The sequence below is a fragment of the Pimephales promelas genome, chromosome 24 (genome assembly GCF_988280905.1).
Source record: "Pimephales promelas chromosome 24, fPimPro1.hap1.1, whole genome shotgun sequence".
Classification (NCBI taxonomy): domain Eukaryota; kingdom Metazoa; phylum Chordata; class Actinopteri; order Cypriniformes; family Leuciscidae; genus Pimephales; species Pimephales promelas.
The window spans coordinates 26,727,811-26,849,226 of record NC_142792.1 but is presented as its reverse complement, the minus strand read 5'-3'; the positions used below and the strand labels follow the sequence as shown (position 1 = coordinate 26,849,226).

At 39.7% G+C, this 121,416-nt stretch overlaps 4 protein-coding genes and 1 long non-coding RNA gene across 12 annotated transcripts; 4 read left to right on the top strand and 1 right to left on the bottom strand.

Annotated features, from left to right (window-relative positions):
• The first annotated feature begins 7,133 nt into the window (after nucleotides 1–7,133).
• On the top strand, nucleotides 7,134–21,650 carry LOC120480175 (uncharacterized). Of its 2 annotated transcripts, XM_089126965.1 has the most exons (5): nucleotides 7,134–7,405; nucleotides 7,569–7,590; nucleotides 7,730–7,819; nucleotides 8,244–8,543; nucleotides 19,994–21,650. In XM_089126965.1, exons 4-5 carry the CDS (start codon nucleotides 8,315–8,317, stop codon nucleotides 20,455–20,457), a joined length of 693 nt encoding a protein of 230 aa, XP_088983091.1. In that variant the 5' UTR covers nucleotides 7,134–7,405; nucleotides 7,569–7,590; nucleotides 7,730–7,819; nucleotides 8,244–8,314; the 3' UTR covers nucleotides 20,458–21,650. The 2 variants fall into 2 exon arrangements, with proteins under 2 accessions (XP_088983091.1, XP_088983090.1); XM_089126964.1 differs by lacking the exon at nucleotides 7,569–7,590.
• Nucleotides 21,651–31,864: 10,214 nt separating this feature from the next.
• Nucleotides 31,865–59,715, top strand: LOC120480197 (E3 ubiquitin/ISG15 ligase TRIM25). 6 transcript variants are annotated; one of them, XM_089126863.1, is made up of 8 exons: nucleotides 31,865–31,917; nucleotides 32,106–32,246; nucleotides 38,225–38,500; nucleotides 39,006–40,815; nucleotides 41,059–41,232; nucleotides 43,258–43,431; nucleotides 47,040–47,086; nucleotides 47,558–49,060. In XM_089126863.1, the coding sequence occupies exons 3-8, from the start codon at nucleotides 38,242–38,244 to the stop codon at nucleotides 48,127–48,129; spliced, it is 3,036 nt and encodes a 1,011-aa protein (XP_088982989.1). In that variant the 5' UTR covers nucleotides 31,865–31,917; nucleotides 32,106–32,246; nucleotides 38,225–38,241; the 3' UTR covers nucleotides 48,130–49,060. The 6 variants fall into 6 exon arrangements, with proteins under 6 accessions (XP_088982989.1, XP_088982990.1, XP_088982988.1 ...); XM_089126864.1 differs by adding an exon at nucleotides 33,639–33,699 and having other exon boundaries at nucleotides 31,904–32,246; XM_089126862.1 differs by having other exon boundaries at nucleotides 31,904–32,246.
• A 3,461-nt stretch (nucleotides 59,716–63,176) lies between these two features.
• Nucleotides 63,177–69,841, top strand: LOC120480191 (uncharacterized). 2 transcript variants are annotated; one of them, XM_089126969.1, is made up of 3 exons: nucleotides 63,177–63,227; nucleotides 64,603–64,747; nucleotides 69,102–69,841. In XM_089126969.1, the coding sequence occupies exons 2-3, from the start codon at nucleotides 64,663–64,665 to the stop codon at nucleotides 69,557–69,559; spliced, it is 543 nt and encodes a 180-aa protein (XP_088983095.1). In that variant the 5' UTR covers nucleotides 63,177–63,227; nucleotides 64,603–64,662; the 3' UTR covers nucleotides 69,560–69,841. The 2 variants fall into 2 exon arrangements, with proteins under 2 accessions (XP_088983095.1, XP_088983096.1); XM_089126970.1 differs by lacking the exon at nucleotides 63,177–63,227 and having other exon boundaries at nucleotides 63,579–64,747.
• A 1,033-nt stretch (nucleotides 69,842–70,874) lies between these two features.
• On the top strand, nucleotides 70,875–84,735 carry LOC120480182 (uncharacterized). The gene is made up of 3 exons (XM_089126911.1): nucleotides 70,875–70,941; nucleotides 71,410–71,564; nucleotides 77,139–84,735. The coding sequence occupies exons 2-3, from the start codon at nucleotides 71,480–71,482 to the stop codon at nucleotides 78,563–78,565; spliced, it is 1,512 nt and encodes a 503-aa protein (XP_088983037.1). The 5' UTR covers nucleotides 70,875–70,941; nucleotides 71,410–71,479; the 3' UTR covers nucleotides 78,566–84,735.
• A 9,548-nt stretch (nucleotides 84,736–94,283) lies between these two features.
• LOC120492204 (uncharacterized) lies at nucleotides 94,284–95,825 on the bottom strand. Its single transcript, XR_016149929.1, has 4 exons — nucleotides 95,649–95,825; nucleotides 95,005–95,073; nucleotides 94,799–94,872; nucleotides 94,284–94,717 (listed from the first exon to the last, which is right to left on the bottom strand). It is a non-coding gene; the product is annotated as an uncharacterized LOC120492204 (long non-coding RNA).
• Between the last annotated feature and the right edge of the window lie 25,591 nt (nucleotides 95,826–121,416).

Genomic DNA, 121,416 nt, shown 5'->3' with positions numbered 1-121,416 from the left:
AGTTTATCACAAATCTAACATTTACCTCGTGTTGCTGCGCTGTGAGGAATAATACTGTCGTAATAATCCTGGAGAAGTTACCTGTTTCATTTCGAGGAGCACACGGATGCAGCTGACGTGGTCTATGCAATTAATTATAATCAATTGGTGGTTGATTGTCAAGGTTCACACATGAACGCAGATGCAGGTAACACATCATCCCTTTTCGGGAGAAAAAATGTACAGTTGATCTGGTCCAAACCTGCATGAATAATTATTAATTATCAATTGTATAGAAATTCCCCAAAATCGGTTCAGACTCTCTATGACAAATCACGCAATTAGCTATTGTAGGCAGTAACAATGAGCTTATTCAAATAATTATTACAAGTTGTGAAAATGTATCAATAGTGCATGTTGGTTAAATTTGTCTCTTCAAAGGTGTTGAAGCATCTGAAATCTTCATAATAGGCTGGATCCAAACTGGAGCTGACACACTCTCTAGTTACCTCCGGATCGGCAGCCCAAGATTAAACAGAGAAACAAATAATTAGCATAGTTGCTTTTCATTACATTAATCGAGGATAATTATGTCTGAGCCCCAAACATTATCAGGAAATAGGGCTGTGCAATAAATCGTTTTTTTATTGTTTTATTTTGGATTCCAACGATTATGAAAACAAGATGATCGACTCAAAACAATAATTCTGTCCCACACACCTTAATTTCATTCACTGTGGTGCACTTTCATTCCTCCCTAAAAGCCCAAACCAAATCAGCCAAATAAGTGAGTGTTGTAAAATGCAGTCTATTGTTGCTAAACTGCGGGACGTGCTTGATATTAAACAGTGTTATTAAAAGCGTATTAAACCAAGAAAGAGATACTGTTCCCTTGGCAGCCTCCTGTGCGTGTATTCCGAGATAACCATGTACAGCAGAGTTATATTTTATTAATTTTTTGTTGGTAATACCACTACATCTTCCTGAAAAACCTAACACACTATTTATTTAGGGGGGCATGTTCATACGTGGCTTTATTTTGAGAAGTGCTTCCTCGAAAGCTGTTTTCAGTTATGTGGCGATTTGTACAGCCTCAAGCAGCGCACAAAACAGGCATTTTTCTCATTGCAAATGTGCAATGATGTACACTGTCCTCTGATGTAGTACTTTGTTTGAATGATAGAAGTATCCACCTTGTAAACAGTGCCCACTGTGTGGAATGTTTTATCACTACCAAGAGTGGAAAGACCAACTCCACAACTTTAACGACCACATCATCCTTGACTACTTATGCCTAACCTTAAAGGGTTAGTTCACCCAAAAATGAAAATTCTGTCAGTATTTACTCACCCTCATGTTGTTCCAAACCTCTATGTGTTTATTTGTTCTGCTGTACACAAAGAAAAATATTTGGAGGAATGTTTTAATCAAACAGATCTCATTCCCCATTGACTACCATAGTATGTATTTTTTCCTAAGTCAATGGGGAATGAGATCTGTTTGATTAAAACATTCTTCCAAATATCTTCCTTTGTGTTCAGCAGAACAAATAAACACATAGAGGTTTGGAACAACATGAAGGTGAGTAAATACTGGCAGAATTTTCATTTTTGGGTGAACTATCCCTTTAAGAAACCTTCTACAGGTAACCTTCAATGTATGAATGTTCAGTAAGTACAGCACCTTTCAATGTCTCCAAGTTTCTACATAGATGTTTTTTTTTCCTCAGGCCCATACTGCTGTGAGCAGAGCAGTCCAGTTTTTGCAAAATATGACAGGTGACAAGTGACAAGTTTCCAATAATGCTCGATCATCACTAAATTAATCACTTAATTATCTCATTAACTTTAACACTCTTGAGGGTTAATTTAACACTCATATCTCCATTTGAAAGCAGGTGAAGGTGATTTACTACTAATCAAGGAACCGGCTTTACTGAGTACCCAGATAGCAAACTGACATTGAATCAACGTGGAAATATGACATCGAAACAACATTGATCTAACATTGTTTTGCTCATCGAATTAACGTTGAACCAACGTCAGACGCGTCATTCTTTCAAAACTAACGGAAAATCAACTTGAAATCAACGCGTTGTTTCAACGTTATGAAAGCAAACCAATTTTCGATTTCATTTAGCTTTGAAGAATGCCGCGTCTGACGTTGGTTCAACGTTAATTCGATGAGCAAAATCAACGTTGTTTCAATGTCATGAGAGACGTTGTTTCCACGTTGATTCAATGTCAGTTTGCTGTCTAGGTAAATGCGCGTAACAATATCGTGCGATATATCGCCCAGCCCTAAAACCTTTCAAACTCACAAACCAAACCTGAATTAGTTACAGATAAATAAAAATAAAAAAGTTTTGTGTTTGCGAAGAGCATTTTGCACTAGAGGACTACTTTGAAAAAAATGGAATCAGAGCCCAGAAAGACGGGAACGTTACTACGTCTGAAAGATACGGCTGTCGCATCTATTTTCAAAGCACAGGCAGAACATGTACATGTAAGTTTTCTTTTATTACTCTCTTCCTTATGTTTATCTGTGTCTTTATTCTGTTGTAAGATCGATGCTGAGAAGCTGCATCTAGACTACGAACGTCATGTTTAATTCCACCTGTTTAGCATGAACAACCTGTTATCGTTACCTATATCAATTTGGTCTATTCAACGTGGGGCGTTTTATCCAGTTCACCTTATCACACCGGAAAAAATATCGAGTAACGTTACAGCAGGCTGGATCAGCGCCATGAAATCCTCGGTAGCTGTGACACAACTGCGGGCACGCTCATCTTGATCGGACGTGCTGAGCCTGGTCTTCGATGGCAGTAACTGGTCCCACTCGCCACAGCACAGACACTCTATTTCAGTTGGCATAGGTTGGCATATTCCCCCACATTCACACCACCAGTTCGTGTTGGCTCTCAGACTCGTGTCCTCAGGCTGTTGAGCGATCTCAACCTCCTCCTCCTGTCGGTCTATTCTAAAGCACGCAGCTCCTCTTCTGTAAACTCTGGTTCAAATAGGTAACGTTATGGCTCTGGACTGTCTGAGAAGTCTCCCTCTTCGTCTCTCACAAAATAAGCCATGTTCATTGCTTGTCATGTACTGTAAGAAAAATAGTCAGGCGGCTACTATTCAAGCTGGTATGTTTACGGAAGTCGTGGAATTTCATGTGTTGCGTGACGTCTCTGCGCCCATGTAGCAGCGCTTCGCCTTTAGCAGTGCTTCGCCTTTAGCAGTGCTTCCCCCTAATATAGTCAATATCTGCCTAGGAAATCACCTAGTGTTAATCTTCATCGCTATTTGTACTCGTTGTGAATACGCAGGCCACAAGAAGTAATTACGTGGGTTTGTTCATTTCTTTAAATCACTTTTACTCAAGACATGCTAGCTGGCAACAAAGGATTCCATTCATTGTGCTAAGCTAAGCTAGCGCCGACCCTGTCAAACTAAAACAATGCATGCACTGAGACAAAAATGCTGAAATTACTCCAAAAGTGATTCCCGCCACCGCATTAGCAGCGTTGCCGGTTGCCGTGTTTCAGGGTTTTTTGGTGTGTAAGTGAATGAAGTGAATGTCATGATATTACTTATCATGTGAAGATTTTGCAGCGGCGCTGAAAAACATTGTAGGGGAAACACTGGCAGAGATAGTGTCAACTAGACTCTCCCCTGTGAAGGCCTCATCAACATTGGCACTGATCCTCAACAAACCCGGAGAGAGCCAGACGGAAGTATGGGTCTTTTATATCGATCATGACAAATTTTATCTTATTTGATCCGAGGTGTTTAGGTGATTTCCGGTGTTCTTCTGAATATGTTTAAAAAGTTTCTGTCTGGCAGGGTTTGGTTGAAAATGATTCTTGATGTACGGACACGAATTTTGCTTGGCCATGCTTGGAAACCGATGTGTCCTGAAGCATACTGGACAGCGGGATACAGACACTGGCTTCCTGAGGGCTCAGAGTAGCACAGCTAGAAACCAGTGTCTGTATCCGCTGTAGGACCTGAAGCTCTCTTAGCTTGAAGGATGGTCCTCAGATCGACCTTCTTTTCATAAGACTTCGGGCGATAGCATCGCCTGTGCCTCTAATCTCCTTAAAGGGCACCTATTATGGCATTTAAAATGTTCCTAATATTGTTCTGGGAGTCCCCAACAACAGTTTTACATGAATGCAATGACAAAAAAAAACACTTTTGTTGTCTTATAATATGCATTTATTTTTACCTGATTTGCTCACCGACTCCCAAATGATTCGTACAACGACTCATTTTTCCAAACCACTGCTTTGCGTGACGCTAATCGGCGGTGATTGGTCAGATGACCCAGTCAGTTATTGTTTGTTAACCCAACGCATAAACATATTGATAAAGCACTGCAGTACTACAAGACGCTCTATTCTTTATGACAACTCCAATAACAGAGACAAACATTTCACATGACATTGGAGACCTAGAAGCTGCGCTGAGTGTAACTTACACACACACGCACACGCATACTTATTGTGCCTTCCCTCCTCGCGCCCGACGCTATAAACCCCATAAAAGCAACAATTATTAATAATACTTACAGGTTGTGATTCGGAGGAGGAAGCTGATCCATATACACTGGGTACTGCGACATCCTTCAGGAACAACTGGCTTGCGAATCCACATTTGAATTCATTTATGTTTTTGAATGATTCATCATTAAAATGATGAGAACACAATCGGGCTATACTGTTGTGGTATCGTTGCAAATATGAACTCTAACCACCGATTCTTCACATGCTCGTCCCTGGTAAATGAAAACAAAGTGGCTGAACTATCTTTGCATTGTAGAACACAGCGTCTTCTCGACATGATGCTATTCATCTGAAGTATTTGTGTTCTAGACACTTCCGTCTGCGCACGCAGTAACTGGGCGCGGCCAATATGCCTATGTTTCGTATCTACGTCACTACAAACCAGCTAATGACTCGTTTCAAAAACAATTCATTTCATAGACTCAAGAGTCGACTCTCACATTTGAAAGACAATAACTTTATATACGGTGCACTTTCAGATATAAATCTTTGGAGGATGTTTTCATTCCCTTAGAGCTATAGTCCACACCACATGAACAGTCATTTCCCAAAATCCATGATAGGGGTTCTGATGGTCTTCGGGGTCTGTTAGACCCCAAATGAATTTTGCTTGAATTAAAAAAAATGTTCTCTTTTTCCAAATGGTATGAAACTTGCTACGGCTCTCAACACTGTCAAGATCTACAAAAAAAAAATTAAAATGGAATTCTATCTGTTTTTATGTAGGCTTGACAAAAAATAGTCACACTCGTGGTCTTCGGGGTCCATTGGACCCCAAAAAATACCATTTAATATTGTAACAGAACAATAGTTTTTTTTTGTATACAAATATTATTTTACTGTTTATTAATGTTTTTACTCAACATTTGTGCAGTTTTTGGAGGATTTATGATATCTTTTAAATATCTATAAATTAATAAATAAATATTTATTTATCATTGGACTCAAAACAGACACAATTCATCATCAAAATCAGAAATAACGCAGAACACAGACAGAAATGACAGAAATTAAGTGGCACACTTCCAACAATGCAAAAAACATCCACAATCCAAAATTATCATGCTCACACACATGCACACACACACAAACACACACGTATAGAGGAATGCAATATACAGGAATACATACAGACTATAAAAACTATTCGCTTATCATTTGTAAAATAAAATACTCTAAAATGCAGAACCACCGCAAAAATAAATTGGTAACACTAAGACACATTGAAAATGTGCACACACACACACAGGAATACATTTGTAAGTGGAGCTCTATAGCCATCTAGTGGATAAAGTGACTTATTACAAATTTTAACCTGTTTTTTCCAAAAATTAGGCAAAAAATCTTACATTCAACCTTGTAAAATTATCCATGGTATCCCCAGGAATGAAAGTTAGAAATCTGGGTCTTTTATAAAGTTTATTTAACATAAAATGCTGTTTTTTTGTAAAAGTCCTATTTAAATAAATATTTATTTATTTATTTATAGAAATAAATAAAAAAATCATAAATCCTCCAAAAACTACACAAATGTTGAGTAAAAGCATTAATAAACAGAGTAAAATTATATTTGTTAAAAAAAAAATACTATTCTGTTACAAAATTAAATATTTTTGTCTGGGGTCCAATAGACCCCGAAGACTGGAATTGTTACTTTTTTTGAAGACCATCAGAGGAGGGGGGAGCGCCAGAAGCGACGCTCTCCTTCTGTACCTGCCAGTATGAGGAGCTTGCTGACGGCTGAGGCTACCCACTGGAGTCAGCCTTCTTATGGCGCTTTTCCATTACCAGTACCGACTCAGTTTTCCATTGCAGACAGTACCGCCACAAATAGTACCCGGTCGTCATAGCGATTCGTTTCGTTCCTCGTTGCCCCATCAAGCTCTCGCTGGATCCTCTCTTCGCCAACCAAAAGAAAGTCTACACCTCCTCATTTGACCATGGCGTATTCTTCCGAGTTGCCAACTGTTTAAAAATGGTGGGGTTATTCTGGATAATCCATCGGTTTAGTCAGCTGTGCTGTGCATTATGGGATGTTTGTTGACAGTTTACACTTTAACACCTAAGCCTCATGTCAGCTCGCAGAGTTGTGAGGAGAATCATACAAATTTGGTACAGTATTTATTCATCTTTGTTAATGTTAGTTATTAACAACACAGCTGTTCATTGTTTGTTCATGTTAGTCCACACAGTGCATTAACTGATGTTAAAAAATACAACATTTGAAAAGAATGTTGAAGTTAATATTAGCTAAGATTAATTACTGGTGTAGAAGTATTGTTCATTCTTAGTTCATGTAAACTAAAGTAGTTAACTAATGTAACTAATAAAACGTTGTAAAGCATTAACAAAAAAATAATGTAGGCCTAAATGTTGTTTATGTGTGTTAAACAGATTTCCACCACACTCATCCACTATAAGAAAAATAAATCACACACAATTATTTTTTTATTTAATTTAGCACAATTGCATTAATTTTGCAAAATTGATATATATATATATATATATATATATATATATATATATATATATATTAGAGCTTCATCAAAAACAATATTGGTTTATCACTCTTTCCGCACACACAAAATGCATCATTCAATAATTGGTTTGTTATTGAAAAAAGTTTTTCACTCCTTGTAAATTTTATCTGCACACAAACATTTATAAAGTGCCATTTACAGAATCTCACAAATTCAACGTAGTTTAGCGTTTTTTACGTGGTAGTTAATATTAGTGATTAAGAAATCTGTATTTTACCAACGCAGCTTTTGTTTTCAGGACTTTAATTTTGGAGAGGATATGTGACGTCATAAGGTTGCGCCGCGCTCCCGCATTCTGTTGTGATTCGGCAGAAGAAAGGTTTGTTTTAAGCATTTTAGATTCAAGTGTTTAAATTAATGCAAACCCAATCAAATTTAAATATCTTTTACATGTAATTTAAAATAAGTTAATTAATATTGAATGTAACATTATAATGAGTTATCTAACATTATTGAACGTTTTTTTTTGTGTGTGCAAAAAGTTAAGCAATGAGTAACTTAAAGGTGCGTCTCTTTTCGCTCGCTATATTTTATGAATTAGTTTAGCATAAACGTGAATCCCGCTACTTGCACGTATTAATATAAGAAACGGAGCTTTTGAAACCCAAGAGTCAACTAAATCAATCAATCAATCCCTACACAGAATGATTCACTGTATCGACTCGATCGAATCACCTCAAACACGGACGACTCCTGCAGGTCAAACGGTTTAAACAACGAGAACAACAAACAAGTAAGACAACTTTTACTAACTAGCTACAAACGTTGTAATACAGTAAATGTAATCTACAAATAAATTTAGTAAAAATCATGTTGTCTAAATAGAAACTGTGTTATTTTTGTTATTTTATCAAATTGTGCTAGTTTTTGTACTTTTTTTGGTCTAATTAGGTAATTTAAGTCCATTAACTCACTCTCTCTCTGACTGACTCTCTTACCAGTGAACTGAACTACTGAACTAGATCTGATTGAGACGCTTTCGGAGATTTAGTTTAGAGTGTTTTTTGTCTAATCTGATCATTTAAGTCAATTAACTCTCTCTCTGACTGACTCTCTTACCATTAAACTGAACTACTGAACTAGATCTGATTGAGACGCTCTCAGAGATTTTAGTTTAGAGTGTTTTTCTTTCTGTTAATTATTCTCATCTTAAATAGGATGAAGTGTTCATAAACTGAGGAAAAACTCCTGGTGAAGCGACTGAGAGCCACGTGACGCTATTATAAAGATGGCATTTATTAAAGAGGAGAGCAAAGACATAAAGATGGCGTTTATTAAAGAGGAGAGTGAAGACATAAAGATGGCGTTTATTAAAGAGGAGAGTGAAGACATAAAGATGGCGTTTATTAAAGAGGAGAGTGAAGACATAAAGATGGCGTTTATTAAAGAGGAGAGTGAAGACTTCAAGATTGAAGAAACATTCAGTCTGAAACAAGAAGACCCTGAGGAATACACAGGTTGGTTTCATTCTCAAAGCTGAACTCAGTCATTTAGTACTTATTAAAATGTCCAGCTCTACAGAAATGCATTATATATTTGTAAGTGTGTCTTAATTAAAGTGGTTTTATTTGACACAAAGCGGGTCGCCTCGTGGACAGACATGTTGAGATCACATGACCGGGCAATTTTATTTTTCCTAATTAGTTTGAGATAAAATTATATTACTCATTAAAAATACATATTTAAAAAACTAATTTATTTACAATTGTCATGTTTGTGATTGTAGGACAACTCATAAGTTAGCGGTGCATGGGCTCCCTCGATCTAAAAGCTATGCATTTTCCCCATATAGGCTACTTTTGGAAAATCGCAAAAAGTAAGATCTGTGTTCAACAAAGAGTTACCAGTCATGAAAATTACTCACCTTTCGGCGTATAAAATCTAGAATTTATACATTTTAAAGCTTGTATAAAGTTTAAAAATGCACACGCAGGTTATAACTGGTGTGTTTTATGTCATAGATCAAAACGTGAAAATATTTAGAGGCTTTGTTCACCATAAACATCATTTCAGGCGATTTAGCAAAAACCCATTCAAAAATCCCATAGACTTTAGAGCGAGGGAATCACTCTGGAATGCTGAATTTCGTCCCTTCAGCCCCCTTTTATTTCATCTGAAATAACACAGATTATGAGGACCCGTGCAGCATTTAGAGTAGTGTGCGGCAGCAATGCACAACACGCTGTAAATGATTAATGATAAAATCAATGTTAAGAAAATGACTTTCCCTCTGATAGTCTTCAGGATCTTTTTAACCCGCTAATGACTTTTGCTGAATTGAAAACAAAAAACAAAAAAACTTACCGTTGTCCAAATGGCATGAAACTTTGTACGGCTCTCATCCTAGAATGGGAAAGAAAGGTGATTTAAGCCATTTTGAGCGTGGCATGGTTGTTGGTGATAGACGGGCCGGTCTGAGTATTTCACAATCTGCTCCGTTACTGGGATTTTCACACACAACCATTTCTAGGGTTTACAAAGAATGGTGTGAAAAGGGAAAAACATCCAGTATGCAGCAGTCCTGTGGGCGAAAATGCCTTGTTGATGCTAGAGGTCAGAGGAGAATGGGCCGACTGATTCAAGCTGATTGAAGAGCAACTTTGTACTCTGATGTATCTCGATTTCTGTTGAGACATTCAGATGGTAGAGTCAGAATTTGGCGTAAACAGAGTGAGAACATGGATCCATGCCTTGTTCCCACTGTGCAGGCTGGTGGTGGTGGTGTAATGGTGTGTTGGATGTTTTCTTGGCACACTTTAGGCCCCTTAGTGCCAATTGGGCATTGTTTAAATGCCACGGCCTACCTGAGCATTGTTTCTGACCATGTCCATCCTTTTATGGCCACCATGTCCCCATCCTCTGATGGCTACTTCCAGCAGGATAATGCACCATGTCACAAAGCTCGAATCATTTCAAATTGGTTTCTTGAACAGTCCTTCCAGAAAAACGTGGAGTTTTTTTGTGATTGTTGCGGGCAAAAATCCTTGATTACGCGGCCCGTTTTATTTTAAAATGCGATGGAATATGCGGGATATTTATGCAATTTTATGCGATTAAATTGCGGGAACTTGCAAAAATTGCGGGAATTTGCAAAAATTGCGGGATCTTGCAAAAACTGCAGTTTGATGAAAAAGAGAAAAAAAGTGATTCCCCCAACACCCTGTTCTCACTAGGCTACTACAAAGAGTCATTTCTTATTACTTCCTTTGATAAGCAAGCATACTACATCATAGAAAGTGCTGGGAATATTTAATTTCTCATCTTGTTTTATATCAGCCTATAACGAGTGTAAATAAGGTGTGGCCCTTTTAAGAGCTGCGCGCTCCCTGTTGAATTGTCTGCAGTGTTATATGTGCGCCTCGAACACCCCATGTGTGCGGGTAATTTCTATTTGATGCTACTTCTTTTATCTCATGTTGTTTATTAAGTAACGATGTGACGGTAGAACGTGTGACAGACAGTTATATGTAGGGATGGGTACCGAAACCCGGTATTAAACGGGCCCCGGTACTGAATTTTAAAAGACCGCTGTATCGATAAGCTCGGACGTTAATCGGTTCCGCTGTCGGTACTGGAGAAATTATTTATCATTCCTATAAAGACGTTATCTTGAACATGTTTATATCGCCAGCCTTTTCTATATATAAACTGTATTATAATTAAACCATTTGTCTGTGATGCAAATTTGAAATTCGCAGTTCAGAAGAGAGAGAGAGAGAGAGCGATCTCTCACGCAAAGCCACAGCACGCGCAACACGACAGTTGCTTAATGAGTGACAATGAGGACAGAACTAAACATTCAACGTGGTTACACTTTAGATCTGGGGTATTATTCTAATATATTTTGTATTTCGGCTTCCAAAGATTATAAAAAGAAGATATTTGAGATAAAACCGTTAAAAATCAAGACGCATGATCTGTCCAGCTTAACGTCCTTTAGCCTACTTCACAGCACTGCGGAGCGCTGTCAGTTCTTCCTAAAACCCAAACGTACCGTCAGAATCAGCACGATCGACGATTGTTGCAAAATGCTGTCTTCTACTGTTGCAAGATCAAAAAATGGCTATTAAAAACACAAAAGCCTGCGCAAGAGCCTGTTCACAAGGCGGTGCGCGCTCCGAAACGGACTGCAACGAGACAAGAAAAGTAGCCTATACTTTGGGCTTTGTGTGTCCTTAACTATCAAATATACATAAAAATGTCAAAATGACCAGCTCTGAGATTCACACAGTTCATTAACTTAAACACAATTATGTCTTAAATGGACGTAAATAATAGGGAGAAAATGATGGTGCTTCAGTTGATGGTGCACCTATTAGATTTGCTCTCGGTCTTAAAGGGGCAGCAGTCTAATAGCCTAAACGTGCTGACGATTCAGCCATTAATGCAAATCAAACAACAAAAGGCAGAGAAAATCACTCACAGCTTTTGAATGAGTAACTTTAGATTTAATAAGCATTAATCTGTCTATGATAAACTATACAGTGCTATTTTATATTTGATTACTAAATTAGGTTTCTTTTCAGACAGAAACAATTACCTGAAAAGATATAGTACACCTTCCTGAAATTAAAGCACTTTGTATATAATTTGTATCTTTGATTAATTGTATTCTTGTGTTTGTACTTGTTTTTTTTCTTATGTGTCCTTTTTGTATATAAAACAAAAAAAGCCTGCACATTGCTGCATAACAAAAATATATTTTTCTTCGTTTTGCTTTTTCTATTTTACATTTCAAAATATAGAGTTTAATTATGTTCTTTATTCTTAAAAAAAAAAAAAAAACACCAAAAAGAACCGATAAGAATACCGTTAAAGTACCGGATCGATAAGCAGTATCGGTAAGAGTAGTAATACCGATAAAACCTTAACGATACCCATCCCTAGTTATATGAGTTCGATTTGTGAGATGTCAATCGCCTCCTTGAGTCTGTCTGGCCTCTGCAATAACTTCAGCTGTGAGCTATCCCGTCGCGTAATTGCGCCACTTCATAACGTTCCCATGTAAACAGGGGGAAATGGCTGCTCTTGCGTGAAGAAAACACAACATTTTTCGACTTTCTGCTAAGATATATGTGACTTTTTTGCAACGAAAATGCGAGGATTATGAAATCATGCAAACCCTGCATATTTTGCACGGAAATCGGCAATTTATGCGACGAAAGTGCGGCGTATTTGAAAAAATGCGGCCGCCGCATAAATATGCGGACTTTGGCTGATTTTGCATTGAATTCAGCAATCGCATAATCGCGTTTTTCTGGAGGGACTGCTTGTACATGACAATGAGTTGACTGTACTAAAATGGCCCCCACAGTCACAGATCTCAACCCAATAGAGCATCTTTCAGATGTGGTGGAACGGGAGCTTCGTGCCCTGGATGTGCATCCCACAAATCGCCATCAACTGCAAGATGCTATCCTATTAATATGAGCCAACATTTCTACAGAATGCTTTCAACACCTTGTTGAATCAATGCCACATAGAATTAAGGCAGTTCTGAAGGTGAAAAGGGGTCAAACACAGTATTAGTATAGAGTTCCTAATAATCCTATGATATAAAAATGATAAAATTCTGCTTTTGTATAAAAACGCCGATCCAAGTGCGCTGAACTGTGCAGAATCTCATATGGTCCGTTGTTTCCAAAAGAAACACAAACACGAACCGTTTTCTTCTCTTCAATATGTACACGTAGCCTACTGTTCGCGCTCACCTTATCACCTTATTTACATCTCACCAGCGCACATGGATCGGCGTTCGTAGATCGACTGGTAGAGACTATTTTTCCAAGATGGCTTCTTCCTGTATTCGCGAAGTTGACTGAGTGTATAAAATATCTTCCTTGTCATTACTCTATGCCCTATATAGACTAGCGTTATAGGTTAAACTGTTTTTAGAGATAAAACTATTTACATTAGGCAATCATGAAAACAAATCTCAGATAACGGTTGACTTGGTAACAATGTGTAATTAGATCAAAGGTTCATTTTGCGCTGGAGTTCTCCTTTAATCTTTCCATTGAAACCCAGTTATACTATTAAATGGTCGTGCAGCACTATCATTTTCCATTACACGGCTTTTTTTGGAAGCTAAGCTAGCAGGCTCTTGTTCTGTGGAGAAAGCTGAGTAGTAACTTTAGGGGTTAACGTCCTCTTTTTCCCGGACATGTCCGGCCATCGATGTCCGAGATTCAGCTCTTGCTTTCTGTAGTCGCCATGCATTGTTTACATGTAAGTTACAGCGGCCCTCACTCGTCCTGCTCGCCACAGTAAACATAACTTGCGTTGTTCTCCACACGGCCCTCAGTCGTCCTGCTCGCCACAGTAAACATGATGAATGGCGATTGTAGAACGCAAAAGCCGAACCCCAGACATTTTGGGCGATCTCGAAAACATATTTTCGGGCAGACTCATCACGGAGAATCACTAGTAGCCAAGACTTTTTGTTCACCTACTGCGCGGTTACTGGTAGGAGGGCCTCCTAGGGCAGCGAAGCAAGTGCATTCTGGGAGTTGTTGTCTTTCATCAACATAAGCCAAAAATACATTTTCTGTTTTTTCCTCAGTCTAGAAAGCTCCAAATTCAAAAATAATTTCACATTTCTTCTGCATAAATTATCTATCTTTCCAGAAGTGGAGTGACCCTTTAAATGTCCTCCGAAAATGCCCTTCGGCTTTATTTTCGGGTTCCAAACTTTACACTCAAACTTGAGGTCACCCAAACTTTAACATTATCAACCTAAATTAAACAATAAAAATACATTTGTAATTCTACAGTGTACATAAGATTACACGTATAAATTAAATTTGCATGCGCAAGAAAAGATTTGTAAAGGTGTAAATCGCCTTTTAAGAGCAAGATAAAAAATATTTTACTGTTATTTGTAAGTGTTATTCATGTATTGTAAAAATAGCAGCTTCATGCTAACGCAAAATAAATAGGACCTGTATTCTTCTGACTTACATTTTTCCACGCTTATACTTTTGGCATGGTTTTTTCGCACAAGTACGGGCAAAAGTATGCAGGCCTGTGAACAGCAATTTGCAAGCGAATACAACCAGAGTTAGGAACTGCAAAACGGATGAATTGTGTAAAATCAAACTTTGTGTAAAAAAATACACTTGTAAATGCCTAAATGACTTGTTATGTGCATGGGGCAAAAAAAGTCCCTGAAATTACCCGATTTTTTTACAGTTGCATTGCGTTGTTTTGCATTTCCAAGCACGAAGAGGAGGGCGGGTCCACCAAATCAAATGATTGATTTGTTTATTGATCCAACAATCAGCTATCTCATATTCATATGAGTGCTGTTCTTCCTGTGGTCAAAAATCACTATTACATATAATTTTTTTTTTTTTTTTACAAATTAAACATGCATTCATACAACAAACTGACCATAAACCATACAACAAACATCCATAAACAAAAAACATTGAGTAGAGATGAACTATAAAATATTCCTTAATTTAAGTTGGTTAAATTTAAATCAACATCATGAACTAAGAGCCCACTTATACTTAGGTTCACAGTCTTTCACTTACATAACAAATTCTTTAACAAAGCAGAAAAAAATAAATAAATAAAAAATAAGAAATCATATACAAACTTGAGTAAATACATACAATTTCAGTTTAATTTTAAAGACCCTCTTACTAGCTTCATTCACCAAAAAACTAGGTAATGAATTCCATGCTACCATGGCCCTATAGTGTAATGTTCTCTGACCAGCTCCTGTTTTATAACCAGGCAAGATAAATTTTCCTGCTGATGACTGACGTGTAACATAATCATGTCCATCCTGGAAAAACTTAAAATTATTAAATAAAATACCAGGAGTCCTTGTTGTTATAACATTTCTTGCAAAACCAAGAAGAGAATAATGTAACCTACTTTTCACTGGTAACCAGTTTAACATATTCAACATATCACAAACTCTGGTCCTATATGAACAATTAAGCACTATACGGGCAGCTTTGTTTTGTGCCACCTGTAATCGATTAAGATTATATTCTGATGTATTGGACCATATAACTGAGCAATAATCTAACTGAGAGAGAACCAAACTTTCCATTAATTGTTTAATCAAATGTCTTGGTAAATATATTTTACAATACCTAATTGCAGCCATCGCTCTCCCCATTTTTTTTTAACATTTCATCAATCTGATTTGCCCAGGATATACGGCTATCAATCAATACACCAAGTAACTTAACTTCTGTAACCTGTTCTATTTCTATATCATCTAGTTTTAATTGTAATAATGGCTCTACTCTGCCTACCCTCTTAGAACATAATACACTACATTTTGTTTTTTCTATATTAAGTACCAATTTATTTACATTAACCCATCTCCTAATACGCACTAACTCTTCATTTAGAGTCTCTTCAAGCTCTCTTGATGTAGACGCTGATGAATATATGGTGGAATCATCTGCATACATAGCAATGGATGCATTGGTTAAAACTAAAGGTAAATCATTAGTAAATATTGAAAATAAAAGCGGCCCCAAACAACTCCCCTGTGGCACTCCACAACTCATAACTCTCATTTTTGAGAAACCTCCATTGAAATATACACAATATTTTCTATTGGTAAGATAACTATCAATCCATGCAACAGAATCCCTGTCAAAACCATAACAGTGCAATTTTTTAGTTAACAATTTATGATCCAGAATATCAAAAGCAGCACTGAAATCTAGTAAAACAGAGCCCACTATCTTTCCTGCATCAATTTCTTTCAGCCATTCATCAGTCATTTGTGTTAACGCTGTAGCTGTAGAATATCCCTTCCTATAGGCATGTTGATGAGCTGTGTTCAAGTCATTTATACTAAAATAGTTTTGAATTTGAGCATATACTATTCTTTCCATAATTTTACTTAGGGTGGGTAATATACTTATCGGTCTACTATTCTTCCCTGAAAAATTCTTATTGTGATTTTTAGGCAATGGGATTATCTTTGCAATTTTCCACTGAGCTGGGCATACTGATTTCTTCAAACTTAAATTAATAATATGTGAGATAGGTAGGGCCAAGACATCTGCCACAGGTTTAAGCAATCTTACATCCAAATTATCAATACCTGCTGGTTTATCCTTGCTTGATCTTATTAATCTTTCTACTGTAGACATAGTGACGTTTTCAAAATGAAAACTACATGATTTATTCACCATCAGCTTTTCAGTAATAAGCTCAGATGAATGCTCTACATAGTTATCAATTGTCATCATATTATTTTGTAATTTCTGAATTTTATCACTAAAACAACCACTCAGATAATTAGCAATTTCACTTGGTTTAGTAATGAATTTTCCCTCAGCCTCTAAAAAAGAAGGTGTCGATCTACCACTTTTGCCCATAAGCTGATTAAGAACCTTCCAAATTGTCTTACTGTCAATATTATTACTACTAATTCTATTATAATAATACTTTTTCTTTTTGACTTTATTCAACATTGTAACAAAGTTTCTTAATTTACGATATTTACCCCATTCTCTTTCACTACCTGATTTTACAGCATCTGCCTTAGCTCTATCTCTCTCAATCATATGTGTTTTTAATTCCTGATCCAACCACGGAGACACAAAATTCCGCACATTAAACTTCTTAATTGGTGCAAATTTATTTACAATGGGGAGTAATACATTATCAAACTCACCCAAAGCAAGATCCGGATCTTCTTTTCGTAAAACTTCAGACCAGTCCACCCCTCTTACTTCATTACAATAATTGTTTTCATTAAAGTTTTTAAAAACTCTCTTGAAAACAATTTTCTGACCCGTTTTTGGTATTTTTGTTTTCCTTCCAATAACAATAAGGTTGTGATCACTACAACCCACTGGAATGGAAGCTACACTGGAACACAGCTCAGAAATATTTGTAAATATCAGATCAATACAAGTTGCAGATATAACTCCATCCCCTCTTCTACATATTCTAGTAGGCTTCTTAACTACTTGTGATAAATTACATGTATTCGCTAGAGAAAGTAGTCTCGCCTTAAGTGGACAGTCTCTCACACTCCAATCTATGTTAAAGTCTCCTAAAAAAAACAATTCATAATTTGTATCACATACTTTGTCCAGCATTTTACATATATTATCCAAGTACAATATGGTAGCACTTGGGGGTCTATAGCAACATCCCATCAATATTGATTTTATATAAGGAAGTTTTATTTCCAGCCACAAAACTTCCACCTCTTTACATCCTAGATCACTTCTAATTTTAACTGGTATATGCTCTTGACAATAAACGGCTACCCCACCTCCCTTGATTGCACCTCTATCCAGTCTAAACAAATTATAACCTTCTATTTTCAATACATCACTATTTATTTCTGAACTCAGGTGTGTTTCTGATATTGCAAGCATATGTAATTTATATTCAGTCAATATCTCAGCAACATCAACAACTTTATTACGTAAACTACAAATATTCAAATGACCCAACCTCAATCCCTTTTGTGGTAATATTGGACCATACATCCTACTTCAGTGGGCTATCAGTTAACCAACATAACATTGCATTAAAAATAAAGCCGTCTTCTACACAAAGTCCCATCAACACATAACACAAACACTCCCCCCTACCCATTTCCCTCCCACTCACCATACATCCATTCAACCACACCACAATCACACCCACACCCACACACACATACACACACACAACCAACATAATATCCCAGTAAAATGTAATATACTTAACGCCATCTCCAACTAATCAAAAATTCAATGTTTCTGTGTGACTTTCATGAAACTATTATAACCCATAGTCCTCTTACGGTTTAGTTCATTTCAGATGTTTGTCCACAGCTTCCCAGTAAGCTTCCGCCTTCTGATGATCCGTGAATTTCCGCGTCTCATTTCCATGGGTAATGATTAAAGTGGCTGGATGAATAATTCCATGTTTTACACCAGCAGCTCTGAGTTTTTCCCTTATTTCGCCGAATTTTGCCCTCCGCTTGGCCATATCTGTCGTTAGATCAGGGAAGAACTGAAGCCTTGTCTCCCCATATCTAAATATACGTTCCTTTTTAGCCAGCACCAATATCTCTTCCTTTGCCATGTAACGTTGCATCCTCATAATCATTGTTTTGTTCGCAGGGCCAACGCGGTGGGCAATTTCAACCACAGGCTCAGTCCCAATCTTCCCTTTAAACAACTCCTTCACCAGATTGTTCATGTAGGCCAGGGGTCACCAAACTTTTTTCTCTGGGGGCCACATTATTGTTCCTGACTGTGATGGGGGGCCGGGCTATATAAAATAGAATTGTGTGACCAAGACCAAACTGACCACCAGCAGGCCTCATAGTAGAGATTACTAGCCTGGCACAGCCATATTTGTTTATCATTAATAGTTGTTTGCAAAAGTAGTAATCGAGTCTTCACACTTTGTTTTAATTTGAAATACCACAGATTTTCCATTTATTTATTTTCGAATACAAATAACATCAAACCTGTCAAGGTAAGAAACATCTGCCTAGTTGAGGTGAGTGGCACTGGTAAGGATGAATGAAAAATTATAAATTATAGGTAGGCCTGTTACTATTTATAATAATTGTGTACAGCACTTAATAAAGGTCAAATAAATAGGCCTATAAAATAAATAAATAAACATTGAAATTATAACAACAACATGAGTAATAGAACTAGTCAGCTCTTATGCCTATCCAGGTGAGCATGCTCAATAAACAACAAAATACCAAATGCAGACATGTTATTATTTTCCAAAAAGCAATTTAAAAAAATAGGCCATGACGACTTTTGGGGATTGCCGGTTCAAGTAGTGGGGGGCAGAGGGGTTGGGGGGCCAGTCAAAGGGGTGTGGCGGGCCTGATTCGGCCCGCGGGCCTTAGTTTGGTGACCCATGATGTAGGCTGTCGGATTCCCTTTTTCCACACCGACCGGCAAACCATGTACTCTTAAATTGAATTTCCGACTATACGCCTCCAGTCGTTCCACTTTATCACGAAATTCAATGTTCTCTTTGTACAATTGTTTTACATCCATATCGCATTTCTCCATATTCTCCTCCAGTACAGAAACACGCTCATTCATGGAACCCAGACCTTTCTCCACGTCATCCAGTTTCCGACCACATTCCTCCATTTGTACTTTAAGAGAATTCAATTGTGGTTGAAGTGTGGTCAGCACTACAGCAATTTCCTCCTTCATAATCGAGCGGAACAACTCCGACAGTTCTTGTTTATCAACTCCAGTCATAACTCTTATCGGGGTTACTTGTTCCTGTGCGTTCAACTTTATCTTTGACTTTGACCTTGTATTCCGTTTGTTCTGTTCGCTCCTGGCAGAGTTTTCCACATTCATTTCTTCCAGACAACCTTTATGATCCTCACTCTATCATCTTTACCGATCATTTCTTTCCATTCATTTGTATTTAGTCACTTTCAAACTTTTTCTCGGAGCGTGGCGTTCATGACGTGTCTCACTCTTCACGCATGCTCAGAGAAATGAGCTTCTCGCTTACTCTAGATTTACTCTTATCTGAAAGATTCAATAAACACGCCGTCACCAGAACACATCTTTATCTTCATTTGGCAAAGAAACGTTCTCGTTCTGAGTTTTTATTATTATTTATTTATTATCAGGATTCTTTGAACAGAACTTGTAGAACAGCATTTATTTGAAACGGATACAGTTTTTATACTGATATAAATGTCTTAACTGTCTAATTTGACCAATTAAATGCATGATTTTCAATTTAAAAATAATAATCCGCATTAACAAACAATTAGACAACATTTTATTTGATAGGGGTGGTGAGGGATCTGGATTAATGAGTGGGGGAAGTATGGAACCACCTTGTGAACCATTGGTATAAATGTTGCTATATGTGAACCAATAAACGGCAGTTGACTTGTATTTGTCTCTGTTCACCTTAGGCCTGATGCCGCTGAAAATGGAAAGTCAAGTATTGAATGAAAAGGAAGAGAAAGATCATGAAGACCTAACTGAAGAAAAATATTTTTGTTGCTCACAGACTGAAAAGACTTTGAAAAGAATTCACACTGGAGAGAAGCCTTTCACCTGTCAACAGTGTGGAAAGAGTTTCTCTGAAAACGAAAGTCTTGAAGTCCACATAAGATTTCACACTGGAGAGAAGCCATTTACCTGCCAACAATGTGGAATGAATTTCACTCAAATAGGAAACCTTAATTACCACATGAGAATTCACAATAGAGAGAAGCCTTTTACCTGCAAATTGTGTGGAAAGGGTTTTACTTTTAAAGGACACCTTAAAATACACATGAGAATTCACACTGGAGAGAAGCCTTTCACCTGCCAACGGTGTGGAAAGAGTTTCAGACTTAAAGTAAGCCTTAATTGTCACATGAGGATTCACTAAAGAAAGGACTGTTGTATTTGTCACCAGTGTCATCATATGTCATCTTACCTCAGTTTTCACACTGGAGAGATCCCTTACACGTGTCTTCAGTGTGGAAATAAAGTAGCCGATAAATCAAAGAGAGTTGAAAGGTCCATTGCCAACTCATTCTGAAAAAGAAGTTGTAATGTTCCTCAGACTGAAAAGATTGAGAATAAAATGAAATATCTTAACTGTAAAGTATGGGCGGAGGGGTGAATCATATGAATAACTAAATGCATTCTTGCTAAAGTCCCAACGCTTTCAGAATGAATGTAAATTTCTGACATCAGCACCAGCATGTCTGGATGAGACTGTTTCTGACAACATTTAAAACCCTGTGATCCTCCTCCCCTCCCCCAGAGCCATGCCAGGCAGGCCCAAAATTAAATCAAGTGGTTTAGTATATATTTTCTAAAGAGACTCAATTGCTTTTATGTGATGTAAAGATTGAATTTTGAGAAAGAACCTCATTGGTTCTTGCCAAAGGTGAAACATGCTGCGTAACACGAGAATGAACCTCATTGGCTCTTGCTGAAGCTCAAATGTGCCGTTTAACACAAGAATGAACATCATTGGTTCTTGCTGAAGCTCAAATGTGATGTGTACAAGGGGCGAACTGGCCATCTGTGTGATCTGGAGAATCAATTTCTGTGAGAGATACGAGACCGGTTGGTGCGTCTCTTATGTTTCATTATCACTCACGCCACCGGCCTCGCACCATCCTCTTACGTCCCTCACCCTTAATCGTCCTGCTTGCCACAGCCAACTAACTAGAAATTCAGCGTGAAATGAATTTCAAAGTTTGGTGGCAGTTAACGTTAGCCTTGTAGTCGGAAGAATGATTTCTCTGATGTGTGCGCAGTTCTGGATTAGTGGGTGTGGCTTGTGGAGCTGTTCTATATGGTGCATTGTGGGTGTTGTAGTCTTTCATATAAATGCACCCTTCAGTTATTTTCTCAGTCAAGAGGGCACCAAATTCAAAAATTCTTATACATTTCGACTACATATATGATCCACTTTCAATAAAAATTAATGTTGAAATGGGTGAAATGCTCTTTTAAAGGTCCCGTTTTATGCCCCTTTTCACAAGATGTAAAATAAGTCTCGGATGTCTCTAGAATGTGTATGTGAAGTTTCAGCTCAAAATACCCAACAGATATTTTTTTACAGCATGTTTAAATTGTCATTTTTTGGGGCTCAGAAAAACGCGCTGTTTAGTGTGTGCCCTTCAATGATATACAGTATATCACCAGTATTGGTCAAGTTACTTGGAAATAGTAATTAGTTACTGGTTACTTCTCCAAGAAAGTAATCCAATTACTTTACTGATTACTTATTTTCAAAAGTAATTAGTTACTTTACTAGTTACTTTACTAAGTTACATTTCAAAAACATGATGCACGACTCAATACGCTAAAGCAGCCTTTCTCAAACTTTTTTCAGTCAGGGCACCTTTCAAAATTGCATAAAATCTCAAGGCACCCCAGTGTAAAATATAATTTAAAAACACTGCATAACCCAAATGTAAATGCAAATGTCTTGTTTAGTTAGACAGAACAGTAATGAACATAGCATAATATGAACTGTAAATAACAATAATAATAAAAACTTTTTTATTTTTTATATATATATATACACAATGCAATAAGAAAAAGATGCATGTTAAAAAATGCACCAGAGATAAGCAGGAATGTTTTTCCATATAGTGCTTGTTTTTTTTTTTATCCGTGCCATGCACATGCGCACACACACACACACACACACACCCACACACACCCACACACACATACAGCCACACACACAAACAATAATCCACAACGAGAGAGGGAGAACGATCTACATGCGTGCATGCAGCGCGTATACGCGCTTACACAAGCCGGGGGTGACCACAATCGAGACGTGAGCCTGGTGCGACGCACACAGCCGCCCTATCCTGGCAGGGTTGGATGAGAGGTGGTCAGGTGTCTTTTAAGTTTGCGGAATCATCCCTTGGTTTGATAGTTTCATCCCATATATTAGACACAACGGGAGAGGGCATGTTGCATCCCCAGTACTGAGGAAGTAGGCTGAGGCTCCATTTCACAGAAAAACTGTCCGGTTCTTGGGGGGATTTTCTTTAAAAAAAAAAAAAAAAAAAAAAAAGATCCATGATGCTGTAACTAAAGTGACCTAAATTTACGTTTATTTTTACGTTTCTGACAGTCTGAGGTGTTGTTGCTATAACGCGTTGCTATGGATTGCGTGACTTCCGTCAAGTTTCGTGTCTTGCGAGATGGATTTTTATGCTTAATTTTATATATTTATCTAAAATGAATTTACAATTTTATTAATACGTTCATATGTTTAAAAAGAAGAATGTAAATATGTAAATTTAAATATATTTATATATGAAATGTCAGTTGTTTATTTATTTATTTATTTTTTTTAGCCTACGTAATTTTTTGACGGCACCCCAGACACAGTCAGGGGGCACCCCAGTGTGCCGCGGCACCCACTTTGAGAAAGGCTGCGCTAAAGCATAGACCTTTCAGCCTAATTCTATCCTTTTTGCATATTCCATTGTAGAGAATCGAGGCGAATCAAACACAACTTAATCAAATTAATCTCTCATGGGATTAATTCACATGGATTCAACACTCCAAAAGTTCTGGAGCCCACATTCCAGAGTCACGGAACAGCGCCAAGGGTCTGCTTTGGGGGGACAATAAACCCCCCCTCCGAAGACTTTTTATGGTCCTGCAGATAGCAACAGAATGCCACAGGAAGAAACGTGTCAATATGTTAATGTTTTACTAAGACAAATCGGCTCCAAAATGGTGGAACGAGAGGCTCACAACAAAGACCCCTTTGATCTCCTGACAGAGATGTTCCACAGAACACCTTTCCCCGTCCCCCCCACGAGTTGAACGCTCAGTAACCTTGCGGTTGAGATCAGAGATCTCCCACATAAAATCAAACTTACTTCAGAACCATTTTCAATGGACTTCTGCTTAAGCATTTAATGCCATGTTTGCTAATGTCCATACCATATATGTGTTTGATAATGCTTAGATCACATATTAATCATTTAATTCATGTTACTTATTAACTCTTGTAATTGTTATACAACCATTAGAAGTGTGAATGCCTCGTTTACTCTTAAACGAATCGTATTCTCGTAATTCAAAAGATGGCTTGATTGAAATCTGCGTAAAAGGTTTTGTTTTATGGTTATTATAATCATAAGGTTTAAACTATGGTCTTTTGTCTCTCTGCTAAGTGCTGGAGACCAGCTCACAGACCATGCATAAATTATGATAAGCAAGAAGTAGATCCACCTCTTAAACTCATGCCATTACCTCATTGGCCAGAAGTTTCTAGGAGGTTGGACTAGAGTTTAAGTTAAAGATCCAAACAAAGGAACAAGTCCTCATTGTTCAGTTTTGTGTTCTGTTCCTGTTTGATTTTTCTGTTCGTGTTTCCAGTTGTAACTGTTAAGTTCGTGCCTCTCTCTAAAACCAGCAAGAGAGTGTTCTGTTCGTGCTTATCTCTGAAACAAAGAACGTGTTCGCATGCTTCTACATCGACTAGACCAAATTCGACCAGCAGACGAATAACCCATCAAGATCAGGGTTACAATTCAGCTCATTCAAGCCATCCAACTCGCCTTACTTTCATTTCTTTCCTTTATTGTCTTTTTCAAGTCTCGTTTCAAAGTTAAGTTTGGTGCAAAGCTTCGTTTCAAACGGCTCTCCGCAACGCGCTTCGAAGCATAAGGACTCTCATTTGCCTGCCAACCACACGTGATCGGCAGCTTCAAACATCCCTCCAGGCACTTCAAAGACGACCCACCACGAGGACCCGGGGAACCGCCCTTCCATGCAGCGCAACAAAGGAATCCCCTAAGCCACGCAAAGACACAAGCAAGTACTCCAGACTCTTAGCTGAACTGGTGCTTTAATGTAAATTGAATAACCTCTCTAAGAAACGAAGGTTTAAATTAATGCTTGGTGGTCCTTTCAGGTCATGTCTTACGTGCATATAGAAAGTTGAAACTTTCTCTCACTCTTTCCAACTCACTCTTTCCCTTTCGCGACTGTATGAATGTGTGTGTGTGTGCGTGATTATGTTTAGACCTTAGTTGTGTTTAGAATAGCTAATAAAGGCTTCCATATATTTGAAAAGATAATTGCCTTGTGTTGTGTTTGCACATTTAATGTCTTGTACTGTTCGATCTAAAGTTACCTTGCTAAGACATAGTGTTTCACTATAGATTTGGTATTTATATCCTTGCAAATTACGGCCCGTTCAAATGAACTCCAAACGAGTCATTTGCTCGGTTCAGTGATTCGGTTCCATAGATTCATTGCAAATCAATGAATCATTTCCCTTTGAGCTAAATTGGCCTTCGGCCCCCTTAAATACATTTTATGTATATTATTATATGTTGCATTTGCTACACCATCATCTAAAATGTAATCAAATTAAACATTCTCTTTTTTTAAACTTGTTTTATTTGTTTCAATATTTTAACTTTATGCACATTGCATCAAGCAGAAATTTAATTAAATGCAACAGTCTCAGACTAGAAGAAAATTGTTGAACATTTAAACCTATTTTCTGCACATTCCACCATTTTAATGAAATAAAGACAGCCCTTCTTCTGTTAATATACATTTCTACATATTCCAGCATATAGAATAAATATATTTTGTAAAATCCTTCATTTGAATAGATGTAAAAATACAGCAATAAAATCATGAAAGTCGCTCCTGACTATATTACAAAGTATTAACACTTACGTCTTTTAACAGTAAAGTGCAAAGAGGGGTAAAAATTAGTTGATCAAAAGAGAAAATGCTGTTGCATGCCGTATTTTGGCCTCAATTTTTTTTTTCGGAGTTAAACAGTGGTTATGTACCATCAGCATGTAGCCGCAGCGATCATGTCAGACGGGGGTTCAGGGTTTTTTTCAGTAAGTTTCGCATTCCTGTACCGGCTTGCTGCTTTAGTTAACCGTGTGAGACTGTCTCGTGACATGCTTGCTCAGATTTGAGGTAGAATTTTGACATTCTCCAACGGGGGTCCAGTTTCTAGATCAGGATGCTCTCTGCATAGTACGCAAGTCTCTCTTGCTCTCCTCGTCGTGCGCGCGATACGAAGTTTGGACTTTGGAACACAGTCTCGCATGCGCGCTCGCTCTAGATTCCGGGAGATTTTAACTAATTTGCGCTATAACTATTCAATCACAAATGTGGCTCAACGGTTAGATTTATAGATAAACTCATCTATCAGGCATTTGACCGACGGGATTGACACTTCAGCACGAAAAATCAGGGGTGTGTCGTGTGAGCGTGTGTGAGAGTTGGCAGCTCGGCTGCTCTCTCCCGCGCTCTAGTCGTCTCTGATGATGTCGTGGCGCTCATACATCATTGTTATTCACACACGACTCATGTCACGAGACAGTCTGACTAAACAAAATCACGGTTAATTAACGCAGTAACGCAGGCTGTTTACGGGGAAGTAACGGTAATCTAATTACTGTTTTTTTCAATTGTAATCCCTTACTTTACTCGTTACTAGAAAAAAGTAATTGGATTACAGTAACGCGTTCCTTCTACGTTGAATTACAGTAACGCGTTGTTGTTTTTTCATGTAGTAGAGAAATTACCTGCAAGGCTCTAACATTTATGGTCTGTCAGATAAAAAAGGGTCTTCTTTTAATATTTTAGAGTCCACTTAGAGTCAAAACATAACATTGTGCTTTTGTAAAATAAAGAAAACAAACTGTCTCTGTGAACTTGTTTCTGTAGAGCTTCACAAAAACTAAACAAAACTCAGCGAATACTCGTCACACAGACATGAACAATAAATCTATAGATATATTAGTAAGTAATCTTGGCCAGAGTGCTTGTGGGGAGAAGAGTTTATTGAAGGTTTGTAGTGTAGTAGTCCTTTAGCAGCGGTGTTAGCATGTCGCCCTTCAACAATCTTAACCAAAAGTTCTGTCTGTGTGACAGAATTTTATACAAGAAGACAAACCCTATGGGCTACAAACAAAAACCTGTTAGGAGCTCCCACAGGAGATAGATCTAAACACAATCTTTCAGGAGGCTAAAGACCGCAGTCTCAAGAGCGCCTCTTGAGATCTGGGGCCCGTTCTTCGTACATTGCTTAAAACATCCAAGATAATATCATCGCGCATTGTTTTATTTTATTTTTTGTACATTTTTACTCATTTAGCTGATGCTTTTATCCAAGCAACTTCGACTTACAATTGCTAAATATGTCAGAGGTCGCACGCCTCTGGAGCAACTAGGGGTTAAGTGTCTTGCTCAGGACACATTGGTGTCTCACAGTGGATTCGAACCTGGGTCTCTCACACCAAAGGCATGTGTCTTATCCACTCCGCCATCACCACCCCGATACAAACATTGTGCTCATCATGATACGTCTAATTAGGTTCTTCGAACACAGCAGATGGTTATGATTAGTATAGCTGGATTGAGTTATCTGGGATAATTGCGTGTGCATGTGCTGTTTTAAAAGGGGATATGTATCGATAGTAGAAACATTAGGTGTGTTCGACTTCATGCAGCACTGCGTAGACCGATCGGCAGCTGACTTGAAACCGTGCATGCCGGTTAGAAATTTTGTCCGACTTGATGCAGCGCCGACATCACATGACTGTGACGCATGCCATAAAAAATACTGCGAGAGCGATTCGAGAGTAGCCGGAGGACTCAGCCAGCGCAGCTACATAAAGCAGTAAAGTATTTAATGAAAATGTGTCTGTATTTGGCAGATATTACATTTATTTCACTTCTAATGGTAATGTCAAGTTAAGTCACATTTATTTATATAGCATTTTTCACAATACAGATTGCATCAAAGTAGCTTCACAGTGATAACATGAAAGTAGTACAACACAGATCAATAATATTGTTGAATATTAAATATCCCCAACTAAGCAAGCCAAAAGCAAGGCGACAGTGGCAAGGAACCAAAACTCCATCAGATTGGGAGAGCCTTGGGAGAACCCAGGCTCAGTCGGGGACCAGTTCTCCTCTGGCTAACATTCATATTGTTTCAAAGAAGCTTTGCAGTAAGTGTATAAGTACATGGAAAAAATTACATTTAGTTAATTATGTAATATTAAGGGAATAACATGTCGCTGGCATTGAGTCGTCTCTTCACAGGCGTTGAGTCGTCTCTTCACAGGCGTTGGTCTTCACATCACAGGCGTTGGGGCATCCGAAATCCCCGTGAGAGGCTGGATACTAGACATGTGCCGGTATTCGGGAATGCGATAAATCGCGGTAATGAATATGCACGATATTGTTATCGCGGGCTCTTCAAAATACCGTGGAAAATAATAGATTCGAATTTAGACTTTTAGAGCGCGCATTAGCTGCTTATTTTCCTTCAACCGCTCAAACACTGCGTGCTGCGCAGAACACGCGCGCACTCTGATGTAAACAATCCCCACATGTAAAAGCACTCTGTGTGCATGCGGCAGTGCGCACTAGTCTAATGTAAACAATCCTCACATGGAGTAGAAGCATGGCGGAACGCTCCCGACGATTTATCCCCGCAGGGCTGCCAACTCTCAGACATTCCGCTTGAGGCTCAAGCTGAGACTTTCAGACAGGACGCGGAATACGCGCTCGACGCGCAGGGATGTTTTGTTGCTGCGTCGACCTGCATCGACCACGCTGGTGTTAAAGTTCAAAATAGTTAAACTTTTTATTTGTAAAATAGCAAATCGCGTTGTATCTGAAGGGCAACGTTGAACCAAGCGGTCAGCGTCGCGCATTCCGCGTCCTGTCTGAAAGGCGCTTAACGCATTTGACACTTTTCACACGCACTCCCACAGAGAAAAATCACAGAGCAAAGAGGACACTGACACCGACAGACTAGACAGGGCAGGTTACTTTTGATATGAAAGTTGTTATTGATAAATTGAAGTTGATAAATCAGCTCTTCTGATCACAGATCGTTGCTCCTCAGTTCAAGTAAACCGATCATCATGTTACTTTCGTTTTTATTTAAAGATACAGTACATCTTACCGAAAGGTATATTTACTTGTACATAATAACGATCAATCAGTGTTTTCAAACACGGAAAGAGGTCAGTAACACTGCAGGAGAACAGTTGTGTCAAAACGTTACATTTACCTCAGGAAAGCCATTTAATGACCAGCACATTCATTGACTAGACAAAAAATAGCAAGGAGTATTTTGCTAAATATTATATTTAATTTCTCTCTGTATGTTTACAGCATTATGTGTGTGTTTTTTTTTTGAGAAACATTAACAGACTGAGGCCTACCTAATATTTATCCAAATGAGTCAATATTGTATTAAGACTGAAATCAAATCCAAGAATTTAATTGAATAATACAAACAGTAACCTACCAGTCATTGTAACATGTTGTCACTAAACTTTAAACAATTTGGTTTAGTTTACCATATGTTTTGAAAATCACAATTACACATTGATACAAGTTGAGGTTTTTTTAGAGACCCACAATGCATCTGTTTTTCTTGAGCATTAAAATATAATTTCATTAAAATATCGTGATAATACCGTATACCGTGATAAAAGCTCAGTCAATTAACCGCAGCATGAAAATGTGATACCGACACATGCCTAATGGATACATAACTGGAGCTTACGAACGCCATTTTTTGAGATAACAGCAGAAATGCAGATGGGAAATAATTAGCATAGCTGATTGTTAATAATGATTTCCATTACACGGGAGTAGGTGTTAGAAAACCACAAAATGTTATAATAACAGACCGCATTCTACATTAGAATTCAACCAAGCCATATAAGAAACAAATAATTACCGTTACCGAGCTAACAGAGCTACGTAAACAGAGCGAACAGGAGAGCACCCGTCTGCAGACGTCAATAATGGAATATACTCCCGATCAAACTCCGCTTCCCGAAAGTTATAAACTGCCTCCGGAACCTATTATTCCGAATACCTATTACGCATTACAGACCGGTACTGAAAAGGAACAAGCCACAAGTCTACAGAGTCAACCAGTGGTCGGAGACGCAATTACACAATTACAAGGCTCACTGGCCTGCACGGACTGGGACATTTTTGATGGCAACCTTGATACGAGAGTCACTGTCATCACAGACTACATCAAATTCTGTATCACAACAACCATACCAGTTAAGACTTTCAAAAAATATCCAAACTCCAAACCCTGGATTATTCAACGTATTAATTATAGTTTCAAGGAAAAACGGAAAGCCTTTCAACAACAAGACTGGGCCTCATTAAAAACTATCAACCGTCAAATAAAAAATGACATCATTAATGCAAAACGCAAATATAAAGAGAGACTTGAGCAGGAATTCAGCAATATGAACACTAAACAGGCCTTCCAAACTGTAAAAACACGGATATGATCCTAGACCCAAACTAACACTGATAACAGACCCATCATCTTTTGCAGAAGAACTGAACATTTTCTTCTCACGGTTTGACACCAAAGACTGCTCAGAGGAATGCAAGGCCCTACTGTCAAACATCTCAGCCCCCGAGAATGCACTCTCTGCTCTTTTTACGGTCGAAGATGTGAGGCGGCAACTGAGACAGTGCAAAACAGGCAAGGCTCCGGGCCCGGACGGCATCCAACTGCGGGTGCTGAGAGAATGTGCCATGGAGCTTTCTCCCATTCTTCATTCAATTTTCAAGGAATCCTATAGGACTGCCTCCATTCCTACCCTCTGGAAAACATCCATCATCACACCAGTGCCCAAGAAACCCCGCCCATCTGAATTAAATCACTATCGGCCAGTTGCTCTTACCTCAATAATAATGAAGTGTTTTGAAAAATTAATTCTCAACTCTATTCTTCCAATGGTCGGACCGCTATTCGATCCCTTACAGTTTGCCTACAAGGCCAACAGGGGGACAGAAGAGGCAGTGGCATGCCTTCTTCACTCCCTGTTACAGCACCTTGAATCACCGGGGAATTTTGTCAGACTTCTTTTTATTGATTACAGTTCTGCCTTCAATACTATTCAACGTCACCAGATGATAAGGAAACTCCAACATCTCAACGTCCCTTCAATTCTCATCCACTGGGTATTTCAGCTTCCTCACTGACAGGCCACAAAAGGTCAGAGTGGATTCTGCGACGTCCTCCATCATCATCACCAACACCGGAGTCCCACAAGGTTGTGTCCTTAGTCCATTTCTGTTTACTCTATATACCAATGACTGCACCAGTCCCTCATCTGTTACCACATACATCAAGTACTCTGACGACACTGTTGTTCTTGGTCTCCTCAATAACAAACCCTCTGTTTCAAGCTTTCAAGACTCCATTTCTCACCTCACAAAGAGGTGTTCAGATAATTATCTTCAACTAAATGTTGCAAAAACAAATGAGATGCTGATTAATACACCCAACAGCAACAGCACAGCCCAGAACGTCACCCTCAACTACACATGCATAAATAATGTAGCGGTTGAAAGAGTGGAGTGTTTCAGATACCTGGGACTCACTCTGGACAGTGAACTGAAGTTTGATCATCATACCATGGACACTTTCAAACGCTGTCAACAAAGACTCTCCGTCATCCGGAAACTCAAATCCCTTTCGGTTGCTCCCCACCTTTTGATGCTGCTTTATAAGAGCATAATTCAACCTGTTCTTCTCTATTGTTCAATCTGCTATTTTGACATACTTACTGTGACCAATAAGAACAAATTGACACGTATCACAAAGAACGCATCCAAAATAATTGGGCTTCCCACCCCTAACCTCTCGGACCTCAACAGGAAAGCCATGTTACGGAAAGCACAAAAAATTGTACACGACATCAGCCATCCTCTCAACGAATTCTTCACTCTGCTACCATCAGGACGCAGATACAGATCCCTAGCCTGGAAACGAGCTCGATACAGCAGGAGTTTTATTCCTTCTGCCATAACCCTGCTAAATAATAACACTTGCTAAACACTTGTTATGTTGTGTATGTTTTATTTATTTATTTTTTTGATGTATTATGTATTTCTGATGTACGTACAGATGGTGGAAACAAATTTCCTGGAAAGGACAATAAAAGGAATAAATTATTAATTAAGTCAATACATTCATCCCACACCACGGTCACGGATGTACATTGATGTACACGGATGTACATGATACTATTTAACTATACTGTTTTATTGCACTGTTTGTATATTTATAAAGTATATGTATATTTGTAATTTATGTTTCTTCTACTTATGTGTATTTTATTCTTTTCTTTTAAAGGATTTCATGGTGAAGAATTTCATTGTACAGGGAACATTTGACAATAAAGGCTTTAAACTTTGAACTTTATTGTGTCCCAGTAAAAGGCTTTGAATATGTGACGCAATGTTGGTAATGCCTCTCTGAGCTCAAAGGAACCTCTGCAGACAGTGCTGTCTGTCTATTTCTGTATGTCGTTTAGTCTCTTAACTGTGTATATCTCAGTGTGATTTGTCTATCTCTGTTTGTCTGTCTTTTTCAGTGTTGTTTGTCTCTTTTTACCTGTAATTTCGCAACCATTCTGCTAAATGGTATGTCTCTGCATAGTTTCATTTCCGCGTTGTTTTTCTCTTGAAAAACTGGTTCTGGTTTAACAGGTTTAAGTTCAGAAGAAAAAACCTTCCCCCAGGTCCTTTATCAAAACGCAAAATTGCGTTTTTTCCAAAAGTTTCGGAACTTCTGCTCAAGACGCCTGTTCAGTGGAGGAACAAGAAACATCTACATCGCAATTATTCATGGTTAGTAAATATTACTTTATAAAATACTAAGAGATATTGATTTAAAAATGTGTCATGTAACCTTTCCTTTCTCATTGATTTGAGATTTATTACACAGCTTTGAAACTGTCCATATCTGTTTTTTGGTTGTTGAAAAAACTCAAAGCAATCATTTGATCTTTTTAAGTAATTATAACTTATTTACACAACAATTTTCTAATGCAGCTTGGATGACTGTATCTTTGTTCTATATTTATGCACATTCATTTTACAATTTTTATTTCAATTAATTTATTTAGATTGTCAATGTGTATTTTCATAATTTGGTCTGTCTACAGTAACATACTTTGAGTCAGACCTTGACCTGCTTTTGTGCGTCAGTGTTGGTTAATATGTAAATAATAAGATGCTGGAATGCAAAGTGTATATGAGAGCGGAAGGGTGATAAGGCGTGTACAAACGTGTACATGCTATGCACTCAAATCCCCACTTACCAATCTACTACACTATTCTGTATATGTTGTTCATGTTCAGAAACTTTTTTTTCTGAGTGCTCGTTGCTGTTTTTTTAATATCCAAAGCATATGAGGTTACTGTACTGTTCATTTCTTTGCTAGTTTCATCCCCGTCTTTTTTGGCCCCAAAGACCCAACTGCTTTACATGCTGTGCAGCCTAAAGTAGATTTTTTTTTTTATTACAATTCAGGGGTAGTTGGTCTGTCTTACACTGAATTGAGCTTCTAATCCAAACAGTTATGCATCCTACTTCTGACCTAACACTAAACCCTTCTCTGCTGCAAGCACATTCCTCTCCCAAATCCAACCTTGCTGATGAACCTGTCTAGCTGCTACTGTGGGGTGTTTCCCAAAAGTAAATGGTGCACATTCTGTTGTTACCAACAGAAATCAATGGAACTTGCAACCAAAGTTGGCTAATGATGCTTTGAGAAATGCACTCCTGACCAGTTAACTGTGCCTGTAGTCTTCTGCACCTGCTCAGTACCATAACCACCCTCTTGTGTAGTCGTCGCCATCCTGATTCATTTAGAAGTGTTGTGTTACAAATTTATTAAAGGGCACCTATTATGGAAAATCCATTTTACATGGTGTTTGTACATAAATGTGTGTTGGCAGTGTGTGAGCAAAACCACCCTAGAATGATAAAAATCCACCCAGTGTTTTTTTTTCAATCTCAATAAATTATATGCACTGTCTCAGAACGAGCTGTTCTAAGATTCAGCTCTTTGTGACGTAGAATTGAGCAAGGGGTTTGATTGACAGTGTGGTTGTGGCCTAGACCCCACCCTCTGTGATCTGTACACCATCCTCCATTGTTTCAACGACAGCCGGTAATGTCTCTTGGAAACATAATTGTTCTGTTGTGGGTTAATCCTGTGTTGTTGTGGCTTAAAGGTTAATCCTCAACTGTGGATCGTCGTCTACTCTTTGCGATCCACCGTCACATCCAGTAACAGTAAGTGTATTTTGTGATTTTTGAGCAAATAGTCTTTTCAGTCGATGGAAAGCCAATTCAACAACAAATGCGTCTAAAGTTGTTGTTGTTGTAGGATGTCTGTTTAGGCTATATAATTTAAACCTTGTTCGTATGGTGTGTAACCACACGTTTATAAATATATATATATATATATATATTAGGGATGAGCGAGTACAGCATTATCTGTATCTGTATCTGTATAACCATATGAATTATCTGTATCTGTACTCGGACTGGGCGGGGCCTAAACCCGGAAGTGGGTCGGGTAGTCTTGAAATGGGCGGGGCTTTAACCGGTATGTTATTTTAAGCATGCAATTGATATGGGTTGATCAGAAATTGTTATATTTATTGCTGATAAGAAAACTATTTACATGACAGCATCAGCATTGAGCTTCAGATCAATGGTTTTGATCACGATAACAACGAACTACAGAATAAGTTTTGCAACAATGAATACAACACATGTGGTTGCAAATATGAAGTAAAATGTAACGAACAAGAGTTTTCATCTCAACTAGGGCTGGGCCTGGGTGATATGGACCAATAGTCATATCCCAATTTAGGCTGAATTTCAATATACAAAATATATCCCGATATTTTTTCTGCAAAGTGAGAGCAAATGTTCAGTCAAAGCCAAATATGACATGTCACAAGTAGTTTTATTGAAACATGAACATTTGCAAAATCAAATGAATAAATAATTAACAGATAATTAAAAATCTTCACCTTAGGGCTGCATGATTATGACAAAAATCTTAATTGCAGATTATTCCCTTGGAATTGTAATTGTGATTTATTAATTGGTTTATTTATTTTGTCAATACAACGTTGGTATGAGCCATTACATTCATTTAAAAAATATAAAAAATAACACAAAGAAAAATAGGGGCATTAATATAGACATGACAGTTACCTTGGTGAATAGACAATACTGTTAATGAAACATTGAAACTGCTCCTGGTGAATAGAATTAAAATCATACCTGCTTTGTTTTTATTTCGTGTTATTTACAACGCAACGCTCGTTGTTTCTTTTGCACTTTATATACAGTGAGGCGATCCAGCGCGCGCCGCCGCATTTGCGCGTGCAATTGAGTGTGCGCTACGACTAACGTTACAGTATAACGGCTGACAGGACAAAGTCCGTTTTGCTGAGGTGAAAGACTTTATTTCATGTTATAACATAACATGCTTTAATCAAGCACGCAAAGTGGAAAAGGAGTGACTGGGGCGCGGGGAGCAGTGCAGAGAGCTCTGGGTCAGCACTAAGCAGCTTGCTTGGAGCAAGGCGTGCAGCGCAAACTCTAATTACATATCACATTTAAAATATATATTCTTTATTGATATATCGCTCAGCCCTAATTTCAACATTACTTTTTTTTCTTTTTTTTATCCGAGCACAGATATTGACTCGTATTACTCGTATAATATTTGTACTCGACAAAAGTGCTTTATCCGTACCGGATACTCGTTTCAGCCGAGTATCCGGCTCAACTCTAATATATATATATATATATATATTTAAAGATATTGTATTAAAAACTGCATATATGTTGTTGTTCTGTAAGTTAGCCATCTTCTCACATTTGCCACAGAAGCACCTGTATGACGCTTTTAATGAAGTTTAACGAAGTTAAACATGACGCAACAGGTCCCTTGCTTAAATGTAATTTCACTTGTACATAGCTAACTTTATCACAGAATGTGTATGTAGTTTCAAAAAATTGCGCCAGCGTTTGTGTTTGTTTGTGTGTCTGTGTGTGTTGCACAGACATACTTGCAAAAATACGCGATTACAACTCTATAAGTACATAAATGTATCAAATAACCATACCGAGACGTACTGGTCCGTTCTCATTTGTGTTTATTCTGCCAGAGTCTCTTCGTACTATTTATATATTCCGATTCAAACGTGCGCTGAATGACATTCAAAACAGCGGTTTCCTACACTCTCTCAGTACCGACTGCCATAGGTATCAAGTTACGCCCTCATCCAAAGGTAGGGCGGGGATATGCAGCTCATTTGCATTTAAAGTCGTATACCCCCGAAACAGCTCATTTTTAAGCAGGCCCCAAAATGACATTTTCAAATGGTTATAATAAATTAACTGTGGGGTATTTTGAGCTGAAACTTCACAAATACATTCTGGGGACACCCGAGACCAATATTACATCTTGTAAAAAGGTGCATAATAGGTGCCCTTTAAATGTTTAATTAGGTTCCAATACAATAGTATTTAAACTGTACACAGTGTTTTCAATTTTGAGGCATAGATGATGAGATTTAAAGAAGATAAAGTCAAGCAATCCCGCTTGCTGACATGAACCTTTTGTCACTTCTCAAAGTAAGGCGGGGTCTTTGTCTCTATGATAATGTTATGGTTTGAGTGATCTAATCAGGCTGATTGAATCACCATCTATACATGACACTGTTATGCTGATGAGATCAGGGCTGGGGAATTTCCGCTAAGGAGCTGAATCCTGTACTTCATTTACATGCTTTGTTTCAGAGTGTTTCCACCTCTATGTAATCCCTCCCCCTTGAAATGTATTTAAACAACAATATATTCTGCCATAGTTTGACTTGACTTGATGAAGAATCCTGCTGAATATACAAACAAGTCTCCTGGTCTTCGCTTCTGAGTTTCCTACACTTTAGAAGAAAAAGTTCACAACAGAAGGATCATCATCTGACTCTTCTTTTTAAAAAATGATGGCAAATCTAACTCTCTTTGGTTTTACTCTGCTCAATTCAAAAGTATCTGCCAATGGGGTAAGAAAAATAATCTTGTTTCTGTTTGAATTAAGATTATTTGGTAAATTACAAGTTAGCCGAGCACAGGATTCTAATAGTGGGTGACTCGATAATCAGAAACATTATTAGCTGGGATACAACTCCGTGCTGCCTTCCACAAGCAACAACTTCTGATGTAAATAGGAAACTTCAGGACATTTTGATGAAAAATAAGACGGATGATGATGAGCTAGTTCGCAGTGCATGCGTGAAATATTCACAAGAGTCGCCAAATAATTTTATTGATATTTTATTCACACACTTGAAGACTGGACATATGATGCGAGCATGGGTGCCACCACAAAAGCTGCAGATGTGCATACCAGCAGCGCACTCTTTGACATTTGCCTGCATTGAAATGATTACAGGGAATGAGACATTACAAATAATGAGAAAGAACAAAATTGCTTACCACAGCTATGCAGATGTGCCAAAATTTCTTCAGTTAAACAAAGACAAAACTGAAGTCATTGCGTTTGGAAACAAAGATGAAGTTCTCAAGGTGAATGCATACCTTGACGGTAGGGGTCTAACAACTAAAAATCAAGTCAGGAAACTTGGTGTGTCCCTAGAGTCAGACCTTAATTTCAATAGTCATGTCAAAGCAATAACTAAATCAGGATACTATCATCTGAAAAATATTGCAAGAATTAGAATTAGAAGAACAAGTCTTTGTTTCCAATCAAGACTTGTACATGCTTTCATCACCAGCAGGGTGGATTACTGTAATGGCCTCCTCACTGGCCTTCCTAAAAAGACCATAAGACAGTTGCAGCTCATACAGAACCAGCTTCCAGGATTCTGAGCAGGACCAGAAAATATGACCATATCACACCAGTCCTCAGGTCTTTACACTGGTTGCCAGTTACATTTAGGATTGATAAAGTATCAAATGATTTCAAGTATTATTACTGGTATATAAATCATTCAATGGGTTAGGACCTCAATATATTGCAGATATGCTCACTGAATATAAACCTAACAGATCACTCGATAATTAGGATGGCATCAGCTAGAAATACCAAGGGTTCACTCTAAGCATGGAGACTCTGCTTTTAGCTATTATGCCAGCCGCAGCTGGTTCTGGAACCAGCTTCCAGAAGAGATCAGATGTGCTCCTACAGTAGTCACATTCAAATCCAGACTCAAAACACTTCTGTTTAGCTGTGCATTTACTGAACACGGTGCACTGTACGTCCGACTGTTTTTACTGTACTTTATTTTTATTTTTTATTCTAAACTGTTTTAATTATTATTTGTTTTGATTATTTAAATTTCTTCTATGTAAAGCACTTTGAATTACCATTGTGTATGAAATGTGCTACACAAATAATCTTGCATTGCCTTACCTAAATTAATTTAACTTATGCAGTACTATCTGGGCTGTTATCTAAAGCATTACTGATTTTTGTTTCTTACCCCATTGATAGATAATTTTGACTGTTTTAAGCAAATACCTAATTTCAGTCAAAACTTGAGAGGTCCAGTATCCTGTTCTGCCTGGATCTGGCACAAATTAAGCCCTGTATGTGACTCTTGTGTGAGTCAATGAGGGATAAGTGACTGTTTAACAGATGAATTTGGATGAGGTGCCTCTGAGAGTCTGGATTTGATCCCAACTTTAATTCATAGCCCATAAAACATTTTAATGCTTAAGTCCACATATTAAGAGTGAAACTAATTCAGATCTTTTCCTTCTTGTCTTGCAGCTGTGAATCAGTAAAGGATGATGGCGTCTGTTAAAGAGCTGCTGTTAAACTCACTGAAGGAACTGGAAAACAGTAATCTGAAGGTGTTTCAATGGCACTTAAAGAATTATGAGCATATATTCAATTCTGAATTGGAGAATGCAGATAGATGTTACACTGTGGATAAGATGGTAGCATGTTTTGGACCAGAAAAGGCTTGGAAGATCACGGTGGAGATCCTGAGGAAAATGAACCAGAATGATTTGGCTGAGCGGTTGGAGAACAAATGCAAGCAAGGTAATATTTCATTCTCTGTGACTGATTGTAAACTTTCCTCTTTGCTTGTGTGCTTTGTTTCACAGTAAATGATATTGTCTTTCTCTCTCTCTCCCTCTCTCTCTCTCTCTCTCACACACACACACACACACACACACATTTCCCAAATACCCTAATACAGTCTCATTTCTTGTTTGGTGTGCTAGCTGTCAATGGTTTGATCAAAAAGCGTTTAATTATTTTGGTCAGCATTGACATAAGTCCCTATAGTGATAGTAAAATAAAAGGTCAGGAATGAAACATTAAAAGAATGTTATTTTATTAATTTCTACATTGAAACTAATTGCATTCGAGTCAGCATTAGTCAAGGCATTTCCATCACCATATATGTTGTCAATTTCAGCATCATCAGTGTAAGATGTGCAAGTAAACACGATTGTAGTAAGGGTGATTAATTTAAAAATAATTGATTTTATGAAAAATACGATCACTTATTCTTTGCTGTCTTTTCTCTTCTTTCTTAAAGGCTCAACTGCAGACAACAGTCAAGCTACTCTTCATGATTACACAGAGACCAGCCGCAGACTGAAGAACATATTAAAACAGGCTTACAGTCGGATATTGGTTGGTAATTCAGAGACGGGTCATCGGGAATACCTGAACAATATTTACACTGATTTATATGTGGTGGAGAATGAGACTGGAGGAAGAGTGAATGAGCACGAGGTGAGTCAGATCGACTTGAATCTCAAACAATTTGATGCCAAAGACACACAGATCCAGTGCAACAACATTTTCAAAGTCCATAAGGGTCAACAAAACAGAAAGGTGCTGACAATGGGGATCGCAGGGGTAGGAAAAACTGTCTCCGTCAATAAATTCATCCTTGACTGGGCTGAAGGAAAAGAAAATAAGGATATGGCTTTCATTTTTCCTCTGCCGTTCCGTGAGCTAAATTTGATCACTAATGACTGCAGTCTCATGGGACTGCTAAACAAATATGTCTTTAATGGTACTGAAGAACTGCCCTCTCTTCCTGAAGGTGATGGCAAAGTTATGTTCATCTTTGATGGCCTGGATGAATGTCGCTTCCCTTTGAGCTTTAAAGAGGGTGACAGAATAACAGATGTTCAGAAAAAAACAACAGTGAGTAAGATAGTTACAAGCCTGATAAAGACACACCTGTTTCCCTCTGCTCTCATCTGGATCACATCCAGACCAGCAGCAGCCAGTTTGATACCCCGTGACTACATTGATCAAGTGACAGAGGTGCGAGGATTTAATGATGAGCAGAAAGAGCAATACTTCTTTAAAAACAGCAGTCCTGAGGTCGCTGGAAACCTCATCAGTCACATCAAGAAATCCAGGAGTCTGTACATCATGTGCCATATACCCGTCTTCTGCTGGATCTCTCTTATTGTTCTTCAGCCTCTACTGGCTCGAAAGAGCAATGACAAAACACTAACAACTCTCACAGAGATGTACACAAATTTCTTAATTTCTCAGAAGCAACAGATGGAAAAAAAATTCTGTGGTGCCTCTGAACCTAAAGCAAATGCAGTGTCTTTTGATCAGATTATTCTGAAGCTTGGGAAACTGGCCTTTCAACAGCTTGAGAAAGGAAACCTGATTTTCTACAAAGAAGATCTTGAGAAGTGTGGACTCGATGTCAGTGATGGTTCAGTGCAATCTGGGTTATGCACTCAGATCTTCCAGAAGGAAACTGTTTCAGCAAGAAGTGTTTTCAGCTTTGTACATCTTAGCGTCCAGGAATTCCTTGCTGCTCTCTATGTGTTTTTGATGGGCAAAGATGAGAAAGCTGACCTTTTTCCTCAATCCTTGAAAGAAAAACTGGAATGGAAACTGTCCAAAAAGCCACTGTTTCAGCTTCATAAGGTTGCAGTCAATAAGGCTTTACAAAGCGAGAATGGACACCTGGACCTTTTCCTCAGGTTTCTTCTGGGTCTGTCACTGGAGTCCAATCAGAGTGACCTGAAGGAACTACTGCCAGGACTGGAGCTCAAAACAGAGACTGTTGAAGACACTATTGACTATATCAAAAAGAAAATAGCGAAGGAGGAATCAGTAGAGAGGACCATCAATCTCTTCCACTGTCTGAGCGAACTGAACGATGACTTTGTAGAGGAAATCCAGAAGAATCTGAGCTCAGGAAATCTTTCAGCACAGAATCTCTCCTCTGCTCAGTGGTCTGGTCTGGTGTTTGTGCTCCTGATGTCAGAAGAGACTCAAGAGAAGTTTGAACTGCAGAAATACAGAAGATCTGATGAAGCAGTGATGAGACTGCTGCCAGTGATCAAAAACACCAGAAGAGCACTGTAAGAGTCTCCTTTACATTCATTTATAAACACTGGTAGTCGTTTTATTTGTCCCTTGATTTTACTTGTTGGCAAAGAGTGTTCAGAAACAGATATGGAAATGTATGTGATAAATACTGTTTTTATGTTTATGTTTTTTAAAGAAAATTGTTTTAGCTTTGCTTACATCACTAGTTGAAGGTTTTTTTCAAGCTACAGATTATAAACATATTACTGTTGCTGTTTGTTTTGTTCTCTTCACAGGCTACAGTGCTGTAATCTCACAGCTCAGTCTTGTGAAAGTTTGTCTTCAGTTTTACAATCTTCAAACTCTGTTCTGAGAGAGCTGGACCTGAGTAACAATGACCTGCAGGATTCAGGAGTGAAGCTGCTTTCTGATGGTCTGAAGAGTCCAAACTGTAAACTGGAGATACTGAGGTAAATGGTTTTCCATAAAATAATTTTGGCTTCAAAATGTTTGCGAATGCAAATGTTGTATTTTCAAATACATTTATTTATACACATAATTGTTATAAGAATTGTTTATACATTTTTGGTCAACAAATCTAAAGCATTCTGATTATTAAGGCAATATCTGTTTATTTCAGTTCTGTTTTCCTCCGCCCCCTGCCTGTTTGTTTCTGGTGTTTGATTGATTGTTGTACCCAAGATTCTGTTTTGTTGTAGTTTGGGGTTTCTGTTTCATCCATTGCTGAAATCAATCGTAACAGAAGAACTGACCTCCAATTAGATCTAGCAGCAGTAGAGACCGGACCATAAGTGAAACTCTGCAGGGCCTTTTGCTTCCAGTATAAACTGGTCATCCAAGAAAAGATCAGTAGAGGAGATTATGTATTCCATTGATCAAGATGGTTGCAGTTTAGAGGTGCATGTCGAGGATTTGATCCAATATTGCCTTTTTTTTAATCCGATATTTTGTCCCATATTTAGTTACCTGGGAGGACCAAGATCTCATGGATTTGTTACCTTACGCTTACCCCAAGAAAGATTTGGCGGCAGACTACCTGTACACGGCCACGGAGTGTTTAGCTAAAATATAGAATTCCGACTTCAGACGTTTCTTTGGTGGTAATAAAGCATTGTTGTTTGGTTCTTCTGTAATCCAATAATAATACATAAAGTTGGGCAAGGAAAGCCCCCTACTTAGTTGACTTTTTTATAGCAGAATTTTGGAAACTCTAGGAGTTTTCCTGCCCATATAAAAGAGGAGATTACCTTTTGTATATTTTTGAAGAAAAGTTTGGTTAGAAACAGAGGAATAGCTTGAAAGAGGTAAAGAAATTTTGGCAGAATGTTAATTTTAGCTGCATTTATCCTACCTATCGGATATAATGGAAGCGTTATTCCCTAAAGTACCGGAAGTGTTTTAAGCATTATTGAAAGGGGCTCATTGGCTATGGCAAAAAGTAATGGAGATGGGGGCATCCCTGGTGTGTACCTTGTGATAAAGCAAAATACTCAGATTTAACATTATTAGTATAAATTGAAGCTTGAGGGTCAGCATCTGTTATGTTACGTTTATCTATTATAACAAACGTATCCATGAAATCAATCCATCCCCAAAACTCCTCTAATGTCCTAAACTGATAAGCCCTTTTTTTTCCTGTTAAATGCCTTTTCGGCTTCTAATGAGATGATCACCTCGGAGGAGCTATTGTTTTGTCTGGAGTATAAAATATTAAAAAGAGAATGGACATTAGAAAATGAATACCGTCCTTTCATAAATCCGGTTGGTTTCTCTGAGATAATACTAGGAAGTATTCCCTCAAAACGAGAAGCTAAAAGTTTGACTAAAATCTTATCATCTGCATTTAGGAGGCTAATAGGTATGCATGAGGCGACGTATTTTACACAAACCAAATTCTCATTTATCATAATATGATATCTACGTTAACAACACAAGCCTCGAATTTAAGCTTTATCTGGTATGCCAATTTATTTCCAACACAAGCTCCGATACCTCATTTCAAAGGTTACATCACTAGCTGTGTGGCAATGATATACTGCTACTGTGGCACTGATTTGTGTTTGTTACCCTTCTCAATAAGTTTCTTTATCTGAGGTGGGATTAAGGATTTCTACATCACATTGACTTTTTCTAAGGCTAGTTTCCGTGTCCAGGGATCAGGTCGCCGAGGCCCCTGCCTTCGACAGCCGCCCGATCCTCCGATCCTTTTTCTTGAGGATCCACTTCAAGGACTTTATTGACCTAAGACTGTTATGAAACTCAAGATGTGAGTTTCATAACAGTTAATATTTATGGGAATCCTAAACATGGCTAAGCCCAGCGTTGATCTTACACATAACTTTATTATGTCCAGTTGGTGTTTAGTTACAATGTAGAAATTCTTTGTTCATGTTCTTAAATGAACTTCAAAAGCAAGCTGCACAAGTTACTGTATGAAAGCCAATCTAATGGACTGTTGTTGTGTGTCTTTGCAGGTTGTCTGGCTGTATGGTTACAGAGAAAGGCTGTGGTTATGTGTCCTCAGCTCTGAGTTTTAATCCTTCACACCTGAAAGAGCTGGATCTGAGCTACAATCACCCAGGAGATTCAGGAATCATGCTGCTCTCTGAAAAACTGGAGGATCCAAACTGCACACTGGACAAATTCAAGTATGTTGAGCACAAAGAGATGTGTGTCAAGTCAAGTCATCCTCATTTATATAGTGCTTTTAACAATCTAGATTGTTTCAAAGCAGCTTTACGGAGATAAACATATAATTTAAGGTCACTGAGATTGGTTTGGTTTTATAGCGGTTCTTGAATAATGTTATTTTTCAAAAAGCAAGAAAACTCCAAGGCACTCTCAAGTGGAAAAGTTAAAAAGCCTTTCATTATTATGGCTCTATTATTATGGGAGTCCCAGAAGAAAGCATGTAGCCGAAACGCATTGGAGTTTTTTAGATGGTTAATTTGACCAAGCCATAATAATAAAGGCTTTTTAACTTTTCCACTTGAGAGTGCCTTGGAGTTCTCTTGCTTTTACTTGGAGTTCTCTTGCTTTTTCATCATATACAGTGTCCCATCCAAAGAGCACCTCTATTTTAACCAAACTTTGAAATCCAGGAAGCGCTCCTTTACCCCTACTGTTTGCTTTGAATGCTATTTTCCTGCTAAACTTAGTTTTGATTGATTCACTTCCGTCAAAATGATCATTTGTTATTAAATTAGGGGCCGCTAAGGCGACACCGTTGTATCTAAACTGATTTAAAACGTGAACCTGTGACAAAGTCGAACATCATTAGTGCCGACATGAATAATGATCTTAGAGAATATACGATTAGCATTAGCCAGCACTTTTAAATGGGCTTTGATTTATGGTGGCTGGTGTCTCTGTTTTCGTGTTCCGTGTGATCGAATCACCAATTACCAGGGCACAATCAACAGATTTATCAATGGGTGTTTTACTGAGCGGGGCAAAACGATTTTTTATGGGAATCGAAGCGGAAGAGAGGTTTTTTGATCCGCGACTACAGCGATCCCTCACTGTGACCCATCTGCACTGCTGCACATGCAGTAGCGGTTCTAGGCACGGGTGAACCGGGCAGTCGCCCGGGGCGGCATCTCTTCATGTCACATGGGGGGCGGCACGAGCAGTTAAAAAAAATCCTCTGTGCCGCGAAGGTTTTCTATTTTTTATCATTTCGATTCAATTATTGACAATGGCGCCCCTGCTTGCTGAGAAGGTGCCGTGCACAGAAGCGATGTCAAGGGGGTCTCTTGATTAGTTCACGTATCGCGTCTTTTGCGCGCTCGAGGTCGTTATTTTAAATAGGCGATTAGGCGCACGGGAAGCGCGCTCATTATGCGCTCGCGGGAGGCGCGCTTATAAACTTTTCAGTATGGGAGTGCACGTGCACCCAAACACTTGGGTGTTTTTTTCTCTTCTCCGTAAATAAATATTTTAGCAGAGCTTCTGTGGTGGAAATACATTAGCTACTATAACTTCTTTGTCATTGTGGAGAGCGCAGTGTAATGAGTGCATGGTTGTATAGCAACGACAGCCATGGGAAAATCGGACCGAATTTTACTATTAATAATAAAAGATAAGCTACTGTGCATTATAAATGTCAGGAATGTATCTTTATTGACTCATTCTTTTTATAGAGATGATTGAATGCTGAAATATGAGGTTTATATTTTTATAAAATCTTTTTTTGTGTAAACCTTTTTTTAAGTTTAGTAGGTAAGATAAAAGACACTCCTTTAAAACAAATCTTTAATGTTATTAACTTGGTGAATTGATTTCATTGTGTATTAGACTTTTTGAACAAGATTCTGTGTATGTGATCATGTTGGTCACTATATTCATGAAATGAAAATAATTTACATAATGATCAACTTTATGTGTTTTTACAGTAGCCTAGCCTATAATATGCAAAGTACAATTTTCTAAATAATCTCTGATTCTGTCCTTTTCTCTGACATTTTAAGAGTGACATAGGGCTACAAAAGCTATTTTAAGTCTATTTGGATAGTTGTTAGTTGTCGAAGGGGGTCTCGCCCTGGGTGTAATTCAAAGTAGAACCGCCACTGTGCACATGCAATAATTCAGCCAGAACTGAATCATGTAAAGAGTTCACTATGCTTGGCGGATCCAAAATAGTATATAAAACTCTGGCACACTTAAGGCGGGCATACACTGTGCGATGTCTGTGTGATTTCAGCAAGGTACCTACTCACACTGAACGAGTAAATCGCATGCGATGCAAAGCCAAAGTTCAGGATTTATGTGCTCACACTGTACGGTCCGATCGTCGAGCTGCGACTTCACTACTCACACTATACGTGTAATATCTGCGATAACCTCCTGGATTGCGCCTATTTACGTGTATGTATCCAGGGATATTGTCAAAACAAGCATCTGCTAGTAGATGATTTAGCATTTTTAATTTATACATTTAATTATTATTGGTATTATTGTATTATCATTATTAGGGGAGGCCTATAGGCTAATTTTATTATTAAATTGATCCGCTATTATAATTAATTTGCCACGCAATATTTTCACAGCACATAACCAACGTGCTGTGAGGATAATAAAATATTACATAATCTTACTCCTCATTAAAAATGGTCTAAAACATTTAGGTCGATTACAATGAATTATAAAATAACTATTAACAGTCTATAATATGTCCGAACATTGACATAATTAATCATCAATGAAAATTAAAAACAGGTTTATTTCAAAAACATTGTTTGACAAATGAATAAAAGAGGTGTTACATCGCAGGTGGCTTGGAAGACGGTGGGTAATATTATCCATTTTGCAACACGAACTGGAGGTAAGCAACAGTAATTTGTAGCTAGTTTGAACCACAGAACTTAAAGATCTCCCTCTTTTCGTTTTTATTTTATTTTTGCTGCAGATGAAATGGTTAAACTTCTGTTTTCGCGCAGGTGCAGTGAGGGAAAAAACACTGAGTTTAGGGCAATCGGTTCGTAGCTTTGCTTCAACTGTGCGATATAGTCACGAGGAGCGACCAAAATTTCTGACATGCCAGAAATTCATCCGACCATCCGATTGTCGATCGTGAGAGGCTAATCGCCTCTCGTTTCTCCCTGTACACTGCACGAACATTGCACGACAAACGACGCACGACAAAGCTGAAAATCGGTCCGACAGGAAAAAGAGTCGCACGAGTCAGAATTCGGCTCAAAATCGGACGAAAATCGCAGTGTATGCCCGCCTTTACTATCCTCAATTAAAGTTTGGATGCCTGTCTCTAGTTCTGAAATCATCTCCATCAGCCTGACTGTATTGCCGACAGAGAAGGCTATGCTAAACATGTGACATGAAGTGCATGTGACAATAACAGGACATTACTCACTGTGTTTGTTGACTGATTCTTACTCCCCTGGGCTTTTTATGAACTCAAAGGCATGGGCGCACAAGAGAAAAATTAATAACTGAGAAAAATTAATAACTGAATGGGTGGTGTGTTAACTGGCTAGCGAGTTACTAGTGTGTTGTGCTAACAATAACGAAAGCTAGCGATGTCAGGTTAATCTGACATATTAGATAAGCTGTATTAAGTTGTATAAACAACTACAAATTATAGTAAATGATGGCTTAGATGAAGTTTACAGCCTCAAAGCAAATAAACTCACAGCAGGCAGCGAGGCAGTAAGAAGGAGCAATCGATCCGGGTCAAAGTCTGTGTGTGTACTGATTGTATCTGATGTGCAGAATGTAAGACTGTGTTTTTGTTTTATAGTGTGGATTATGGAGGAGAATTCAGGATTATAGAAGGACTACGCAAATGTATGTATACACACACAAGTTTAGTGATTGTTGTTGTGTTATAAATGTCTCTCTTCTTGTGTTCAGATACCTGGGATCTCACGTCGGATCCAAACACTCTCTCACACACACACACACACACACACACACACACACAAATGTTTGTTTCACTGTATTAGTGAGGAGATTCCATAGATTCCATTGGTTTTTATATTAGGTTAATGATATTTTATATTGCCCAACCCAACCCAACCCCTACCCCTAAACCTGCCTAACGCAGAAACATGTGCAAAACACTAGATTTAAATTGTACATATGTTGGCCAATTTATGTCTTTTTAACTAGTGAGGATCAGTAGTAGATCTGTGTACATACATTTTCAATATACAAGTGAGGACATTTAGCCCTTACGAGTATAGCCAAAACTGTATACACACATACACACAACACTGATTATTGTTGTGTTATAAATGTCTCTCTTCTTGTGTTTAGATGCCTGTGATCTCACTCTGCATTCAAACACAGCAAACACTCATCTCATTCTGTCTGAAAAGAACAGAAAGGTGACATCTGTGGAAGAGTCCCAGTCATATCCTGATAATCTAGAGAGATTTGATGGGTGTCGTCAGGTTCTGTGTAAAGAGAGTCTGTCTGGACGCTGTTACTGGGAGGCTGAATGGACTTCGAAGCATGGAAATGCTGACATATCAGTGGCATATAAAGGAATCAGCAGGAAAGGAGGGAGTGAAAACTGTTGGTTTGGATTTAATGAAAACTCCTGGAGTCTGAACTGCTCTGATGACGGATTAACTATCTGCCACAATAGTAAGGAAACTAGCAAAGATGTCCCTTCAGGCTCCTCAAAAAGAGTTGGAGTGTATGTGGACGTGTCAGGCGGCATTCTGTCTTTCTACAGCGTTTCTGGTAAACACAGACTCACACACTTACACACATTTACCTTGACATTCACTGAACCCCTCTATGCTGGATTTGGGGTTTCAGGCTCCTCAGTTTCTCTGTGTCAGATTGAAAAGCCTAGAGGCAACGAGACATCACCTAACTGATAAAAACAGTCTTCCTTTATAAACTGTTGTTCTGTCGTTTACCCAGCATGTTTTACATCTGCATGAGCTCTGACCAGGTTTTTGTCTATTTACTCTCAGTGACTAAAATTATGTGAAGCAGGTTTGGTGATTTGTTCTTTAGTTAACGGTCCAAAATTGTGTATAATATTGTGTGTGTGTATGTTTATCATTATCAAGTTGTCTAGTCTCATATGAGTAGTGCAGCTTGATGGCAAGTTTCAGCTATTAATGAAAGAAATTGAGCTTTACTGCTCATTGAATGAACTGAATCAATTCAATCAATTGTTTTTTTTTTATTTACTGTTTTAAAGTTCCCAAATCTTGGGTCACTTTTTTTTGTGGGGCCACCACCATTTTAATCACATTAATTTTACCATATAATGTAAGATTTGTTCCAATTTATTTTATAACCTGACAACCTTGAATATAACTCAACACATGTAAGCAACACCGGTAGACATTGCATGGGATTAGTTAATAATGCTAAAATGTTGTCGGCATACAGAAACGGCTTGTGTTCCATACCCCCTGTGTGAACACCTCTGATATCTGTATTAACACGAATCGCTAGAGCTAGTGGCTCCAGAAATACTGTGAAGAGCTGTGGGGACAAAGAACACCATTGACGGGTCCCGTGTGAGAGATTAAAAAAGTCTGACACCAATCCATTTGTCAACACTGCTGCCCTCAAGTTGTAATATATAGTTTTTACCCAGTTACAAAATTCAGGCACGATCCCGAACATTGAAAGGGTTGCCATAAGAAAGCCCCATTCTACCCCATTCAAAGGCCATCAAGCGAGAAGACCGCCACCGGGTCTGGACTAGATTAACTTTTTTGTGTAAGATGAATAATTCTTCTCATGTTATCGCCAGAACTCCTATTCTTAATAAAACCAACTTGATCACCATTGATAACATCTGGCAGTATCTTATTCAAGTGGGATGCTAAAACCTTTGTCAAAATCTTAGAATCATCTCCTAAAAGGCTTACTGGTCAGTAATTCGCTTGTCTAATTTGTGTTCCGAAGATGAATGAAAGTCTCATGGGGTTGGAACAACATGAGGGAGAGTAATTACTGACAGAATTTTCATTTTTTGTAAATTGATGTCCCTCGTGGAGAGCCAAGCATTCTGCCTAGGTTGGTAGAATAGTTTTCATTCTGGCTGTGTCATGGTCACTCGATTTTTTACTTCATACATGAAAGGCCACCCCTCGGAAGTAAACTCTCGCAAACACCCACATCTCCGTTTGTGAATTGGACTGTTGCAGAAACTTTCCTGCGAGTTCTAAAAGTGCAAGTCAAGTCAATCACCTTTATTTGTATAGCGCTTTTTTACTTTACACAGCAGCTTTACAGTGATAACAGAAAAAAAGAAGTTTGTTTCAGCTGTACAGCAGATCTAGAAGAAAAAAGTGTCATAGTCCAGCTTAAGTAAGTTCAGTGATGGTTCATTTTTGTTGTAAAAAAAAGTTATTAATTTAGTTTATCTATACAACCACTCTGAAGAAAACAGTGATGTCATCGTCCAGCTCAGTTCAGTTCTAATATAATGGTGTCAATGCAGGCAGATCAGAAATATTGTTAAATATTAAGTAGGCCTACGTGAGAATACAGAGATGCACTTGTATAGCCTATAGTTATTACAAGTGAAATTAGTCAGAAGTGCCATTATTAACAGTCTTTGTGGATTGTGTGTGTGCAACTGATTGCAAGTATATTCAAATCATTATTGATTGCTATATTGCTAAGACACATTAAAGAGCACTACTGCAACATTCCATCTGAATGTTTACATTAATAAATTTGGTTTTCACATTATGCTGTCACATAAGTATATTTTCTTAATGCCATATGATGCTGGGATTATATTATATATTGACATATATTACATCTATTTCCTTCACATGCCATTTAATATGCTGATTATAATCTAATACTTGAATCCTGCTTTATAGATCTGTAATATATTTGTTTATATTTCGTATAATGTTTGTGTTTACAGGACCACCCACATACACAAATGATGCACAACAAATCACATTGAAGTACAATGTCACCATTTGAGTTTGTTTGTCACGTGTTCAGTGTTTGACTATCAGTCTATTAATTAATTTAGTTCTCTCCCTGTTTGTCATTATGGTTTCTAATTGATTGTTAGTTCTGTGTAGTTCTACAGGGGGCCTCCAGGGTGGCACTAATAGTTCAGGGGGGCAGGGCGGAGCCGGTACATCCGACTGTTCAGGGGGGAAGGGCGGAGCCGGCCGTTCATCAGAGCCAGCAACTAGGGAGACCAGGGTGGCGCAGGCAGTCCAGGGGGGAACCAGGGCGGCGCTAGATCTGGAGGACTTATTCTGAAGTTGGTTAGACTTGGAGTTGAGAGCATTCATACCTGTGGGAGATTCTAGCATGACATTTGAACATCTTGATTTGGTGCTAATGTGCTTTGGCTCGCTTTACACGATTGGTGAGGTAGATGAAGAAACCAACTACCACATGTCACATCATCATCAGCCCATTACAGCCCTCATGCTACCCACCACCCTCACTCCAGAGCTTGTCCAGATCCAAGCAGGTTGAGGCAGAGGGCTGTGAGAGAATGGTGCGTGATTACTAATGAGAGTCACCTGTGCGCTGCACCGGCCTCGTATCTCATGGAGGTGTTATGGAAGCCAAAAAGGAGGAGCAATGACAAGTGATGGACGAAAGAGGGATAGGCCTGGACTATTTACGTATGTGATTGTGGTGAAATGCAGTAATTGATTTAGGTTTGCGGCTGTCTTTCCAACCAGTGAACCGCTATTGATGACGTATAATATAATATGTGAGTGTGTGCGTCAATACACTGTTGTGTATACACTGTTGAAACCCTTTTTCTTCTTAAGTGTAGGAACTCAGAAGCGAAGACCAGGAGACTCGGTTTGTATCTTTTTAAGCAGGATTCTTTTATTGCTGTTGCATCACAGTAGTCTGCTTAGTCCAAAAATCTTAGCTAAGTCTAACTAAAGCAGTATACATGGTGTTTTATATACATTTCAAGGGCGAGGGATGATATAGAGGTAGAGATCCTCTGAAACAAAGCAAATGTAAATGCATGATACCTGAGAACAGGATGGTGCAGGAAATCTCGCACTGAGACAAGAACTCCAAGACAAACGTTCTTAGTAATTAAAATAGCAGCTGTTCAAACTTGCTCAGCAGTTTTCACCCGGTGAGACAAGAGAACAGGAAAGGCCTGGCCTTCTCGTACTGAGACAGGACAGTCAGGAAGATCCCGCTGGGAACCCCTACCGTTTGCAGAGATTTCCTGGTCTCATCATTTATAAACTTTCTCCATATAAAATACTATTTTATTGGAAATCTAAATTAAACAATTTAATAAAATGTGTAATCCTACAACACTTAGCTTGACGGAAAAGCCCGATTGACAGACTACAAGCAGATGATTTCTGCTTGCCTCTGCAACTTTCATCCAGAGTTCTGGATGTTGAACTTGATTGACTTAAACACTGAAGCCTGAGCTTCACGTCACGCCTCCTGAGCCTTCTCTGTTGGTCCCCTCCAGTCCAGAGCCTTCTCCGATGGTCCCACCCAGCTCCGAGCCTGTCCCAGAGTGGGGACAGGTGCATCACCACCACCCCCCCCCCCCCCCCCCAAAAAAAAAAAAAAATTCCTTACAGAGAGTGACAGGCTCAGGAATGCACTCTGGGACAGGCTTGGAGTTGGGCGGGACCAGCGGAGAAGGCTCAGGACTGTAGGGGACCAACAGAGAAGGCTCGGGAGGCGTGACGTGAAGCTCTGGCTCGGCAGGCGGAAGACAGGGTACTTCAGCGTTGAAGTCAATCAAGTTGAATTCCTCTGGACTCTGGATGAGGACCGGAACAGAGGACTCCTGAGGGCCTATCTTGGCAGGACAAGACAGCGGACACAGTAGGGAGATGTCAATGCCACATAATTTGTCTGAAATCCTATGAATAAAGGAAACTGTCTTCTGTGTAGATATTTTCAGTTCAAAAGTTAAAGTTCATCTGAGGACACTATTACAAACAATGACGACTGTTTAAAAACTTAGCTTTTCTCATAGAGTTTACACCACTTACATCACTGCATAGATGTGACAATTAGGATGCAGTTTTACTGCAGTCATTGTGTTTCCTTTTTATCTGTAACTTAAATTCTTTGAGTGTCAGTCTAAGACTGACATCTAGTGGAGGTTTTATGATCTGTGTCTACAGACTTGCAGACATTTGCACACGGCACTCAAACACAGAAGCAGGAAACAGGAATCACATGACTTCAAGGAAACTGAAACTGAACTGTAGTTGAGCTGCTGTGTAATTTTGTCCCTGTGTTCATGCAGTAAAATGGCAGAAGCCAGATTTTTTCAAGATGAATTCCTATGTCCATTGTGTCTGGATCTCCTGAAGGATCCAGTGACCATTCCCTGTGGACACAGTTTCTGTAAGATCTGTATTACAGACTGCTGGGATCAGGAGGATGAGAAGAGAGTCTACAGCTGCCCTCAGTGCAGACAGACCTTCAGTTCAAGACCTGCTTTAGCTAAAAACACCATTCTGGCTGAAGTGGTGGAGAAACTGAAGAAGCGTAAACGTACTGCTGACCGTTACGCTGGAGCTGGAGATGTGCAGTGTGACGTCTGTGATGGAAGAAAACACAAAGCCGTCAAGTCCTGTCTGGGGTGTCTGGAGTCTTACTGTCAGAATCACCTTGAACAACATGAGAGTTTCTTTAAAAGAAAGAGACACAATCTGACTGATGCCACTGGACGACTGCAGGAGATGATCTGCCTAACACATGATAAACTCCTCGAGGTTTTCTGCCGCACTGATCAGAAGTGTATATGTGTGCTGTGTGTGATGGATGAACATAAAAACCACGACACTGTATCAGCTGCAGTTCAGAGGACAGAGAAACAGGTATGAACTTTAAACTAGTTATTGATGAATTAATGTTGACACTATTTATATTGGCACCCATATTGTCAGGTAACATCATTCACACTGCAGACCTCAGCAGAAGTGCACAGATGCTGGAGGTGGAGTTTTACTGCTGAGTGTATTTGTGTTCCACACTGAAAAATGCACCGTAAACATGTTAATGAACACAACCCTTTTCATTAAAAAACGATAATATCACATGATGATATTGTGTCAGCAGTATAATGTGACATCTCTGTTGATTTGTGGTGCAGAAGCAGCTGAAGGAGACGCAGAGGTCGTTCCAGCAGAGGATCCAGCAGGGAGAGAAAGATCTTCAGCAGCTGAGAGAGGCTGTGGCGTCTCATAAGGTGAGTCTGGAGAACAAGAGAAGTTTGAGACGTCTCAGTCAGGACTCACTGAAGCTCACTGTGTGATTGTGATGTGTGTGTGACAGCGCTCTGCACAGACAGCAGTGGAGGACAGTGAGAGGATCTTCACTGAGTTCATCCGCTCCATTGAGAGAAGCCGCTCTGAGGCGACACAGCGGATCAGAGATCAGGAAAAGACTGCAGTGAGTCGAGCTGAAGGACGACTGGAGCGACTGGAGCAGGAGATCAATGATCTGAGGAGGAGACACGCTGAGCTGGAGCAGCTTTCACACACACAGGATCACATCCAGTTCCTGCAGGTAACAGAGATCTACGTAGAAGAACAGGAGCATAGTGGAGACACAGAGAAACATTTCAGGAAAGCAGAATGAGCCGATGACTGAAGTGTTGATCTGTGTGTTCGGTTATTATACAATCATCAGTCACACTCTCTTCTGATCATCTTCTTTTGAAAAGGACGCACTTACAAATGCAGTTCAATTCTGGAAATCTCTTAGAAAAACATATTCTTAGCTCTTTCTTCTGGAAGTTTTATTGGTAAAAAAATATTTCAGCAATGAACTTTTAATAACTTCTGCAGTTTCAGGCCACATTTACACATTTACACATAGCCGGGTATTTAGAGAAACAAATATTTCCCCCCTTCCATTTTCAATAATAACATTGATCACACAACATCGTTTTCAAAAAAAGTTGTCATTTACATCAACCCAGATAAATACACTGTTGAGCATCATCATAAATATGCCGAACTGGGCACTCACGTGACGGGTAGGAGGACGGTCACGCTCACGGAAGGGTAGGAGGCCTTCACAAGGGAGAGACTAGTTGACACTTCAGGACTGCGTTGTCATCGTGTCCAGGGGCAGGTCCTTCACAAGATCTGGATACGGCAGACCACATTAAACCTTGGGATGAACAGAGAGACTAATATTATCTTCTTATGATGTCACGAGTACATCAGGTGTTATGGGAAGTGCTCCCAGTTCCGACTGACCTAGTTAATGCAGCCTAACATTATCTGATAGAAGATGATAATGTATTATGCGTATGATACTTTAGGTTAAAGAGATGTGTTTTTAGTCTAGATTTAAACTGACAAAGTTGTTTTGTAATAGGTTAAAGCAGAAAAAGGTTGTTCTACTAAGTAATAAAGATGCTTGCCATGAAAGGGTTGAATAATTTTGATACTGCAGAAGTCATTAAAACCTGCATTTTCAGTTGAATGTGGGGAAACCACTTGTTGTGTTGAGCTATTTATATTACCGCAATACACTCATAAAAACACAGATGATAAAAAAAATAAAAGAGTCACAAAACAAACTACTATCATTAGTAGTACATAAATAATTCACTTCAATCAGATCCATTATGCAGTCTTATGGCGGCCGGAACAAATTTCGGTAATGCTTCCTTTTACAGTACAGTACTTACAGTATACTTACAGTGTACTTACCTAAAAGTACTGGCTAATATAAGGTAAGTAAATGGAACAGGGGTAGGTTTAGGGGTAGGTTCAGGGTTACTAGTTATTACCCAGTAATTGTAGTTACTAAAATAGGTATAGTATTTACATGGGTAACTGGACTGTAAAAGGAAGCGTTACCCAAATTTCCTCCTAAACCTCTCAGTCCTGCAGCTCATGGAGAGGAATCGGTCACTGTGGCTGTTTTGCTGGGCAACCACAGGGTCATGCAGTGGGTGACTCCTGTTGCTAAGGATGAATTTCCTCATGCTCCTCATTCTTTCCTCCACCAAATGTCCTACATAGTCCACCCTCCTCCCCAACACTGACACACACTTCCTAATCAGTTTTGTCAAGTCAGTTCCCCTCCCTGGCTGACATACAGCTGCCCCAGCACACCAGAGCATAGAACAAAGCACTGGCCACAACCGACTGATAAAAAAGGTACTGCATCTCACATTACAGACTTGAAAGGATTTTAGCTTCCTGAGAAGAAAAGAGTCTGCTCTGACCTTTCCTGTATACTGCATTTACATGTACGGACCAGTCCAGTTTATGGTCCAGGTGGACTCCCAGATATTTGTACGTCTGGACCACCTCAATGCCCTCCCCCTCAATTCCCAACGGTAGATGGTTTGTAGACTTACGTCTCCCAAAGTCCACTAGCATCTCCTTGGTTTTGGATGTATTGAGGATGAGACCATTGCACCTGCTCCAGGTCACAAACGCTGAGATGGCGTATTCCACCTCGTCTCCTACCGTCACTCAAGCTGCCACCACAGTGTCATCAGAATATTTAAAAAATAGCCGAATCCCAAATAGACGCCGGTCTCTTTTACACGCCTGGTGTGGCTGCGGGTTTGGGTATAAAAGCTGGTCTCAAATAGACACCGTGTCTGTGTTTTAGTTTTGGGTTGTTAATATTCTAAAACCATCAGATCATCCAGAGCCAAAGCCTATTTTTATCGGTGAGTGACAGTGTGCATAATGAGCAGAGAGAGAGAGAGAGAGAGAGAGAGAGAGATTGAGCGAGAGCAGCAATCTCACGTCTTCAAACAACATGAGCGCAGTCTTGCTCTGTCTCCCATGCGCATATTAATCAAATCAGTTGTCACAATATTAAAAGGTTGGAAGACCACAGTTTCACGTGTAGCATTTGGAGATTTTTAGAGATTAGAGACTCAATGAACAACATCTCAACACTAAATGGGCTTTATGCCCAGCTGCACTACTTCCTGAACTTCAGCCAGCTCCTTGTTTCCTGTCTGCCATTATTGGCCAAATTGATTAATTCAGGTGTGCCTTACCTCATTAATCATGGCAACAATAATCACACACCTGAATTAATCAAGTTTGCCCAATAATGGCAGACAGGAAACAAGGAGCTGGCTGAAGTTCAGGAAGTAGTGCAGCTGGGCATAAAGCCCATTGGGTGGAGCAGGGTAGGAGGTAATAGCAGAGGTGGAACAGCCGCTGGGTGGAGCAGGGCAGGAGGCAGCAGCAGATGTGGAACAGCCGCTGGGTGGAGCAGGGCAGGAGGCAGCAGCAGATGTGGAACAGCCGCTGGGTGGAGCAGGGCAGGAGGCAGCAGCAGATGTGGAACAGCCGCTGGGTGGAGCAGGGCAGGAGGCAGCAGCAGACGTGGAACAGCCGCTGGGTGGAGCAGGGCAGGAGGCAGCAGCAGACGTGGAACAGCCGCTGGGTGTAGCTGGGCAGGAGGCAGCAGCAGATGTGGAACAGCCGCTTGGTGGAGCAGGGCAGGAGGCAGCAGCAGATGTGGAACAGCTGTTGGGTGGAGCAGGGCAGGAGGCAGCAGCAGAGGTATCACAGTCACTGGGTGGAACAGCAGAGGTGGGACAGCCACTGGGTGGAGCAGGGCACAAGGCTTCAGCAGAGGTATAACTGCCACTGGGTGGATGTGGTAGAGGGGCACAGACAGGAGCAAACCTACTTAAAAGTGGTTAAACTCGTTAGCCAAAGAGTCATCTCCTTGAGTCACCCTTCCATTCTCCTTACAGCCAGTAATCACTCTCATTCCCTTCCACACTTCTCTTGTGCTGTTGTGCTGCAGTTTTTTCTCCAAATTGATCTTGTAGTCTTTTTTAGCTTGTCTTATGGCCTTCTTCAAGTCATGTTGGGCTCCGGGATCCACCTCCTCTAGGATCTGGGGGTTGCAGGAAGTCTCATTATACAAGGTCTATAGGATGACCTGAGATGGATCAAGTTGTGACCTGACTTAGCGAGCGGGGGCAGAGCGCATACACTATAAGCATTTTCCACATTAATGTAGCAGTGATCCAGAATGCTGCTGTAGCTTGTGTGATAGACGGCAAACTGTGTAAAGTCGCCCACAAATTAGCTAATGTCAATGTGATTGTAATCTCTCGAAATTGCAATCAGCGCATCTGAGTGTTGTGACTGTATTCTTGCAACTGTGCTCTGAATGATGTCACACGCTACTGAGGGGTCTTCCCGCGGCACCTAGTAAGGTCTTGAACTCACCGCAAGAACCTCCACATCCCAGCAACAGGTTTTTTTCCTGAACAGTAATGTGACCGGAGCGACACCATCTGTCGTTCACGAGCAGCACCAGTCCGCCTCCTTTCGTCTTTCCACACTTCTCTGGCTGTCTGTCCGCTCACACTTTGGTGAAACCAGTTATGTTAACAGTTGATTCAGGGACAGTATCGGTGAGCCAAGTCTCCGTAATACAGTACAGACTGCATTCCCGATAGACCCGATCATTTTTTATCAGGGCCTCCAACTCCTCACACTTATTAGGCAGCGAGTTAACGTTGCCCATGATGATCGATGGCAAAAAAAGGCTTATACCGCCACCTCCTAGCCTTCACAGGAGCTCCTGCCCAGCATCCACAGAAGGGTTTTGTCAACCCGAGTGCATAATCCAATTAGATTTTCCATGTGGTTGCAGGTGAAGGAGTTTGTCGCATGAATATGTTATTAAACACATTTTGTACCACACTCAAGCCCCATACAAAGACGCATTTACTCAGCACAACACCAAGCTCTCCGGACTTGCTGCCCGTGCAGTTGGCGCATGCTTGCAATGGGGGTTGAATAATTTTGATTGCAAGTATATATACTGTACATAGTTACAAGTGCTCAGTATCCAAATCTAAACTCATTTATTAAATTGATTGTCCAGTTTTCTTTCTGTTGAGACTTCCGCACAAATCTGACAGTAGTGCAGGTTATTGATGAAGTGTGGAGGTGATGAGCTTTGATTTTTGTTTTCTGTAGAGTTTCCAGTCTCTCTCGGCTCCTCCTGAATCTACAGACGTAAATGACAATCCCTGCAGTCCTCTCTCCACTTTTGATGGTGTGAGAGAATCTGTCCGTCAGCTGAGAGACAAACTGGAGGATTTCTGCAAAGAGGAGCTGAAGAAGATCTCTGACAGAGGTAAAGTCCTGGAGATTCTGCTCTCAGAAATGATCCTCCATCATCTCAAATCATGTAGAAGATCATATTAGAAATGTCTAATTCATATCTGTTGATTTCCACAGTCACGTTCAGCAACATTGTTCCCAGAACCAGGAACGACTTCCTACAATGTAAGTCACTAAGAAAACAAGCAGAAAAACTCATTGAGTGTGTTCATGTTCTTCCTGTAGAAGGTGAAAGAAAACATGACAGAAAGGTTTTAGAGTTGATCATGTAAATGATGACTTGCACAGGATATCTGATAAACTGTACTGAGACACTGCTGATATATTGAACATGAAGAGTTCTGATATATTAAAAGATCAGACAGATCCATAATTCCTGATTCTGATGTGTTTTTATCTCCATCAGATTCCCATCAGTTCACTCTGGATCTGAACACAGTGAATAAATTCCTCAGTCTGTCGGATTGGAACAGAGAGATTAGATTCTCTAACACACTCCAGCCGTATCCGGATCATCCAGACAGATTTGATGTGTGGCAGGTGTTGTGTAGAGAGAGTGTGTGTGGACGCTGTTACTGGGAGATTGAGTGGAGTGGTGAACATGTGTATATATCAGTGTCATATAAGAGCATCAGCAGGAAGGGTGAAAGTAATGAGTGTTTGTTTGGATGTAATGATCAGTCCTGGAGTTTGATCTGCTCTCCCTCCAAGTACTCATTCAGACACAAAATAAAGACTGAAATCACCGTAGAGCCCATCAGCAGGAGAATAGGAGTGTATGTGGATCCCAGTGCAGGAACTCTGTCCTTCTACAGCGTCTCTGACACAACGAGCCTCATACACACAGTCCAGACCACATTCACTCAACCACTCTATCCTGGCTTTGGCGTTTATTATGGATCAGTGAAACTGTTAATGAATCTGAATAGACTGTAGAGCTAAATATTGTATTACACTCACCTAAAGGACTATTAGAAACACCATATTAATACTGTGTTTGACCCCCTTTTGCCTTCAGAACTGCCTTAATTCTACGTGGCATTGATTCAGCAAGGTGCTGAAAGCATTCTTCAGAAATGTTGGCCCATATTGATAGGATCGCATCTTGCAGTTGATGGAGATTTGTGGGATGCACATCCAGGGCACGAAGCTCCCGTTCCACCACATCCCAAAGATGCTCTATTGGGTTGAGATCTGTGACTGTGGGGGCCATTTTAGTACAGTCAACTCATTGTCATGTTCAAGAAACCAATTTGAAATGATTCAAGCTTTGTGCCATGGTTCATTATCCTGCTGGAAGTAGCCAGGGCCCAGTTTTTCGAAAGTAATCCACTAGGATTTTGGATAATGGATTGGATCAAATCTTGAAAATGGGTTTTTCAAAAGAAAAAATGGATTACATAATCGGATTAGATCACATAATCAAATCTTGGTTTTGATCCAGATCACACCTTTAGTTTGGATTTTTCAGAAATTTTTTGTAGGATTTGGATCACTCTGATCTAAAAAAAAATCTGGATTAAACTGATTCCATCAGAAGGGTGGATTCAACATGGATTTCATGCCCAAAATGTAATGAAAACTTAAAAAATTTATCAAATAATACTATATTTGGATCATGCAACATCTTACAAGATATCCTATTTATTCATAAGGTTTTTATTTTATTTGTTCTTCTGTCAGGCTACAGTGATTAGGTAGGCTTTAGCATAGGCCTACAGCAAAGTAGAAAGAGTTTGGCCTCATAAAATAATCCCTCAAACAGCTGTCAAAATTGACCAAAAACAATACATTTTATTCTGTCACTAATTTATATATATATATATATATATATATATATATTAGGGCTGTGCAAAAATTAATTGCGATTAATCGCATCCAAAATAAAAGTCTGTGTTTACATAATATATTTGTGTGTGCTGTATATAATTATTTTGTATATATAAATACCTATGCATGCATGTATATATTTAAGAATTATTTGCGCTTAAATTCTGTATATATATATATATAAATACATAATCTATATTATATAAATATAAATATTTTATATATGAATAACACATTTTCTTAAATATATACATGCATGTGTGTGTATTTATATATACAAAATAATTATATACAGCACACACAAATATATTATTTAAACACAGACTTTTATTTTGGATGCGATTAATCGCAATTAATTTTTGCACAGCCCTAATATATATATATATATATATATATATATATATATATATATATATATACGTCTGTGTATATAGGACCTTCAGCTGTTGTCTATGCAGCTTCACGGGTCCTACCATGCCAGTGACGTCATCGAAATTGCCAGCGCTAACAATTGCAATTTTGCGTTGCTTACAAAAAAGCTATATTAATATTTTTTATTAAAATGTTTAGTATAATTTACTTTTACTTGTCATAAACAACACGTTTTCAACGTCGATTTTTTTCATTTCAGTTCATCTTTAATGGAAAATAAAAAGATGCCTTCTAAGTAGGGCTGGGCAACGATTACTCGCGATTAATCACATCCAAAATAAAAGTTTGTGTTTACATAATATATGTGTATGTAGTGTGTATAATTATTTTGCATATATAAATACACACACATGCATGTATTTAAGAATTATTTGCATGAACATACTGTATATATATTTATACATAATTTATATAAAATATAAATATTTTATATATTAATTATACATTTCTCTTAAATATATACATGCACATATGTGATTTTTTATATACAAAATAATTATACACAGTACACACACATATATTATGTAAACACAAACTTTTATTTTGGACGCGATTAATCGCGATTAATTGTTGCCTAGCCCTACTTCTAAGTTTTAACAAATAAATTGGACTAGGGATGGGTAACTTCAGTCCTGGAGGGCCACTGTTCTACAGATGCCTTGTCCAAATAACCACACTTGTGTTCTTGGTCTTGGTAGTAAAAACAAGGCTATGTTTACACGGAAACGATCTAAAGAGAAAACGCAAAAGTGGCGTTGCGTCATCACTTTTTATTCTGTGTTTAGACGAGCGTTTTGGGTGTGAAATCCGTGCAGATGGTGACGCAAAAGTCTGTGAAATTCAATGTAGTATGCACTCCAGGCGGCTAGAGTGCATACTACAACAACACCAAGCCTGCGCGCCTGTGTACAACCTTCACTGTCAAGCAGACTTTTGCGTTTTTACCGTTTACACAGGAAGTTGACTGGAGCGTCAAAGATTTCCACTCTGGAGGGTGGTTTCACTTTTTTGCTTTTTTAAGCCCCCAAAACGCTGTCGCCATGTAAACGAAAGGCACATCCGATAAAATATTTTTACGTTTTCACCCGCGAGCGTTCTCGTGTAAACAGGGCCCAAAGTGTTGCATGTTTTATTGGTGCAAAGAATAAGTATGGTATGTGTAGACCTACTTTACAAAACATCTGCAACTGTTTTTATCACTTAATTAGAAGCACCACAATTTAAAATGTGTGTCTTCTGTTAGTTACTGAATGACTACTGAACAGACATGTAGAAGTTTATTTTAAAATGCAAAGTATTGAAAATACAATAAATAAAAGCACTGTAAACACTAAAATTTTTGCAAGACTATAAGTGTGTCCCATCGAGTGATGAAAAGTTCTACACACATTTGCAGTCTTTACACGTACACAAACACTTGGACCAAATAGAGGAAATACGTCATGCAAGTAGACAAGTGGTCTAGAGCAAAGACTACAAGTGTGGGTATTTGGACAAGGCAAGAGTTTAGCTTCAACCCTAATTAAACACACCTGAACAAGCTAATCGAGGTCTTCAAGATTACTAGAGGTGCGTTCCATTCGACAGGGTCCCTACGCAGTGTTCACTGCTCCCTACTCCCTGAACACGGTATATCAGTTGAAGTGGACTTCACTGACTTTCTGTGAAGTGATGTATCGATGTTCCCTTATTCCCTATGCCGTTTGCAGTGCCCTTCGAACTGAAAATGTTCATTCCCTTCGAATTGGAATCTCACTTAAGATGGCGAAATACCCTGTGAAGTCCACTTCGCAGTCCACTTACGGTTGAATGGAACGCACCTTAGAAGTTACAGGCAGGTGAGTTTTTCAGGGTTGGAGCTAAGTCTCCCGGACTGTGACCCTCCAGGACCGAAGCTGCCATCCCTGAATAAGACAATACCGATAAGATCAAAGGCAGACCATATAATAATGTCTAATACTTATAGAAGAAGGATTTTTTACTTTTCAGTATGTATCTGTTATTTCATAGCAGGATTTATGTTAGGTAGAACTATTTTTGTAAATCAATTTTCAATAAAGGAAATCTGAGAGTTTAATAAAAGATGATTTTAATAAAGATAATGACATGTTAACCAGATTTACATGATTTTAAACTATTTTACTTTAAGTTTTCCATTCAGACCATCATTGTAATCCTTTAGAGGCCCTTTTATTTAATGCACTTTAAGTTGAAATTTGACCTTTTGTTCTGGAGGAAAACTGAGATGGAATAGGATAGACATATTGTGATGAGATGCTCTCAGAGATTTAGATTAGAGTGTTTTTAGTCTAATCAGATCATTTAAGTCCATTAACTCTCTCTCTCTGACTGACATATATATTAAACCACACATTTATTTTTATATACACATTTTCAATGAGTGTGGAATATTTAAACATTCTTTCCAATCTTTTTATCTCTTGATCTCTTTATCCTTAATTGAGAAAATGACAAAATGACAGATGCCTCTATTTTTATCTCATATTAATTTGGGATTTTTTTAAGCGTGTGAACAGGACTTTTATTCTGGTATGTTAGTAATACGTCATAAGGCTGCGCCGGCTCCTCGTCTGTGATTCTTCTGAAGAGAGGTTTGTGTGTATAATCCTTAAAAGTGTTTGAACCAATACAAGCTGTTCGTATAATTAAGTAGAGAACTTAAAATAGAACTTATTATTTTCGAATGAAACATGTAATAGCATTAATGAGTATTGTTTTGTAAGAGTGAAGCGGATGAATAACAGAAAAGCTGCGTCTCAGTTTGCAGTTTCAGTTTATTGGATAAATGAATTCAGTCTCTATAGCCAGGTTTCCATCCAAGGATTTTTTTGCGAAAAACATTTTGTGCTTCAAAATCTTTATGTAGGCTACATTGGTGACGGAAATGCCATTTATCGATTACATTTCTCTAGTGTCGGCACTTCTTTTTCCATTTAACTTTGGCACATTACATTCTATATCGATACTTCAAATGTCAGCAGTAGTTTGGGAACACTGAAGTTATCTTAAACTTCATTTATCGTTATTTTTTAAACGTTTTTTTCCCTTGATTAGGCCACAAATGAATATGAAAATTAATGAAATTAAAATGTGAAGTTGTTTTAGTGACAACATGGATATTTGAGTTATCTCAAGTTTAAGCTGGGAATGTTATTCAAACTAAATCAATTGCACAATATTTTTACAGTGAATAGGCAGTTGTTTCTCAAATTTTTAAAATAATAGGTCTATTACTAAGCATTAAGAGGCTCGACATTAAGCCTTGTCATGTGTAAATCGGTCATTCACTTATACGAGTAAAAAAAAAATTGCTTGTATGGATTTTTTTTTTGGGTGGTGTAAATTTAATTCATTCGGAAGCAATATTTAATTTACTTTTATGTGTTTTTTCCCCTGAGGGCTTTTTACAAAAAGGGCTCCAGCACTTATATTTTAGTGGTAAGCGTGGTACATGTTGCTGGTACTCTGAGGCCAACCGAAACATCGAATCAGGCTGTTAATTAATTGTACATCACATGTTCCAAGCTTTTATAAGCTGTATGAACTGAACGGATCATTGATCTGCGCAATATGACTGACTGAAGCCCAATCGTTTAATTTTGTAAGAGTGGTGCATGAATAAGGCACGTTCACCAGTGCGTGCCAAAAGTGTAATTAAAATTTGCACGAGTCGTTCCTATGTGGCACTTACGATAAAATGGTGCAACATTTAAAATGTTTAATTTATTACATGTAATAAACAAAATTCAATAATATAAAGAATAGCTAAACAAATATTCTTAATTTGTAATTTTTGTAGTGCTAGTTTTGAGTGTTTTTAGTGTAATTAGGTGAATTAAGTCCATTAACTCTCTCCCTGACTCTCTTACCAGTGAATAGAACTGCATCTAGATCTGATTGAGACGCTCTCAGAGATTTAGTTTGCATTTATTTTTTTTACTTTTATTTTTTTCTCATCTAAAACAGGACAGAACACACAGAAAAACTCCTGATGAAGCAAGAGAGATCCATGTGACTATTTTAAAGATGGCATTTATTAAAGAGGAGAGTGAAGAAGTGAAGATTGAAGAAACATTTAAAGTCAAACATGAAGTCACTGAGGAACACACAGGTTGGTTTCATTCTCACAGCTGAACTCAGTCATTTGATCTTTATTGAAAAGTTGAGCTCTACAGAAATGAATGATATTTTTGAAGAACCACTAAGATAAAATTTAAATTCTATTCTATAACATGTTGAATGAAATCTTATCTGTCACAGAAATCTTATACAGCGTGTCTATTCGCACAGGGATAGTATTACCTGAGGTAATTTTTCAGGACTTTTTTACAGAAGGTAAAAGTCGCTGTAGTCTTTACTGACATTGTCCGTAATGTTTACTGAGATGCACCTTTAGACAGGACTAAAATCACTAAGAAGATCTGCTAATTATTACTTTACCCCACCTCTCCATGTTAAACTAGTCCCGTCCAAATAGGGCTATTAAAAAAAAAAGGTAAGTAATTGGTAAGATTTTTTTTCTCAGCATCAAGAAATATAGAGCTGCATATCATCAGCATAGCAATGAAAACTGATGCCATGCTTCCTAATGATATCTCCTAATTGTAGCATTTACAGAGTGAATAGCAGCGGTCCTAGTACTGAGCCTTGTGGTACACCATACTGAACTTTTGATCGATAAGACATCTCTTCATTTACTGCTACAAACTGATAACAATCGTAAGTATGAATTCACCTTTGGCTAAGCCACGCCCTAGAATGTAGATTGACCAATCACAGCGCAGCCAAGAACGAGCTCCCACAGAGGTCCGACACTTTTTCACAGCGCTCCGTTGACTTTCAACACAGGCGCGTCATATTTTTGTTCTCGGCAGGCTATTACCGTCGTAATTTTATCAAAAATATGGTTAAACGTTGTGCCTCGGGCATTTGTAACACAGATACGCGTTTCCCAGAGAGGTTGGAGGGGGTGTCCGTTTTTTCCCTTCCCAAAACCAAAGTAAAATCCTGACAAGTGTCGTCTTTGGATTAACGCTAAATCTGTGTGGACGTCCTCAGTCAACTAAACCCCGCAAAGATCAACAAGCACATCTTTTTTTACTTCTAACCTTACTGTGAGTGTGAAGTTATATTAGTTAGACCATTTTATAATGTTTTAGGTTATGATTTCAGTTCTCATACCGGTTGTTGATACGCTAGCACACGCTGCTAATAAATACAACGTCATACTCGTGTAACGTTAGTCCATTTGCTTTGTAATAACGATTATAGAAGTGAATAGAGACCTACCCAGCTTTGCATGGACAGTGTTGCTCCCTGATATTGTTAATCCCAGCCTTCGTCTCGATTAGTAGGATATGCGGTGGTTCATTTTTTGACTGTGACCAGTAACGTTATGCTTTTTCCTCTATTTTGGATGCCTTGTTTTTTGCGTTTCACCTGTATGTCTTGAAAATAGCCTTCGAACGCATATGCAGCCCCTTTTGCCTACTTCTATCGGGCACTTTATTTGCTGCTTTATAAAAGTTTGATAACATTTCAGCAGGAAGAGCTGTCACTGCAAAAGCCATGCAGAGCGCAGATGAAGTTTGACGGATGTAGCAACAGTAACTAAGGGGGGCGGGGCTTAGCCAAAGGTGAATTGTACCATGCAAATTTAATTCCACTAATGCCAACATCATCATCATCATCATCATCATCATACTCATAAAAATAAAATCTATTCAAATGAATGTTGTGGGTATTCTCAAATGCAGCACTAAGATCGAGTAACACTGATAGAGAGATACAGCCACGATCGGATGATAAGAGAAAATCATTTGTGACTCTAATGAGAGCTGTCTCAGTACTGTGACACTGTCTAAATCCTGACTGGTACTCCTCGCAGATAACATTAATTTTTTTTTTTTTTTTTGCAAAAAGATATGAAGTTGTGAGGAGATTGCCTTTTCTAGCATAATTGACAGAAAGGGTAGATTTAGGATTCGTCCAGTAATTGACATTCTTTAGGATCAAGTTGCATTTTTTAATAAGAGGTTTAATATTAGACAACTTGGATAAAGGGGTCATATAATGGTACATGCACTTTTACAAGTTGATTGTACTGCAATGTGTGTTGTCAGTGCCTGTACACAACCATCATTTAATGATAAAAGTCCATCCAGTGTTTTTGCTTTAATCTCCTTGTATGTATTCCTCTGTCTCAAATCGAGCCGTTTCACCATGTGGCGTCACACAGCGCGTGACACCCCTCCCACGGTTGTTGATTGACAGCAGTGTTTCAACACAGACCCGCCCTGAGCAAGCTGTCATCATAGTCCGTCGTTGATACGCTGGAGCAGAATGGCGTCTAAGCGATTGTGTTGTTCTGTTCTTGGGTGAAATAACGAACATAGAAATAATTTGGATGTTCCTAAATTTGAACCGCTGAAAAGTTTTGCTTACGATGAGAATATTCCCCACGATCAACGTCAATACTTTCATGTTTGCGCAAATAATTTCTCTTAGAGTTCTTTATAAACAAGGGTCAGTATAAAGCTGGTTTTGCTAAGAAGCTGCTCCTGAAAAAAATAATCAAATGCACATTGACGGATCTTCTTCCGACTGTTCTCCAAATTGTAATCAAATGTACATTTTTGCAGCATGTTTAAATGGTAAACTAAGAAAGGAAAAGGCATTCTTTTTTAAGACGAGTTTGCACGCCACTGTGAATACACTCAAATTACCGCAGGATGGCAAGTCTTCTACTGTTCGTAGACAGTATGGCTATTACCTGTGAAAGAAGAGTGTTGAAGAAAGGTATAGCTATTAATAAAGATACGTCACATCCTTACACCGGGCATACGAGGTGTTGCCATCAGGGAGAAGGTTTAGGTTACCTTATTTCCAGATAAATCGAGCCAGTAAATCATTCTTTCCAACTAGCATCACTTTGATGAACAAGAAGTTACCTGTAGGATTGCACTTTACATAGCACTATTTAGCACTTTAATTAGGTTTCTCTGAGTCTTCTGTCCTGATGCTGTCATGTAAAATTGTCTTTGTATAAGTGTATCAGACGTACTGTAGGTGCAGACTGTAACTTAATCTAGGTCGATTTCATAAACTGTGAACAATGGTATATTATGTAATGTATAAATTAAATATATATTTCCAAAAAAAAGGGCTAATGTCTTTCTTGCTATCGTGGCGAACTGAATGAGATGAAATCAAATGTATCATCCTGTGGAATCATTCATTCACAGACGGCATACAAAGATGTTCAACTAATAAAGATCGCTGGCCAACAATATGATGCATTTGCAGATTTGGTTTCACTTGACTATAGACCTTTTTGTAGCCCTGCCCTTTTTCAGCGTTGCGCTCGTTGTCTTTTGACTTCCGGTGCAGACTGATCTCATGAAGTAGTGAATGCCAAAGGTCCAACCATGTAAATAAAGGTGACGATACTATGGTCGATACTGTAGAATCAGTTTGAGGCAGAATCAGACCGAGAAAGCAGTGATAAAGAGAGTCAAGCAGAACCTCACCACACACGGATCTTACTAAACGTTTCTGAATGATAATTTGCTACAACTTTATACACGTTTGTTTTACACAATAGCATCTGACTGCCAACAATAGCATAGCAACTGACTGGCTACTAACGTTATACTCAAACAGCGTGGCATTAGTTTACGTTCTTGATCAAATTGAAAATAACGTCATAAAGCCTATATACATGAAAAATACGTTTAAAACATTAGTACTTAGTGTAGGGGCGGCAGTGGCTCAGTGGTTCATGTAGGTTGTCTACAAACTGATAGGTTGGTGGTTCAATCCCCGGTTCCACCTGACCAAGTGTTGAGGTGTCCATGAGCAAGACACCTAACCCCAGCTGCTCCCGGCGAGCTGGATGGCGCCTTGTATGGCTGACACCGCCGTCAGTGTGTGAATGGGTGAATGTGAGGCAATATGTAAAGCGCTTTGGTGGCCATTAGGTCTATGAAAGTGCTATATCAGTGTTTCCCAACCCTGTTCCTGGCGGCACACCAACACTGCGTGTTTTCTTTGTCTCCCTTATCAAACACACCTGACTCAACCCATCAGCTCATAATCAGGTGGGTTAATGAGCTGATGGGTTGAATCGGGTGTGTTTGATTAGGGAGACAAAGAAAACACGCAGTGTTGGTGTGCCGCCAGGAACAGGGTTGGGAAACACTGTGCTATATAAATGCAGTCCATTTACTTATACAAAATTCAGGTTCATAATGATTGTACGCGTTTGTCGTAGACACAAAATACGTCTGGAATTAAACATGCAAATACATTTAAAATGATAAAGTCTTAGCCTACTTACAGGTTGTGTCCCAACACTGCTGCCTTTTGTTTTAAAGTTGAAACTTCTTCATGTTTTATGGCTCGTTTCCACTGAGTGGTACGGGCTTAAACTGGGCTCAATTTGTATTTCTCTTTTTTTGTCTTAGACCTGATGGCACTAAAAGAGGAGCGTCAAGAACTGAATGAAATGGAGGAGAAAGACCAGTGTGACAAACAGAATGGTCTTATTATTGAAGAAAAGTCATTTAGTTGCTCACAGACTGAATATACTTCACAAAAAGAAGCAAATAGAAGTTATTTGACCTGCCAACAGCAGCCTTTCACATGCCCTCAATGTGGGAGAGGTTTTACATATAAAACAACCTTTAATGCCCACATGCGAATTCATACCGGAGAACAGCCTTACACCTGTCCTACATGTGGAAGGAGTTTTAGACAAAAAACAACTTTTAATACCCACATGAGAGTTCACACTGGAGAGAAGCCGTTCACCTGCCAACAGTGTGGAAAGAGTTTCACTGAATTCACACTGGAGAGAAGCCTTTCACAGGTGATTAATGTGGAAATAGATCCTTGTAGAGTAAACCTTGATTCACATTTTTGATCAGTGTAAAAAAAAATTAGACCCCATTTTTGTTAATTTTGTGGGAAGTGTTTAACTTGGCACTAGAACATTTAGGCTACACTCATGCCGCAACTGAAGTTATAGGGATTGTAGTTGATCTATGATTCGTACTGGCCAGCTGCTCCCCAGATTGGAACGCATTGTGATTCGTGCATTACTTGCAAAGTTTAATGCATGTACTTATGATTTGTCACCTGTAATGAACCCAAAAAGTTGTCTCTTTTGGAGTTATGCATTCTAAAAATAAACTTGTTCTGTCGATCAGGATCTTTTGCTGGTTAAACGGTGCGATCGTAGTCAGCGCACACTTTAAATTTGCACATACTGGCATCGCATCTGGAGCTGACTACCAAAATACTGAAGTAACAGCAAGGAAGTTTGCATTCAAAGTCAAAGATATTGAGCAAATGTTTATAACCGGACCTGGAAATGATACAATGTAAATGATAGATTATACATAGAATTATATAAACTTTAAAATGCAATAGTCATTATTTCATTCAGTAAGAGAATGCATAAATTGTCAATCCGGATTTGAAAATGGCCACTGTTGGTGACCTCTAGAAGGTGGTTCCAGCTAGCAGTCTCAAAAGTAATTAATTATTGCAGCTTAACCCCCTCACACAAGTATTGTCACACAATCTTTCTTTTTTTTTTTTTAGATAGAATAGAAGAGAAAGTGTTCAGCTGTTTCTTGAAAGTGGCCACTGACTCCGCAGCTCTGGTTGAGTTAGGCAGATCATTCCACCAGCAGGGAACAGACATGGTAAAGTTCACTCTTAATAAGTGTAGATGGAAGTAACAACTTGATAAGAAACTTCTATAGTCACATTTCTAAACAAATTGTACACTGTTTTATTTTAATAAATATATTCCAGGGACATGTTAAACATATTTCTGTTTAATTTATATTAAATGATTAATAGTCAGACAGTAACTGTATCCTTTACATGCCCCTTTAATATAATGCATGTTAAATCAATTAAAGTTGCAATTCAATTTTATTTATTAAATAAAATGGGTATTATAAAAATGATTCAGTCTTAATTAATAAGTGAAACCACATATTTCATTTTGATCTACAATTTTTCTTATGAGTTTGGTATATTTAAACATTCTTACCAGTCTTTTATATTTGAAGACTTAAATAATATGAAGATACCCTTGATTGAGAAAATCACAAATGCTCTGTAACTGGTATTATAATTGTGATCACTTCACACTTGCTTACATTTAAATGAATTCATAATTATATCTTATCATGTGAATGTGTTTTCTGTACGCTTATTTCTAGGACTTTTATTTTGGCACGTTAGTATTACGTCATAAGGCTGCGCCATCTGTGATTCTGCTGGAGAGAGGTTTGTGTTTTTTAATCATTTAAAGTGTTTAAAACAATACAAGCTGTGAGTACAATTATATAGAGAACTGTGAGTTAAGTTAAATATTAAGGAATGCAACACTGTTGATTAAATAATAGCATTAATGAACTTCGTTTTTTAATGAGTAAAGCGCATGAGTAACAGAAAATCTGCGTCTCATTTCGCTCCCTGTCTGTCAGTTTAACGCAACTAAATGGTCACATGACCGAATTAGCCGTAATGTGTTCGTGGTGTTTCTCCCGTTAAAGCTCATTTTCTCTGTTGGTCAAAGGCGCGTTAATAAGCTGTTATTCATGTCATTAAATTATATCACTGTTTAGAACAGGTCATTTAAGTCCATTAACTCTCTCTCTGACTGACTCTCTTACCAGTGAACTGAACTACTGAACTAGATCTGATTGAGAGATTTAGTTTGCATTTATTTTTATTTTTTCTAATCTTAAACAGAACAGAGTGTACAAACATACAGAAAAACTCCTGATGAAGCGACAGAGATCCATGTGACACTATTATAAAGATGGCATTTATTAAAGAGGAGAGTGAAGACTTCAAGATTGGAGAAACATTCAGAGTCAAACATGAAGACACTGTGGAACACACAGGTTGGTTTCATTCTCAAAGCTGAACTCAGTCATTTGATCCTTATTGAAAAGCCCAGCTCTACAGTAGGGGTGTCACGATTTCGATATTAAATCGAAATCGATCGAAATTAATTCAATGGTATCGAAATCGAAATAAAAAATGGTATCGTCGATACTGCCACGCCCCATGTCGTGTCCGTGATGGAAAGTTCGGATCGTTTTACTGACTCTATTGTTCAATCTCGTTCATCAAAATTAACTAAACTTTTTTGCTAGTCATTTCAGGGGCTTTAAATGTTATACTATTAACATGCAAATTCCCCGAACATTAAGAAGATGTACATATTGAATGCAGTGAAAAATAATTTACAGAGAACATAATTACTTAACCTCCCGAGTCTTTTGTTCATTTGTCGCGTGACAGAGGCAATGAACAGATCGTTTATGATGAATGACTCATTCATGATGAACGACTCATCACAGTGCGGAAAACAAAACACCTGTTGAAAGGCTGCGAGTCCTCTAACTGACACATATGGCAACTATAGAAGACCCATCAACGGAACTTGAACACCCGGCTTCGCCGGTGTGAAGGTATCTTGGATTTGCAGTGCGGTATGTTGACAGCGTTCGCGTTGTCGACAAAACAGCCACAGTTTGCAAGCTCTGCTATGCCTATGTGCGTACCATATTCGTCCTCTGGCAACACGATTAAGGGCCGGTTCACATATCGCGTCTTTTGCGCGCTCAAGTTCGTTATTTCAAATGTAGGCGCACGGTATGCGCGCTCATAATGGAAGCGGTGCGGCGCGCTCTTTTTTTCCATGCGCGTCCGCGCCGCGTCGAGATAAAACATCTCAACTTTTCAGAATACCGCAAGCGCACCATACGCACACAATAGGTCATGTGACAAGAACCAACTGAAGCGCAACCGCCCTGGCGCTTTGCAAAATGAAGAATGCGGCGCACCCAGCGTTTTCTACGCGTTTTTAGGCGCTATATGTGAAACTGATAATAGCAGCTCTAAACAAAACAACATATCCCTCTTTAGGAAGAACATAAAATAATGAAAAATACAGTCATCATTCTCAGGGGATAAAAAGTAGTTATTTGTGTGGTATATGTTTTTTTTTATAACAGAATATAACTGTTCGGAAATAGTTTAAGATGCTTAATTATTCAGAGAAGACTAGTGTGGAGTCTATGGACATTGCTGTTTTATTGCTTTTGTTTGTTTTGTTGTGATTGTGAACATAAAGCTCATCTTCTGAGAAGACTGCAGTTACAAAAGCAAAGTAACCTGCCATTTAGTTTCTCTTAAGTTTCCAATTGACTTAATAAAGTTATTGTTACATTTATGATGTTACTTGTTTTTGTTGTATTTTAAATTTGGCAATGGTGTAGTGTACATTGTGAACAAATTTATATTGCATAATGCATAAATGTGTAGTCTAAAAATTGCATAGCAATCTGCGCTTTACATTTTTTTTTAAAATCGAGAATCGAATCGAATCGTGACCTTAGAATCGATAACTTAATCGAATCGAGGATTTGGAGAATCGTGACACCCCTACTCTACAGAGATGAATGATATTTTTGAAGAATCACTAAGTTTGGTTTTCTTCTGCGTAAAAGTTGTACCTCTTCCTGCTTTTGGGTACTTTTTTTTGTACCACCTCCGGCGAGGTTCTGAGCGAGCGAAGGCGGTACTAAAATGTCACGTGAAAACAATGCCGACTGCTGATTGGTTTAGAGAATCGTCACCATTCACTGACCATTCACTGAGCGTCATCATTACACGCGCCAAATGAAGTATCCAGAATAACCCCGCCATTTTTAAATAGTTTGGCCAGAGATAGTGTTGTGGCAAAAAAACTGTCAAACATCATCACTGCGTAGCACAGCAATTACACTGTGACGTGAGTGAGACGCCTTCAGGGAGACATGAGACAGCTCTTGTAGTCTTTTCAAGGTTCCTCTTCCCCCACTGTACCTTTCACCCACCTAGATAAGGCCCTTACTGCTGTTTAGTCTCTACTTAAGGACACAAACTGGAACTGAAATAAACTGACCAAAACTGGCCGTCCCTAAGGTCAGAGGTCCTGTCCCATATGTTCCTGAAACCTCACCCACAACCACGTAGACATTTATATTTTACTCATGGAATACGTTCAATGGAAACACATGTCTCAGACTACCTAGAAATCCTCACTAATGATTAAAATTTCCATAATAATAGTTACTAAATTAACTACTATTATTATGGCAACTCGGAAGAATACGCCGTGGTTGAACGAGGAGGTGCAGATTTTCCTTTGTTTGGTGGCCGAAGAGAGGATCCTGCGAGAGATTTATAGGTCAACGAGGAATGAAAGGCGTCGCTATGATGACCGGGTACTATTTGTGGCGGTACTGTCTGCAGTGGAAAACGGAACGAAAAGTGAGTTGAACCGAGTCGAGTCGGTACTGGTAATAAAAAAGCGCCATAAGAGCACAATTACATTCTATTCCAGAACATGTTCAATGAAATCTTATGTATCACATAAATCTTTTACAGCGGGTCGATTCGCACAGGATTAGTATTACCTAAGGTAATTTTTCAGGACTTTTTTACAGAAGGGAAAAAACTAAAATCCCTGAGAAGCTCTGCTTATTATTACTTTACGCCACCTCTCCATGTTAAACTAGTCCCGTCCGAATAAGGTTATAGACGCATTAACATTTAAAAGCTTGATTTTCATGACAGGGTATAGAAATCATGCAAACATTTAGGTGCAATTTGCAATGGTAACTGAACAATCTTCATATATGAATAAAAGCCTTGATCAAATATGTAATCATATACAGTGATTCCTAGGCTTTCATTGGATGGACCACATTTTTTTATTTTATTAAAAATATCTATATGACAGTAGGTGGTTCTTCCCTGTGGTATTGAAAATCGATACATTTCAAGGTATCGTATCAAAAAAGTAGTCTGCATTTCACGTGTAAAATTACGCGTCAGAACGATTGTCTGAAGCCCATATAGAATCACGATTTGCGCCACCTTGACGATCAGGTCATCATATTATATTAGCACGCACATCATTTGCTTCTCAGATTTCTCTGCCGAAAAAGGAAGCTTGTCAGCAGTGCGAGGAGTATGGCAGCGAACGCAGCGTCTCATGGGTTGCACCAGTAACCAGAGACATTCTCTTTCATAGGTTTACTCTACGCTGCATATTCAGTGGGAACGAAATACCAAACTCGCCAAGCTAAGAGCTGCATAGTACAAGACTTCCACAATGACCAGATAACTTTCTTGACTGGTTCAAGCAGACAAAACATGGGAACCTGTAACTTAGCCATGTCGATATTAGATTACCCTGGTTGTAATCTCTATTAATCTCCAGCATTATTACATTGTTTGATACAATATTGTTTTATTCGATATTAGGTAAATGTGAATTTTTTTATATTGGTTTATTTATTATTAACCATATGTAACTTGTATTTATATTGTTTAAAGATACAAGTTAAAATTGTGTCCAGTTTGGCCCTTTAAATAAAGGGGTATTATTTTTTGACAAAGTGTGTGCGGTTTCATTTTCTTAAGTACCGTTTCAAGAACCGTTTAAGCACCGGAACTTAAAAAATACAGAGTAGGCACTGGTATCGGATAAAACCCAAACGATACCCAACCCTAATCAGCTTTGCAATCCGTTAATTGGTAAGTTTTATCGTATCATCAGCATAGCAATGAAAACTGATGCCATGCTTCCTAATGATATCTCCTAATTGTAGCATATACAGAGTGAATAGCAGCGGTCCTAGTACTGAGCCTTGTGGTACACCATACTGAACTTGTGATCGATTAGACATCTCTTCATTTACTGCTACAAACTGATAACAATCATATAAATGATTTGAACCATGCTAATTTAATTCCACTAATGCCAACATCATCATCATCATACTCATAATAATAAAATCTATTCAAATGAATGTTGTGGAAATTCTCAAATGCAGCACTAAGATCGAGTAACACTGATCGAGCGATACAGCCATGATCGGATGATAAGAGAAAATCATTTGTGACTCTAATGAGAGCTGTCTCAGTACTGTGATCCTGTCTAAATCCTGACTGGTACTCCTCACAGAGACCATTAATGTTTTGTTTTTGTTTTTTGTAAAAAGACAAAGTTGTGAGGATTGCCTTTTCTAGCATAATTGACAGAAAGGGTAGATTCAGGATCGGCCAGTAATTGAGATTCTTTAGGATCAAGTTGCATTTTTTAATAAGAGGTTTAAAAGCGGGCATAGTAGCCATCCCCATCCAAGTTTCCTCACCGCAGCCACAATGTTAGCTCCGTTATCACTAGTGACACAAGCCAACCTCTTCTCATCCAGAGACCATTCTTTAAGAGCAGATTGCCGAGCCTCGGACAGGTTATCACTTGTGTGACTTTTTGGCATGTCTCCAAACACGTTGATTTCAGCTCCCAGTTGATGTTCAGGTAATGAATGGTCACGCTCATATAGGGCATCATATTAACGCTTGATCTGTTGTGAGAGAAAAATGGTCCGCGTCTTTTATCTCGCGAGTCATTCTATCTTTCATTTCCACATACTTCTCTGGTACTGCCTTTTTTGAAAAGTATTTTCTGTCAGGGGGGACATATTGCTTGGCTGGCTTCTCGACTAAGTTAAATGGTAAGTTTTCCTCCACCAGAAGCCTGGTCACGCTATCTGTCAGGGTTCGCCACCGATGGCTGTCGCGTTGGTACTTAGTCCCTTTAGCAAATGAGTCTGCGATCCCCACCTGTCGTCCCTGGCCTGAGGTTGTAGGCTGATCTTCAGACGAAGCACTTGTGGTGCTGCCAAGGGCAGCAAATGTTGCTGGATGATGGATACGGAGATGCGTCCTCAGGTTGGAAGTATTTGAGCGTGATACCGGTGTCATTTTGTGGCAAATTCTACAAATGGGCTCATTCAAATTGTTTGGAAGTCCCTTTTCGTCTGGTTCAAAGCCAAAATGTGCCCATATTGGCGAAGTGACATTTGGGTTTTTGCCACCAAGTTAGCCCTCTCTGGCATGTTTCGATGGAATAGTTGCCTATCACCTGCTATTGTCGGCTGCGCAGCTCAACCACGTGAGAGAATCGTGTTAAATAAGCACATGCAATTAAAAACTGAGGTCCTGCTTTGGGGCTATCACATATGCACCTGTATTTTAATGCTTTAGCAAAATAGAATTCAAATTATAGGCTACAAGCGACATTACACAGGTACTCTTACATACAGGCCTAATAGTCAATACGAATGGAATGCTATTATGTGTCATGAAACATTCCACTCCCCAACTCGCGAAAGGTCTGATTCTGGGCAAGTTTGTTTTTGTTTTTTGATAACTGAACTGAAGTTTGAACATTTTTAGTTGAGAGTTAACAATATTGTGAAGAGGTTTTGAGATTGCGTTTGACTCCTATCTTTGTAGCTTAGTGCTTTTAGTTTCTAACATATATATTGTTGCTTTGATACTGTTGATTTTCATGTATGTTGCTTTGTACCATTAAACTGGGCTCAATTTGTATTCCTCTTTTTTTGTCTTAGACCTGATGGCACTAAAAGAGGAGAGTCAAGAACTGAATGAAATGGGAGAGAAAGACCAGTGTGACAAACAGAATGATCTTATTAATGAAGAAAAGTCATTTAGTTGCTCACAGACTGAATATACTGCTCTAAAAGAAGCAAATGGAAGTCACTTGACCTGCCAACAATGTGGAAAAAGTTTCAACAGAAAAGGACATCTTAAAGTCCACATGAGAATTCACACTGGAGAGAAGCCTCACACCTGCAAAAAGTGTGGATTAAGTTTCACTCAAGAAGTAAGCCTCAACAGGCACGTTAGAATTCACACTGAAGAGAAACCTTTTACCTGCCAACAGTGTGGAAATAGTTTCAGTAGAGAGGGAAGCCTCAAAAGCCACATGAGAATTCACACTGGAGAGAAGCCTTACATATGCCATCAGTGTGAAAAACGTTTCACTCAAAAAGGACACCTTGAAAGCCACATGAGAAATCATACAGGAGAGAAGCCTTTTACCTGCAAACAGTGTGGAAACAGTTTTATTCAAAAAGGAAGCCTCGAAAGCCACTTGAGAATTCACACTGGAGAGAAGCCGTTCACCTGCAAACTGTGTGGAAATAGTTTCAGTAGGGAGGGAAGCCTCAAAAGCCACATGAGAATTCACACTGGAGAGAAGCCTTACATATGCCCTCAGTGTGGGAAACGTTTCACTCAAAAAGGACATCTTGAAAGCCACATGAGAAGTCACACCGGAGAGAAGCCTTTTACCTGCAAACTGTGTGGAAACAGTTTTATTCAAAAAGGAAGCCTCGAAAGTCACATGAGAATTCACACCGGAGAGAAGCCGTTCACCTGCAAACTGTGTGAAAATAGTTTCAATCGAAAAGCAAGCCTTAAAAGCCACATGCGAATTCACACCGGAGAGCAGCCTTTCACATGCCCTCAATGTGGAAAGAGTTTTACACATAAACCAACTTTTAATAACCACATGAGAATTCACACCGGAGAGAAGCCTTTCTGCTGCCAACTGTGTGGAAAGGGTTTCGTTCGAAAAGCAAGCCTTAAAAACCATGTGAGGACTCACACTGGAGAGCAGCCTTTCACATGCCCTCAATGTGGGAGAGGATTTACTTATAAAACAACCTTTAATGCCCACATGCGAATTCATACCGGAGAACAGCCTTATACCTGCCCTACATGTGGAAGGAGTTTTCGACAAAAACCAACCTTTAATGCCCACATGCGAATTCATACTGGAGAGCAGCCTTACACCTGTCCTACATGTGGAAAGAGTTTTAGACAAAAAACAACTTTTAATACCCACATGAGAGTTCACACTGGAGAGAAGCCGTTCACTTGCCAACAGTGTGGAAAGAGTTTCACTGCAAAAGGAAACCTTAAAAAACACATGAGAATTCACACTGGAGAGAAGCCTTTCACAGGAGATTAGTGTGGAAAGAGTTTTGCATGTAAAGTAAATCGTGATTCACGCTTTTCAGTGTAATAAAAAAATTAGACCCCATTTTGTTAATTTTGTGGGAAGTGTTTAACTTGGCACTAGAACATTTAGGCTACACTCATGCCGCAACTGAAGTTATAGGGATTGTAGTTGATCTATGATTCGTACTGGCCAGCTGCTCCCCAGATTGGAACGCATTGTGATTTATGCAGACTGATCTCATGAAGTAGCGTGTGTATGACACGCCAATTCGTATTTCCATTTTTGGCGTGCTATCAAGACGCATAATCGATTTTCAGCGTATTTATGAACGCCGTTGACTTAACGTTATTACTGTATACAAAAATATATGACTTACCTCAACCCCGTCCCTAAACCTAACCGTCACTGGAGTTAATGGCATTTATGACTGTTCCCTTACCATCGTAGGAAAAAAAAAATGACTTACCTCAACCCCGTCCCTAAACCTACCCGTCACTGGGGTTAATGGCATTTATGACTGTTCCCTTATCATCCTAGGAAAGAAAAACATAGCTCCCCAGATGTAGATCTACACTTTGCTTTGTTTTGGTCGGACATTTGACGGCGTGTACGGACACGCGGAATCACGCGGACTTTAATGGCGTAGACAAACACGCATACACGCGGATGCACGCGGATAGCTCAAAATGCGCCGAGATAACACGCCACTTGACTCGAAATTGGCGTGTATGTTTACGCAAAAGTCATGATGTCATGTTGGATTTATGCATTACTTGCAAAGTTTAATGCGTGTACTTTGAAGTCCTGTCAGTTTTAAGCATCAAGCCCAAGAAGACTGGAATTCACACGCTGTTTTCCATCGCATTCTCATCCCAAGGCGTCATATCTGACGCTTTTGCCAAAGCGTAGACCTCCAACGCACATGGCACCCTTTAGCGTCAATATAACATGCACAGAGTATGGGTAGGTTTAGTTCTGGGGTAGGGTTAGGGTTAGACCACTAGGAGGCGCCTTCTGGCCCATATATATCTGCGTCTCATAATGACGCTAAAGGGTGCCATGTGTGTTGGATGTCCACACACAGCACCTGAATGCCAAATTCAGTTCTCTTTCTCTTCTTTTTGAGCTTGGACACGTGCACACAAAATTAAGTCAAAATGCCCGTCTCTGCGAGTGTCCTTGTAAACAGTTGGTCATGTGTTGTAAACAACTGAAAAAGAAAATGGAGGCATATCATTATATTGGATCAGTGCATTTGTCTTAAAGTGACAGCAGCCTAATATTCACAGCTGTTTGGCACCAATGTTAGTCAAACATTTGTAGTCAAACATTTAACAAAGATACATTTTAATTTAATTTATACAGTAAAGTTATTTTATATTTTTTTTGTTTTTCCAATATCGTGCAGCACTACAAGACGGGCAACAAAATACTAGGCTCTTTGTCAATTGGATAAAGATGAATTGTCACCTGTAATAAAACCAAGTATTTTCACCATATGGAGGTCTGCTTTTGAATTTTGCCTTTAGGGCCCATTTTGTTCAGCCTAAATATAGCCCTGATCATCATAGCTAATTGAGTTTTTTAATATGGGATGTAAAGACTCCGTTCGGGTCTGATCAAGGGGAAATTTGCATATCATAATTAATAATTGATAATTAATAATTATTCATACAGATTTGGATCAGACCAGTCGTACATGTTAATAAATCCCTCTATGAGGGGAGGCTTATTAATTTTACCCATATGCATACTTGTGCATCCCCGCAATTAACCACAAATTAATTGTTATTAATTGCAAGGACCACGTTTTACAAGACAGGCAAAATCAATTAGCTCAATTAAGTTATAGAGCTTGTGAAAACAAATTCTGTGGCCACAAGAATTTAGCTTTCTTGCTCTGTAAACAAATACCCTTTTAGGTATGTTTAGTTCTGTAAAGCGTGTAGCTTGATCGACATTTCATTGACTCCTATTATGAGCAGACAGTAAATCAGTCAGAAATGAACATAATTGCATTTAATATATATGGCATTTACTACATTACAATGATACATGTATTTACAAACATTAAAACACAAACTAAGACGACGCAGGGCGTTTAGACAATGGATACGCATAAGTGAGTTGGAGGGAGAGAGAGAGTGAGAGAGAGGAGCTGTGTCCAGAGGCGTAGCAAGCTTTTGAAAAGTGTGGGGGATGGATGTGTCATTTAAATTTGGGCATGTTACGTAGACCCCTGTCCCTCTAGGGGGGTTCGGGGGCATGCTCCCCCGCAAGAAAATTTGGTACATTTTAAGGTTAAATGCATCAATTTGGAGCTCAAAATTAAGAGCTTGAACTGGATTCGACCCAGGCCTGTGCACATTGAACAACGAAAAAGCATTGACTTGTTGCTTACCTAAAGAGGGCTCAAACATCTTTATAGTTATGATATAGAGTCTGTCATTATATTCTATATTACGCTATCAAAATTACAATACTTTTGTCCTAATTTCTTCACTTGTAAGAAATAAACCCTTGAGCTTTTATTTAGGAGAAAACACAGAACACCATGCTGATCGTGTGAGCAAAGAGCGCGTTTTTTTTCTTTTTTTTTTTTTTTTTTCAAATCACGCAGCATTACAAACAGAATGCCTAACGCAAGTCTTGTACTGTTTATCCAAAAATACGAAATATAATAATGAAAACACTGGACATGTCAATAAAACATAAACATAACATCTTCCCAAACACATATCAAGCTTATTTAAAAACCTCGAAAGCATAAACACTCATTCAAAGTACCTGGAAAAGAGAGATGTAAACAACCATAAGTTCCCGCCTCCTCAGCACGAGCTGACCGATACATCTAACACATCAAGAGAGGCGGGACTTAAGGCAGAACAGCCAATCATCAGCCGGACACACTCAAAGCCGGTGTCATGTTTGAGAGGAGACAGCCGCAGCGAGCGCACACACACACACTGAGCGCCAGAGAGAAACGGAGGAGCGACTGTAGGAAGGCGTTTGTGTAAAACTGCGGAAAAACGGCAGAAAAAGTGCGGGTGTTGAACACTCTCACCGAGAAAAGTGTGGGTGTTAAAACACCCACATCCCCCACGGTTGCGACGCCCCTGGCTGTGTCCCAATGTGAAGGCTGCGTACTTCGAAGGCTGTAGACTTCGAAGGATGCAGCCTATTTGGCCTTCGAAGGACGCTTCATGTAGCCTTCGTGGGATTTCCTAATTGCGCAACCAGGTGTTCCCTATTACTGCTCCTGGCGCCAAGCAATGGAGCGAGAGTACTGCCACCCTGATCATTCATTTAATGAAACTGAGTAAACAGCTATGGAGACAGGCTATTGTCATTTTGTTGTTTAATATTTTACTGAAAATTTTATGTTTTATATTTTCCTGTCTTTAAATGAGGGGCAATATATATAAAATCACATAATTTCAATTCACATAGGCTAACCACTAAAAAAAATTTTCAAGTCATGTGTTTTTGGCTCAAGAGTTGGCCAGAGCTGGTTTAATGCTAGAGGCTGCGTCCTGAATAGTCAGATTACACTGTAAACTGTTCAAATATTGGATGTTAACCTACGTAAATATTGTAATGAAATAGCCTAAAAAATAATAATGATAAAACATAGGCACATATATAGCCTATATTCAAATGTTAATCGTACCTTGATGCGATTTTGTAGGGTTTTCTTTTTATTGTCTAAATGGTCCATGGTGAATATATTTATACAGGCTGTCAATCCTATTTGAATATTTTAAACCAAATATAAAAAGTCCAGTGCAAACGTCGTTACTCCCGCTCGTCGTCGTCAGCTGTCAGTCACAGTTGCTAGGCGACAAGAACAATCCTCCGCAGGCTAGACCGGTCCGAGCGCTTCAGGTGCGCACTTTGATATGGGACGAAGTTGAAGTTAGCAACAATTTGTTAATATTGTGACAATGGACCAACAATTTGTTACTTTAATTTTTAAAATAACCAGTGGGAGTCTGGGAGAATGTAAGGAACTTAATACTGCGATAGTATTCATGTACAAATGTGAAGTAGCCTACTTTTTTCCCTCACAGGACAACAACACTACACATTTTACATTAAACGACACAAAACAAAAATATATTATAGTTTAAATGCATCAACCTTGCAAACACTCAGAGACCCTTACAAAAATAAACAAATATCCAGAGCCATGAATTCTCTTTTGTGTACACATTTAAAGTTGCATAAAATAATGAAATAATGAATAATAAAGAAATACAATGTACAAGAAATACAATACAAGGCTATAAAAGACGTTTTCGCATTTCCACTTGACAAAACCATGCAATGCTGACGAATGAGTTAAGATGAATAAGAAGAAGAAAAAAACGAGAAAAACAAAACAAAAAAACTTTTGGCTGTTAACACTGGTTTCTCTGGCTATTTGAGTAAATAAAAACATAATACTTTTACATTTAAATGTGAATGTGCCGTCCACCACTGAACTCTCGGCCACCCTTTTTTTTAAATAAAAATGCTGTCGTCACCCGCGCAATGATTTATGGGGTAGGATCGGGTAGGATAGTCCGCGAAGTGTCCATTTATGTATCCTTCCTTTCACGGGGAAACGAAGGGTGCATTTGGCGTCGCTTTTGAATTAGGTAAGCCTTCGTCGCGCTGCAATGACGCAACCGGCCTTCGAATACGGCCTTCAGAGGATGCATAACTGAATTGGGACAGCCTTCATCCCACCGCGATGACGCAATCGGCCTTTAAATGTGGCCTTCGCGGATGCAGCCTTTGAATTGGGACGTCCTTCGTCGCGCGGCTGTGACGCAATCGGCCTTCAAATACGGCCTTCGGAGGATGCAGCCTTCACATTGGGACACAGCTAGTGAGTTATGTTCACCAAAACAGTCAGTTAACCTTTCTGAACACCACGGAAACACTTTCTTAATGCTTTTTAGAAGCTCTAAAAGAAGGTATACTTGCAGAGCATATTTGGTCTGTGTGAGTCGCGGACTCGTTGCTCGGCCTGTTCGGGCCGCGTGTTGACTGGAGGTGCTGTCCTGCGTGCACGCGTCACGTGGAGCGCGGCTGCAGCGTTTTTGCACAGCCCGTCCCGGCGCGTGCATGGTCGGTTGCTTGCGCGTGGCTCCTTTGTTCCGTGGGGAGTCACGTGGCGTTCGTTGGCATTCAGCACGAATGTTTGAAAGGCTTAAAGTCTTTGAGGTGACGTTACCCGAGGAAACAGTTCGGCAAAGTCCACTTCCTTTCCTGGGAGACGAACTTGGTAGTCCATTTGAGGAAAAGACGAAACTTTTAGACGAACAAAAGGAAAGATCCATGGTTGGATCAGAGTCCCGTGAGGTTTACATGCTGAAGGAGCGCTGGAAAGTTCAGAAGAGAGTGGGCGGAGCCGCGCTCCCACATTTATCACCTTGGAGAAGTCCATCCCCTTCCTGTTGGCTGGAGCCAATCGGAGAGTGGATGTTGCACGCGGGAAGCCTTCTTTTATGGTCCTTTGTTCTCTAAAGGGATGCACGTGGGCATGTGTGGGAGGTGTAAGGAAAGCTTCAATGAAGAAACTGTGAGCACATTCAACGCACTACCAGTTGCGTTGCCTAGCCAAAAGTCCTTACAGGGACGTCACAAGCCTTACATGAGGGAAAGATGACAAGGTTAAAAGCCCACTCACCACGACAAGGTGCAGGCCAGGAGTGGGAACATATAACACAGGACAAACACAAGAAGCTACAAAACTACGGGGACAAGACATCGACGAGACAGTCGAGAACATACGACCGATACAACACTGGGAAAGCAATATGAAAACTGAGGGACAACCTTATATATAAACATTTCACCCAGCCCTAATGAAATTTGGATTTAAAGCAATTTTTATAACATAACATAAAATACTATATAAATGTATTACCATAACACTTCATGTTTAGTGATGAATGTATCCAGTAGTTGGTTGTCATAGTTTTTAACAATACAAGTGAGGACATTTGGTTCTCGGGGTTTCCGTGGATCCTTAAAAAGTTTAAATTAGATTTTTAAAATTTAAGGCCATAAAAGGGTCTTATTTTTACTTATTTTTATGGCAATGGCGTTGGCAATTTGACTAGACATATCTATGTTATGTTATGTTTATTTAAATATTTAAATATTAAATTAAAAAAAACAATCTCATAGCTTCATTTATGCAATTGTAAATGCAGTGTAACTTCATATTGCAGGGCATGCATTCACATGGATCCGGTGTTTCACTACTTATCTCCCTCTCAATGATGATGGAGTTCTTCAGTCTTGACTCGATCTCCACAATTCACTCACTTTCCATCCTTTTTAATGTTTTCGACTCATGTTCACACAATCACCGTTGCACCCTCAATCCAGCCGAATCCTCACAGCCTTTACCAGATATCTCCGCGAATCTATGTCAATGCCAAAGAAACGATTACTCCCGGGGGAGCACCACACTCGACTGTCTCTTCCCTATTCTCTTATACACTCCATTTGTCTATATTGCCCTATCGCAGAGCCCCGCGCACACTCTCCACACCTGATGCTGATCTGTCATCAGCAGCCGCTGTCATGGCGACAGATACAGAACCGGAACCGGCTCTGTGTTTCGGTCATGCCGTTCCGGGAGGAACACAATTTCAGCGGGACTTAGTTCCGCTTCAGTTTGTCACCTCGTGACATAATCATTTCTGTAACACATTTTCCTTCACATTTTCACACGTATAAAACGGCAAAATGCGTGTTTAAATGATATGTTACAACTAGTGAAGGTAATAGCAAATGTAAATTATATTATTGAATTTGAATGATCATTTTGCTCCAAACGTTGCATTTGTTAAGGAAAATGTTGAAATACACTGCCATTTTACAATTCAAATTGGAATATTGAATATTAAAACGTCTATACTTTTGGCTTTGTCCACCCCAGAAGTTAACCCATTCAGACCCTGTGTCCATTACAATGGAAATCACATGTCAGCCCCCCTTTTTTTAACTTCTGGAGTATTTCACAATGGACAAAAATGGAGCAAAAAATGCAAAAATGGAGGCTCTAAACCCTTCCAGAGCTGAGATATTGAGATCCCACGTACTGTAGCATTTATGCCATTATAAATATCTCAATATTTCAGCTCTGGAAGGGTCTAGAGCCTCCATTTTTGGCCCTCTATCAGAATCCAGAGTTTCAAAAAGATTGGAGAAACTTATTTTTTTGCACGAAAAAAAAAAAACAAAAACGACAGGGGTAACACTGTCGTTTCTTTTTCGGGTCGAATTTTTGAGTTTCGATATCTCAGCTCTGGAAGGGTCTAGAGCCTCCATTTTTGCACTCAGGTTTAAGTCTCATGGCCCTCTATCAGAATCCAGAGTTTTGAGAAGATTGGAGAAACTTAATTTTTCGCCCGAAAAAAAAAAACGAAAGGGGTACCACTGTGTTTTTTTTTTTTCGGGCTGAATTTTGAGTTTCGATATCTCAGCTCTGGAAGGGTCTAGAGCCTCCATTTTTGCACTCAGGTGTAAGTCTCAGTGCCCTCTATCAGAATCCAGAGTTTTGAGAAGATTGGAGAAACTTAATTTTTCGCCCAAAAAAAAAAAAACGAAAGGGGTACCACTGTCGTTTTTTTTTTCGGTCCGAATTTTGGAGTTTCGATATCTCAGCTCTGGAAGGGTCTAGAGCCTCCGTTTTTGCACTCAGGTTTAAGTCTCAGTGCCCTCTATCAGAATCCAGAGTTTTGAGAAGATTGGAGAAACTTAATTTATTCGCCCCAAAAAAAAACACGAAAGGGGTACCACTGTGTTTTTTTTTTTCGGGCTGAATTTTTGCACTCGGGTCTAAGTCTCATAGCCCTCTATCAGAATCCAGAGTTTTGAGAAGATTGGAGAAACTTAATTTTTCGCCCAAAAAAAAAAACGAAAGGGGTACCACTGTCGTTTTTTTTTCGGGCCGAATTTTTGAGTTTCGATATCTCAGCTCTGGAAGGGTCTAGAGCCTCCATTTCTGCACTCAGGTCTAAGTCTCATAGCCCTCTATCAGGATCCAGAGTTTTGAGAAGATTGGAGAAACTTGATTTTTCGCCCGAAAAAAAAAAACGTAAGGGGTAACACTGTCGTTTCTTTTTTTTTCGGGTCAAATTTTTGAGTTTCGATATCTCAGCTCTGGAAGGGTCTAGAGCCTCCATTTTTGCACTCAGGTTTAAGTCTCATGGCCCTCTATCAGAATCCAGAGTTTTGAGAAGATTGGGGATACTTAATTTTTCGCCCCCCAAAAAAAAAACAACGAAAGGGGTACCACTGTCGTTTTTTTTTTTCGGGCCGAATTTTGGAGTTTCGATATCTCAGCTCTGGAAGGGTCTAGAGCCTCCATTTTTGCACTCAGGTTTAAGTCTCATGGCCCTCTACCAGAATCCAGAGTTTTGAGAAGATTGGAGAAACTTAATTTATTCGCCCGAAAAAAAAACACGAAAGGGGTACCACTGTGTTTTTTTTTTTCGGGCTGAATTTTTGCACTCGGGTCTAAGTCTCATAGCCCTCTATCAGAATCCAGAGTTTTGAGAAGATTGGAGAAACTTAATTTTTCGCCCAAAAAAAAAAACGAAAGGGGTACCACTGTCGTTTTTTTTTCGGGCCGAATTTTTGAGTTTCGATATCTCAGCTCTGGAAGGGTCTAGAGCCTCCATTTCTGCACTCAGGTCTAAGTCTCATAGCCCTCTATCAGGATCCAGAGTTTTGAGAAGATTGGAGAAACTTGATTTTTCGCCCGAAAAAAAAACGAAAGGGGTACCACTGTCGTTTTTTATCGAATTTTTGAGTTTCGATATCTCAGCTCTGGAGGGGTCTAGAGCCTCCATTTTTGCACTCAGGTTTAAGTCTCATGGCCCTCTATCAGAATCCAGAGTTTTGAGAAGATTGGAGAAACTTAATTTTTCGCCCGAAAAAAAAAACGAAAGGGGTACCACTGTCGTTTTTTATCGAATTTTTGAGTTTCGATATCTCAGCTCTGGAGGGGTCTAGAGCCTCCATTTTTGCACTCAGGTTTAAGTCTCATGGCCCTCTATCAGAATCCAGAGTTTTGAGAAGATTGGAGAAACTTAATTTTTCGCCCGAAAAAAAAAACGAAAGGGGTACCACTGTCGTTTTTTATCGAATTTTTGAGTTTCGATATCTCAGCTCTGGAAGAGTCTAGAGCCTCCATTTCTGAACTCAGGTTTAAGTCTCATGGCCCTCTACCAGAATCCAGAGTTTTGAGAAGATTGGAGAAACTTAATTTCTCGCCCGAAAAAAAAAAAAAAACGAAAGGGGTAACACTGTCGTTTTTTTTTCGGGTCGAAATTTTGAATTTCGATATCTCAGTTCTGGAAGGGTCTAGAGCCTCCATTTTTGCACTCAGGTCTAAGTCTCATAGCCCTCTATCAGAATCCAGAGTTTTGAGAAGATTGGAGAAACTTAATTTTTCGCCCGAAAAAAACAAAAACGAAAGGGGTAACACTGTCGTTTTTTTTTTTTTCGGGTCAAATTTTTGAGTTTCGATATCTCAGCTCTGGAACGGTCTAGAGCCTCCATTTTTGCACTCAGGTTTAAGTCTCATGGCCCTCTATCAGAATCCAGAGTTTTGAGAAGATTGGAGAAACTTAATTGAGTTTTGATATCTCAGCTCTGGAAGGGTCTAGAGCCTCAATTTCTGCACTCAGGTCTAAGTCTCATAGCCCTCTATCAGAATCCAGAGTTTTAAGAAGATTGGAGAAACTTAATTTTTCGCCAGAAAAAAAAAACGAAAGGGGTACCACTGTGTTTTTTTTTTCGGGCTGAATTTTTGAGTTTCGATATCTCAGCTCTGGAACGGTCTAGAGCCTCCATTTTTGCACTCAGGTTTAAGTCTCATAGCCCTCTATCAGAATCCAGAGTTTTAAGAAGATTGGAGAAACTTAATTTTTCACCAGAAAAAAAAAACGAAAGGGGTACCACTGTGTTTTTTTTTTCGGGCTGAATTTTTGAGTTTCGATATCTCAGCTCTGGAGGGGTCTAAAGCCTCCATTTTTGCACTCAGGTCTAAGTCTCATAGCCCTCTATCAAAATCCAGACTTTTGAGAAGATTGGAGAAACTTAATTTTTCGCCCAAAAAAAAAAAAACGAAAGGGGTACCACTGTCGGTTTTTTTTTCGGGCCGAATTTTGGAGTTTCGATATCTCAGCTCTGGAAGGGTCTAGAGCCTCCATTTTTGCACTCAGGTTTAAGTCTCATGAACCTCTACCAGAATCCAGAGTTTTGAGAAGATTGGAGAAACTTAATTTATTCGCCCGAAAAAAAAACACGAAAGGGGTACCACTGTGTTTTTTTTTTCGGGCTGAATTTTTGCACTCGGGTCTAAGTCTCATAGCCCTCTATCAGAATCCAGAGTTTTGAGAAGATTGGAGAAACTTAATTTTTCGCCCAAAAAAAAAAAACGAAAGGGGTACCACTGTCGTTTTTTTTTCGGGCTGAATTTTTGAGTTTCGATATCTCAGCTCTGGAAGGGTCTAGAGCCTCCATTTCTGCACTCAGGTCTAAGTCTCATAGCCCTCTATCAGGATCCAGAGTTTTGAGAAGATTGGAGAAACTTGATTTTTCGCCCGAAAAAAAAAACGAAAGGGGTACCACTGTCGTTTTTTATCGAATTTTTGAGTTTCGATATCTCAGCTCTGGAGGGGTCTAGAGCCTCCATTTTTGCACTCAGGTTTAAGTCTCATGGCCCTCTATCAGAATCCAGAGTTTTGAGAAGATTGGAGAAACTTAATTTTTCGCCCGAAAAAAAAACGAAAGGGGTACCACTGTCGTTTTTTATCGAATTTTTGAGTTTCGATATCTCAGCTCTGGAAGAGTCTAGAGCAGGGGTGTCAAACTCAAATACACAGTGGGCCGAGATCAAAAAATTGCTATAAGTCAAGGGCCAGACAGGTTAAACGTTTAATGAAAACTTATTGAAACAACATATTATTATTATGAACCTGAAAACAACAAGGTCTATATATTATTGCCTATAAAAAAAACATTAATTAGGAAATAAAAGAAATAAAATTAATAAATAAAATCAGTTTCACTAATTTATTATGGTTATTATTTACTTCAAAGGAAAAACAAATGTCCTATAGCAAGAGAAAGAAATGCAAAGATGAAAGTCCACCTTTTCAAAGTTCACCTTCCTTCAAATTTGTCTGATTATTTCTGCTGAAAAATGGTCGAGTTTTGGTCTGTACTAATCTGTCACATCGGGAAAAATACCTTTTGAATTATAGACTACCAAACGTTAAAGAGAAGAGTGCAAAAAAACTGATGAAAGAAGGCGTTTGTGGTTGACAGAGGCACAGCATCAGCAATACGGCACTGACATTGACACTGATGGAGGGGTTTGCATTTGCAATAGTGATGTTTTCTTATTTAATTTTTACAACATGGATATGTGTAGCCACCGCCGCGCTGGACTATATTGCGTATTGAGCTGCAGAACGGTAGGAGGCTGTTATGCGCTCTTGTCAGCACCGGTTTCAATACATGTTTCATAAATAATATTTTTCTGCTCGTCCGGCACTTCGCAACAACACAGCATTGTTTCGACAGCGACTTGCAGCATGTCTCCTCTAACACTGATGTTTACATTTTATGTGGCATGAAAGTCGCATGCCATCCGAAATCCGATCGTTCAGACTGAGGCATATGTCCTGGTATTTGAATAGGATTTCAAACCACATATGGATGTAGCTTGAAACGGATTTCATGTGCTTTTTGGACTGACAATCTGAGTGTAGCTTATGTCGGAATAAGAAATAGAAGGAAGAATTGCAGTACGGGCTAGAAAAGCTAGCTCATTCGGACCATTACCACATATTAACTTTAGTTTGTCAAAATATTACGCTCTCTCCTGCTTGGTAAGTCCTTCTCTATATTATTTCGCACCTTGTGGCACCAACCAAGGTTTTTTTCTGTGTTTTTTAGTGTAACAATGTGTTCCGTAGTACATACATAGTGCAGTAAATGCTGTTGTTTACATCCGAGTGCCTCCATAATGGCCACTCATCCGGGTTACCGCCCAGAATGTGACGCTTTCGCGGTCATGTTTCCATGGTGACGCGTCATTGCTTGTCACGTGACACAGCGCTCCCACGTAATTTGAACCGATATACCGGCGGGCCAGCTCTAAAAATAAATACATTTTGTCATGCGGGCCAAAGATAATTCATTTGCGGGCCGGTTGTGGCCCGCGGGCCTTGAGTTTGACACATGTGGTCTAGAGCCTCCATTTCTGAACTCAGGTTTAAGTCTCATGGCCCTCTACCAGAATCCAGAGTTTTGAGAAGATTGGAGAAACTTAATTTCTCGCCCGAAAAAAAAAAAAAAAACGAAAGGGGTAACACTGTCGTTTTTTTTTTCGGGTCGAAAATTTGAATTTCGATATCTCAGTTCTGGAAGGGTCTAGAGCCTCCATTTTTGCACTCAGGTCTAAGTCTCATAGCCCTCTATCAGAATCCAGAGTTTTGAGAAGATTGGAGAAACTTAATTTCTCGCCCGAAAAAAAAAAAACGAAAGGGGTAACACTGTCGTTTTTTTTTCGGGTCAAATTTTTGAATTTCGATATCTCAGTTCTGGAAGGGTCTAGAGCCTCCATTTTTGCACTCAGGTCTAAGTCTCATAGCCCTCTATCAGAATCCAGAGTTTTGAGAAGATTGGAGAAACTTAATTTTTCGCCCGAAAAAAACAAAAACGAAAGGGGGTACCACTGTCGTTTTTTTTTTTTTTTCGGGTCAAATTTTTGAGTTTCGATATCTCAGCTCTGGAAGGGTCTAGAGCCTCCATTTTTGCACTCAGGTTTAAGTCTCATGGCCCTCTACCAGAATCCAGAGTTTTGAGAAGATTGGAGAAACTTAATTTTTCGCCCGAAAAAAAAAAACGAAAGGGTTACCACTGTCGTTTTTTTTTTTTTTCGGGTCAAATTTTTGAGTTTCGATATCTCAGCTCTGGAACGGTCTAGAGCCTCCATTTTTGCACTCAGGTTTAAGTCTCATGGCCCTCTATCAGAATCCAGAGTTTTGAGAAGATTGGAGAAACTTAATTGAGTTTCGATATCTCAGCTCTGGAACGGTCTAGAGCCTCCATTTTTGCACTCAGGTTTAAGTCTCATAGCCCTCTATCAGAATCCAGAGTTTTAAGAAGATTGGAGAAACTTAATTTTTCGCCAGAAAAAAAAAAACGAAAGGGGTACCACTGTGTTTTTTTTTTCGGGCTGAATTTTTGAGTTTCGATATCTCAGCTCTGGAGGGGTCTAAAGCCTCCATTTTTGCACTCAGGTCTAAGTCTCATAGCCCTCTATCAAAATCCAGACTTTTGAGAAGATTGGAGAAACTTAATTTTTCGCCCAAAAAAAAAAACGAAAGGGGTACCACTGTTGTTTTTTTTTCGGGCCGAATTTTTGAGTTTCGATATCTCAGCTCTGGAAGGGTCTAAAGCCTCCATTTCTGCACTCAGGTCCAAGTCTCATAGCCCTCTATCAGAATCCAGAGTTTTGAGAAGATTGGAGAAACTTAATTTTTCGCTAGAAAAAAAAAAACGAAAGGGGTACCACTTTGTTTTTTTTTTCGGGCTGAATTTTTGAGTTTCGATATCTCAGCTCTGGAGGGGTCTAAAGCCTCCATTTTTGCACTCAGGTCTAAGTCTCATAGCCCTCTATCAGAATCCAGAGTTTTGAGAAGATTGGAGAAACTTAATTTTTCGCCCAAAAAAAAAAAACGAAAGGGGTACCACTGTCGTTTTTTTTTTCGGGCCGAATTTTTGAGTTTCGATATCTCAGCTCTGGAAGGGTCTAAAGCCTCCATTTCTGCACTCAGGTCTAAGTCTCATAGCCCTCTATCAGAATCCAGAGTTTTGAGAAGGTTGGAGAAACTTAATTTTTCGCCAGAAAAAACAAAACAAAAGGGGTACCACTTTGTTTTTTTTTTCGGGCTGAATTTTTGAGTTTCGATATCTCAGCTCTGGAGGGGTCTAAAGCCTCCATTTTTGCACTCAGGTCTAAGTCTCATAGCCCTCTATCAGAATCCAGAGTTTTGAGAAGATTGGAGAAACTTAATTTTTCGCCCAAAAAAAAAAAAACGAAAGGGGTACCACTGTCGTTTTTTTTTTCGGGCCGAATTTTTGAGTTTCGATATCTCAGCTCTGGAAGGGTCTAAAGCCTCCATTTCTGCACTCATGTCTAAGTCTCATGGCCCTCTATCAGGATCCAGAGTTTTGAGAAGATTGGAGAAACTTAATTTTTCGCCCGAAAAAAAACAAACGAAAGGGGTACCACTGTCGTTTTTTTTTTCGGGCCGAATTTTTGAGTTTCGATATCTCAGCTCTGGAAGGGTCTAAAGCCTCCATTTCTGCACTCATGTCTAAGTCTCATGGCCCTCTATCAGGATCCAGAGTTTTGAGAAAATTGGAGAAACTTAATTTTTCGCCCGAAAAAAAAAAACGCAAGGGGTACCACTGTCGTTTTTTTTTTCGGTCGAATTTTTGAATTTCGATATCTCAGCTCTGGAAGGGTCTAGAGCCTCCGTTTTTGCACTCAGGTCTAAGGCTGCGTCCAAAACCGCATACTCAATGAGTAGGTACTTAATTTTAATAAGTACTTACTCAACGAGCGCTAAAAGAGTAGGTACTTTATAGCCAAATCTCGTTGAGTATGAATGAGAACCGGACATCTGCCATGTTGACGTTATCATGTGACCTACTATGACGCGTTATCATCATATCACAAGCGCAAAAACTTAGAAGAATTAAACGTGTCGTTGTTCATTTCTTTTATCTATAAATATCTTGACATTGATGAAACTTGCTCATTTTGTTGTGGTATTGTTGAAGAAACAGCTGGCCATTCATTTTGTGAATATGTTTAAGGTTGATTTAAGTTGTTATATTTTAAACCCTAGGCCTACTAATGTGACCCACAGTATTATTCTTATAACGATATTTTTTTTATTAAGTAACCCCCAAATCGTCACCTCTTGAATATATGTTAATTTCTTTATTTTATACCCAAAACGTTTCTCCTTTAAGTTTTCCTCCTTTTCTTGATGAATTTACCTCGTTTCATCCCTCAGACCTATAACAACAACAAAACAACAACATTTTTCATGTATTATGAAGAACTATTTAAAGATATTTAGCCTTGTTATTGTTCCTTTTTCCTGTATTATGATGTAAACAAACCAATGATCTTTATGTTTTCTGTTTTGTCATTATGATTATTATGGTATCTTTCCATGATCTTGTATGTAATACGTTTATAAGTTTAAATTATATGAGCGACAGGTGTACTAACACTTCATAACATCAGTGACTCGACAGCACAACCTAGAACAGTTTTCCTCTGCGTTTGTAATGTCTGCACAAAGGAGACGGGCAGCTGCTCGAAGATCTCTTTTTGGAGAAAACTGTTCATTTTATACTCGAAAAATGTAAGTATCACTCCTTAAAAATTAATATTACCTCAGAATGAATTGCATTGTTAGCCCACCCCAAAACTTAAACAAAATAATAATATTAAATGCTGACCAATACTTAATTATATAACTTTTTTATATACTAAAAATATAATTTAATATAACAAGCAAAATGTAATTTGTTTTGTCATATGACAGTTATGCATGAATACATTTATATTCGTATGCAGTGAAACATCTCAATTATCAGTCAATCGATGAATTAATGGATACATTAATTAAATAATTACATTTTATATACTGACAACAATAATAAAAATGAATAAATGAGTAAAAGAACAAATAAAAGTAACCATCACAATAAACAAATGCATTATACAAGTCAACAACACATGAAACAAAGCTTTATTCAAACTACAAACATGTATTTACAGCCGCTGAACACCACATACTGCCGACTCAACACAGCGGTTCCCATTCTGCAGCTTTATTCTGCTGAATTCACCAGAGGGGACTGTGCCTTCTTCCCAGAGCTTGTTGTTGTGCTGCGCTTCACAATCTGAGGCAATAAGGGCAGGTGGAGAGATCGAGGGTCTCGTAAAGGCAGGTGGAGAGATGGAGGGACTCATCCATGGCACCACTTCCAGGATGCACCTCTGGGCTCCTCATCCTCAGTGCTCACACCAGTCTGCAGACATTTCAGATCCTACAAAAATGCACAAACATTATACAAAAGCAGTCATTTTAACACAATGTCATTTGATTTATCTATTAAAAATAACCTAACTTAATATTTGAGTAAAATCCCTAAAACAAATGCTGCCATCATCTTTCCTTGCAGGTCCTGCTCCACCACAAAAGCTCTGCAGCAAATGCACAGAAATCAAGAATCAGAAAAGTGTTGTAATTTCTCTACTTGAATTTACAATAATTCAAATAAACTACAATTTAAGATTGAATAGATTTTGTTATCCATTTCTGTAGTATACTCACCCAAAGCCTTTGATGACAGCATTCAGCATCATGAGCCTCTCTCCACCGGATAAACACACGCGTGTTCTTCTGTCCTTGTAACATACAGACAAGATTCACATTACGAGCTCAACACTGAATTTACATGCTGAGGTTGATGTGTTAACTCACTTTTAATCCAACTTAAATGTTCCTTAATATATCAACACTAATAAGGGACAAATTAAATATAACATTTAGTTACTTTATAGATTTGTTTATTTACCGTATTTACAGCACATTTGTCTAATGTAAGTAGTGTTGACAACAGTGAATTATCCTTCATAATAGCACACATAACGTTGCATCACTCAGATGTATTTTTCATGTTGGGATGTGCTCATCTGCAATACTTAAACAATATTTTCATTTCAGATGTAAATAGACATTTTAAATAAGCGTGTTTAAGATGTAACGTTATATGGTTATGTAAATCCATTTTAGAAACTTACGTGTAGCCTACTTACTGGAGCTCCCCCGTTTAACTAACTAATAAACCATGTGTTTACAGCAAAATCACAACTATACTATACTGTCTAAGTCCTTTAGACCTTCAACAGTTAAAACGTTTAATCTATAGTAGTCTAACACATACGATTTAAACACAAGGAACCGTTTTTACTCACATTTGAAAACCCCCTGCTTCGCTGATCTCCGCGATGTTGATAATGACGAATGCTCTCCCGTGGCCTCCTGGGATAGAAGAGTATCCATCGGATGAACACTCAAAAATCTGGGCGAAAGCAGGAGATCATCCGGGAACTTCTCGCCTACTCTTTTATGAGTACTGACGTTTCGGACATACTACTCCTTTCAAATACTGTTTTCCCCTACTATATAGTAAGAAAGTAGGAATATTCGGACGTACTATAAGTATACGTATGCCCGATTCTCGCGATAATTAGTACGTCACTCTGGTAATTCTGGCCTACTCTTTTATGGATACTAAAGATTCGGACATACTTATTCGCTCGCCTACTGCTTTTTCCCTACTATATAGTAGGGAAGTATGCGGTTTCGGACGCAGCCTAAGTCTCATAGCCCTCTATCAGAATCCAGAGTTTCGAGAAGATTGGAGAAACTTAATTTTTCGCCCAAAAAAAAACAACGAAAGGGGTGACACTGTCGGGGGTTTTTTTCGGGTCGAATTTTTGAGTTTCGATATCTCAGCTCTGGAAGGGTCTAGAGCCTCCATTTCTGCACTCAGGTCTAAGTCTCATAGCCCTCTATCAGAATCCAGAGTTTTGAGAAGATTGGAGAAACTTAATTTTTCGCCCCCCCCAAAAAAAACGTAAGGGGTAACACTGTTGTTTTTTTTTCGGGTCGAAATTTTGAGTTTCGATATCTCAGCTCTGGTAGGGTCTAGAGCCTCCATTTTTGCGCTCAGGTGTAAGTCTCAGTGCCCTCTATCAGAATCCAGGGTTTCAAGAAGATCAGAGAAACTCAAAATTTCGCCGCCCTCCGAAAAAAACGACAGTGTAACCCCTGTCGTTTTTTTTTTTGGGTGCGAAAAAAGTTTCTCCAATCTTCTTGAAACTCTGGATTCTGATAGAGGGCCATGAGACCTACACCTGCGTGCAAAAATTGAGGCTCTAGACCCTTCCAGAGCTGAGATATTGATATATTTATAAGGGCATAAATACTACGTGGGATCTCAATATCTCAACTCTGGAAGGGTCCACAGCCTCCATTTTTGCACTCAGGTGTAAGTCCCATGATCTCGAGACAAGGTACCACTGTCGTGTTTTTTTTTTTGGCGTTGTTGTGTGGAATGATGCAATTTATTTTATAATAACTATATATAAACTGCTTGTAAAGACTTTATAGAACAGTCTTTTATATAGAACAGCTTTTATATGAAACTATATGTAAACTGCTTGTAAAGACTTTATAGAACAGTCTTTTATGTAAAACAGCTTTTATATGAAACCATATGTAAAAGACTTTATAGATAGTCTTCTGTTATACAGTTTTTATACGTAAACTGTTTATAATAAATACACAGAAACATATTGTAACAAATGTTTATTGGTTTTATAAGAAAGACACAGAAACATATTGTAACAAGAATGCTTTATTAATGGAATGTAACCAGTATTATGCATGTAAGTAGTAAAAGAAAAAATGTATTACCTTAATGTTGTGTTCCATACTAAAAGCCAAAGGATGCTGAGAAACCGTGTGAGGAGAAGGAAGATTGAAAGAAGAGAGAAGAAGATTGGGGATACTTAATTTTTTGCCCCCCCCCCCCCCCCAAAAAAAACGTAAGGGGTAACACTGTCGTTTTTTTTTCTGGTCGAAATTTTGAGTTTTGATATCTCAGCTCTGGAAGGGTCTAGAGCCTCCATTTTTGCACTCAGGTGTAAGTCTCATGGCCCTCTATCAGAACCCAGAGTTTCAAGAACATTGGGGATACTTAATTTTTTGCCCTCCCAAAAAAAACGTAAGGGGTAACACTGTCGGGTTTTTTTTCGGGTCGAAATTTTGAGTTTCGATATCTCAGCTCTGGAAGGGTCTAGAGCCTCCATTGTTGCACTCAGGTGTAAGTCTCAGTGCCCTCTATCAGAATCCAGAGTTTCGAGAAGATTGGGGATACTTAATTTTTCGCCCCCCCAAAAAAAACGTAAGGGGTAACACTGTCGTTTTTTTTTTGGGTCGAAATTTTGAGTTTCGATATCTCAGCTCTGGAAGGGTCTAGAGCCTCCATTTTTGCACTCAGGTGTAAGTCTCAGTGCCCTCTATCAGAATCCAGAGTTTCGAGAAGATTGGGGATACGTAATTTTTCGCCCAAAAAAAAAAACGTAAGGGGTAACACTGTCGTTTTTTTTTTCGGGTCGAAAGTTTGAGTTTCGATATCTCAGCTCTGGAAGGGTCTAGAGCCTCCATTTTTGCACTCAGGTGTAAGTCTCGGTGCCCTCTATCAGAATCCAGAGTTTCGAGAAGATTGGGGATACTTAATTTTTCGCCCCCCCCAAAAAAACGTAAGGGGTAACACTGTCGTTTTTTTTTCGGGTCGAAATTTTGAGTTTCGATATCTCAGCTCTGGAAGGGTCTAGAGCCTCCATTTTTGCACTGAGGTGTAAGTCTCAGTGCCCTCTATCAGAATCCAGAGTTTCGAGAAGATTGGGGATACTTAATTTTTCGCCCAAAAAAAAAAACGTAAGGGGTACACTGTCGTTTTTTTTTCGGGTCGAAATTTTTGAGTTTCGATTTCTCAGCTCTGGAAGGGTCTAGAGCCTCCATTTTTGCGCTCAGGTTTAAGTCTCAGTGCCCTCTATCAGAATCCAGAGTTTCGAGAAGATTGGGGATACTTAATTTTTCGCCCAAAAAAAAAAAACGTAAGGGGTAACACTGTCGTTTTTTTTCGGGTCGAAATTTTGAGTTTCGATATCTCAGCTCTGGAAGGGTCTAGAGCCTCCATTTTTGCGCTGAGGTGTAAGTCTCAGTGCCCTCTATCAGAATCCAGAGTTTCGAGAAGATTGGGGATACTTAATTTTTCGCCCAAAAAAAAAAAACGTAAGGGGTAACACTGTCGTTTTTTTTTCGGGTCGAAATTTTGAGTTTCGATATCTCAGCTCTGGAAGGGTCTAGAGCCTCCATTTTTGCACTCAGGTGTAAGTCTCGGTGCCCTCTATCAGAATCCAGAGTTTCGAGAAGATTGGGGATACTTAATTTTTCGCCCAAAAAAAAAAAAACGTAAGGGGTAACACTGTCGTTTTTTTTTTCGGGTCGAAATTTTTGAGTTTCGATATCTCAGCTCTGGAAGGGTCTAGAGCCTCCATTTTTGCGCTGAGGTGTAAGTCTCAGTGCCCTCTATCAGAATCCAGAGTTTCGAGAAGATTGGGGATACTTAAATTTTCGCCCAAAAAAAAAAAACGTAAGGGGTAACACTGTCGTTTTTTTTTCGGGTCGAAATTTTGAGTTTCGATATCTCAGCTCTGGAAGGGTCTAGAGCCTCCATTTTTGCACTCAGGTGTAAGTCTCGGTGCCCTCTATCAGAATCCAGAGTTTCGAGAAGATTGGGGATACTTAATTTTTCGCCCCCCCAAAAAAACGTAAGGGGTAACACTGTCGTTTTTTTTTTCGGGTCGAAATTTTGAGTTTCGATATCTCAGCTCTGGAAGGGTCTAGAGCCTCCATTTTTGCACTCAGGTGTAAGTCTCAGTGCCCTCTATCAGAATCCAGAGTTTCGAGAAGATTGGGGATACTTAATTTTTCGCCCAAAAAAAAAAAACGTAAGGGGTAACACTGTCGTTTTTTTTTCGGGTCGAAATTTTGAGTTTCGATATCTCAGCTCTGGAAGGGTCTAGAGCCTCCATTTTTGCGCTGAGGTGTAAGTCTCAGTGCCCTCTATCAGAATCCAGAGTTTCGAGAAGATTGGGGAAACTTAATTTTTCGCCCAAAAAAAAAAAACGTAAGGGGTAACACTGTCGTTTTTTTTTCGGGTCGAAATTTTGAGTTTCGATATCTCAGCTCTGGAAGGGTCTAGGGCCTCCATTTTTGCGCTCAGGTGTAAGTCTCAGTGCCCTCTATCAGAATCCAGAGTTTCGAGAAGATTGGGGATACTTAATTTTTCGCCCCCCCCCAAAAAAAACGTAAGGGGTAACACTGTCGTTTTTTTTTCGGGTCGAAATTTTGAGTTTCGATATCTCAGCTCTGGAAGGGTCTAGAGCCTCCATTTTTGCACTCAGGTCTAAGTCTCATGGCCCTCTATCAGAATCCAGAGTTTCGAGAAGATTGGGGATACTTAATTTTTCGCCCAAAAAAAAAAAACGTAAGGGGTAACACTGTCGTCTTTTTTTCGGGTCGAAATTTTGAGTTTCGATATCTCAGCTCTGGAAGGGTCTAGACCCTCCATTTTTGCGCTGAGGTGTAAGTCTCAGTGCCCTCTATCAGAATCCAGAGTTTCGAGAAGATTGGGGATACTTAATTTTTCGCCCAAAAAAAAAAACGTAAGGGGTAACACTGTCGTTTTTTTTTCGGGTCGAAATTTTTGAGTTTCGATATCTCAGCTCTGGAAGGGTCTAGAGCCTCCATTTTTGCGCTGAGGTGTAAGTCTCAGTGCCCTCTATCAGAATCCAGAGTTTCGAGAAGATTGGGGATACTTAATTTTTCGCCCAAAAAAAAAAAACGTAAGGGGTAACACTGTCGTTTTTTTTTCGGGTCGAAATTTTGAGTTTCGATATCTCAGCTCTGGAAGGGTCTAGAGCCTCCATTTTTGCGCTCAGGTGTAAGTCTCAGTGCCCTCTATCAGAATCCAGAGTTTCGAGAAGATTGGGGAAACTTAATTTTTCGCCCAAAAAAAAAAAACGTAAGGGGTAACACTGTCATTTTTTTTTCGGGTCGAAATTTTGAGTTTCGATATCTCAGCTCTGGAAGGGTCTAGGGCCTCCATTTTTGCACTCAGGTGTAAGTCTCAGTGCCCTCTATCAGAATCCAGAGTTTCGAGAAGATTGGGGATACTTAATTTTTCGCCCCCCCCAAAAAAACGTAAGGGGTAACACTGACGTTTTTTTTTCGGGTCGAAATTTTGAGTTTCGATATCTCAGCTCTGGAAGGGTCTAGAGCCTCCATTTTTGCACTCAGGTGTAAGTCTCAGTGCCCTCTATCAGAATCCAGAGTTTCGAGAAGATTGGGGATACGTAATTTTTCGCCCCAAAAAAAAAACGTAAGGGGTAACACTGTCGTTTTTTTTTTTCGGGTCGAAATTTTGAGTTTCGATATCTCAGCTCTGGAAGGGTCTAGAGCCTCCATTTTTGCACTCAGGTGTAAGTCTCAGTGCCCTCTATCAGAATCCAGAGTTTCAAGAACATTGGGGATACTTAATTTTTTGCCCCCCCAAAAAAAACGTAAGGGGTAACACTGTCGTTTTTTTTTTTCGGGTCGAAATTTTGAGTTTCGATATCTCAGCTCTGGAAGGGTCTAGAGCCTCCATTTTTGCGCTCAGGTGTAAGTCTCAGTGCCCTCTATCAGAATCCAGAGTTTCGAGAAGATTGGGGATACTTAATTTTTCGCCCAAAAAAAAAAACGTAAGGGGTAACACTGTCGTTTTTTTTTTCGGGTCGAAATTTTGAGTTTCGATATCTCAGCTCTGGAAGGGTCTAGAGCCTCAATTTTTGCGCTCAGGTGTAAGTCTCAGTGCCCTCTATCAGAATCCAGAGTTTCGAGAAGATTGGGGATACTTAATTTTTCGCCCAAAAAAAAAAAACGTAAGGGGTAACACTGTCGTTTTTTTTTCGGGTCGAAATTTTGAGTTTCGATATCTCAGCTCTGGAAGGGTCTAGAGCCTCCATTTTTGCACTCAGGTGTAAGTCTCGGTGCCCTCTATCAGAATCCAGAGTTTCGAGAAGATTGGGGATACTTAATTTTTCGCCCAAAAAAAAAAAAACGTAAGGGGTAACACTGTCGTTTTTTTTTTCGGGTCGAAATTTTTGAGTTTCGATATCTCAGCTCTGGAAGGGTCTAGAGCCTCCATTTTTGCGCTGAGGTGTAAGTCTCAGTGCCCTCTATCAGAATCCAGAGTTTCGAGAAGATTGGGGATACTTAAATTTTCGCCCAAAAAAAAAAAACGTAAGGGGTAACACTGTCGTTTTTTTTTCGGGTCGAAATTTTGAGTTTCGATATCTCAGCTCTGGAAGGGTCTAGAGCCTCCATTTTTGCACTCAGGTGTAAGTCTCGGTGCCCTCTATCAGAATCCAGAGTTTCGAGAAGATTGGGGATACTTAATTTTTCGCCCCCCCAAAAAAAACGTAAGGGGTAACACTGTCGTTTTTTTTTTCGGGTCGAAATTTTGAGTTTCGATATCTCAGCTCTGGAAGGGTCTAGAGCCTCCATTTTTGCACTCAGGTGTAAGTCTCAGTGCCCTCTATCAGAATCCAGAGTTTCGAGAAGATTGGGGATACTTAATTTTTCGCCCAAAAAAACAAAACGTAAGGGGTAACACTGTCGTTTTTTTTTCGGGTCGAAATTTTGAGTTTCGATATCTCAGCTCTGGAAGGGTCTAGAGCCTCCATTTTTGCGCTGAGGTGTAAGTCTCAGTGCCCTCTATCAGAATCCAGAGTTTCGAGAAGATTGGGGATACTTAATTTTTCGCCCCCCCCCAAAAAAAACGTAAGGGGTAACACTGTCGTTTTTTTTTCGGGTCGAAATTTTGAGTTTCGATATCTCAGCTCTGGAAGGGTCTAGAGCCTCCATTTTTGCACTCAGGTCTAAGTCTCATGGCCCTCTATCAGAATCCAGAGTTTCGAGAAGATTGGGGATACTTAATTTTTCGCCCAAAAAAAAAAAACGTAAGGGGTAACACTGTCGTCTTTTTTTCGGGTCGAAATTTTGAGTTTCGATATCTCAGCTCTGGAAGGGTCTAGACCCTCCATTTTTGCGCTGAGGTGTAAGTCTCAGTGCCCTCTATCAGAATCCAGAGTTTCGAGAAGATTGGGGATACTTAATTTTTCGCCCAAAAAAAAAAACGTAAGGGGTAACACTGTCGTTTTTTTTTCGGGTCGAAATTTTTGAGTTTCGATATCTCAGCTCTGGAAGGGTCTAGAGCCTCCATTTTTGCGCTGAGGTGTAAGTCTCAGTGCCCTCTATCAGAATCCAGAGTTTCGAGAAGATTGGGGATACTTAATTTTTCGCCCAAAAAAAAAAAACGTAAGGGGTAACACTGTCGTTTTTTTTTCGGGTCGAAATTTTGAGTTTCGATATCTCAGCTCTGGAAGGGTCTAGAGCCTCCATTTTTGCGCTCAGGTGTAAGTCTCAGTGCCCTCTATCAGAATCCAGAGTTTCGAGAAGATTGGGGAAACTTAATTTTTCGCCCAAAAAAAAAAAACGTAAGGGGTAACACTGTCATTTTTTTTTCGGGTCGAAATTTTGAGTTTCGATATCTCAGCTCTGGAAGGGTCTAGGGCCTCCATTTTTGCACTCAGGTGTAAGTCTCAGTGCCCTCTATCAGAATCCAGAGTTTCGAGAAGATTGGGGATACTTAATTTTTCGCCCCCCCCAAAAAAACGTAAGGGGTAACACTGACGTTTTTTTTTCGGGTCGAAATTTTGAGTTTCGATATCTCAGCTCTGGAAGGGTCTAGAGCCTCCATTTTTGCACTCAGGTGTAAGTCTCAGTGCCCTCTATCAGAATCCAGAGTTTCGAGAAGATTGGGGATACGTAATTTTTCGCCCAAAAAAAAAAACGTAAGGGGTAACACTGTCGTTTTTTTTTTTCGGGTCGAAATTTTGAGTTTCGATATCTCAGCTCTGGAAGGGTCTAGAGCCTCCATTTTTGCACTCAGGTGTAAGTCTCAGTGCCCTCTATCAGAATCCAGAGTTTCAAGAACATTGGGGATACTTAATTTTTTGCCCCCCCAAAAAAAACGTAAGGGGTAACACTGTCGTTTTTTTTTTCGGGTCGAAATTTTGAGTTTCGATATCTCAGCTCTGGAAGGGTCTAGAGCCTCCATTTTTGCGCTCAGGTGTAAGTCTCAGTGCCCTCTATCAGAATCCAGAGTTTCGAGAAGATTGGGGATACTTAATTTTTCGCCCAAAAAAAAAAACGTAAGGGGTAACACTGTCGTTTTTTTTTTCGGGTCGAAATTTTGAGTTTCGATATCTCAGCTCTGGAAGGGTCTAGAGCCTCAATTTTTGCGCTCAGGTGTAAGTCTCAGTGCCCTCTATCAGAATCCAGAGTTTCGAGAAGATTGGGGATACTTAATTTTTCGCCCAAAAAAAAAAAACGTAAGGGGTAACACTGTCGTTTTTTTTTCGGGTCGAAATTTTGAGTTTCGATATCTCAGCTCTGGAAGGGTCTAGAGCCTCCATTTTTGCACTCAGGTGTAAGTCTCGGTGCCCTCTATCAGAATCCAGAGTTTCGAGAAGATTGGGGATACTTAATTTTTCGCCCAAAAAAAAAAAACGTAAGGGGTAACACTGTCGTTTTTTTTTTCGGGTCGAAATTTTTGAGTTTCGATATCTCAGCTCTGGAAGGGTCTAGAGCCTCCATTTTTGCGCTGAGGTGTAAGTCTCAGTGCCCTCTATCAGAATCCAGAGTTTCGAGAAGATTGGGGATACTTAAATTTTCGCCCAAAAAAAAAAAACGTAAGGGGTAACACTGTCGTTTTTTTTTCGGGTCGAAATTTTGAGTTTCGATATCTCAGCTCTGGAAGGGTCTAGAGCCTCCATTTTTGCACTCAGGTGTAAGTCTCGGTGCCCTCTATCAGAATCCAGAGTTTCGAGAAGATTGGGGATACTTAATTTTTCGCCCCCCCAAAAAAAACGTAAGGGGTAACACTGTCGTTTTTTTTTTCGGGTCGAAATTTTGAGTTTCGATATCTCAGCTCTGGAAGGGTCTAGAGCCTCCATTTTTGCACTCAGGTGTAAGTCTCAGTGCCCTCTATCAGAATCCAGAGTTTCGAGAAGATTGGGGATACTTAATTTTTCGCCCAAAAAAAAAAAACGTAAGGGGTAACACTGTCGTTTTTTTTTCGGGTCGAAATTTTGAGTTTCGATATCTCAGCTCTGGAAGGGTCTAGAGCCTCCATTTTTGCGCTGAGGTGTAAGTCTCAGTGCCCTCTATCAGAATCCAGAGTTTCGAGAAGATTGGGGATACTTAATTTTTCGCCCAAAAAAACAAAACGTAAGGGGTAACACTGTCGTTTTTTTTTCGGGTCGAAATTTTGAGTTTCGATATCTCAGCTCTGGAAGGGTCTAGAGCCTCCATTTTTGCGCTGAGGTGTAAGTCTCAGTGCCCTCTATCAGAATCCAGAGTTTCGAGAAGATTGGGGATACTTAATTTTTCGCCCCCCCCCAAAAAAAACGTAAGGGGTAACACTGTCGTTTTTTTTTCGGGTCGAAATTTTGAGTTTCGATATCTCAGCTCTGGAAGGGTCTAGAGCCTCCATTTTTGCACTCAGGTCTAAGTCTCATGGCCCTCTATCAGAATCCAGAGTTTCGAGAAGATTGGGGATACTTAATTTTTCGCCCAAAAAAAAAAAACGTAAGGGGTAACACTGTCGTCTTTTTTTCGGGTCGAAATTTTGAGTTTCGATATCTCAGCTCTGGAAGGGTCTAGACCCTCCATTTTTGCGCTGAGGTGTAAGTCTCATGGCCCTCTATCAGAATCCAGAGTTTCGAGAAGATTGGGGATACTTAATTTTTCGCCCAAAAAAAAAAACGTAAGGGGTAACACTGTCGTTTTTTTTTCGGGTCGAAATTTTTGAGTTTCGATATCTCAGCTCTGGAAGGGTCTAGAGCCTCCATTTTTGCGCTGAGGTGTAAGTCTCAGTGCCCTCTATCAGAATCCAGAGTTTCGAGAAGATTGGGGATACTTAATTTTTCGCCCCCCCAAAAAAAACGTAAGGGGTAACACTGTCGTTTTTTTTTTCGGGTCGAAATTTTGAGTTTCGATATCTCAGCTCTGGAAGGGTCTAGAGCCTCCATTTTTGCACTCAGGTGTAAGTCTCAGTGCCCTCTATCAGAATCCAGAGTTTCGAGAAGATTGGGGATACTTAATTTTTCGCCCAAAAAAAAAAAACGTAAGGGGTAACACTGTCGTTTTTTTTTCGGGTCGAAATTTTGAGTTTCGATATCTCAGCTCTGGAAGGGTCTAGAGCCTCCATTTTTGCGCTGAGGTGTAAGTCTCAGTGCCCTCTATCAGAATCCAGAGTTTCGAGAAGATTGGGGATACTTAATTTTTCGCCCAAAAAAACAAAACGTAAGGGGTAACACTGTCGTTTTTTTTTCGGGTCGAAATTTTGAGTTTCGATATCTCAGCTCTGGAAGGGTCTAGAGCCTCCATTTTTGCGCTGAGGTGTAAGTCTCAGTGCCCTCTATCAGAATCCAGAGTTTCGAGAAGATTGGGGATACTTAATTTTTCGCCCCCCCCCAAAAAAAACGTAAGGGGTAACACTGTCGTTTTTTTTTCGGGTCGAAATTTTGAGTTTCGATATCTCAGCTCTGGAAGGGTCTAGAGCCTCCATTTTTGCACTCAGGTCTAAGTCTCATGGCCCTCTATCAGAATCCAGAGTTTCGAGAAGATTGGGGATACTTAATTTTTCGCCCAAAAAAAAAAAACGTAAGGGGTAACACTGTCGTCTTTTTTTCGGGTCGAAATTTTGAGTTTCGATATCTCAGCTCTGGAAGGGTCTAGACCCTCCATTTTTGCGCTGAGGTGTAAGTCTCAGTGCCCTCTATCAGAATCCAGAGTTTCGAGAAGATTGGGGATACTTAATTTTTCGCCCAAAAAAAAAAACGTAAGGGGTAACACTGTCGTTTTTTTTTCGGGTCGAAATTTTTGAGTTTCGATATCTCAGCTCTGGAAGGGTCTAGAGCCTCCATTTTTGCGCTGAGGTGTAAGTCTCAGTGCCCTCTATCAGAATCCAGAGTTTCGAGAAGATTGGGGATACTTAATTTTTCGCCCAAAAAAAAAAAACGTAAGGGGTAACACTGTCGTTTTTTTTTCGGGTCGAAATTTTGAGTTTCGATATCTCAGCTCTGGAAGGGTCTAGAGCCTCCATTTTTGCGCTCAGGTGTAAGTCTCAGTGCCCTCTATCAGAATCCAGAGTTTCGAGAAGATTGGGGAAACTTAATTTTTCGCCCAAAAAAAAAAAACGTAAGGGGTAACACTGTCATTTTTTTTTCGGGTCGAAATTTTGAGTTTCGATATCTCAGCTCTGGAAGGGTCTAGGGCCTCCATTTTTGCACTCAGGTGTAAGTCTCAGTGCCCTCTATCAGAATCCAGAGTTTCGAGAAGATTGGGGATACTTAATTTTTCGCCCCCCCCAAAAAAACGTAAGGGGTAACACTGACGTTTTTTTTTCGGGTCGAAATTTTGAGTTTCGATATCTCAGCTCTGGAAGGGTCTAGAGCCTCCATTTTTGCACTCAGGTGTAAGTCTCAGTGCCCTCTATCAGAATCCAGAGTTTCGAGAAGATTGGGGATACTTAATTTTTCGCCCCCCCCCCAAAAAAAAACGTAAGGGGTAACACTGTCGTTTTTTTTTCGGGTCGAAATTTTGAGTTTCGATATCTCAGCTCTGGAAGGGTCTAGAGCCTCCATTTTTGCGCTGAGGTGTAAGTCTCAGTGCCCTCTATCAGAATCCAGAGTTTCGAGAAGATTGGGGATACTTAATTTTTCGCCCCCCCCCCCCAAAAAAAAACGTAAGGGGTAACACTGTCGTTTTTTTTTCGGGTCGAAATTTTGAGTTTCGATATCTCAGCTCTGGAAGGGTCTAGAGCCTCCATTTTTGCACTCAGGTCTAAGTCTCATGGCCCTCTATCAGAATCCAGAGTTTCGAGAAGATTGGGGATACTTAATTTTTCGCCCCCCCCCCCAAAAAAAACATAAGGGGTAACACTGTCGTTTTTTTTTCGGGTCGAAATTTTTGGGTTTCGATATCTCAGCTCTGGAAGGGTCTAGAGCCTCCATTTTTGCGCTCAGGTGTAAGTCTCAGTGCCCTCTATCAGAATCCAGAGTTTCGAGAAGATTGGGGATACTTAATTTTTCGCCCCCAAAAAAAAAACGTAAGGGGTAACACTGTCGTTTTTTTTTTCGGGTCGAAATTTTTAGTTTCGATATCTCAGCTCTGGAAGGGTCTAGAGCCTCCATTTTTGCACTCAGGTGTAAGTCTCAGTGCCCTCTATCAGAATCCAGAGTTTCGAGAAGATTGGGGATACTTAATTTTTCGCCCAAAAAAAAAAAACGTAAGGGGTAACACTGTCGTTTTTTTTTCGGGTCGAAATTTTGAGTTTCGATATCTCAGCTCTGGAAGGGTCTAGAGCCTCCATTTTTGCGCTCAGGTGTAAGTCTCAGTGCCCTCTATCAGAATCCAGAGTTTCGAGAAGATTGGGGATACTTAATTTTTCGCCCAAAAAAAAAAACGTAAGGGGTAACACTGTCGTTTTTTTTTCGGGTCGAAATTTTGAGTTTCGATATCTCAGCTCTGGAAGGGTCTAGAGCCTCCATTTTTGCGCTGAGGTGTAAGTCTCAGTGCCCTCTATCAGAATCCAGAGTTTCGAGAAGATTGGGGATACTTAATTTTTCGCCCCCCCCCCCCCAAAAAAAAACGTAAGGGGTAACACTGTCGTTTTTTTTTCGGGTCGAAATTTTGAGTTTCGATATCTCAGCTCTGGAAGGGTCTAGAGCCTCCATTTTTGCACTCAGGTCTAAGTCTCATGGCCCTCTATCAGAATCCAGAGTTTCGAGAAGATTGGGGATACTTAATTTTTCGCCCCCCCCCCAAAAAAAAACGTAAGGGGTAACACTGTCGTTTTTTTTTCGGGTCGAAATTTTGAGTTTCGATATCTCAGCTCTGGAAGGGTCTAGAGCCTCCATTTTTGCGCTGAGGTGTAAGTCTCAGTGCCCTCTATCAGAATCCAGAGTTTCGAGAAGATTGGGGATACTTAATTTTTCGCCCCCCCCCCCAAAAAAAAACGTAAGGGGTAACACTGTCGTTTTTTTTTCGGGTCGAAATTTTGAGTTTCGATATCTCAGCTCTGGAAGGGTCTAGAGCCTCCATTTTTGCACTCAGGTCTAAGTCTCATGGCCCTCTATCAGAATCCAGAGTTTCGAGAAGATTGGGGATACTTAATTTTTCGCCCCCCCCCCCAAAAAAAACATAAGGGGTAACACTGTCGTTTTTTTTTCGGGTCGAAATTTTTGGGTTTCGATATCTCAGCTCTGGAAGGGTCTAGAGCCTCCATTTTTGCGCTCAGGTGTAAGTCTCAGTGCCCTCTATCAGAATCCAGAGTTTCGAGAAGATTGGGGATACTTAATTTTTCGCCCCCAAAAAAAAAACGTAAGGGGTAACACTGTCGTTTTTTTTTTCGGGTCGAAATTTTTAGTTTCGATATCTCAGCTCTGGAAGGGTCTAGAGCCTCCATTTTTGCACTCAGGTGTAAGTCTCAGTGCCCTCTATCAGAATCCAGAGTTTCGAGAAGATTGGGGATACTTAATTTTTCGCCCCCCCCAAAAAAACGTAAGGGGTAACACTGACGTTTTTTTTTCGGGTCGAAATTTTGAGTTTCGATATCTCAGCTCTGGAAGGGTCTAGAGCCTCCATTTTTGCACTCAGGTGTAAGTCTCAGTGCCCTCTATCAGAATCCAGAGTTTCGAGAAGATTGGGGATACGTAATTTTTCGCCCAAAAAAAAAAACGTAAGGGGTAACACTGTCGTTTTTTTTTTTCGGGTCGAAATTTTGAGTTTCGATATCTCAGCTCTGGAAGGGTCTAGAGCCTCCATTTTTGCACTCAGGTGTAAGTCTCAGTGCCCTCTATCAGAATCCAGAGTTTCAAGAACATTGGGGATACTTAATTTTTTGCCCCCCCAAAAAAAACGTAAGGGGTAACACTGTCGTTTTTTTTTTTCGGGTCGAAATTTTGAGTTTCGATATCTCAGCTCTGGAAGGGTCTAGAGCCTCCATTTTTGCGCTCAGGTGTAAGTCTCAGTGCCCTCTATCAGAATCCAGAGTTTCGAGAAGATTGGGGATACTTAATTTTTCGCCCAAAAAAAAAAACGTAAGGGGTAACACTGTCGTTTTTTTTTTCGGGTCGAAATTTTGAGTTTCGATATCTCAGCTCTGGAAGGGTCTAGAGCCTCAATTTTTGCGCTCAGGTGTAAGTCTCAGTGCCCTCTATCAGAATCCAGAGTTTCGAGAAGATTGGGGATACTTAATTTTTCGCCCAAAAAAAAAAAACGTAAGGGGTAACACTGTCGTTTTTTTTTCGGGTCGAAATTTTGAGTTTCGATATCTCAGCTCTGGAAGGGTCTAGAGCCTCCATTTTTGCACTCAGGTGTAAGTCTCGGTGCCCTCTATCAGAATCCAGAGTTTCGAGAAGATTGGGGATACTTAATTTTTCGCCCAAAAAAAAAAAAACGTAAGGGGTAACACTGTCGTTTTTTTTTTCGGGTCGAAATTTTTGAGTTTCGATATCTCAGCTCTGGAAGGGTCTAGAGCCTCCATTTTTGCGCTGAGGTGTAAGTCTCAGTGCCCTCTATCAGAATCCAGAGTTTCGAGAAGATTGGGGATACTTAAATTTTCGCCCAAAAAAAAAAAACGTAAGGGGTAACACTGTCGTTTTTTTTTCGGGTCGAAATTTTGAGTTTCGATATCTCAGCTCTGGAAGGGTCTAGAGCCTCCATTTTTGCACTCAGGTGTAAGTCTCGGTGCCCTCTATCAGAATCCAGAGTTTCGAGAAGATTGGGGATACTTAATTTTTCGCCCCCCCAAAAAAAACGTAAGGGGTAACACTGTCGTTTTTTTTTTCGGGTCGAAATTTTGAGTTTCGATATCTCAGCTCTGGAAGGGTCTAGAGCCTCCATTTTTGCACTCAGGTGTAAGTCTCAGTGCCCTCTATCAGAATCCAGAGTTTCGAGAAGATTGGGGATACTTAATTTTTCGCCCAAAAAAAAAAAACGTAAGGGGTAACACTGTCGTTTTTTTTTCGGGTCGAAATTTTGAGTTTCGATATCTCAGCTCTGGAAGGGTCTAGAGCCTCCATTTTTGCGCTGAGGTGTAAGTCTCAGTGCCCTCTATCAGAATCCAGAGTTTCGAGAAGATTGGGGATACTTAATTTTTCGCCCAAAAAAACAAAACGTAAGGGGTAACACTGTCGTTTTTTTTTCGGGTCGAAATTTTGAGTTTCGATATCTCAGCTCTGGAAGGGTCTAGAGCCTCCATTTTTGCGCTGAGGTGTAAGTCTCAGTGCCCTCTATCAGAATCCAGAGTTTCGAGAAGATTGGGGATACTTAATTTTTCGCCCCCCCCCAAAAAAAACGTAAGGGGTAACACTGTCGTTTTTTTTTCGGGTCGAAATTTTGAGTTTCGATATCTCAGCTCTGGAAGGGTCTAGAGCCTCCATTTTTGCGCTGAGGTGTAAGTCTCAGTGCCCTCTATCAGAATCCAGAGTTTCGAGAAGATTGGGGATACTTAATTTTTCGCCCAAAAAAAAAAACGTAAGGGGTAACACTGTCGTTTTTTTTTCGGGTCGAAATTTTTGAGTTTCGATATCTCAGCTCTGGAAGGGTCTAGAGCCTCCATTTTTGCGCTGAGGTGTAAGTCTCAGTGCCCTCTATCAGAATCCAGAGTTTCGAGAAGATTGGGGATACTTAATTTTTCGCCCCCCCAAAAAAAACGTAAGGGGTAACACTGTCGTTTTTTTTTTCGGGTCGAAATTTTGAGTTTCGATATCTCAGCTCTGGAAGGGTCTAGAGCCTCCATTTTTGCACTCAGGTGTAAGTCTCAGTGCCCTCTATCAGAATCCAGAGTTTCGAGAAGATTGGGGATACTTAATTTTTCGCCCAAAAAAAAAAAACGTAAGGGGTAACACTGTCGTTTTTTTTTCGGGTCGAAATTTTGAGTTTCGATATCTCAGCTCTGGAAGGGTCTAGAGCCTCCATTTTTGCGCTGAGGTGTAAGTCTCAGTGCCCTCTATCAGAATCCAGAGTTTCGAGAAGATTGGGGATACTTAATTTTTCGCCCAAAAAAACAAAACGTAAGGGGTAACACTGTCGTTTTTTTTTCGGGTCGAAATTTTGAGTTTCGATATCTCAGCTCTGGAAGGGTCTAGAGCCTCCATTTTTGCGCTGAGGTGTAAGTCTCAGTGCCCTCTATCAGAATCCAGAGTTTCGAGAAGATTGGGGATACTTAATTTTTCGCCCCCCCCCAAAAAAAACGTAAGGGGTAACACTGTCGTTTTTTTTTCGGGTCGAAATTTTGAGTTTCGATATCTCAGCTCTGGAAGGGTCTAGAGCCTCCATTTTTGCACTCAGGTCTAAGTCTCATGGCCCTCTATCAGAATCCAGAGTTTCGAGAAGATTGGGGATACTTAATTTTTCGCCCAAAAAAAAAAAACGTAAGGGGTAACACTGTCGTCTTTTTTTCGGGTCGAAATTTTGAGTTTCGATATCTCAGCTCTGGAAGGGTCTAGACCCTCCATTTTTGCGCTGAGGTGTAAGTCTCAGTGCCCTCTATCAGAATCCAGAGTTTCGAGAAGATTGGGGATACTTAATTTTTCGCCCAAAAAAAAAAACGTAAGGGGTAACACTGTCGTTTTTTTTTCGGGTCGAAATTTTTGAGTTTCGATATCTCAGCTCTGGAAGGGTCTAGAGCCTCCATTTTTGCGCTGAGGTGTAAGTCTCAGTGCCCTCTATCAGAATCCAGAGTTTCGAGAAGATTGGGGATACTTAATTTTTCGCCCAAAAAAAAAAAACGTAAGGGGTAACACTGTCGTTTTTTTTTCGGGTCGAAATTTTGAGTTTCGATATCTCAGCTCTGGAAGGGTCTAGAGCCTCCATTTTTGCGCTCAGGTGTAAGTCTCAGTGCCCTCTATCAGAATCCAGAGTTTCGAGAAGATTGGGGATACTTAATTTTTCGCCCCCCCAAAAAAAACGTAAGGGGTAACACTGTCGTTTTTTTTTTCGGGTCGAAATTTTGAGTTTCGATATCTCAGCTCTGGAAGGGTCTAGAGCCTCCATTTTTGCACTCAGGTGTAAGTCTCAGTGCCCTCTATCAGAATCCAGAGTTTCGAGAAGATTGGGGATACTTAATTTTTCGCCCAAAAAAAAAAAACGTAAGGGGTAACACTGTCGTTTTTTTTTCGGGTCGAAATTTTGAGTTTCGATATCTCAGCTCTGGAAGGGTCTAGAGCCTCCATTTTTGCGCTGAGGTGTAAGTCTCAGTGCCCTCTATCAGAATCCAGAGTTTCGAGAAGATTGGGGATACTTAATTTTTCGCCCAAAAAAACAAAACGTAAGGGGTAACACTGTCGTTTTTTTTTCGGGTCGAAATTTTGAGTTTCGATATCTCAGCTCTGGAAGGGTCTAGAGCCTCCATTTTTGCGCTGAGGTGTAAGTCTCAGTGCCCTCTATCAGAATCCAGAGTTTCGAGAAGATTGGGGATACTTAATTTTTCGCCCCCCCCCAAAAAAAACGTAAGGGGTAACACTGTCGTTTTTTTTTCGGGTCGAAATTTTGAGTTTCGATATCTCAGCTCTGGAAGGGTCTAGAGCCTCCATTTTTGCGCTGAGGTGTAAGTCTCAGTGCCCTCTATCAGAATCCAGAGTTTCGAGAAGATTGGGGATACTTAATTTTTCGCCCAAAAAAAAAAACGTAAGGGGTAACACTGTCGTTTTTTTTTCGGGTCGAAATTTTTGAGTTTCGATATCTCAGCTCTGGAAGGGTCTAGAGCCTCCATTTTTGCGCTGAGGTGTAAGTCTCAGTGCCCTCTATCAGAATCCAGAGTTTCGAGAAGATTGGGGATACTTAATTTTTCGCCCCCCCAAAAAAAACGTAAGGGGTAACACTGTCGTTTTTTTTTTCGGGTCGAAATTTTGAGTTTCGATATCTCAGCTCTGGAAGGGTCTAGAGCCTCCATTTTTGCACTCAGGTGTAAGTCTCAGTGCCCTCTATCAGAATCCAGAGTTTCGAGAAGATTGGGGATACTTAATTTTTCGCCCAAAAAAAAAAAACGTAAGGGGTAACACTGTCGTTTTTTTTTCGGGTCGAAATTTTGAGTTTCGATATCTCAGCTCTGGAAGGGTCTAGAGCCTCCATTTTTGCGCTGAGGTGTAAGTCTCAGTGCCCTCTATCAGAATCCAGAGTTTCGAGAAGATTGGGGATACTTAATTTTTCGCCCAAAAAAACAAAACGTAAGGGGTAACACTGTCGTTTTTTTTTCGGGTCGAAATTTTGAGTTTCGATATCTCAGCTCTGGAAGGGTCTAGAGCCTCCATTTTTGCGCTGAGGTGTAAGTCTCAGTGCCCTCTATCAGAATCCAGAGTTTCGAGAAGATTGGGGATACTTAATTTTTCGCCCCCCCCCAAAAAAAACGTAAGGGGTAACACTGTCGTTTTTTTTTCGGGTCGAAATTTTGAGTTTCGATATCTCAGCTCTGGAAGGGTCTAGAGCCTCCATTTTTGCACTCAGGTCTAAGTCTCATGGCCCTCTATCAGAATCCAGAGTTTCGAGAAGATTGGGGATACTTAATTTTTCGCCCAAAAAAAAAAAACGTAAGGGGTAACACTGTCGTCTTTTTTTCGGGTCGAAATTTTGAGTTTCGATATCTCAGCTCTGGAAGGGTCTAGACCCTCCATTTTTGCGCTGAGGTGTAAGTCTCAGTGCCCTCTATCAGAATCCAGAGTTTCGAGAAGATTGGGGATACTTAATTTTTCGCCCAAAAAAAAAAACGTAAGGGGTAACACTGTCGTTTTTTTTTCGGGTCGAAATTTTTGAGTTTCGATATCTCAGCTCTGGAAGGGTCTAGAGCCTCCATTTTTGCGCTGAGGTGTAAGTCTCAGTGCCCTCTATCAGAATCCAGAGTTTCGAGAAGATTGGGGATACTTAATTTTTCGCCCAAAAAAAAAAAACGTAAGGGGTAACACTGTCGTTTTTTTTTCGGGTCGAAATTTTGAGTTTCGATATCTCAGCTCTGGAAGGGTCTAGAGCCTCCATTTTTGCGCTCAGGTGTAAGTCTCAGTGCCCTCTATCAGAATCCAGAGTTTCGAGAAGATTGGGGAAACTTAATTTTTCGCCCAAAAAAAAAAAACGTAAGGGGTAACACTGTCATTTTTTTTTCGGGTCGAAATTTTGAGTTTCGATATCTCAGCTCTGGAAGGGTCTAGGGCCTCCATTTTTGCACTCAGGTGTAAGTCTCAGTGCCCTCTATCAGAATCCAGAGTTTCGAGAAGATTGGGGATACTTAATTTTTCGCCCCCCCCAAAAAAACGTAAGGGGTAACACTGACGTTTTTTTTTCGGGTCGAAATTTTGAGTTTCGATATCTCAGCTCTGGAAGGGTCTAGAGCCTCCATTTTTGCACTCAGGTGTAAGTCTCAGTGCCCTCTATCAGAATCCAGAGTTTCGAGAAGATTGGGGATACTTAATTTTTCGCCCCCCCCCCAAAAAAAAACGTAAGGGGTAACACTGTCGTTTTTTTTTCGGGTCGAAATTTTGAGTTTCGATATCTCAGCTCTGGAAGGGTCTAGAGCCTCCATTTTTGCACTCAGGTCTAAGTCTCATGGCCCTCTATCAGAATCCAGAGTTTCGAGAAGATTGGGGATACTTAATTTTTCGCCCCCCCCCCAAAAAAAAACATAAGGGGTAACACTGTCGTTTTTTTTTCGGGTCGAAATTTTTGGGTTTCGATATCTCAGCTCTGGAAGGGTCTAGAGCCTCCATTTTTGCGCTCAGGTGTAAGTCTCAGTGCCCTCTATCAGAATCCAGAGTTTCGAGAAGATTGGGGATACTTAATTTTTCGCCCCCAAAAAAAAAACGTAAGGGGTAACACTGTCGTTTTTTTTTTCGGGTCGAAATTTTTAGTTTCGATATCTCAGCTCTGGAAGGGTCTAGAGCCTCCATTTTTGCACTCAGGTGTAAGTCTCAGTGCCCTCTATCAGAATCCAGAGTTTCGAGAAGATTGGGGATACTTAATTTTTCGCCCAAAAAAAAAAACGTAAGGGGTAACACTGTCGTTTTTTTTTCGGGTCGAAATTTTGAGTTTCGATATCTCAGCTCTGGAAGGGTCTAGAGCCTCCATTTTTGCGCTCAGGTGTAAGTCTCAGTGCCCTCTATCAGAATCCAGAGTTTCGAGAAGATTGGGGATACTTAATTTTTCGCCCAAAAAAAAAAACGTAAGGGGTAACACTGTCGTTTTTTTTTCGGGTCGAAATTTTGAGTTTCGATATCTCAGCTCTGGAAGGGTCTAGAGCCTCCATTTTTGCGCTGAGGTGTAAGTCTCAGTGCCCTCTATCAGAATCCAGAGTTTCGAGAAGATTGGGGATACTTAATTTTTCGCCCCCCCCCCCCCAAAAAAAAACGTAAGGGGTAACACTGTCGTTTTTTTTTCGGGTCGAAATTTTGAGTTTCGATATCTCAGCTCTGGAAGGGTCTAGAGCCTCCATTTTTGCACTCAGGTCTAAGTCTCATGGCCCTCTATCAGAATCCAGAGTTTCGAGAAGATTGGGGATACTTAATTTTTCGCCCCCCCCCCAAAAAAAAACGTAAGGGGTAACACTGTCGTTTTTTTTTCGGGTCGAAATTTTGAGTTTCGATATCTCAGCTCTGGAAGGGTCTAGAGCCTCCATTTTTGCGCTGAGGTGTAAGTCTCAGTGCCCTCTATCAGAATCCAGAGTTTCGAGAAGATTGGGGATACTTAATTTTTCGCCCCCCCCCCCAAAAAAAAACGTAAGGGGTAACACTGTCGTTTTTTTTTCGGGTCGAAATTTTGAGTTTCGATATCTCAGCTCTGGAAGGGTCTAGAGCCTCCATTTTTGCACTCAGGTCTAAGTCTCATGGCCCTCTATCAGAATCCAGAGTTTCGAGAAGATTGGGGATACTTAATTTTTCGCCCCCCCCCCCAAAAAAAACATAAGGGGTAACACTGTCGTTTTTTTTTCGGGTCGAAATTTTTGGGTTTCGATATCTCAGCTCTGGAAGGGTCTAGAGCCTCCATTTTTGCGCTCAGGTGTAAGTCTCAGTGCCCTCTATCAGAATCCAGAGTTTCGAGAAGATTGGGGATACTTAATTTTTCGCCCCCAAAAAAAAAACGTAAGGGGTAACACTGTCGTTTTTTTTTTCGGGTCGAAATTTTTAGTTTCGATATCTCAGCTCTGGAAGGGTCTAGAGCCTCCATTTTTGCACTCAGGTGTAAGTCTCAGTGCCCTCTATCAGAATCCAGAGTTTCGAGAAGATTGGGGATACTTAATTTTTCGCCCAAAAAAAAAAAACGTAAGGGGTAACACTGTCGTTTTTTTTTCGGGTCGAAATTTTGAGTTTCGATATCTCAGCTCTGGAAGGGTCTAGAGCCTCCATTTTTGCGCTCAGGTGTAAGTCTCAGTGCCCTCTATCAGAATCCAGAGTTTCGAGAAGATTGGGGATACTTAATTTTTCGCCCCCAAAAAAAAAACGTAAGGGGTAACACTGTCGTTTTTTTTTTCGGGTCGAAATTTTTAGTTTCGATATCTCAGCTCTGGAAGGGTCTAGAGCCTCCATTTTTGCACTCAGGTGTAAGTCTCAGTGCCCTCTATCAGAATCCAGAGTTTCGAGAAGATTGGGGATACTTAATTTTTCGCCCAAAAAAAAAAAACGTAAGGGGTAACACTGTCGTTTTTTTTTCGGGTCGAAATTTTGAGTTTCGATATCTCAGCTCTGGAAGGGTCTAGAGCCTCCATTTTTGCGCTCAGGTGTAAGTCTCAGTGCCCTCTATCAGAATCCAGAGTTTCGAGAAGATTGGGGATACTTAATTTTTCGCCCAAAAAAAAAAAACGTAAGGGGTAACACTGTCGTTTTTTTTTCGGGTCGAAATTTTGAGTTTCGATATCTCAGCTCTGGAAGGGTCTAGAGCCTCCATTTTTGCGCTGAGGTGTAAGTCTCAGTGCCCTCTATCAGAATCCAGAGTTTCGAGAAGATTGGGGATACTTAATTTTTCGCCCAAAAAAACAAAACGTAAGGGGTAACACTGTCGTTTTTTTTTCGGGTCGAAATTTTGAGTTTCGATATCTCAGCTCTGGAAGGGTCTAGAGCCTCCATTTTTGCGCTGAGGTGTAAGTCTCAGTGCCCTCTATCAGAATCCAGAGTTTCGAGAAGATTGGGGATACTTAATTTTTCGCCCCCCCCCAAAAAAAACGTAAGGGGTAACACTGTCGTTTTTTTTTCGGGTCGAAATTTTGAGTTTCGATATCTCAGCTCTGGAAGGGTCTAGAGCCTCCATTTTTGCACTCAGGTCTAAGTCTCATGGCCCTCTATCAGAATCCAGAGTTTCGAGAAGATTGGGGATACTTAATTTTTCGCCCAAAAAAAAAAAACGTAAGGGGTAACACTGTCGTCTTTTTTTCGGGTCGAAATTTTGAGTTTCGATATCTCAGCTCTGGAAGGGTCTAGACCCTCCATTTTTGCGCTGAGGTGTAAGTCTCAGTGCCCTCTATCAGAATCCAGAGTTTCGAGAAGATTGGGGATACTTAATTTTTCGCCCAAAAAAAAAAACGTAAGGGGTAACACTGTCGTTTTTTTTTCGGGTCGAAATTTTTGAGTTTCGATATCTCAGCTCTGGAAGGGTCTAGAGCCTCCATTTTTGCGCTGAGGTGTAAGTCTCAGTGCCCTCTATCAGAATCCAGAGTTTCGAGAAGATTGGGGATACTTAATTTTTCGCCCAAAAAAAAAAAACGTAAGGGGTAACACTGTCGTTTTTTTTTCGGGTCGAAATTTTGAGTTTCGATATCTCAGCTCTGGAAGGGTCTAGAGCCTCCATTTTTGCGCTCAGGTGTAAGTCTCAGTGCCCTCTATCAGAATCCAGAGTTTCGAGAAGATTGGGGAAACTTAATTTTTCGCCCAAAAAAAAAAAACGTAAGGGGTAACACTGTCATTTTTTTTTCGGGTCGAAATTTTGAGTTTCGATATCTCAGCTCTGGAAGGGTCTAGGGCCTCCATTTTTGCACTCAGGTGTAAGTCTCAGTGCCCTCTATCAGAATCCAGAGTTTCGAGAAGATTGGGGATACTTAATTTTTCGCCCCCCCCAAAAAAACGTAAGGGGTAACACTGACGTTTTTTTTTCGGGTCGAAATTTTGAGTTTCGATATCTCAGCTCTGGAAGGGTCTAGAGCCTCCATTTTTGCACTCAGGTGTAAGTCTCAGTGCCCTCTATCAGAATCCAGAGTTTCGAGAAGATTGGGGATACTTAATTTTTCGCCCCCCCCCCAAAAAAAAACGTAAGGGGTAACACTGTCGTTTTTTTTTCGGGTCGAAATTTTGAGTTTCGATATCTCAGCTCTGGAAGGGTCTAGAGCCTCCATTTTTGCGCTGAGGTGTAAGTCTCAGTGCCCTCTATCAGAATCCAGAGTTTCGAGAAGATTGGGGATACTTAATTTTTCGCCCCCCCCCCCCAAAAAAAAACGTAAGGGGTAACACTGTCGTTTTTTTTTCGGGTCGAAATTTTGAGTTTCGATATCTCAGCTCTGGAAGGGTCTAGAGCCTCCATTTTTGCACTCAGGTCTAAGTCTCATGGCCCTCTATCAGAATCCAGAGTTTCGAGAAGATTGGGGATACTTAATTTTTCGCCCCCCCCCCCAAAAAAAACATAAGGGGTAACACTGTCGTTTTTTTTTCGGGTCGAAATTTTTGGGTTTCGATATCTCAGCTCTGGAAGGGTCTAGAGCCTCCATTTTTGCGCTCAGGTGTAAGTCTCAGTGCCCTCTATCAGAATCCAGAGTTTCGAGAAGATTGGGGATACTTAATTTTTCGCCCCCAAAAAAAAAACGTAAGGGGTAACACTGTCGTTTTTTTTTTCGGGTCGAAATTTTTAGTTTCGATATCTCAGCTCTGGAAGGGTCTAGAGCCTCCATTTTTGCACTCAGGTGTAAGTCTCAGTGCCCTCTATCAGAATCCAGAGTTTCGAGAAGATTGGGGATACTTAATTTTTCGCCCAAAAAAAAAAAACGTAAGGGGTAACACTGTCGTTTTTTTTTCGGGTCGAAATTTTGAGTTTCGATATCTCAGCTCTGGAAGGGTCTAGAGCCTCCATTTTTGCGCTCAGGTGTAAGTCTCAGTGCCCTCTATCAGAATCCAGAGTTTCGAGAAGATTGGGGATACTTAATTTTTCGCCCAAAAAAAAAAACGTAAGGGGTAACACTGTCGTTTTTTTTTCGGGTCGAAATTTTGAGTTTCGATATCTCAGCTCTGGAAGGGTCTAGAGCCTCCATTTTTGCGCTGAGGTGTAAGTCTCAGTGCCCTCTATCAGAATCCAGAGTTTCGAGAAGATTGGGGATACTTAATTTTTCGCCCCCCCCCCCCCCAAAAAAAAACGTAAGGGGTAACACTGTCGTTTTTTTTTCGGGTCGAAATTTTGAGTTTCGATATCTCAGCTCTGGAAGGGTCTAGAGCCTCCATTTTTGCACTCAGGTCTAAGTCTCATGGCCCTCTATCAGAATCCAGAGTTTCGAGAAGATTGGGGATACTTAATTTTTCGCCCCCCCCCCAAAAAAAAACGTAAGGGGTAACACTGTCGTTTTTTTTTCGGGTCGAAATTTTGAGTTTCGATATCTCAGCTCTGGAAGGGTCTAGAGCCTCCATTTTTGCGCTGAGGTGTAAGTCTCAGTGCCCTCTATCAGAATCCAGAGTTTCGAGAAGATTGGGGATACTTAATTTTTCGCCCCCCCCCCCAAAAAAAAACGTAAGGGGTAACACTGTCGTTTTTTTTTCGGGTCGAAATTTTGAGTTTCGATATCTCAGCTCTGGAAGGGTCTAGAGCCTCCATTTTTGCACTCAGGTCTAAGTCTCATGGCCCTCTATCAGAATCCAGAGTTTCGAGAAGATTGGGGATACTTAATTTTTCGCCCCCCCCCCCAAAAAAAACATAAGGGGTAACACTGTCGTTTTTTTTTCGGGTCGAAATTTTTGGGTTTCGATATCTCAGCTCTGGAAGGGTCTAGAGCCTCCATTTTTGCGCTCAGGTGTAAGTCTCAGTGCCCTCTATCAGAATCCAGAGTTTCGAGAAGATTGGGGATACTTAATTTTTCGCCCCCAAAAAAAAAACGTAAGGGGTAACACTGTCGTTTTTTTTTTCGGGTCGAAATTTTTAGTTTCGATATCTCAGCTCTGGAAGGGTCTAGAGCCTCCATTTTTGCACTCAGGTGTAAGTCTCAGTGCCCTCTATCAGAATCCAGAGTTTCGAGAAGATTGGGGATACTTAATTTTTCGCCCAAAAAAAAAAAACGTAAGGGGTAACACTGTCGTTTTTTTTTCGGGTCGAAATTTTGAGTTTCGATATCTCAGCTCTGGAAGGGTCTAGAGCCTCCATTTTTGCGCTCAGGTGTAAGTCTCAGTGCCCTCTATCAGAATCCAGAGTTTCGAGAAGATTGGGGATACTTAATTTTTCGCCCCCAAAAAAAAAACGTAAGGGGTAACACTGTCGTTTTTTTTTTCGGGTCGAAATTTTTAGTTTCGATATCTCAGCTCTGGAAGGGTCTAGAGCCTCCATTTTTGCACTCAGGTGTAAGTCTCAGTGCCCTCTATCAGAATCCAGAGTTTCGAGAAGATTGGGGATACTTAATTTTTCGCCCCCAAAAAAAAAACGTAAGGGGTAACACTGTCGTTTTTTTTTTCGGGTCGAAATTTTTAGTTTCGATATCTCAGCTCTGGAAGGGTCTAGAGCCTCCATTTTTGCACTCAGGTGTAAGTCTCAGTGCCCTCTATCAGAATCCAGAGTTTCGAGAAGATTGGGGATACTTAATTTTTCGCCCAAAAAAAAAAAACGTAAGGGGTAACACTGTCGTTTTTTTTTCGGGTCGAAATTTTGAGTTTCGATATCTCAGCTCTGGAAGGGTCTAGAGCCTCCATTTTTGCGCTCAGGTGTAAGTCTCAGTGCCCTCTATCAGAATCCAGAGTTTCGAGAAGATTGGGGATACTTAATTTTTCGCCCAAAAAA

What these genes read in the sequence shown, in the direction of transcription:
- LOC120480182 (XM_089126911.1), top strand. Translation starts at nt 71,480, where the DNA reads ATGGCATTTATTAAAGAGGAGAGTGAAGACTTCAAGATTGGAGAAACA. An exon ending in AGACACTGTGGAACACACAG is followed by an intron (nt 71,565 to 77,138) that starts GTTGGTTTCATT and finishes TTTTTGTCTTAG; the next exon opens with ACCTGATGGCACTAAAAGAG.
- LOC120480191 (XM_089126969.1), top strand. Translation starts at nt 64,663, where the DNA reads ATGGCATTTATTAAAGAGGAGAGTGAAGAAGTGAAGATTGAAGAAACA. An exon ending in AGTCACTGAGGAACACACAG is followed by an intron (nt 64,748 to 69,101) that starts GTTGGTTTCATT and finishes TTTTTGTCTTAG; the next exon opens with ACCTGATGGCACTAAAAGAG.
- LOC120480197 (XM_089126863.1), top strand. Translation starts at nt 38,242, where the DNA reads ATGATGGCGTCTGTTAAAGAGCTGCTGTTAAACTCACTGAAGGAACTG. An exon ending in GGAGAACAAATGCAAGCAAG is followed by an intron (nt 38,501 to 39,005) that starts GTAATATTTCAT and finishes TCTTTCTTAAAG; the next exon opens with GCTCAACTGCAGACAACAGT. An exon ending in TATAGAAGGACTACGCAAAT is followed by an intron (nt 47,087 to 47,557) that starts GTATGTATACAC and finishes TCTTGTGTTTAG; the next exon opens with ATGCCTGTGATCTCACTCTG.
- LOC120480175 (XM_089126964.1), top strand. Translation starts at nt 8,315, where the DNA reads ATGGCATTTATTAAAGAGGAGAGCAAAGACATAAAGATGGCGTTTATT. An exon ending in AGACCCTGAGGAATACACAG is followed by an intron (nt 8,544 to 19,993) that starts GTTGGTTTCATT and finishes TGTTCACCTTAG; the next exon opens with GCCTGATGCCGCTGAAAATG.